The sequence below is a fragment of the Tasmannia lanceolata genome, unplaced genomic scaffold, assembly GCF_043159265.1.
Source record: "Tasmannia lanceolata isolate RefF3 unplaced genomic scaffold, GAP_Taslan_0.1 ptg000023l, whole genome shotgun sequence".
NCBI classification, from domain to species: domain Eukaryota; kingdom Viridiplantae; phylum Streptophyta; class Magnoliopsida; order Canellales; family Winteraceae; genus Tasmannia; species Tasmannia lanceolata.
This window is the reverse complement of record NW_027518700.1, coordinates 5764483-5901145: the sequence shown is the minus strand read 5'-3', so window position 1 is coordinate 5901145 and position 136663 is coordinate 5764483. Positions and strand designations below refer to the sequence as shown.

The 136663-nt window shown below is 39.4% G+C and overlaps 6 protein-coding genes across 7 annotated transcripts; 3 read left to right on the top strand and 3 right to left on the bottom strand.

Annotated features, from left to right (window-relative positions):
• The first annotated feature begins 24183 nt into the window (after positions 1–24183).
• Positions 24184–25449, top strand: LOC143856667 (protein FAR1-RELATED SEQUENCE 5-like). The gene is made up of 2 exons (XM_077366935.1): positions 24184–24319; positions 24515–25449. The coding sequence occupies exons 1-2, from the start codon at positions 24184–24186 to the stop codon at positions 25447–25449; spliced, it is 1071 nt and encodes a 356-aa protein (XP_077223050.1).
• Positions 25450–25464: 15 nt separating this feature from the next.
• Positions 25465–26838, top strand: LOC143856666 (protein FAR1-RELATED SEQUENCE 5-like). The gene is made up of 2 exons (XM_077366934.1): positions 25465–26703; positions 26776–26838. Exons 1-2 carry the CDS (start codon positions 25465–25467, stop codon positions 26836–26838), a joined length of 1302 nt encoding a protein of 433 aa, XP_077223049.1.
• A 3193-nt stretch (positions 26839–30031) lies between these two features.
• LOC143855711 (eukaryotic translation initiation factor-like) lies at positions 30032–65999 on the top strand. Of its 2 annotated transcripts, XM_077365792.1 has the most exons (13): positions 30033–30365; positions 45204–45298; positions 45525–45612; positions 45700–46050; positions 46146–46224; positions 46543–46706; positions 48023–48235; positions 62058–62152; positions 62379–62466; positions 62554–62904; positions 63000–63078; positions 63395–63558; positions 65597–65999. In XM_077365792.1, exons 1-13 carry the CDS (start codon positions 30204–30206, stop codon positions 65600–65602), a joined length of 1935 nt encoding a protein of 644 aa, XP_077221907.1. In that variant the 5' UTR covers positions 30033–30203; the 3' UTR covers positions 65603–65999. The 2 variants fall into 2 exon arrangements, with proteins under 2 accessions (XP_077221906.1, XP_077221907.1); XM_077365791.1 differs by lacking the exon at positions 65597–65999 and having other exon boundaries at positions 30032–30365; positions 63395–63830.
• A 1474-nt stretch (positions 66000–67473) lies between these two features.
• LOC143856350 (alanine--tRNA ligase-like) lies at positions 67474–104982 on the bottom strand. The gene is made up of 23 exons (XM_077366548.1): positions 104701–104982; positions 101649–101887; positions 100495–100635; positions 99929–100075; positions 99621–99773; positions 99308–99437; positions 83316–83412; positions 82961–83081; positions 80152–80211; positions 79067–79117; positions 78872–78967; positions 72618–72719; positions 71924–72046; positions 71497–71640; positions 71333–71404; positions 71130–71205; positions 70839–70981; positions 70600–70708; positions 70318–70505; positions 69266–69355; positions 68977–69159; positions 68563–68736; positions 67474–68024 (listed from the first exon to the last, which is right to left on the bottom strand). Exons 1-23 carry the CDS (start codon positions 104945–104947, stop codon positions 67953–67955), a joined length of 2958 nt encoding a protein of 985 aa, XP_077222663.1. The 5' UTR covers positions 104948–104982; the 3' UTR covers positions 67474–67952.
• A 7097-nt stretch (positions 104983–112079) lies between these two features.
• On the bottom strand, positions 112080–114783 carry MEF29 (Pentatricopeptide repeat (PPR) superfamily protein). The gene has a single exon (XM_077366381.1). It carries the CDS (start codon positions 114649–114651, stop codon positions 112321–112323), a length of 2331 nt encoding a protein of 776 aa, XP_077222496.1. The 5' UTR covers positions 114652–114783; the 3' UTR covers positions 112080–112320.
• A 1980-nt stretch (positions 114784–116763) lies between these two features.
• LOC143856231 (AUGMIN subunit 8-like) lies at positions 116764–129541 on the bottom strand. Its single transcript, XM_077366382.1, has 6 exons — positions 127486–129541; positions 126207–126326; positions 125322–125438; positions 125069–125158; positions 122109–122216; positions 116764–117095 (listed from the first exon to the last, which is right to left on the bottom strand). Exons 1-6 carry the CDS (start codon positions 128884–128886, stop codon positions 117000–117002), a joined length of 1932 nt encoding a protein of 643 aa, XP_077222497.1. The 5' UTR covers positions 128887–129541; the 3' UTR covers positions 116764–116999.
• Positions 129542–136663: the final 7122 nt, after the last annotated feature.

The following is a 136663-nucleotide window of genomic DNA, read 5'->3' as shown; positions in this document are numbered from 1 at the left end:
AACCCACATAATACATTCATCCACTTTACTGTTGGGAAGAAAAGCACGAAAATAGTTACAATAACACACAAGTGAGGGAGAGAGAGAGAGAGAGAGAGAGATCTTAAGCAGAAAAACCTAAAAAACCTGATTAAAGAGAACCAGAAAATTGGATGCTGGAAATCGAATAACATTTTATCAATAGATTAAAGGGACACAATATAAGCAAGAACTAAAACCATAACACTTAAACACTAATAGCTTTAGAAAATGTCATAAAAAACTAGAAAATCAGATCAAGTAAAACGAGACACTAAAAAAGAGAAATGCTGATTTCTTTCAACAATTTAAGGGGAAATGATATGATTATGATTAATTTAAAGGAATATCATTATAAATTGAAAGTCCATCCATTTTTTTTTAAAACAATTGCACTTACACACCATTTAAAAACTCGTTAAATGCCTTACCTTTTAAGATTTGCTTCTACTTTTAACAAATGCAAATTTAGTCGTAAAATCGCATGTTTTTCACGTGTATGGCAAGTCCTTTGTGTGTGTGTGTATAGTTGTAGACCCGTGCGATGCCCGGGGCTTTTAAGAGAAAAAATGAATAAGAAAAATAAGAATAAATTGTATGAAGAGTAGCGTATGGGCAGTACCCGAGGAATTAGAATTTTGTCATATACATCTGTATAGCCTGTGGAAGGGAAAAATAACCCAAAACAATTAGCATGAGTTACACTCTTACAGATAAGGTGTTGAAGTATCCTACATGAAAACATTTCATGAAAGAGTAAACAGTTTAAACCTGAGACATCCTCACAAAACAGGGGGGTTAGTTCTGAAAGGAATGGGTTCATTCCCAAATAACACAGAAATCAAACAATTTGAGAATCTTAAGAGAAAAGGAAACGGGGAATAGAAGGGGTGCCACGTAGCGCATCCACGTCGTCCAGGATTCTGTTTTACATATATATTATATGATACAGCCACAAATTATTTGATTTCTATGTTATTTGGGAATGAACAAATAGAAAACTGTAGTTGCATTGATTGAATTTTCAAAAGAGATTCCATTAGTAGAAATGAGATCAATGCAACCACGTGGCGCATCCACTGGAACGAAAACAAAGAAAAAAAAACAATCTAAAAAGGAAACACTAACAATAATCATCGTCATAGACATAACATCTATCGCTATTAAAACAGTGGAGAAGGGAACTAAAAAAATCAAGAGGCAGAATCTACTCACCTCTGCCCCAAGGAAATTCGTTATGTCTGCAAATAATAACTAAAATAAACCAATCAAAACTGAAACAACATTATGAATGGGACTTGAAACAAATATATCAGTACTGATCTTAAACAAACAAAGTGAATAACATAGTAAGAAATAATCAATACCTTTAACAGTTTATAGATGGTAATTGTCAATTAGACACATCTATTTAGCATTTGCAACATTTTTTAGAAGCAGTTCCTCCATGTATGTTTCTTTTAATGGTTCATCTATAGTGCATTTGCCCCCTTTTAATTTCCCAAACTAAAGGGAAATGAATTACACCCTTACTTGAAGCCTTAGTGTGAATTTTCCAATTGGATGACATAAAAACTAAAAAATATAGAAAAATGTTGAATTAAAAGCTCTCTTTTTTTTTAGTAAGAACTACCTTGTTATTAGTGAATGGCAAAAAGGAATTTAAGGAATTTTAAAAATTTTAAAAATAAGGAATTTAAAATTTTTCATTTTAGCATAACAAAAAAAAAACATATATAGATACTTATTGGTAATTTTGAATTATTTATTTGTTCTTGGATTGTATTAGTCTAGGGTTATTTATCTTGAACTAAGCAATTTCAACTTGAAATTCAAAGACGTACCGGAAAGCATTAAGAGATTGGACCAGAAATCATTAGGAAATTGTAACACAAAACATGAAAAACAAAGAAACTAAGTCCATATCATAGGAAAAAATGAATACTAAACGACAGATTACAGGTATTGCCAGCCTTAATTAGGAAAAGAATTGGGAATTCAATATGGAATGGGTAACTAATGTTAAAAAAAATGGCGAAACACTGATTTAAAGGAATTATCTGGAAATAAGATTCGTCAGTTTTGCTATTTCTATACCCATTCTACTTCTCTAAAATCGTTTGGTTTTCCATTCTATGATTTGTTGCAGATTTATTAGCTATTAATAGCCGCCCTAAAAGAAACAAGATCGTTTGGTTTTCAATTCTCTGATTTATTGCAGATTTATTACCTATGAATAGCAACCCTAAAAGATGCAAAATCGTTTGGTTTTCCAATCTTTGATTTATTGAATATTTATTAGCTATACAACCCAGATAGCACACAATGAAAAGTAAAAGATGGTACATTCAAAGGTCAAGTGTTTCGATTAAGGCACACCGAAAGCAATCAGTTGGGGTTGACGTAGAGTTATACCTATCCCAGAAAGAAACATTCCAAACCATTGAGGACATGTTTCTCAGGAAATCGCTCCATTCCAAGAGGACATGTTTCTCAAGGGCAAGGGCATTTTCTCAAACACGTAGCATTAGCATTTTGTTGCCTTCAGTCATGTAATTAAAATTAATAAGACACAAAGAATCCTGCAAGTTAATAACATGAGGACCACAATCCTGCAAGGTAAAAAACATCTTTAAGGAACTAAAAACAAAGATCATCATAGATGCTTCTTCTTGCCTCAGCAGAATGAAACAAATATTAGGTGGCATCCGTTGAAACAATCAAATCATGTGAAGGGCCCATTACAATGCCAAAATTCAGTTTTGCTGGGGCTAACATCCTTAGCCTAACAAAGTAAAAAAAAAAAAAAAAGAGAAGTTAATTCAGAAGCAAAGAGAGATAAGTAGCAATTCAAATAATGGAATGATGTTTATTTTCTTAAATCATGAGAAAATCAAGATCACAATTAGCACGTGGAAGTTACATATTTAGGATCCAATGGAAGGAGAGAGGTAGGGGGGGAGGGATACTTAGATAAGTTGTGTAAATCTGTAAAAAAAATTAATTAGATAATGTCAAAGAAACTAACGTTAAAATAGAGTAAAAATCAAATTTGAAAGTTACTGACAAAAGGCAGTAGTTTAACATATTCAAAATCTGCAAAGAAGAATATGCAATGAAGGAAAATTTAGGGTTTACCTCAACTAAATAGGAGTTGGTCAAAATTTATAACTTTGAATATTGACTACTGATTAATGTGTCAATATCACATTATTGTCTTTGGATTTCCCATGATAGCATGATTGTGTATATCAAAGGAAAAGAAAGCTCTATTAGTTATTCAAAATAAAACAGGGCACACTGGCTATTCATGCACTAACACAGATGGTTCTATTAGTTCTGAGAGCAATGAAGGAAGGGGACGAGAACACAGATACAATCAATAATTGTGGAAATGATACAACAAATGTGCCAAGATCTGAACCCTAAAGATGGGATTTATGAACCACTTTATTCAATAAATCAAATCACTCTTACAAATACAAAGAAGTAAACTTACACCATATAAGGCTGCACCAGTAAGAAGATCAGATCTCCCTCACCTGCAATTATTTTAAAAGAATGATTAATAGTTTTGAATTTGATGGAAGAAATAAGCAAAAAGGAAACATAGCAATACAAAAAACTTATATATATATATATATATATATATATATATATATATATATATATATATATATAAGCTGGGAGGAAAAGCCTAGGCTTTTTTGAATTTTGTGAAAAATCGGTGGAATTAACACCTCACTTTTTTTTACTTTTTCTGACAAAGGCAGCCATTCAACCCTCATATTTTCAATCCTACCCCCTCCTTTATGCTTTTTAACAAAGGCACTCATTCAACCCACATATTTTCAATCATACCCCCTCCTTTATGCTTTTTAACAAAGGCACCCATTGAAGCCACATAATTTCAATCCTACCCCCCTCCTTTGTTAAAAAGCATTAGAAAATATCAAAAGCATATATTTTTAGAAAAAGTATATGATACTTTTTTTATTTATTTTTAGCTACTTTTTTACTTATTTTTTCTACATATTTTTTAACTAACATTTTTTTTTGTATCATATACTTTTTTTGGCCTATTTTTATTTTTTTTACACAAAAATTAATTAGAAAATTTTGTATCATATACATTTTTTCGCCGTATCGTGCATCTTATTTTTTACATGAAAAGTAATTAGAAAACTCTTTCTTTTGCATTTTTTTCATTACTTGGTAAGTGGTTATGCATACTTTTTTGCTTTTTTTTTTTTTGCTTTTTTTTGCATTTTGTATCATATACTTTATTGTTTCTACATATTTTTAACTTAAATTTGTTTTGGTATCATAGTCCTTTTTTTGGCCGTGTCGTGCATCGCACGTCGGGTATTACTAGTATACTATATAAGAGAAGAGAAAAGGAAAGGATTTTTTGAATTATTTGAAAATTCTATGAGAATTATACATCACTTTTTTTGACTTTTTTAACAAAGGCAGCCTTTCAACCCACATATTTTCTATCCTACCCCCTCCTTTATACTTTTTAACAAAGGCACCCATTAAAGCCACATAATTTCAATCTTACCCCCCTCCTTTATTCTTTTTTAATAAAAAATCTATAGGGTGATCTTGACCATCCGATTTAAGAGGAACAACATATTATGGAAACCTCTATAGATTGGAGGGCAAGCATCAGCCTATGGAAATGATTTTTGGGGCACAACCTATTTATGTTGTGTTCCATCACATGGATGGTTTGGATCAACCTATGATGTGGTACATACAGTTCTTTGTTTATATATATATATATATATATATATATATATATATATATATATATGAGGAAACTGTTGGTGCGCTTAAGCTCACCAACCTTATGGTGCGCTTAAGCGCCCAATCACATGGGTCCCACATTTTTTGTGGTGATCCAAACCATTCTTTTGCAAGGTCCTTATATAGATGGGGAGTGTACCAAAAATCAGCTCCATAGAATCATCCTAACCCATTCATTTTTGGAGAATCATCCTAACCCATCCACAAATCTGCCCAGTTTTGTCCTCCACAAATGATGTGGTTTGTACAGTTCTTTGTCGGCCTGTGCATCGCACGGGATTTTTTACTTGTGTGTGTGTGTGTGTGTGTGTGTAAGCTGGGAGGAAAAGCCCAGGCTTTTTTGAATTTTGTGAAAAAACGGTGGAATTAACAACTCATTTTTTTGACTTTTTCAAACAAAGGTACCAATTCAACCACATATTTTCAATCCTAGCCCCTCCTTTATGCTTTTTAACGAAGGCACCCATTCAACCCACATATTTTCAATCCCACCCCCTCTTTATTCTTTTTAACAAAGGCACCCATTAAAGCCACATAATTTCAATCCTACCCCCCCTCCTTTGTTAAAAAGCATACATTTTTCGAAAATGAATATGATACTTTTTTTTTTTAGCTACTTTTTCACTTTTTTTTTTACAGATTTTTTAAATAAGGTTTTTTTTAGTATCATATACTTTTTTTTCCCGTTTCATGCATATTTTTATTTTTTTACACAAAAATTAATTACAAAATTTTGTATCATATACTTTTTTTCGCCGTCGTGCATCTTTTTTTTACACAAAAAGTAATTAGAAAACTTTTTCTTTTGCATTTTTTTCATTACTTGGTACGTGGTTATGCATACTTTTTTGCTTATTGTTGCTACATATTTTTAACTAATTTTTTTTGGTATCATAGTCCTTTTTTTGGTCGTGTCGTGCATCGCACATTGGGTATTACTAGTATACTATATAGCAAAAGAGAAAATGAGAGAATTTTTTAAATTTTTTGAAAAATTTGTGAGAATTACACATCACCTTTTTTTGCTTTTGTTAACAAAGGCACCGATTAAAGGTCCATATTTTCAATCCTACCCCATCACAATACCTATCTTATCCTTCTTTATGATTTTTTTTATTATACATTTTGTCTACAAAGTCAATATATGTGACTTTTTTCTATGCAAAATTACGGATTGGGTGCATATGTTACATAATACTACGGATTTTTGTAAACATATTACATAATACTACGGATTCAAGACACCTTTAAAAATATTGACAAATTCCGGACACCTTAAGGGGAACAACAATTATGGAGACCTCTGTAGATTGGAGGGCTAGAAAATGATTTTACGGGCACAACCTATTTATGTTGTGTTCCATCACATGGACGGTTTGGATCAACCGATGATGTGGTTCGTACAGTTCTTTGTCGACCCGTGCATCACATGGGGTTTTTTTACTATATATATATATATATATATATATATATATATATATTTAAGAGATATCTATTTGATGGGTAATCTGGGAATGAACCTCCAACCTTAGGATTGCAGAACCGACTTAGAAAAAAGGAAAACCACAATTAGAAAAGATTGTGAAAATAAGGAAACAAGGTGCATTAGTTTGTCGATTTATTAGTATTGCTGGAAAAAAAAAATTCTCGCTGCAAATATTGCATGGAATTGAGACAATGGAGGAGTTTTTCATGTTGTGTACCTTTTGAGTGAGTCCTTATCGGCCATGTGACAGGAAAGGCTATGAAGACAGAACAACTATCATCCTTTTAAAGAAATCATAAGATGGGCATCCATGTGGTTGTCAAAAATAAACAGCTTGTACCCTCATGTGAAATCTCTTTAGGCCCTCTTTGGATTGCAGGAATAATATTTCTTTCGATTGCGAAGCAATGGTTGAGAGAGAGAGCAAAGTGAAAGTGAAACTGTATATAAGCGATGGAATATGAGAAGGAGCTTGCAGGAGGCGAGTGATAGCAGGGAAACGTGGGAAGAGGAAATTACGGGAGGCAACTTCTATTTGCGAGTCTTATCTTTTGAGTCGTGAGGAAATTAAAAATTGGCAAATTGTTTAAATAGAATTTGACACGTGTCGCACTCACGTCGTCCAGGATTCCGTTTTACATATATACTAGTTGCAGACCCGTGCAACGCACGGGAACGAAAAACAAAGAAAAACAAAAACTCAAATGAAGCGAACGAAAAATGGGTAAGGGAGAAGCATAGAGATACGTACACTATAACGCAAAATCCATTAAGTATCGAATACCCTATAGCACAACTTGTAATGCTGGTCTACATACACTGCCATCCGCACAATTTTCAGGATTCTTACAGCTAATAGAAATGGTAAGTTTGTTTTTATACTTTTCTAATTGAATGTAGAGCTTTTTGAGAATTATGGATTTATGATAGCCTTTGATGTATGGCTAAAAAGGTGTAAAATGAAGAATTAGTGTCATTATCGAAAACAATGAAGTGCCGATATTTGTCCCCTATTTTTCATTCCTTTTGTTTTAGCAGGCATATGGTATGCTATCTATGATGAGTATTGTGATTTTTTTTGACAGCCCATTTAGTGGGCCCCATCAAGTGAAAACAGAAGAAACAAATATAAACTCTGAACAGATTTGAACAACATACCATACAAATATTATTCAAATATAAACTTTGAAAATAAAAAAGGTGAAACCTATCAAGTGAAAACAGAAACCCAAGCTCAAAAGCTCAAGCCCACTCAAATCCTCCAAACAATAGTTATACTATCAGAATAAGCATGAAAAAACTAACAACATCAATCAGTAGCCACTATTAGATTAAGTACAAAAAACACAAACCATTCAACTTTAATCATGTGCGGTAGTCAATACTTTCATACATAACATTGCACCGACCCAGTTGAAGTAACTACATAGATAGCAGAATTTTCTAATCCATAACTCATTTCATCATTAGTATATATCAACACAAATCCAAAAATGCTATAAAATTGAATAGATAACAAACTCAGTAGCCGCTATTGGATTAAGTAAAAAAAACACTCACCATTCAATTCGATTCATGTGCAGTCCAACGGCACTAACTACATAGGGAGAAAAAATTTCTACAAATCCAATAACCGACATCCGAAATGCGTGGGAATTTATATATAAAAAAATGGAGAGCTTGACTCAGCAAGAAACACCATAGGGGGCGCTCGCTCCGGGATGCTTTTTAGTAAATGAATCAGTCTTTCCACGGAGGTAAATCTTTGCCTGCTAGGCAAGAGGATAGCAAGTTACAAATTCTGTCTCGGTAGGACATGTATTTCATCTAACAACGGTTCCTATACATATGTGTAGAGAGTTCTTTACACACTAGCTTAAAATACAGTGGGGGCCCACATTGTTTGGGTGATCCAAGCCATCCATTTTAAAGGCCCTCACATAGATAGGGTGTCTACAAAAAATCAGATCCATAGGATCATCCCAACCCTACGATTTGTGGAGGTAAAATGGATGTCTTTAAACCTTTACAAATTAATCCATTTTTGCCTCCACAGTTCGAATGGTTAGGATGATCCTATGGATCTGATTTTTTGTGGACACCCTATCTATGTGAGGGCCTTAAAAATGAATGGTTTGGATCACCCAAATAATGTGGCCCCCACTGTATTTTAAGCTAGTGTGTAGATAACTTATCTACACATATGTGTTGGAACCGTTTTCTCTTCATCATTATTATATATCAACACAAATCCAAAACAAACAAATTCAAATTCAAATTGGATTAAATACCACCTATTTAATTTTTTTCAATGATAACCCTTGAGGGGATACTCACATCCTGAAAAAGAAAATTCAAAAGCATTGAGCATTTTATCTTCCAAACTTTTCCACAAACTTTCTGCAATCCAAACATGACATAAGTTAAACAATTAAGAGGGATATATTTTCTTTTCATTAAGATCCAAAGCTCACTTTTAAAAAATTAGAGTAAACTAAAAACAAAAACATCAAAAGCATATATAGCATAAAACAAATACATCATTTTTAGATTTGAATCTCAGTTTCCTTGTAGCAAAGAAAAAGCCCATTCACAGGCAATACTTTCCTCGACTATCTTATTCAGTAGAATTTGATTAAGCCTCTTTGACCGGTGGTGATATCTTCCCTTAAAAGATAAGGGAAAAAATACTGAGAAATATGAAAACTCTCTGCTTGTCTTGTCGTGTGATGTTGCAACATGAAAAAAAGAAGAGTTTTATGCTATGTCTAATTGTAAGAGAGATGCATTCCAACGTTTTGTGCATTTAATTGATAGATTTTTGGGAGGGGAGAGATTTTAGGAATAGATAAACTAACGAAAGAGGGAACTGAATCCTTTGAAGGATGTGGTACGTAGTATCAAAAGAATAGCAAAGTAGCAGAATTTGAAGGAAATTTGTAAGGAAGAAAAAGAAGAAGAGTTCTATGGAATATGGTAACTGTTGTAAAAAATAGCAAGTCAAAAGGAAGTTTCAGATTGCATAATATTGCAGTCTTGATAAACTTTCAGATTGGGAAGATCTCATAACTCTGAAAGTCAGAAATTTAGTGAGAAGCTCTGTTCACAGGTTAACGCCATCTTTCATAAGCTACCAAGGCACCTGCAAATAATTATATTGTTAGCTAGAATTTTTCCTGAGAAATTCGGTTCTCTGGAAATTCAGAGCAAAGACTAAAACTAATCCAGAGGATGTTGATTGAACACCAAGAGAATCGATCATTCTAACATGACTGAAGTGGAAATAAGTAGTAGGAAACGAAAAAAGCAAACCTGAAAATATGCATCTCTCTTCAAGATCTATTTAAAAAAGTGAAAAAAAAAAAACCACAATGAGAGGAACAATCGAGGCTTCGTTTCTACACAATTGCTGATTTTAAGGGATGGGCATTAGAATTAGAAGGGTTTGCCAAAATAAATAGTCGAATGTGAAAAGAAAGTATGAAACGATAGTTACGTGACTCTTGGAATTCTATTGTAAGCGTTGGGATTATTGGGATTATTGCTTCTTTTACAAATACTCTTTCCAAACGTATCATACCACATTTATGGCAATGGAACCCCCTCTGTATTTACGTTTTCTTTTAATAGTGAGAATTCCTGTTCTGACGCTTCATTTTCCGCACCCTTCTAAACCCAAACGTTACACAATGGAAGGCTTACCTTTTACCCACTGTTAGGCCTAAAATCGGTAACAGGTTATGGTAGGGCTGGGTAGTCCGGGCTAACGAGCCACGGCTGAATGGCTGGTTGAGTCCTGCGCTGCACAGAGTACAGACAAGAAAGAAAAGGGTCAGAGGACCAACCCGGAGTGATACTCCGGACGGGCGCTTCGACACTCAAGTCAGTATGAGCAGGAGTGCAGAGCAATGTCAGAGCAAAAAGCTTAGAGTTTTGGTTCTCAGATTTCCAGGACCCTCACCTTAGCACAAGTGAAGGCTATTTATAGTGATTCTGGGCCACCTGTCTAGGACAGGTGGTAGTTCTGAGCCAGGTGGTGGCCTCTGTATGGACCAGGTTTCATACCTAAGGAGGGCAGGTGGAGGTCCCTGATTGGTCCAGGTGTCACACCTAGTGGAGACAGGTGTTGGCCTTCCAACGGTCCTTGTGAGGGCCACGTGCCAGAAGCTAATTGGATGCTGAGTTCGGACCCCTCAGTGCTGAGTCCGGATTGCTGAGTCCGAATTCCCTCAGCGCTGAGTCCGGACCCTATCAGTTGCCCCCTGGTTCTTCAAGCCATGAAAGTGGCTAGAAGAAGCAAAGAGAAGGTAAAGACAGCGTCGGGCCGGCCTTAAGACCTCCAGGCAGCTGAGGCCGGGCTCAGACTCAGCTAGGAGAAATAGTGGTGGACAGGAGACTCCTGGCGCCCTGGCCTGGCCTTGGCGTTTAGCCTGAAGGAGTACGGCCGGGCAGAAGGCATTCGACTATCCAGCACGGCTGAATTTTTGACCAGGGGCCTGGGCGGCCAGGGGTCCCGGACGTCCTTGGTTCAGGAAGTCATGTGGTCCTGCTCGGCTAAGGCTGTGAACGGCCAGCCGGGCAGGTCTTTGCTGGTGAAACTTTTTGTCGCCTAGCGCTTTTGTCATCTAGCGTACGCGCCATATCCTGTCCGGACAGCCGGACAGGTCTTTTGTCTCTTGAATTATCCTGTCCGGACAGCCGGACAGGTCTTTATCCTCTAAATTATCCTGTCCGGACTGCCGGACAGGTCCTTTGTCTTTTGAATGCGCCATATCCTGTCCGGACAGCCGGACAGGTCTTTTGTCGTCTAGCGCTTTTGTCGTCTAGCGAACGCGCCATATCCTGTCCGGACAGCCGGACAGGTCTTTTGTCTCCTTGAATTATCCTGTCCGGACAGCCGGACAGGTCTTTATCCTCTAAATTATCCTGTCCGGACAGCCGGACAGGTCCTTTGTCTTTTGAATGCGCCATATCCTGTCCGGACAGCCGGACAGGTCTTTTGTCGTCTAGTGCTTTTGTCGTCTAGCGCTTTTGTCGTCTAGCGAACGCGCCATATCCTGTCCGGACAGCCGGACAGGTCTTTTGTCGTCTAGCGCTTTTGTCGTCTAGCGAACGCGCCATATCCTGTCCGGACAGCCGGACAGGTCTTTTGTCTCCTTGAATTATCCTGTCCGGACAGCCGGACAGGTCTTTATCCTCTAAATTATCCTGTCCGGACAGCCGGACAGGTCCTTTGTCTTTTGAATGCGCCATATCCTGTCCGGACAGCCGGACAGGTCTTTTGTCGTCTAGCGCTTTTGTCGTCTAGCGCTTTTGTCGTCTAGCGAACGCGCCATATCCTGTCCGGACAGCCGGACAGGTCTTTTGTCGTCTAGCGCTTTTGTCGTCTAGCGAACGCGCCATATCCTGTCCGGACAGCCGGACAGGTCTTTTGTCGTCTAGCGCTTTTGTCGTCTAGCGAACGCGCCATATCCTGTCCGGACAGCCGGACAGGTCTTTTGTCGTCTAGCGCTTTTGTCGTCTAGCGAACGCGCCATATCCTGTCCGGACAGCCGGACAGGTCTTTTGAATTATCCTGTCCGGACAGCCGGACAGGTCTTTTGTCCTCTAGCGATTTGGGACCTGTGCCTTGTATTTAATGCAGGCGGCGTATTTAATGCGGACGGCGCATTTAATGCGAGCGGCGCATTTAATGCGGAAGGCGACGTGGCGCACTCCGGCTGGCGGAAATGGGCGGGATTTTTCCCGCTCTTCCCAGCTTCTCTATAAATACAGAAGTTCACTCTTCATTTCTTACTTTTCATCTTTTACTCTCCTCCTCTTCTGTTCGGCTGCTCAAGTTTTCTGCCCGCTTCGGATCAGTGAGCCCGGAGGTCCTCGCCCAACACTCCAGTTCGGTAATCTTTTTTAGCTTTTAGCCTTTCTTTCCTTTTTTTCCTTTTTATGTCTAGCACTAGTTCGGAGACGGACTCCAGTTCAAAGGAGTCCGGTTCGACCAGTACCGCATCGGGGTCCGAGGCGTCGGAGAGGGCGGTTCCGGCCTCACCTATAGAGGAGGCCGGTGTTGAGGGCGAAGAGCTAGTGATCATAATAGACGAGGAGAGCGGTGAGGAAATGAGTGTGGACTTAGACACAATCCCGGCCTGTGGGGATGGACCGGACCGGGTAGAAACCAGCGACGATGATGAGGACGTCGAAGCGGCAGTCCCTCAATCGTCGCGCATGCCAGTCGAGGTGATAGCGGAGGCACAGATGGAAGCCAACCCGCAGTATAACATCGGGGCCCTATACGAGGTGAACCATCTGTGGCCGAACAGGCTTCAGATCGTCAGGGACAAATACTGTATTCCTAGCCGGTACATTCTGAGGGCGGCTGTCGAAGGGGATCGGGCCAGCAACGATAGCGCAGACCTCTGCGTGTATGAGGAGGCCTTCCGGGCCGGGCTTAGGCTCCCCTTCCACCCCTTCTTTGCGGATGCACTGAATTACTACGGGCTGGCAGTTACACAGGTCGTCCCGAACTCTTGGAGAACACTGATCGGCTTCTTGTACCTTCTTGAAGTCCGGCTCCGTAGGAACCCCACCGTGCCCGTCTTCAGGATGTGTGCGCACCTGAAGAGGCATAAGGACGGCGGCTGGATCTACATTAGCCAGAGGCCTGAAATGAAAATGATCACTGGGATACCTTCTTCCATTCACACATGGAAGAACAGGTTCTTCTATGTAAAGGACACCGCGCCGGGCTCGCAGTGGCCGTTCTCATTACAATGGAGAACGCCGGACACTCGCCGCCTTAGTAAAAAACCAGCTCTCGAAGACTATGACCATATGACCTTCGCTCTGATCAAAGAAGAGCTCAAGCGAGGTCCAGTACACTGCTCAGAGTTCGAAGAAGAGGCCGAGCTGGTCGCACTCGGGGTCAGTCGTGCGACGCCGGCACGTACGTAGATACTATAGGATAGCATTTATTTTTCTGAAGTATTTTTCAACTTTCGTATTGCTGACTGCGCTCCGTTCTCTTTTGCAGAAATGGTGAAGCAGATGTCCCTTTTGGACAGAATCAAGCAGTCTTCGGGCGCGTCCCCAGCGCAGGAGCAGCTCCAAACAAAGGGCAAGAAGAGGAAGGTGCCGGAGTCGACCCCGCCGATGGTCGCGCTGGCTAAGCCTCTTAAAAGCAGCCGGGCGACGCATAAGCTTGCCCTATCGAGCCGGGCAGACACCACAGGTCAGAGCTCCAAGTCCGGAGCGGCGACGGGGTCAAAGCACGGCGGGGCAGTACTGGGTATGCCGGCTACTGCATCGGTTGGAGGCGACAACGTCTTCCGCCCGAACTGGGCCGTGCAGAAAACGGACACCGGCCTGGGGGATACCCGGGTGGCCACAGAGTTGATGTACAAGGGTGTCCTCGCCCGCGACCGGTTAGCAGTCGAAAAAGAGGTGCCGGAGACCTGTGAAGCGGCAATCAGCTCCGCCCTCTATCAACTCCAGGTCTACTCAAGGGATATGGCCAAGAAGCGATATCTCTTCTCGGAGACGATCACAAGGATCGAGTCCGAAAAGGCCCAGCTCCAGAAGGAGAACGGCGAGCTCAATGAAGCCGTCCAGATCAAAGAGGCCGAGCTCAACAGCTTACAGGACGAACTGCAGAGGGTCAAAAACCAGGCCGTGCAGGATCTCCTAAGTGCGGCTGAGAGGGCCGGAAGGAAGGAGAAGGCGGCCGTGGAGAAGGCCGTGAAGGAAACTGAGGAGAGGAAGGAGGCCCAGCACTTCGACTTAGGCCTCCAGGCCTACAGGGCGGGTTTCCTTCTCTGCTCCGAGCAGGTGAAGAAGATTCACCCCGACATCTCCTTGGACGGGCTAACCGTCCCGTATGCACCTCCAGAGGATGAGGAAGATGAGGAGGAAGACGAACCGGACTCCTCCCGGCCTATTGAGGTGGATGCGGAGGTGACTGTGGCCGCCGTCTCCTCGGCGGAGGGTGGCGAGCTTGCAGCCCTCACTCCCGCAGAGGTCGTCACCGAGGTGGTGGCCGACGAGGAGGCCTGAGCAACAGCCTTCTTTCTTTTTTGATGATACGTTTTTTTGTTTGCACAGTTGGTAACGCCTATTCTTTGTAAGCCAGCTCGGCGAAGAGAGCAATTTTGTAATACGAATACGAATACTGAATACAAATACATTTTTGTTCAACTGTCTGTACAGCATTCTCATTTTTGTACGTATTATTTCTGTGCTGCATCGGGAACCGAGCTGGGAATATTTGAAGTTGGTTTCCACTGCGGGCTTCCTGGCTGGAACTGATCTCCAAGCCACTAGGATGAGCCGGAGTGCACCACTGCTGCTCGTCCTAAGTCTGCGAGAACCGAGCTGGATGCTTGGTACTCAAACACTTAGGAAATATTTGAAGGTGGTTTCCACTGCGGGCGTCCTGGCTGGAACTGATCTCCAAGCCACTAGGATGAGCCGGAGTGCACCACTGCTGCTCGTCCTAAGTCTGCGAGAACCGAGCTGGATGCTTGGTACTCAAACACTTAGGAAATATTTGAAGGTGGTTTCCACTGCGGGCGTCCTGGCTGGAACTGATCTCCAAGCCACTAGGATGAGCCGGAGTGCACCACTGCTGCTCGTCCTAAGTCTGCGAGAACCGAGCTGGATGCTTGGTACTCAAACACTTAGGAAATATTTGAAGGTGGTTTCCACTGCGGGCGTCCTGGCTGGAACTGATCTCCAAGCCACTAGGATGAGCCGGAGTGCACCACTGCTGCTCGTCCTAAGTCTGCGAGAACCGAGCTGGATGCTTGGTACTCAAACACTTAGGAAATATTTGAAGGTGGTTTCCACTGCGGGCGTCCTGGCTGGAACTGATCTCCAAGCCACTAGGATGAGCCGGAGTGCACCACTGCTGCTCGTCCTAAGTCTGCGAGAACCGAGCTGGATGCTTGGTACTCAAACACTTAGGAAATATTTGAAGGTGGTTTCCACTGCGGGCGTCCTGGCTGGAACTGATCTCCAAGCCACTAGGATGAGCCGGAGTGCACCACTGCTGCTATATACTGATGGCTAAATGAGTTACTCAAAGAGGGACAATTATTTGGGAAACTTATTTTATTCATTACAGAATTTGGATGATTACAGCAGTTCTTTACAAGCCTATGAAGGCAAACAAAATTACTGATAGTAGATCCGAAGATTTCTAGAATTCCAAGCATGTGGCAGCATCTGTTCGTCGAGGGACTCTAACCGATAGCTTCCTGGGCGGATGACTTCCTTGACTCGGTACGGTCCTTCCCAGGTCGGAGAGAGCTTGCCCACGCTTCTTGGCTGGGAAACGGAGGCTTTCCTCAGGACTAGGTGGCCTGCACGGAATTCTCTTGGTCGGATCTTGACGTCATGATATCTGGATATTTTCTGTTTATAGGCCGCCGCCCTGATCTGAGATGCCTCTCGGACTTCCTCAAGCAAGTCAAGGTTGGCACGGAGTCCGTCCCCGTTGAGCTGCTCACTGAAATGGACGATCCTTGGGGAGGGGACGCCGATGTCAACCGGGATCACTGCTTCTGTTCCGAAGGAGAGATTGAAGGGTGACTCGCCTGTGGCCGTACGCGGAGTAGTCCGATACGCCCAGAGCACATGATACAGTTCGTCTGCCCAACGCCCTGCCTTGCCATCCAGTCTCTTCTTTATCCCCTGCAAGAGGGTCCTGTTCGTCACCTCTGTTTGCCCATTCGTCTGGGGATGTGCCACAGATGTGAATCTCTGCTCTATGTGCAGGTCAGAACAAAACTTTCGGAAGTTCCTCGAGTCGAACTGCTTGCCATTGTCCGTTATGAGGACCCGGGGGATTCCGAACCTGCACACCACTGATTTCCAGAAGAAGTTCTGTACATTCTGCTCAGTGATCTTGGCCAGAGGCTCTGCTTCTACCCATTTGGTGAAATAATCAATGGTGACAACGACGAACTCACGGCCTCCCGAGGCCGGCGGAAAGGGGCCCAGAATATCCATTCCCCATACTGCGAAGGGAAGAGGACTGATGATCGGGGCCATCGGAACGGGTGGCTGGTGGACGGTTGGAGAGAACTTCTGGCACTTCTCACACTTTTTCACAAGGCTCAGCGCGTCCTTCCTCAGTGTAGGCCAGTACAGACCTCTCAGGAGGATTTTAATGGCCAGGGCCTTGCCCCCGAGGTGCTCTCCGCAGATTCCTTCATGGGTTTCCTGCAGGGCTAACAAGGCATCACTGGGGCGAAGACACTTCAGATACGGGAGGGTATACGACCTCTTGTATAGCGTCTCGCCATCCAGTGAAAACCTCGCTGCCCTCTGCGTGACCTTACGGGCCTCCTTTCTCTCTCCAGGGAGCTTTCCGCTGCGCAGATACCTGATTATCTCATCCATCCAGCACGGCTCATCGTCAATCTGCATTACCACGACGGACTGGGCATCGATACTGGACCTCTTCAGAAACTCCATGCGAATTTCTCTGAGGGCGGTGTAACCTGAGGCTGCAAGCTTTGATAGCACATCTGCCTTTACATTCTCTGCTCGGGGGATTCTGACGACCTCAAAGCTCTTGAAATGAACGGCCAGACCGCGAACCCTCCCCAGGTACTTGATCATTCGCTCTTCACGGGCTTCATATACTCCCTGGATCTGACAGACGACCAGCTGTGAATCGCAGTACGCCTTTAGCCTCTGAGCACGGGTCTGCGCAGCAAGATTCATCCCGGCTATGAGCGCTTCATATTCTGCTTCATTGTTGGACGCACGGAAACCAAACCTCAGGGCGTAGTTCAGGACGAAGTCCTCTGGTCCGGTGAGAACTAGTCCTGCACCACACCCTGTCTTGTTCGATGACCCGTCCACATAAACTTCCCAGAGCGGCTCTTCATCAAAAACTGGGTGCGCGATGACGGACTCAGTCCCGGGAGGCGGTGATGCTCTGGAAACGACTCGAGGCTCTGATACGGCCAGCTCTGCTTCTGGAGATGGAACTGCTACCAGTCCGGGGTCTGGGTCCGGAACTGTGCACTCGGCTATGAAGTCAGCGAGAATCTGAGCTTTGATCGCCGGCCTGGGTAGGTACTTGATATCAAACTCACTGAGCTCCACGGCCCACTTGACAAGTCGGCCCGAAGTGTCTGGCCGGTGGAGGATCTGTCTGAGAGGCTGCCCTGTCAAGACCTTGATTGTGTGCGCCTGGAAGTACGGCCTTAGCTTCCGGGCCGCCATAATGAGGGCGCACACGAGCTTCTCTACTCGTTGATATCTGGTCTCTGCATCGTGGAGGACCTTACTCACATAGTAGATCGGCTTTTGCTGGTTAGACTCTTCTTTAATCAGTACTGCTGCAACTGCTAAGGGTCCCGCTGAGAGGTACAGAATCAGCTCTTCTCCTGGCTCCGGCGTGGACAACAAGGGAGGGGAGGACAGGTACTGCTTCAGCTCCTCGAACGCTGCTTGACATTCCGGAGTCCAGGGCGCAATTTTTATACCTTTGATCGCATTGAAGAACGGGAGGCATCTCTCGGCGGATTTAGAAATAAACCGCCCCAGAGCCGCCACCAGTCCGGTCAGCCGCTGCACTTCTCTGATAGTGTTGGGAGGAGTCAGCTCCATTACTGCCTTGATCTTCTCCGGATTCGCCTCTATTCCTCTCTGGCTTACCATGAAGCCCAGGAACTTGCCTGCTCCGACGCCAAACGTACATTTGGTCGGATTAAGCTTCATGTTGTGTTCCCTCAAGACTTGGAAGGCTTCTTCGAGGTCGGAGATATGGTTGGAAGCGCTTCTGCTCTTAACTAGCATATCGTCAACGTAGACCTCCATGTTCCGGCCGATCTGATTTCTGAACAGCTTGTTGACGAGACGCTGGTAAGTGGCTCCTGCATTCTTCAGTCCGAAAGGCATCACCTGATAGCAATAAGTCCCTTGGTCGGTAACGAATGATGTCTTCGGGATGTCAGACTCGTACATTCTGATTTGATTGTATCCTGAGAAAGCATCCATGAAACTGAGCAGCTCGTGACCTGCTGTGGCGTCAATGAGCTGGTCTATTTTTGGGAGTGGGTAGCTGTCCTTTGGGCAGGCCTTGTTCAGGTCTGTGAAGTCTATACAGGTCCTCCACTTTCCGTTGGACTTTTTTACCATTACGACATTCGCGAGCCAGTCCGGATACTGGATCTCACGAATGAAATCGGCCTTCAAAAGCCTCTCCACCTCTTCTCTGATGGCTTTTCGCCTCTCCGGTGCAAAGTGTCTACGCTTCTGCTTCACGGGCTTGCAGGTCTGATCGACACCGAGCTCGTGGGTGCTAATCGACGGGTCAATGCCGGGCATGTCTGAAGGAGTCCAGGCAAAGACATCTGCATTGGCCCTGAGGAACTGAGCGAGATCCTGCTGCGCGGCCTCTGGCAGGGCAGAGCCAATCTGGACAACCCTCTGTTCATCATCGATGTTCAATTGAATAGAGATGAGGTCCTCTACGGGCTCGTTGACTGTGACCTGCGCTTCGTCTCTCAGATCGTACAGCTCGATTGGGAGGGACTCATACGCATTCTTCCCTCTCAGTGCTGCCGCATAGCATTGTCTTGATTGGGGCTGATCCCCTCTGACTTCACCTACGCCTCCTGGCGTAATGAACTTCATCTTCTGATGATAAGCGGAGGGAATCGCTCGGAGGAGGTTCTGGCCGTGGCGCCCTAGAATGGCGTTATAGGCCGACTTGGCCTTAACCACCAGGAAGGTCACCATTGCGAAGGACTGGCGGGGCGGCTCCCCGATAAGAACTGGAAGCTCAATCTGCCCTTCGACCTTGACAACTTCTCCTGAGAACCCGAACAGATCTGAGTTGGCCGGCTTCAGACGGTCAGCTCCGATCATCATCTGTTCGAAGGCGTGATAGTAGAGGATGTCGGCGGAGCTCCCGTTGTCGACCAGGATCTTCTTCATTTCCCAGTTCGCCACTAGCATTGTGACGACCAGGGCATCATCGTGCGGGAGGATCAGACCGTCAAGATCTGCCTCCGAAAAGGATATCTCATTTTCTGGCTCGGCCCTCTTACTGCAGGCGTGGACGGCGTTGACCTGCCGGGCATAAGTCCTGCGGGCCGATGAAGAGGTCCCTTCCGCGGTCGGCCCTCCTGAAATGGTACCAATAACGCCATGAGGTTGGAGTTGAGGTTGAGGTACCTGAGGAGGGAGAACGGCCGGGGCAGGAGCCTGGATGCGGTCGCCCAGGGGTTGGGCGTCTCGAGGACTTCTGTCTCTGGGTCTCGGGTTGTCCTGGCGCTCCCTTCTGTTGTCGTTATTTTTTAAGTACCTCCCGAGGTACCCTCTGCTTATCAGCTGCTCGATCTCCTCCTTGAGATGAATGCAGGCGTTGGTGTCGTGGCCGTGGCTCTTATGGAACCGGCAATACCTGGACATGTCTTGGGTGCTTGCCTCCGGCGTCTGCTTCTTCGGCCACCGGATGAAGTCTTCTTTCCGGATGGCTGCCAAAATTTGAGCCCTAGATGCGGTGAGGGGCGTGTAGCGCTCCCTCGTCGGGGGGCTCCTCTCCTTTCGAGGCCGGGGGGAGCTCCTTTCCTTCCGGGACGGGCTGCTCTCCTTCCTCTGGGGTCTGTCATCCCTACGCTGCTTGGCGGGGTTCTTCTCCTCTGGTCTTCTCTTGCTGACGGAATCCAGGGCAGCGAGAGTCTCCTCGACGGAGATGTACTCTTCCGCCCCGGTCATCAGATCTGCTAAGGACTGCGGATTTCGCCGGGCGACTGCTCTTCGGAAGTCGGTGGACCGGGCTCCGGCCAGAAGAGCATTCGTTGCCGCGGAGAGATCCAGATTAGGTACCTGAAGGGCCTCCCGGTTGAACCGGCCAACGAACGCTTTTAAGGCCTCACCGTCTTCCTGCCTCAGGGCCATCAGTGAAGCCGTCGTCTTTCGAGGCCTTCTGCTGCTCATGAAATGCCGGGCCAGGTCGTCCCCGAAGTCGTCGAAATTGTCAACGGACTTGGGCTTCAGCCGTGAGTACCAATCTCTTGCGGCTCCGGTTAATGTGGTGGGGAGTGCCCTGCAAAGGAACCCGTCCGACGCCCCGTGGAGAAGCATCGTGGTCCTGAAGGTCTGCAGGTGATCCACGGGATCGGTGGTCCCATCATACTGCGGGATCTGTGGCATCTTGAAGCCCAAGGGGACTGCCGCACCGAGTACCCTGTCTGTGAAAGGGGGATTGCTACTGAAGATCCTTGAAGCAGGGCGGCCATGATCTCTAGCCAGCTCCTCGATTCTGTTATCGATCTTCTGGATTCTTAGTAACATCGGATCATCCCTCTGTTCGGCCAGACGGGCAGGTCTGCTCCTTACGGCTGATGGGCTCCTTGCGGATCCGGACTGGCTGAGGGGACTCCTTCGCCGGTGCCGCGATCCCTCTCTGTGCATAGGGTCTCTCTTGCTGCCCCGCTTCTGCACGGAGGGAGATCGTGACCGGTGATGCTGTCGACGAGGCTCAGGACGCACGCTCCTGTCCCGCGAGTGGTGGTCTCTTCGAGTGGAGTGACGAGTTTGGTCGCGGGGTGGAGACGCGCGTTCTCTGCGGGAGCTTTCTCCCCTCTGAACAGGTCGAGAAACCTCGACGGGGTGTTGCTGGAGTGCGGGAGTCGCATTCCTGAACTGCGCAACTACAGCGGTCATTTCCTGAAAAAGGGCCCTCATCTCCCTCGGGGTCGGGGTGGGGTCTGAACGGTCCGAGTGGGGCGAAGTCCGCTCCACGGCCGCCCCGACCTCCACCTGTGAGGCCAGACGCTCACTTCGTCCTTCACGGGGGGCCGTAGCCCGGGTAGCCCGAGAAGTCGGAGGTGCTCGCTTGCCGGTCTGTCCTACCATTTTTATCTGGGTGAGATTTCGAACAGCTTTTTGTTGCGGAGTCCCACGGATGGCGCCAAATCTGTTAGGCCTAAAATCGGTAACAGGTTATGGTAGGGCTGGGTAGTCCGGGCTAACGAGCCACGGCTGAATGGCTGGTTGAGTCCTGCGCTGCACAGAGTACAGACAAGAAAGAAAAGGGTCAGAGGACCAACCCGGAGTGATACTCCGGACGGGCGCTTCGACACTCAAGTCAGTATGAGCAGGAGTGCAGAGCGATGTCAGAGCAAAAAGCTTAGAGTTTTGGTTCTCAGATTTCCAGGACCCTCACCTTAGCACAAGTGAAGGCTATTTATAGTGATTCTGGGCCACCTGTCTAGGACAGGTGGTAGTTCTGAGCCAGGTGGTGGCCTCTGTATGGACCAGGTTTCATACCTAAGGAGGGCAGGTGGAGGTCCCTGATTGGTCCAGGTGTCACACCTAGTGGAGACAGGTGTTGGCCTTCCAACGGTCCTTGTGAGGGCCACGTGCCAGAAGCTAATTGGATGCTGAGTTCGGACCCCTCAGTGCTGAGTCCGGATTGCTGAGTCCGGATTCCCTCAGCGCTGAGTCCGGACCCTATCACCCACCATTGTAAATAGTGGGTTGCCATGAAACTTGATAGCGGGAGAGATATTATAGGAGATTTAATAGGAGATTTACTAGCTTTCTTACGTAGAAAAGAGGGCATTTTAAAATTGCGAGATAGAGGACCAAGTGGCAGCACCACGGCTTAGAGGATTCGGCTTTACTTATATATATATATATATATATATATATATATATATATATATATATATATATATATATATATATATATATATATATATAGAGAGAGAGAGAGAGAGAAGTGTTGGTGCGCTCGAGCGCACGCCCAAATGATCTGCTCAAGTTGTTTAAAATGTTTCCTATTGCACTAAATATATAAATATATATAAGGAAATGGAGTATGTGTAGCTGCACAGATAAGCTATCTGTGCATGGCTGCACAAACCATAGTGGGGGCCACATTTTTTTGGGGGATCCAAAGCATTCATTTGGAAGGCTCTTCCATGGATAGGGTGTGTACCAAAAATCAGCCCTATAGGATCATCCTAACCCAATCAAAGTCGGAGGGGAAAATGGACAGACACTGTTTCTGCCAATTTTTTCCTTCCACAAATGACAGGGTTAGGATGATCCTATATGGCTAATTTTTGGTACACACTCTATCCATGGAAGGAACTTCCAGATGAATGCTTTGGATCCCCCAAAAATGTGTGGCCCCCACTATGGTTTGTACAGCCATGCACATATAGCTTATTTGTGCAGCTGCACACAAACCATTTCATCACATATATATATATATATATATATATATGAGAGAAGTGTTTCTGCGCAGCTGCGTAGAGAGATATCTGCGCAGCTTATTTCGAATTTGCTTTGCCTTATGTCGTAAATGCCTTTCATTCGTAAATGCTCTTTTATAAACAAGAAAAGTATCGTAAATGCTCTTTTATAAACAAGAAAACCTTTCATTCGTAACTCTCTCTCTCTCCCACTCCCAAAACGAACCAGAAAAAGCTAGGGTTTTTTTTTTCTGTATGTTTCTGCGTTTTCCCTCTTTCCTCTCCAATCGTACATAAACAAAGAGGACAAAAAACTAGGGTTTCCCATAACCCTCGACGGAAATTTCTATCTCCACGGCGGCGGAAAGATCTTCCTCCACCACGAAAGCTTTGGCCGAGACCCAACTTTGGGCTTCCCTCTTCCCTCTTCGTCCACGGTTCTTTCCCTTCGTCAATCATCTTCTCCACTGACGAGGATCCAAACCAGGTAAGGTCAGCTATTTATTGTTTTTTCATTTTTTTCCTAAATCTATTTTTCCTTTTAATCTATATTTCTTCTTCACTTGGGTTTCTAATCTATTTGTTTTTGTTTTCCTTCAAAACCCTAATTTTTGTGAGTTCTTTAGGGGTTTTAGTTGAGGATGTATTTTGGTTGGTTTTGTTCAACGGAAATTTCTATCTCCACCGCGGCGGAAAGATCTTCCTCCACCACGAAAGCTTTGGCCGAGACCCAACTTTGGGCTTCCCTCTTCCCTCTTCGTCCACGGTTCTTCCCCTTCGTCCATCGTCTTCTCCACTCACGAGGATCCAAACCAGGTAAGCTCAGCTATTTATTATTTTTTTCATTTTTTTCCTAAATCTATTTTTCCTTTTAATCTATATTTCTTCTTCACTTGGGTTTCTAATCTATTTGTTTTTGTTTTCCTTCAAAACTCTAATTTTTGTGAGTTCTTTAGGGGTTTTAGTTGAGGATGTATTTTGGTTGGTTTTGGATTTTGAGAACCGGTTCTGAGTCTTGAGTCCAATAATCAGTTATGGACTCCCAATTGGTTCTATATGGCTATTTGATGGAATTTTAAATTGCAATACCTTTTGAATGGAAATCGCTTATTTCTAAGTCTTGCATTGGTTGATGTTTTTATGGATTTATGTGTATGGATTCCTGCAATCCTTTTAAAACCCTCTAGTCATCTCTTTGGATGTTTTTCAATCCTTTTAACACCCTCTAGTCATCTCTAGTTCTACATATCTTTTTATCGACACAATCAATTAGGATGATTTCAATTAAGGGTCTGTTGGTTTTGGATTTTGAGAACCGGTTCTGAGTCTTGAGTCCAATAATCAGTTATGGACTCCCAATTGGTTCTCAAAATTCATAAGGCTCCATTTTGTGTACTCTCTAAGTAAGTTGGGGTTTTCTCTCTGCCAAGTCACTCTTTGCATTTTTTCATCTGAGTCCAAAGCTGAGTTCAATACTGATTATTGGACCCAAAATTAAATGTAAAAATTGATTGAGGGGGAGAATTGTATCATATCAGTTCTTTAAATGCATGGTATTTGTTACTTCAAATATGCTGTTTTGATCTTTTTTTATTTGTGGTTTGTTGGTGGTGGTTTGTTTGTTTATGGGTGGTGGTTTGGTGGTTTATGGCTGGTGGTTTGGTTGTTTCTTGGGTATTTGTTTGGTGGTTGATGGGTGGTGGTTTGGTGGTTAATGGCTGGTGGTTTGTTGGTTTATTGCTGGTGGTTTGGTTGTTTCTGGGTGGTTGTTTGCTGGTTTATGGTTGGTGGTTTGTTGGGTTATGGCTGGTTGTTATAGAGTAACCTTTGATGGATGATTCTTTGTCTCCCGCTCCTGTGTTTCCTGTCGACGAAGTATGTGGCACATCCTCAAGGTTTGTTGAGGACGCTGTGTCGTAAGCATGCGACTTATCGATAAATGATATTGATGAACACGCCTTAATTTTTGGTGATCAAGGGGAAGAATTAAATGAAGGTAACCAAGTAGAAGATGTTGATGATGGGAATGGCGAGGAGAGTGTAGCGAAGAAGCCGTTTGTTGGCCAGGTGTTTGATACCTTTGACGGTGCCTACGTATATTATAATACCTATGCCCTGAGTAAAGGTTTTGGAGTGCGCAAATCTAGTACAAACAAGTCGACCAAGACAAATCAAGTAATATTCAGAAAGTATGTGTGCGACAAGGAGGGGAAGAAAGACCCTAATGATAAGAGACAGGCTGGTAGGGAAGTGATTCCGCGTCGCACTGCTAGGCTTGATTGTCAGGCGAAGATGGCGATTAACTTGAAAGACAAGAAGTGGATAGTGTCAGTCATTGAAGACGAACATTCGCATGAACTCACATCTCCACTTAGAAGACGCATGCATCGTTCACATAACCGACTATATAAGAAGGAGAGTGTTAAAAATTTGATGAATAGTTACCATGGAATTGGGTTGCACCCTGCTGGAATTGCAAAAGTCATTAATGTCCAATCCGATGGCGCAGATGGTGTTCTCTCACCACAGCAAGTGCAGTCCCATTTGAGATTGAAGAAGAAGAACAATATGGGGTTAGACGCTGGGATAGTGGCCGAGCGTCTCCAACGAAAACGAGCTGAAGAGCAGGACTTCTTTTTTTCTATTGAGTTGGACTCAGAGTGCACATTGAGATCTATGTTCTGGGCTGATTCGAGGGCAAGAGAGTCTTATATGACCTTCAGCGATGTGATTGTCTTCGATGTGACTTATAGGACCAATATGTATTTGATGCCCTTTGCACCATTTACAGGGGTCAACCATCACAGGCAGTCTATATTGTTTGGATGTGCACTCCTCGCCGATGAGACTGAGGAGACCTTCACTTGGTTGTTTAAGCAGTGGCTGCAATGTATGCATGGAAAAGTTCCATGAACTATTATTACCGATATGGATGTGGCAATGCGAAATGCAATTAAGAATGTCTTCCCCAATACACGTCATCGGTTTTGTTCCTGGCACATAACAAAGCACCTAGTTGAGCATGTTCCTGCAATGAGAGAGGCAGATGGTGACTTTCCAAAGGATTACTACCGTTGGTATAACACGGGTGATATAGATGAATGTGAGATGGAATGGGGAAGATTATGTTTGAAGTATAAAATTGATGAGAATGATTGGCTAAGTAAGATGTGGGAGCTAAGGATTCACTGGGTCCCGGCCTATTGGAAAGGTACTTTCACTGCAGGCATGACTTCTAGTCAGCGCAGTGAAAGCATGAATGCTTTCTTCGATGGTTTTGTTAACCAGAAGACTTCTCTGCTTGATTTTGTTGATCAATATGAGAAAGCGCTTGCTGACCGTCGTAGGAAAGAAACACAAGAGGATTTCAAGTCAAAAAATTCAAAGGCGACAATGACTACAGGTAGCCCATTGGAAGATGATCCTGGGAAATACTATACAAGGACAATTTTTGGCCTTTTTCTGGCTGAGCTTAATGGTAGTAGATTATATTGGGGCAAGAAACATAGTAAAATTGGCGACGAGACTACCTTCAATGTAAGAAGGAAACGTGGGGATAATGAAATGTCAAAAGGGCGTATGGTTGTGTACAACGATTTCGATGGTGTTACTGCGACTTGTGATTGCGCCATGTTTGAGACTTCAGGTATATTATGCAGGCATATTCTGGCCGTATTTGATCAGAAGCAATTAACTTTCATTTCCGAGCGTTACATTCTAAGGAGATGGACAATTGACGCTAGATATCAGTTGTTGGGTGGAGTTCCTACAAGTCAAGTAGGTAACGAAGGCACAACCCCATTTAGAAGGTGGTCCGTAATGACAAAACGACGAATAGTGGATGAGGAACTCGATAATGACGACTTTATTTTAAAGAAGTTGGATGAATTTTACTCTGGATTGGTGGTTGAGATTGAGCAGAGAAAGAAAGACAGGCAAGTTCACGTACCAGTATTTACCAGCCAAGTGCAGTCTAACTCTCTTCTCACTCAAGCACCTGGGATATGTATTCGAAACCCTGAAGTTGTGAAAACCAAGGGCCGGCCGAGGGAAGCATCACGCTTGAAATCTTCATTAGAGCTCTCCCAATCTAAGATGGGAAAACGGAAGTGTAGTGGTTGTGGGGAGTTGGGACATAATCTGAGAACATGTAAAAAGAAAGCCAAGGTTTGACTTTGAGTTCTTTCTATGTTGCAATTTTCTCTCCGATTATTACTAAATTTTTATTGGTTCTAATAGATGGGTACACTGCACGAGGGGGAGGAGGAAGAGGAAGAGGAAGCGGAAGATATCGCTTCGTGATGTTGCTCCTTTCACTAGGTATGTGGTAGTATCTTTGTGAATGTTTTGTTTTGTACATTGATATTTTGGATACATTGGAAGATGGTGTTTTGATTTTCATGGTGTTTTGTGACTGAAAAGCTTATTTTAAGCAGAGTTAGCTATTTTTTCCTCATGAATTATAGGATTGTGAGGCTCAAATGGATACAAGGACTTTTTTCTCTACTCTCGCAATAGTTTTTTTCCCCTCATGAATTATAGGATTTTGTAGTTACTGTAACACTCAATTTGTATGATGCACAACACTTTACAAGGCAATAAACCAATGTAAATTCATCAAGGAAGCTTAATACTTCCCAGGATCTTTGCTTGAAAATACCCACTTACACCAGCTAAAAAAATTCATGAGAAATGGGGGAGAAAAATATACCTGAATCTAATTAAACTGGGTGATTCGCATGGGACTTTTGAGCGATTATATATCTCTTTTGTGATCGAAAGCTTGCTATGTAGCAGAGCATGACTATGTTTTATCCTTATTTCATCTTATACTTCCATCTATTTTTATTTTCTTCCTTTAGAAGGTGAGTTTTCTACCTATTCCATTCCGGTCTTACCTTTGCTTGTATTATATGTGCAGGGATCGCGACAAGTGTTTTTTGAAGCAATGCCTATTTGAAGCACTTTCAAGTTGAAGAAATCAACTGAACTGATGTGAAATTTTTGAACTTCTATCTTGAGTTGTATGAACTGAAAAGAACTGCTTGTATGTACTAGTTCTTAGTGAACAAAATGAAATGAAGGCGAAGTCTGTAATGTTGAACTTGGTGTAGCTGCTAGGCGGTCACTTATTGAACTACGAGTTGTTATGAAAGCCGGGCAAGATTTCATCAATATTCCAATTTAAGGGAGAGTTTTGAGAGAGCAGCGAAATAATTTTTTTGTCTCCTATCAGAGTTTTTTTGTCTCCTATCACAACTCAAACCTTTAGATATGAGTTCAATATATAGCTAACTTTTTGAGTCATCTATATAACTGCCAAGAAGAAGAGAAATGGACAATCTCACAGTGAAAGGTGGTACCCTCAATATTGTTAGGTGGTTGGATCAACCCTCTAACATTCAGATCGGAGGGTTAGGATTAACTTACGGAAATGATTTTTGGGGCACAACCTATATGGGTTGTGGCCCATCTAATGGACGGTTTGGATCATCCTATGTTGCGGTCCATACAGTACTTTTAATAAAAGGTTGTGCCCCATCTAATGGACGGTTTGGATCATCCAATGTTGCGGTCCATACCGTACTTTTAATAAAGTAAGATTGCCCTCATCAAAATAAGTAGTGCTGATAACATTTCCCTTTTTTCTTTTACAGGAATTTGCTAGCCACCTTCGCCGATTCCACTTGCTCGGCTTGTGGCCCGTCCGGATGCAAAGATTGGAAGAAGTAAATGGGTGCTAGCAAAAGTAGAAAAAAAAATAGTAATCATTAGGGTGTATTAGATTTGTGATAGAAATGGTAAGTTTTAAATGAAAAATTACTGAAAAGGGGTGATAAAGTATGACAATTACAAAGAAAATACTACCGACATATGACAATTACAAGCGATGGATAGTGCGCAGATATCTCTCTACGCAGCTGCGCAGGAACACTTTGCTCTGTATATATATATATATATATAGAGAGAGCAAAGTGTTCTTGCGCAACTGCTCAGTTAGCTTAACTGAGCAGCTGTCCCAAAAAACTTATGTGGCCCCATATTTTTTGGGTGATTCAAAGCATTCATTTGATGGGCCCTTCCATGGATTGGAAGGGTACCAAAAATCAGCTCCATTGGATCACCAATGGGTGTCCATTTGTGGGGCCAAAAATGGACAGATACTGTTTGTCCACAAATCTGTCCATTTTTTGCCCCACAAACGGACACCCTAAGGTGATCCAATGGAGCTGATTTTTGGTGGACACCCTACCCATGAAATGGCCCATCAAACGAATGCTTTGGATCCCACCCAAAATGTGGCCACATGAGTTTTTGGGGCAGCTGCTCAGTTAAGCTAACTGAGCAGCTGCGCAGGAACACTGCCCTCATATATATATATATATATATATATATATATATATATATATATATATATATATATATAGAGAGAGAGAGAGAGAGAGAGAGAGAGAGAGAGAGAGAGAGAGAGAGAGGTTCCTGCTAACGTTAGCAGCGAGCTTAGCTGCTAACGTAGCTTGCTGCTAACGTTAGCATAAAACAAGGGTGGGCCACATTGTTGGGCTGATCCTAAGCATTCATTTGAAAGGCTCCATCATGGATGGGGTGTATAAAAAATCAGCTTCATTGGATCATCATAGGATGTCCATTTGTGGGGGTGAAAATGGACAGATACTGTTTGTCCACTAATCTGCCAATTTTTTCACCCCACAAATGGACATCTTAAGATGATCTAATGGAGCTGATTTTTTGTGGTCACCCTATCCATGAAAAAGGACTTTCCAAATGAATGCTTAGGATCCCCAACAATGTGGACCCACCTTGTTTTACGCTAACGTTAGCGGGAAATGAGGTGCACACACCATATAAAATCTCTTGAGAGTGGTTGTAGAAACACAACACCCGCTCACTCACTTTTTGAGAAGCTATTGTTGGATCAAATATGATGATTTTTTCGCCCTAGTGTAGGATAACACAACCCCGCTGTTTTAGAAGTGTTCAAGTCTGCCTGCAAATATCGTTTAGGGGCGGGGGGTTATTAAAAAATACATAACTACATATAAATTACACGAGAAAACGGTTCCTACACACATGTGTAGATAAGTTATCTACACACTAGCTTAAAATAGAGTGGGGGCCACATTATTTGGGTGATCCAAACCATTCATTTTTAAGGCCCTCACATAGATAGGGTGTCCACAAAAAATCAAATCCATTGGATCATCATCTTAACCATTCGAACTGTGGAGGCATGAAATGGACTAATTTGTGAAGGTTTAAAGACATCCATTTTACCTCCACAAATCGTAGGGTTGGGATGATCCTATGGATCTGATTTTTTGTAGACACCCTATCTATGTGAGGGCCTTTAAAATGGATGGCTTGGATCACCCAAATAATGTGGGTCCCCACCGTATTTTAAGCTAGTGTGTAGAGAACTCTTACACATATGTGTAGGAACCGTTTTCTCAAATTACAGAGTCCGTAGGTAAAAAGAGCTTTTCTCTTTCCAGCCCTCTTTTTTTTTTCAGCTGCGACCACGAGAGACACGTGAGGTGAGAGAGTCCTCTCATCTCTTCCTCCCTTTTTGATATCTCCACCTTTCTCTTCTCTTCTTCCGGTAATCCAACGGCCAAGATCTTTCAAATAGCAAGCAAAAGAGAGTTATGCAGGCCGATCAGACGGTCCAGAGCTTACGACCTGGTGGTGGAGGCAATCGAGGCCATCGATTCTTTAGCCCTCGTTTGGATTCTGATTTCGGAATTTCTTCAGTCTCTTCCTCCGATCTCCCAATCCTCCGTCCCCATGGCGCTCCTACATCCTTCAAGGTCAGAACTCTAAAACCCTAACAATCCAAACAGATCTAGGGTTTCATCTTTCTCATCCCATAAAAATCTCTTTTTTATGCACTTTTCGATTTTCTACTTGAGCTAGGGTTTTAGTATCTTGTCCATATCTCCTTTTTACTGAATCCACTGATTTTTTTAAAATCTTTTGATGTTGTTATTTAGTTTGTAATTCTTTTTCTTAATTTTATGCAGCCGCTCTTCGATCTTTATGTTATCATCAGTGGATTTTGCTACTCATGTTTAATCTCTGTATATTATATTAGATTTGTTGGTGTTATTAATCGTTGTGAAATTGGAGGTGAGGCGATTAGGGCAAAATTAGATCGATTTTAAGAAGGTTTGCTGGAAGTAATTCTCAATCCACTGGAATTCAATGCTTTCTGTTTGGTTTTGATTGTGTCAATAATGCAAGAGGTGGGGAGACATAGGAAGTCTACTGATTTCTCGAAATATGTTTAAGTGATTTTTTGGTGTCTTTGTCAAGTCTTATATGAGTGTATTTTTGTTGCATGTTTATTAGATTTGCTTTCTTTCCGTAACTGTTAGTGAGAAGAATCCTTAGTGAGAAGAATCGGAAGAACTGATGTTTCCGCGTGGGATTCTTTACGGTTAAGTTCAAGTCAATGATAAATGATGGAGGTAGAAATTTGCTCCTCTTTCAGTAGGGATTTTTTCCGATTTTTCTACTCTTTCTTCGCTGAAGGTGGATTCTTTAGCTGAGAAGTATATGTACCCCTTTACTTTTCGTTTTTGGTTTTATTCTAATGCCCTCTTATTTTCTGGCCTCCTTATTCGTGCTACTCGATGGCTCAAAAAGATTTTGTAATTCCACTATTTTGTATGCTCTGATATTTAATTTTTCCAATGTGTGAACCCTTCGATCATGTTTTATCTCTTAACTTCTTCCACTTGACTTGAATGAGTCACTTTATGCTAGTGCCTGTTCTAGACTTGGTTTTTTCATGAGCAAGTTTTGTTCCTTCTCTCTTTCTATATCCGGAGGTTTACATGCATATCTTTTTTTCTTATGAGAGGTTACTTTGATCATACACTCAATGACCTAGTGATAGTGGCAAGGGTTCTCAGCGCCATTAAAAAAAAAGCCTAGTGATAGTGAGAAGCTGCATGCACTTTCTGGAGTCTTCTTTCACCAATGGCTTTTTTTTCATTACCTTTTTGGCTTTCTTCTAATACCCTCTTATTTTCTGACCTCCTTATTTCCACTACTCGATGGCTCTGAAAGATTTTGAATTCCATTGCTTTGTATGCTCTGATATTTAATTTCTCCAATGTGTGAACTTATGCAGGACAATACCTATTTTAGGGAAAATCCTACACTCCTAATGTGATTAAGAATTTAGGAAAGTTTAGGGCTTACGCGGAAAACTAAAAGAACACTTAACAACTAACGTAAGATTGAATTAACACCTAATTAATCTATGGACAACAACAATAATGAGACCTAAATAACATATATAATTGTAAAGCTCATAATTAAGCATGAACTAAACCTTATACAAATCAATCAAAGCGATAATGATTCGTAAGATGAATTGATAATAGAAGGATTAGTCTGAAACTAGGCCTACGCATGCAACCAATTAAAAGAACTAAAACATAATATAAGACTTAGATATAACAAATGCATAAGAAATTAATAATAATCAAGAAAGAAAATCGGTTTTGCAAGGTTGGGAGCCGCCTCCTCTTGGCCGCTTAAAGTTAAATTTTAATGGATCGAGTGTTGGAAACCCGGGTCCAGCCAGCATTGGGAGAGGGGGGGGGGGGGGGGTTCTTCGAGATGAGGGAGGATCAGTGAAGTGGGCTTTTGCTGGTCCAATTTGTGTGGCTGACTCTAATGAGGCGGAGGTTCGCGTTGTGCATCATGGTATCAAATTTTTGGGGGATGTTGATCTGAATAGAGTCATGGTTGAAGGTGACTCCCTTAATGTTATTCGATGGTTGTGTGGCTCCCATGTCTTCACTTGGAGATTTGCCGAGTATTTTGAGGAGATCAAGGACATTCTTGGCTCATCTTCCATCTCTTTTAATCATGTTCGGAGATCGGTGAATGGGGTTGCGGATAGGCTAGCTAGGGAGGGGGTGATTTTGTTGAATATTGAGCAGTTTGATTTCGTCCCTCCTTGAGTTTCACGGCTTCTTTTCCTTTGTAATCTTCCTTTATTGTCACTTGTCTTTTATTCTCTTGTAATTGACCATCTCGGTCTTTTTTAATGAAATCCTTACCATTCAAAAAAAAAAAAAAAAATCAATGAAGAAAAACAAGAAAAATGTCTAGCAACAGGAATTGGGTCAAAACAGTCCAGATTTAAGCCGTAGGGGTATTTTAGTATTTTCTGCAAATCTGAAAATTGAAAGAAACTGTTGTCCAGATCTTAGGTAAGGGTTTAGGTAGGTAAAAGAAAGGTAATTCTAGGGTTTAGGTTTTGATTTGATGGTAGGTTTAGGCTATGGATCTTTAAAAAGGGTTTCCGGGCTTGAAAAGGGTAAAAACTTGCAATACGGTTCAAAAAGGTTTGAAAGTTGAGATTCTTGTGAGTTTTAGGTGAGGTTTAATCACTAAAACAATTCCTCAAAATCTCAAAACAAGATCTTGAAGAACAAGGGAGATCTATGGATTTTGGGTGTCTCTAGTTTTAGGGTTCAAGAACAAATAAAATAGAAAATCTGATTTACTAACCTTGTTTGTGCTAATTTGATTGAAGAAATAGAAGAGAATAGATGAGAGGAGATGAAAGAAGATGGTTCCAAACCACAAGATAAAATGTAGGATACAAATAAAATGACGGAAATAGAAAATAAATAATAAAAAAAAGACACCCATGTCTGTGGCCCATGCTAGAGTCTCCACCATCAGTCTCATCCATGTTTGCGCTTGTAAACCTTGAATCCACGCCCCTTCATCATCAAAATCTAAAACCCTAATACATGAGGGCATATATATAGGCAATTAAAATAACCTGGAAATAAAAATAACATGGAAAATAAAATTCTTAAAAGTTCTAATGGGCAAATATGCCACTTATTGGGCGTACAATACGCATCATGCTTTCTCTTTATTTTCCTTCTCCTCCTCCCCATCCAACCACCACCACCACGACACACACACAACACCACACACACAACGGGATAACAGCCCGCACAATCTCCTTCCATTTTATCTCCCCCCCACCCCCCGCCCCTCTCTCTCTCTCTCGGCTGGATTTAGGAGCCCCCCCTTTCTTTCCCCTTCTCTTCCCTCTCTTGTGCTTGTTTCTCAACCCGTTTTCCCTCTCTCTTACCTTGGCTGAGATCATCCATTCATTCCGTCACGATAGCTTTCTCTATTTATCCTCTCAAAATTTACTTGTAGCAGACACACGAAGCCTGAGACACCACCCAAGTACCGATTCTATTTCCCCTTCACTTTCATATAGCCTATCCCCACATTCTCACCCTTTGAACCTTCTCCTTTCTTTTTCCCACATAGTCAAACCTTTCCCATCAGTTTACACCCTTATTTAACTTAGTCAACCCTACCATTGTCACCCACAAGACCCTAACTCAGTCATATCATCCCCATTAGTTTGTTTTTACCCCTACTTAGGTGTTTTTTTATGTAACTGATTTCTATAACATTGATTGAGATCTAATTTCTTTACTCATTAGTTAACTGTTTTCTTTCCGATTTTGATTATTTATGTTATGTTTATACTGATTCAGAAGTACTTGCTTTTGACCCTATTGGTGAGTTATCTGCAATGGCTATTCTATTTGTATATGTTCTAATGTTTAGAAATTACAAGTACTCATGCTTTGTTTTGATCCTATTAGTGTGTTATCATCCCGTGTTTACGAATTTGCACGAATAGATGGATGGCTTATACTTCATACTTAAATGGTATATAATTTATTACTAAATGAATGAAGATTTTATCTTGTTTCAGATTATTCATAATATTATATTTGAAGGGGATTGTTAACAATTTACTGAACACATTACTCATACCAATGTATTCGCTATGTTGGTCTCCGTATCTAAACACTAGTTTTGTGGCCAAACTTGATGCCCATAATGATACCGGAGTAATATGAGCCATTGTTAAGTGTCTTAGATATGGATGGGCAGTGATGGATACCATTACATTCATAAAGTGTGAGAGATATTGATATGCTTTTTCATAGTTTGATTTATTCATATGAAGTTGGTGATTTTTTTAAGTGTCTTAGATATGGATGGGCACTGATGGATCCCATTCTTTTTCATCGTTTGATTTTATTTATATGAAGTTGGTGATCTGTATTTAAGATGTCCTTTTTACTTTATGATGGATCATTATTCATTTTGTTGAGTTCTCTATTTTATTTTATTTTTATTGAGTGGCGAGTTCCCCATTTTATTGCATTTTGTTTTTTTCAAAATTGGTTCTCCATATGTTTTATAGTCGAATTGCGGCAAGATCTCCTTAACAAGAAGTTCCTATGTCTATCATATCTTGAAACTGGAGTTACTCTGTTTATTATGTGATCAAGCCTTGATGAAATATTCATACATTAATTATTAGGGTTACATTATGTGATCAAGCCTTAATATAATGAATAATTTCGATTCATAACTACCTCAAGAGTCAAGATTGTGAGAAGTAGAGCTACCCGAAAATAAAATTTAAAATCTTAGAAATTTATCAATTCTTAACCTAAAAAGATAGTGCAAAAAAAAATAAAAATAAATAAATAAATTAAATCATGGTACTATAAAATGTTAGTATGTTTGTTAAAAAACTAATTATAAAAAAGTTTGTTAAGGTGCATCGGGAACATGTTTTCACATTTTTTTCCAACCAAAGTCTTAAAACTGTCATGAAAATCTCAAAACATTCTCGTAACGTGAGTAAAAACATGATCCCAATGCACCTTAACGAGTGCCCCCAAGGGCACTCGTTAACAAAACCCTAAATAACGAGGTACTATAACAAGTTAGTATGTTTGTTAAAAAACTAATTATAAAAAAGGTTTTGTTAAGGTGCATTGGGAACATGTTTTCACATTTATTTCCAACCAAAGTCTTAAAATTGTTATGAAAATCTCAAAACATTCTCGAAACGTGAGTAAAAGCATGTTCCTAATGCACCCTAAGAAAATTCAATAAATCAATTAAAATTTAAAATAAAAGGATTTTGTAACTAAGCCATAATACGTGATATTCATGAAATAAGTAACTCATAGCATAAAAAGTAAGAAACGATATCGAGAGGAGTGACAATTATGCAATAAAATAAAAAATCTAAACACTCATCAAAAGAAAAGAAATAGAAAAAAAGAAGAGTGGTAAAATGCCTAAAACCTAATTATATTATATTATATGAAGTTATACAAAAAATAAGAAACAAAATCTATAAGAGGGAAATAAGATATTAAAGTGGTAAAGAGAAAACAAAAAAGGAAACAAAATCTGCAAGAGGGAAATAAGATATTAAAATGGTAGAGAGGGAGAGGAGAGACTCCCACCGCATGGCTTGGGTGAAAATTGTGTTGTGCGCTTTTGTTCGTGTAATCGTGTGCAGTCTGTGATTCTTTGTTTTGTTCCTAAATCTCCTAATTGGTTTGGATTTTGTTTTGTTCCCAAATCTCTTAATTGACTTGGACTTTGTTTTGTTCCCAAATCTCCTAATGGACTTGCTATAAAAAAGGTTAAAAAGTCCCTTCAATATTCCACCGACTAAAAAAATAAACTGATAAACGGTGAAGGGTTTTAAATATGTAAAACAATTTTCCCTGCATTGGTCATTGTGGGCCCGCTTATTATATGTAATAAATCCTGAATATATAGTACTATATAAAAGGAATTTTGCAAGTCGCCGGGGGGGGCACCCCACGCTATATGTCCCTCCACCCCTGTCAGAAGGGATATTGCTGTTACAGGTCTCAGCTATGTAGCGTTTGTGTCTGTCAATGTCATGTTTTTTTAGGATACCCGTTTGTGTCTGTCGATGTCATGTTTTTTTAGGATACCCCATACTTCGCCAACTCATTTGTGTTGTCTCATGCTGATCCTCCTCTTCCACTTCTATTACCATCCTTGCCTTTGTCTCCCTCACCATCTCCAGTGCAGGTTTTACTCTTGTGGCGCTCGACTTGTCTTTCTACATATGTGTGTAGATATCCTTTCATGCGACCCATCTCTTTCTTAGCCTGCCGGATCCGCTTTTGACCCTCACGTGACTATCTTTGCTCGTATGGCTGATGATGCTACCATATCCTCTCACACACGTTCTCATTCTGTTGTTCATTCTATTTCTGACGTTGTTTCTTATGGTCACCTCGTTCTTGTTGCAGAGGCGTTAGCTCATCCTAGTTTGGCAGGCTGCGATGGATGCTAAGATGGGTGCCTTTCATTCTAATAACACTTGGCAATTGGTTTCCTACCTCCCGATGCTCAGACCGTAGGTTGTCATTTGGTTTCTACTGTGAAATACCACCTGATGAAACAATTGATAGATTGAAGGCATGGTTGGTTGCCAAAGGGTAGATGTTCTCCCCGTTGCCGAATTCCTTCACTTCGTGCTTGATCTCTCTTACGGTGGAGGGGTGCAGTTGGGCGTTAAGAATGCCTTCTTGCAATGTGATTGGGGGGAGATGAAGCATGCAGTCTGTCGTTTGAGTAAAGCCTTGTATGGCCTTAAGCAATCTCGTCACGCTTTGTTTGGGAGTTTCAATGAGGCAGTAATGCGATTTTGCATTACACAGTGTGCTATTGACCATTATGTGTTCATTTCTCAGTCTAAGAAAGGTTACATCTTTCTAATTGTTGATGTGGACGGTATCATTATTACTGGGAGCTACATCGAAAGCATACAGAGGCTAAAGTATTTCCTTCAAAGGAATCTTGCACCAAAGACCTTGGACGCCTTAGGATTTTTGGGAGTGAAGCTAGCTGAGGTACCTATGGACCCAAATGTCAAACTCCTTCCTGATCAGGGAGAGTTGCTAGAGGACTCAGGAAGATGCAAACGTATAGTTGGGAAGCTCATCTATGTTACTGTGACCCGTCCAAACATTTTGTTTGCAGTCAGTGTAGTTAGCCAGTTCATGAGCACACTACAAACGTCTCATTGACAGGCACGGGGGCACCCCACGCTATATGTCCCTCCGCCCCTGTTAGAAGGGATATTGCTGTTACAGGTCTCAGCTATGTAGCGTTTGTGTCTGTTGATGTCATGTTTTTTTAGGATACCCGTTTGTGTCGGTCGATGTCATGTTTTTTTAGGATACCCCATACTTCGCCAACTCAGTTGTGTTGTCTCATGCTGATCCTCCTCTTCCACTTCTATTACCATTCTTGCCTTTGTCTCCCTCACCATCTCCAGTGCAGGTTTTACTCTCGTGGCGCTCGACTTGTCTTTCTACATACGTGTGCAGACAGCCTTTCATGCGACCCATCTCTTTCTTAGCCTGCCGGATCCGCTTCTGACCCTCACGTGACTATCTTTGCTCGTATGGCTGATGATGCTACCGTATCCTCTCACACACGTTCTCATTCTGTTGTTCATTCTATTTCTGACGTTGTTTCTTATGTTCACCTTTCACCTGGTTATCGTTCATTTTTTCTATCATGCCCTCTATTTCTCTTCCTCATTCTTGTTGCAGAGGTGTTAGCTCATCCTAGTTTGGCAGGCTGCAATGGATGCTAAGATGGGTGCCTTTCATTCTAATAACACTTGGCAATTGGTTTCCTACCTCCCGATGCTCAGACCGTAGGTTGTCCTTTGGTTTCTACTGTGAAATACCACCTGATGAAACAATTGATAGATTGAAGGCATGGTTGGTTGCCAAAGGGTACACAAACATTTGGAGTGGACTACACATAGATGTTCTCCCCGTTGCTGAAATTCCTTCACTTCGTGTCTTGATCTCTCTTGCGGTGGAGGGGTGCAGTTGGGCGTTAAGAATGCCTTCTTGCAATGTGATTGGCAAGAAGAGGTTTTCATGGAGCAACCACCTAGGTATGTTGCTCAGGGAGAGATGAAGCATGCAATCTGTCGTTTGAGTAAAGCCTTGTATGGCCTTTAAGCAATCTCGTCACGCTTTGTTTGGGAGTTTCAATGAGGCAGTAATGGGATTTTACATTACACAGTGTGCTATTGACCATTATGTGTTCATTTCTCAGTCTAAGAAAGGTTACATCTTTCTAATTGTTGATGTGGACGGTATCATTATTACTGGGAGCTACATCGAAAGCATACAGAGGCTAAAGGATTTCCTTCAAAGGAATCTTGCACCAAATACCTTGGACGCCTTAGGATTTTTGGGAGTGAAGCTAGCTGAGGTACCTATGGACCCAAATGTCAAACTCCTTCCTGATCAGGGAGAGTTGCTAGAGGACTCAGGTAGATGCAAACGTATAGTTGGGAAGCTCATCTATGTTACTGTGACCCGTCCAGACATTTTGTTTGCAGTCAGTGTAGTTAGCCAGTTCATGAGCACACTACAAACGTCTCATTGGTCAGCAGTTACCCAGATCGTGAGATATCTGAAGAAAGCTCTTGGTAAAGGACTGTTCTTCAAAAAGCATAACCACATGAGAATAGAGGGATATACAGATGGAGACTGGGCAATGAACCTAGGAGGTTGCTCCATACACACCTCTTCAGAGAGGTCACTATGTAGGAAGGCGTTCTTAACATCCAACTGATAAAGAGGCCAACCACTTTTAACAACCAAGGAGATAATGATGCGAATTGATGGGATTTTGGTGATGGGATAGAGTATCTTTATAGTCAACACCAAACATCTGAGTATAGGCCTTGGCCACCAAACGGGCTTTCAACCGATCAACTATACCATATGGTAGATATTTCACAGTAAACACCCAACGACAACCAACATCTTGTGCACTGCTAGGTAGTGGTACTAGCTTCCATGTATGGTTATCGGCAAGAGCCTCCATCTCAGCCTCCATAGCAAGGATGAAACAAAACACATCTAAGAAGGAGAAAGACGATCATAATTAACAAAATGGGAGAGAGGGTGAGCAGTGGACCATGAATGAGTCCTAGAAGTAATAGGGGACCTATGAGAAATAGAAGGAAGATTGATACATGTGGTGGATCTGCCAAACTGAGGAGGTAGAACGGGGTGAGGTGGGTCGGGGATAGAAGCAGCCGGATCAGTGAACGTCACCAGTCGAGGGCCACGAATAAACATGCACCTGTGGGGACAGAGCAGTGATAACAGGGCTAGGGAGGGGAAGGGGGGACCCAGACTCATGAACAGAATCCGTAGTATCGGGTGAAAAATATGCGGTGTTATCAAAGAATGTAACATCAACGAAGACAAAGGTGCATCGTTGGGTTGGAATATAACACTTGTACCCTCTCTAAGTGCGAGAATAGCCAATGAAGATACAACGCTCAGAACAGGGATCAAGCTTATCCAACCCATGTGACAACCTATGAACGAAGCAGACAGAACAGGGATCAAGCTTATCCAACCCATGTGACAACCTATGAACGAAGCAGACACAACAAAAAATACGGAGGTCAAGGGAAATGGAACACTGTAGGGTGAAGGACAAAAAAGGGAGAATGGCCAGCCAACATTGAAGAGGGAAGACGGTTGCTAAGAAAGCAAGCCGTAAGAATAGCATCCTCCCAATAAGGCTTGGGATCCTTCATTTGGAAGAGTTGGGTACGAGTGATGTCAAGTAAAGACCACATCTTTCGCTTTGCAACCCTATTCTACATAGGGGTATATGCACAAGAGGACCGATGAAGGATACCGTGTGATTCCAGGAAAGATCGGAAGTCAGAAGCAGAAGAAAAGTACTCATTGGCATTGTCGGTCCGCAAGCACCCAACAGAACACCGATATTGATTACACACCTCATGGTAAAAATTGTGAAACACAAAAAAGACCTCTGAACGATCTTTCAAGAAAAAGAGTCAAGAAAAAGAGTCAAGTCATAAACGAATAATCATCCGTAAATATGACAAAATATTTGAAGCTATAGAAGGAGGGGGTTCTACAGGGACCGCTAATATCGGAATGGACCAACTTAAATGGACGTGAAACTCTACGAACAAGGCGCGATGGAAATGGCACATGATGATGTCTACTCAACTCACAAGACTCACAACGGACAGATGTAACGGGACCTGAAAGAAGGTTAGATCAGCACAACTTATTGACGGAGGGATGTCCCAAACGATAGTGCCACTGAAAGGCATCAACTGAGGTTGCATAAAGCAAGAGCGTGCATCGACTTATCCAGATAATATAGACCGTTCACTGCCCGGCCCGAAACAATCCTCCTCCCAGTCGCCAGATTCTGGAAAACACATGAATGAGGGAAAGTAATAGAACAATGAAGATCGTTAATCAATTGAGTAACATAAAGCAAATTAAAGGGAAACTTAGGCACACATAATAATGAGGATAAAGTAAGACCAGGAGAAAGAGAAGCAACCCCGACTCCCGAGACCGGAGAGGAAGTCCCATCAAACCATAGTAACAGAGACAAGAGATAAAGACGAAGACCGGAAAGAAGAGAGAATGCCAGAGTTACCAGTCATATGTTGTGAGGCCCCTGAATTAATGAGCCAAGAGCCAAAACTAGTAAGGAAATAAGATGGAGTACTACCATACGGGCCATGAGTGACGGGAGGCAGCATGCCTGTGTTCCGAGCACGCAAGAAGGCCTCATACTCGGTGTTAAAGTATAAAAGATAAATAACGCCTTTCTCCAATAGCTTAAGCTTTTGGAGAAGTTGGTTTGTTAACATGGTATCAGAGCCAAAGGTCTCGAGTTCAAACCTCCCAGATAGCAAAATCCACATGCGATGGTTGGCCCAAAGTGGGACCACATGTGCCACGTGTTTGCCAAGTGGGCCACACGTGCGGGGGAGTGTTAAAGTATAAAAAGATAAATAACGCCTTTCTCCAACAGCTTAAGCTTTTGGAGAAGTTGGTTAGTTAACATGGTATCAGAGCCAATGGTCTTGAGTTCAAACCTCCCGGATAGCAAAAATTCACATGCGATGGTCGGCCCAAAGTGAGACCACATGTGCCACGTGTTTGCCAAGCACGTGCGGGGGAGTGTTTAAGTATAAAAGATAAATAACGCCTTTCTCCAATAGCTTAAGCTTTTGGAGAAGTTGGTTAGTTAACACTCGGTGTGGGAGACGAGCACGAAATCTGGAGGGGCAATCTGCGCAAATGAGGGAGGGATAGAGCTCACAGCATCCAAAACAGAGGCATGATGGGCATAGTGTGAATGCCACAACTCAGGATGCATATCATAACAAAAGGCGATGGAGTGGCCGTCCACACCGCAATGTGTACAGTGACGATATTCACAGCCAGTAGAATCACAACCTCTCCCAGAATTGGGATTCAGGACTACCGCCAAAACATCCCCTGTGGAAACTGCGATCTCCGCTAGACTAAGCAGGAACACCCGTAGGAGTCGAACGTGAGCAGAGAGTCATGACAAAGAAGCACTGGCAACGAATCACCACAAATAAGCAAACCAAACCGCACCAACGTCAACCACAATACCAATAGTGGCGTACAACCGGCAACGACGAAGTACTACGAGGAGAAATTTGTCGAACATGACGTCTCTAAGAGAACTAGAAGAGACAACCAAGAAGTCACGAGTCGTAGAGATGAAGAGGATAGCAAACCACAACCAACAACAACAAGAGAGAGCAGCCCAATCGATGACAACCAACCAACTACTAACAATCACGGAGAAAGGCAAAAGGGTGATAAGCAATCACCTCAACACAACATCAAACGGCCCCGTCACATAAACATACATGAGCACGTAAGTAAACAACCACCAGGAAACTTAAAAAAAGCTGCGACAACATAGATCCAGGGCCCACAACAAGAGAAGGGTTTAAGAGAAGTTCAAACCATCAACGGTAAGAAGAAACAATACGGGAATGGGAAGGAGTGATGGGTTATGAGAATGGGAATTGGAAATGGGTAATGGGTTAGGGTGTGTGGCGGTAATGGGAATAGGAATAGGTATGGTGGACCTGGACCCCACCCGCACGGGCCGGGTTGACCCGCGGGTCACCCGTTTTTTTAAAGAATTTTGGGGTTTTTTTTTTTAAAAAAAAACCTCTTTGGCACATATTTTCGTGAGAGTGGTTCACTGCTCGAGGATAAATTCACCACTTTTAACGTTTTCCTATGCCTTTGAAACTTAAAAAGCTAACGAAAACGCCAAGGGAGGATTTTACAAGGCGGGGGAGGGCAAATATCACTGCCCTTCTTTCTTTTCTTGTGGTTTTCTCGTAACTGCCACTATTTTTGCCTCGGGATAAGGCAATCTACTTTATCAGCATGAAATGACCATCTACAGGGAGAAAAAGCAGCACGACAGTTCTTTGCTGACGAAAATACCGTCACAGATTTATGTATTTTCATCACATCCTCTCCCCCAAAAAGCATTCTACTTTTTAACAGGCACTCGCGGTCACCCGGCCCAGACCAGTTTTGACTGGCCGGGTGGACCCACGGGTCAAATTGAAACGGGTCACTACTTTGGTACCCGGACCTAGAAATTACGGGTGGGCCGGGTCGGCCCGCGGGTCCGGGTCACTTCTTGCCAGGTCTAGTTTAAGGTATGAGTGTAAGGTCTACCCGGGAATGGGAATGGGTAATTGAGAGAAGGGTTTAGGGATGCTGAAAATGGAGTGTGGAAATGGTGGAAGAGGGTTTAGGGCGCTGAAAATGACCCATAATTCTACGGGTCACTACTTGGTGGACCCAGACCCCACCCGCACGGGCCGGGTTGACCCGCGGGTCACCCGTGTTTTTAAAGAATTTTGGGATTTAAAAAAAATAAAAAATCCTCTTTGCAACATATTCTCGTGAGTGGTTCACTGCTCGAGGATAAATTCAGCACTTTTAACGTTTTCCTATGCCTTTGAAACTTAAAAAACTAACGAAAACGCCAAGGGGGATTTTACAAGGCGGGGGGGCAAGTATCATTGCCCTTCTTTCTTTTCTTGTGGTTTTCTCGTAAGTGCAACCATTTTTTCCTTGGGATTAGGCAATCCACTTTATCAGCATGAAATGACCATCTACAGGGAGAAAAAGCAGCACGACAGTTCTTTGCTGACGAAAATACCGTCACAGATTTATGTATTTTCGTCACATCCTCTCCCCCAAAAAGCATTCTGCTTTTTAACGGGCACCCGCGGGTCCATCCGGCCCAAACCACTTTTGCAAGGCCGGGTGGACCCACGGGTCACTACTTTGGGACCCGGACCTGGAAATTACGGGTGGGTTGGGTCGACCCGCGGGTCCGGGTCACTTCTTGCCAGGTCTAGTGTAAGGTATGAGTGTAAGGTCTACCCGGGAATGGGAATGGTGGTAATCGAGAGAAGGGTTTAGGGATGCTGAAAATGGAGTGGGTTTGGGAAATGGACTGTGGAAATGGTGGAAGAGGGTTTAGGGTGCTGAAATGGAGTGGGAGTTGTGTGTGTTGGGTTGGGGGGGGGATGGGGTAGGGTGCTGGAAATGAGTTAGGTTGGTGGTGGCTGGTGGTTCCTCGGAGGGAGAAGGTGGTGATGGGTGGTGGTTCGCCGGAGAAGATGGTGGTGAGTGGTGTTCTTTTTATTTTTTTTCTCTCGCTTCCCTTTTCGCTTCAATCTTCTAGAACCTGCTCTGATACCATGTTAATGTGCAAAAGGTGGAGGAGTGAGGGAGAAGATTAGTCTCCTTAAGGAACTCCCACAAATACGGTGTGTGTGTGTATGTGTGTCTTTACATGAAAGTAAGGGTGTTTACATGAAAAGAACAAAATCCAGCTGGCAAATTCGATTTTCAAAAACCCCGCTCGAAGGCCTAGAGCTATTGTTTTATAGCTTTTAGACCCAAGAAAATGCTTGTTTAATATTTTTTAATGATTGGGATTAAAATATGATGGATATCTGGGGCTTTCTAGATGGTTTCAGGGTTGTTTGGAGGCCTGAATTGAGGATGAGTTTATTTATACGAAGTTGTATGGTCTGAAAATTTATGAATATAAACTCACTTTGAAGATGTATTTTCTACTTGTTTTATTTCTATTGCTTGCTGCACGTGCGGAATGGTTCTGTTGGGGTGGAGCGTATAGCTCATTTGGTTAGGCCCTGTTCTTCAACCTTGTGGTCTGAGGTTCAATCTCAGCTTCCCTACCAAAAAAAAACAGATTTTTAACAGGGTGGAGCCTCTAGCTTATTTGGTTAGGCTCTGCTCTTCAACCTTGTGGTCTGAGGTTCAATATCAGCTTGCCTACCAAAGAAAAAAAAAACAAAGTTGGTCTTGTTCTACTTATTTTCTCTTGGTGTTCCTGTAATATTGCTTCCGTTATTATTTCTTTGATGGTAAGAACAGTAATGGTACTATTTTTGTTAATTCTTTTTTATTTTCTAATTGTTTTACTTGTAGTTTTCATTACCCATTGTAGTTGCATCAGTAAGTAATTGCTTGTAGTTCAAGCTATTATTGAAGTGAGCCTCTGTAGTATTTGTTATTATATGACCTGAACCAGGTTTCATGTAATTTAAGTCATTGCTCAATTTCAAGCTAACCATGCCATGAATTTAAAGCAAATGATCTATTGGGTATGTAACAGTAAAAAATTATCATGAGTGTCTGAATTGGTCTTTATTGTAAAACTTGCCTTGAAAATTAATTTTTTTTTTTTTTCCATTTTAGAGAAGTTTGCATGCCTATTCTTGAACTCTTACTCTGCATTTCATGCCTGCTTGGCTGGTGTTCTGATTTTACTTGGTACCGTTGGCATTCTTGAATCAGGGTGGACCCGCTGCTCTCATCAAGGCTGAAGTGCCATGGTCAGCCCGAAGAGGCACCCTCTCTGAGAAAGATCGTGTTTTAAAAACAGTCGAACGGTAATAAATTATGAAATTTTATCTTTATCTCCTGAATCTTTGGCCATTTGCATGTGCCTTATTTTATGCTGTATCATTTTTTAAAGGCTGTGAAGGCATGTAAACATATATTAACTTAAAGCTAGAGAGCTTAAATGTTGTTTCATTTTACTCCTGGATAACTTATTCTGGCCTTGAATGTGTTTTTTTATGGTGACAAAGTGGTCTTTCTGGATGTCGTTTGCAGCATACTGAACAAGCTCACCCCTGAGAAATTTGATCGTCTCAAAGGCCAGTTGATAGATTCTGGAATCACAACCGTTGATATCTTAAAGGTTTTGCAGATCACATGGAGTTTTTATTCAGCAAGTTCCTTCTAAAGCTCTAATTGGTTATTATGGTAAATTCACTTGCCAATGCAGGGCGTTATCACATTGATATGTGACAAAGCAGTATTGGAACCTACATTCTGTCCCGTGTATGCACGTCTGTGTTCTGATCTCAATGAAAAACTCCCGCTATTTCCATCCGAAGAACCAGGTGGGAAAGATATTACGTTTAAGCGGATCCTTTTGAATAATTGTCAAGAGGCGTTTGAAGGTGCTGAGAATTTAAGATCCGAAATTAGACAAATGACTGCCCCAGTGCAAGAATTGGAACGCAGAGATAAAGAAAGAATGGTGAAGCTCCGCACCCTTGGAAACATTTGCCTCATTGGGGAGCTTTTAAAGCAAAGGATGGTTCCTGAGAAAATCGCCCATCACATTGTTCAGGTTTTTACAATATTTCACAGCCTATGTTTGAATTTTCTGGGTTTTAAAAATGTTTTTACTGCTTTGGAAGTGCCTCACTATTTCCTGCCAAACAGGAGCTATTGGGACATGATGGTAAGACTTGCCCAGATGAAGAAAACGTGGAGGCAATATGCCAATTTTTCATTACCATTGGTAAGCAGCTATGTCACAAATATCATGGGAATTTCTCGGCAAGGGAAAATCTCGGAATGTATTAATTTTATTTTTATTTTTTCGGGTTTATTTCAGGAAAAAAACGATAAATAAAATTATATAAAGATATATATAAATTAAGAAAAAACTATAAAATATTGTATAAATCTCGTAAAAATATCGTTATATTATCGCGGTAAATGAAAATATTACTATATTTTTAAAATTCTCGGGATTATTTTGGGAGTTTGTCATTTTATCAAAATATCACGATAAAATTGCTATATTTTGAAAATATCGATGATATTTGTGACGTAGGTAAGCAGCTGGATGAAATCCCAAAGTCACGACATGTCAACGACTCCTATTTCAAACGGCTGAAGGAGCTGACGACAAACCCTCAGTTAGCGCCACGACTGAGGTTTATGGTTCGTGATGTTCTGGAACTGCGTGCTAACAACTGGGTCCCTAGGCGCGAAGAGGTAAACTTCCAGATTTTTTTTAACCCAGTCTCCTTTGCCTGCAATTCAATTAAAAAATGTCAGGGTTATTTCCGTTAAATATCTGAAGATGAGATTCAGGACCTGTTGAGAACTGAGAAATGCTAGCTCAGTTCTACTATTTTTTAGTGTTATTATTATTATTTTTTACCAGAAATATATTATGTGCAATATGCAGTTTATAGTGTGAGATATACAGAAATGTTTACATTTTCTTATGGTCAAGATTCTACTGAAGAGATTGGTTAGGATCATCCAGGAAATGTAATTTTTTGGCCATGGGCAATCCATGGTGGGGATTATTAGGTGAGGTGGATGGCCAAGATCGAAGATCAGTTTGTTCATATTGGACAACTGAATCTGTAAAAAAAGTGTATTGTACATGTGCAAAAATAAATAGACATAAAAGAGCCCTGGGTCAATCCGGTTGAATCTTGCATTGAATAAAATGATGAAAATACCCCTGCTTTAGGGTTAAATTTTTTTATTATTACTGCTGCAGTATGTGGTCAAATCATAGGTATAAAATTCTATTAAACCTGAATTTTTCTGAATTAATACAAATTTGGTCAACAATTCATCAATTTCTCATATTTTATTTGTAAACTTCATAAGGAATTTTGAATTGTTAAAAAAGAAAAGAAAAGCGGTCTCACCGCCTGGGCGTCCGCCTAATAACGCCCAGGCGGTGAGACCGCTTTTTTTTTTTCTAAATTGTGTTGAAACTGCTCTTTCATGGGACCAAACAGCTCCCTGTGGCATTTCAGTTTCATTGGGTGCATGATCCACAACAGGGTGTTCGTGTTATTGATGCATGGTTTTGAATCTCGGTTTCGGTTTGAGACTCAGAAACCAAAATTTCAGCCAAAATTCGGTAAAAAAATGAAATTTCAATTTTTTTAACGAAAATCCTGTAATTTAGGCCGAATGAAACTCCTATCATAGGAATGAAAATAGCCCTTCTTGCTCTTGTTGCTGCTTCAATAACAATTTGGTTTTCAAATAAAAAAATTCATTTGATCCATGATTCATTGGAACAAAAGAAGGAATGGCCTGGCCAAGCCGGAGGAATAAAAGAACCTTTCGGACAAAATCAAAGACGGTTTCGGCTTTTTTCGGTTTTCAAATCAAAGACGGTTTCGGTTTCGGACGAATTTTAAAACCATGATTGCATGTGGCATTCCTCTGCTGCTTGTATTTGTTTTGCTTAAAAAAATTCAGGTGCAAAAAGTCATTGTTTGTACTTTGTATGCCTTTCTATGTATTGGTAAATTGTGTAACACTTGTCTTCTCTCCAGCTGCAAGGCCAATCTCAAAGCCGTTATTCTGAGCCAGACAGTCGTGATTGGCGTGGCCGTTCTGGGCCGTTGCCTATTTCTGGAGAGGAGAAGTCATGGGAAACAATTCGAGAAATTAGAGAGTATTCAAATCAAAGACAACATGATGCTAGCCGCCAAGACCAACTAAGCTCCCAATTTTCTTCTAAAGCTCAAATCTCCTCAACACAAGCGGTAATAGCACACAATCATATCATTATGTGTTCCTTAGATAATTTTGTCTTCTTTCTTACACTTTTCTTTTTTAGCCCTTCAAACTCCCTTCATTTACAGAGATGTTTGTATATCTTGTTGAGGGATATTGCATGCTTGAGTTATGTTACGTCTTAAATTACCGGTGAATTGCATTTTGTTCGATTAAATGATTTTCATTCAATTCTGAATTTCTTCGTTATATGTGTGATATTTGTGAGTAAAAATTAAAAGTTCATTTTCTCATTGAAATCTCCTAATATAAGGGCAATTTCGTCTAATTTTTAGTTATAATACTATGCGTATCTTGTTAATTCTGTCATTTTTTTTCTGGGTCTAGCCTATATATTTACCAATCAACAAAAGAGGTTTACAAGAAAGGTTTAGAGGCTTCCATGACCTTGTTTAGAGGGCTGTGTGTTTCACATTTTTGTTGAAGCCTTGGATAGATTGTACTTTGTAGTGAATGGCAACTAGCTAACATGACTACGTAATGCTAAAGCATTAGCTAATGTTAGCAATTTTTTTTTTTTTTTCAAATGCTAATCAAGACTGTTGTTGTAATTATTCTATCTGAATGGATTTTATTATAGTTGATGTTTCTTTTTGAAATATATGATGCATATGTTGTGGCCCATGTATGCTGTGTTTGGGAACATCTGATCTTCATTTTAAATCCTTGCTTTTGGTTAGCATTAAGACTTCCTGTCAACATTAATATACAAAATCTAAGCTTGCTTTAAGAAATGAAAGCAAGATAGGATGCACTGAATGATGAAAGCAATGCATGTTAGTCCTTCTTTAAGAATTCGTCGAGTAATGATAATAAAAAATTGTCATTTGACTCGTTTGAGAAAAAAATGTGGTTTGTCATTCCAAATCAATGCAGAACACTTTTGGCTTGCTTGAGTCAATAAAAAGCTCACATCATCAATATTTGACTTGCCCAATTTAAACTCAATTTTAAGCGGGCGAATTCTTGTTATGCTTTTGAAATTGAGATCTTCCCCAAGATAATTCAAACGCCAATTGTTTCGGTGGAACAATCCTGTTGATCTTCTAATTGAAAAAAATCTTCTAGGCTGAAGACCACCAACGTGTATACCCCCGTAAGTGTACCTTCCTCTTTGAATCCATGGGGATAATAAACTTCATATTTATTAGACGTACTGATGAAATACATACCCAATCTTGGGGCATTTTTGTCATTGTACCTTTAACCCTAGTTACATGTACATATAAATGTTATAAGAGGGAGACAACCACTCTCTTCTCTCCTTTCTTCTTCACTCCCTTCTCTCTTCTCTTTCTTTCTAACTAATGGAAGTGAGGATACCTTTGACATGGTATCAAAGCTGAAGGTTGAAGCCGCTGCACTCCATATAATCTTTTTCGTATAACTCTACAGGTTTTTCATATAATCTAATTAGGTTTTAGACTTTTAGGGTTTTTACCACTCTTTTCTATTTTTTTCTTTTGTTGAGTGTTGACAGTTTTTTAAATTTTATTGTATAATTGCCACTCCTCTCTACGTCATTTCTTACATTTTATACTATGTGTTACTTATTTTATGAATATCAAAATTATAGCTTAGTTACAAAATATTTTTATTTTAAATTTTTACTGATTTATTGAATTTTCTTAATTTGATTAATTACTTGCTTTTTGTAATTGGTTTTTTAACAAATATACTAACTTGCTTTAATACCATGATTTCATTTTTTTGTATTATTTTTTTAGGTTATGATAAATTTCGAAAATTTTAAATTTTATTTTAGGGTAGCGCTACTTCTCACAGTCTTGACTCTTGAGGTATGCCTCATCTATGTGCAATTATGTTGAAAAATATTATATGAATCGAATAATGTCATCTTTATTCGCTATATATATATATATATATATATATATATATATATATATATATATATATATATACATTTTTTATGCATGCTCAGATGTCCCAATTATCAATTATCTTATTTATAAGTTTTGGGGTTTTTATTAATTTTAAAAGATTAGATAGTTATTTGTTGAATTTGAACAATAATTTTCGATTAAAATCCTTGAAAAATATTATACTAATTAATAGATAAAATTTTCAGGTTACTTATTGATTCATATTCATTCAAAATTTTATGTTGAATCATGGGCAAAAAAACTATCGATGCATTCTTTAAAAAAATGAATGTTAATGATTCACAAGTTAATCCACTTTCTCCATTAAATTCTGACATGTCAAATACTAAGCAACAACCCAACCTGAAGAAGTTGATACTACTTCCTTAGAATGTGATTCAGGATTCCGTCATCAAATATGGGAATGTCCTGTTAATCAAAGAGATGAAATTCAACGTATATATCTTAGAGCTGGACCATATCAATTTCTACTTTCAAAGTATACTCTTTCAAGAGCAGAGAATCTTCTCCGATTTCAATCTTGGTTCAAAAAATTTTCATGGTTAGAATACTCCCTTTCAAAAGATGCTTCATTTTGTCTTCTACGCTATCTTTTTTGTAAGAAACCAACAGGACACCTAGGATTATGCGCGTTTACAAGTTAAGGGTTTCAAATTGAGAAAAAACAAATGATGGATTAATTTGTGCCTTTTTAAGGTCATGTTGGGAAAGACCTTAATTCACCACATAAAACTGCTGTGAAAGCTTGTTGAGATCTATTGAATCAATTCCAACATATTGAAAATAGATAGAAAAACAAACATCACTAGAGATTGAGCGATTGCGACTCAAGACCTTCATAGATACTGTTTGGTGGCCAATATTTCATTCATGTGCTTTTAAAGGTCATGATGAAAGCTTCAGCTTGTGTTAAAAAAATTGAGGTAATTTTATTGAAATGATAAAGATTTTGGCAGATTATAATGAAAAAAGTGTCAATGGTTGTCTCAGAAAATGCATCAAAAAATGCCAAATACATATCGCCCACAATTCAAAAGGAAATTTTGCATATTTACTTAAGCAAAGTGTGTAATGCAATTCGTGAGGAAATGGGGGATGCAAAGTTTTGCAGTATTGTTGATAAAGCTCGAGATGAGTCTAAAAGGGAGCAAATGGCCCTTGTTTTGAGGTTTGTTAATAATGATGGTTTTATTAGAGTGTTTTTTTTTATAATCTCGTGCATGTTATAGTTATTACTGCATTGACTCTTAAAAATGAGATATGTGACATTTTCTCTTATCACAATCTCAACATTCAAAACATTCGAGGTCAATGGTATGATATAGCCAGTAATATGCATGGTGAGTGGAATTATTTACAAGCCTTATTTTTTAAAGGTTGCTCATATGTATATTATGTGTATGGCTTAGCTTACTATTTACAATTAGCATTGGTTAGAGCATCTAGAGAAGTAATTTCTATTGATCAGTTTGTTCTCAAAGTTGTCTACCATTATTAATATCATCGGCGTGTCCTTCAAACTTCATGTTGAATTGCAATCTAACCAAGCGGATGATATTGCACATTTGATTGCTATCGATGAGATTGAGTCTGGTTGAGGAGCTAATCAACTTGGCACTTTGCAACGAGTTGGGGATGCTCGATGAGGCTCTCTTTATAATTTTATTTGCAGCTTAATAAAGATGTTTTCTTCAACATGCGCAGTGCTTATAAATATCATTAATGATGGAGCTACTTGCTCTCAATATGGTGATGCAGATGCCGCTTATGGTGTGATGACATCCTTTGAATTTGTTTTTATATTACACTTGATGAAATAAATTATGGGAATCACTGATGTTCTCTGTCAAGCTTTGCAAAATCGTTCTCAAGACATTTTGAATGTTAAATAGTCTCAAATACAAAATTATCCATTCAAAAGTTGAGAGAAGACGGCTGGAATAGTTTGCTTGAGAATGTGAAATCATTTTTGCGAAAGACGTGGGATTGATATTCCTAATATGAGTGCCCATTACACAGTAGGTCGTGGTCGGTCATGTCATACACATTATCACATTACGACGGATCACCATTATCGGGTTAACATATTTAATTCTGCAATAGACTCTCAAGTGCAAGTTAAATAGTAGATTCAATTAACAAGCAATGGAAGTCCTTATTCTTAGTTCTGCTCTTTATCCTATTGATGCTTAGAAATCTTTTAAATTTGATGATATTTGTAATCTTGTGGAGAAATTTTATCCTCAAGATTTCTTAGGAAAATTCATTTGAGATTTCAACTGCAACATTATGAGCTTGATATACTTCAGCATACAGATTTTCAAAATATTTTCGTAATTTCTGAACTTTGCCAGAGATTAAGTGCAACGGGAAAGTCAACGAACTTTTATCTGATTGATAGATTGATACGTCTTGTGTTGACTCTTCCAGTTGCAACTACAGAACACGCATTTTTAGCTATGGAGCTTGTTAAAATAAAACTTCTTAACATGATAAATGACGAATTTCTTGCAGACTGTTTGGTTATCTACATCGAAAAAGAAATCGCTGGGAATACAGGCATGATCATAGATTTATTTTATTTTATGAAAAATCGGCAGGCACAACTTCAATAGAAAAATTTAGGTTTACTTTTTCGTTTTCTTTTGTGCATGCCAATCAAAGGTGACTAAAACGTTTGCATATTCATAGAGTTATAGCATACTTCATGTAGTGAGAATCCTATCTTAGTTCTTGTTTATTAGTTTAAATTTATGTTTAAACTTTTTTGTTCTATGAAAGGATATATATATATATATATATATATGTGTGTGTGTGTGTGTGTGTGTGTGTGTGTGTGTGTGTGTGTGTGTGAGGAAAAGGAGTGCGGTCGAGCGCATATAAGGTTATATGCGCTCGAGGGCCCAAACACATGGGTCCCACATTTTTGTGGTGATCAAAACCATTCATTTGCAAGGCCCCATCATAGATAGAGTGTGTACAAAAAATCAGCTCCATTGGATCATCCTAACTCCTCCAAAAGTGGAGGGCAAAAATGGGAACATTTGTGGCAAACGGTGTCTGCCCATTTTGCCCTCCACTTTTGGATGGGTTAGGATGATCCTATGGAGCTGATTTTTTGTACACACCCTATCTGTGATGGTGCCTTGCAAATAAATGCTTAAATAAATGCTTTGGATCATCCTAACAATGTGGGCCCACATGAGTTTTGGGCCCTCGAGCGCACCTAAGCTTGGTGCACTCGACCGCACAATCTTATTCCTTTTTTTGTTTTTGAATGGTAAAAAAAATATGCATTTAATTTTATTCCTCTATATATATATATATATATAGAATATATTATGCATTTAATTTTTTACAATTAGTCTGGCCCCCAAGTGCAAAGTTTGACAGAGAACGTCAGTGATTCCCATGATTTCTTTCATCAAGTGTAATATAAAAACAAATTCAAAGGATGTCATCACACCATAAGCGGCATCTGCATCACCAAGTTGAGAGCAAGTAGCTCCTTCATTAATGATATTTATAAGCACTGTGCATGTTGAAGAAAACATCTTTACTAAGCTGCAAATATAATTATCATGGGAGCCCCATCGAGCATCCCCAGCTCGTTGCAAAGTGCCAAGTTGATTAGCCCCTCAACCAGACTCAATCTCATCGATAGCAATCAAATGTGCAATATCAGCCGCTTGGTTAGATTGCAATTCATCATGACATTTAAAGGAAGCGCCAATGATATTAATAATGGAAGACAACTTTGATAAAAACTGATAAACATGAAACTTCTCTAGATGCTCTAACCAATGCCTATTGTAATTGGTGAGCTAGGTCATGCAAATAATATGCATACGGGCAACCTTTAAGAAATAAAGCTTATAAACCATTCCACTCACCACGCATATTACTAGCTCCATCATACCCTTGACTTCGAATGTTGAGATTGTGATGAGAGAATGACACATATATCCTTTTTAAGAGTCAATGCAGTAGTAACTCTAACATGCACAAGATAAAAAAAAACACTATTAAAACCATCATTATTAACAAACCTCAAAACAAGGGCCATTTGCTCCCTCTTAAACTCATCTCGAGCTTCATCAACAATAATGCAAAACTTTGCATCCCCCATTTCCTCACGAATTACATTACGCACTTGAGAAAATATGCAAAATTTCCTTTTAAATTGTGCGCGATGTGCATTTGACATTTTTGGTGCATTTTCTAAGACAACCCCCAACACTTTTTCATTATAATCTGCTAAAATCTTTATTATTTTAATAAAATTACCTTGATTTTTTGAACCTAAGCTTTCATCATGATCTCTAAAGGCACATGATTGAAATGTTAGCTAGTGAACAGTGTCTATGGACGTTTTGACTCGCAATCAGTTATTCTCAATCTCTTGTGATGTTTGTTTTTCTATCACCTTATCAGTATGTTGAGATTGATTCAATAGATATTGATAAGTTTTCTCAGCAGTTTTATGTGGTGAATTAGGGTCTTTTCCAACATGACCTAAAAAGGAACAAATCAATCTATTATTCGCTTTTTTCAAGTTTCGAAACCCTTCACTTGTAAACGCGACTAATCCAGGTGTCCTGTTGATTTCTTACAAAAAAAGATAACATGGAACACAAAATGCAACATCCTTTGAAGGGGAGTATTTTAACCAAGAAATTTTTTTGAACCAAGAAGATTAAAATTGGCCAAGATGATTCTCTGCTTTTGAAAGCGGATACTCTGAAAGTAGAAATTGATATGGTCTAGCCCTAAGATATGCACTTCGAATTTCATCTCTTTGATTAACAGGTTATTCCCATATTTGAGGATAGAATCCTGGATCACATTTTAAGGAAGTAGTATCAACTTCTTCAGGTTGGGTTCTTGATAACTTAGAAGGATGTTGCTCAATATTTGACAAATCAAAATTTAATGGGGAAGGTATGGAGAAGTGCACTGACTTCTGAATCATTAACATTCCTTTTTTGAAGAATGCATCGATAGCTTTTCGTTTGCCCATGATTCAACTTCAAATTTTGAGTAGTGAATATGGATCAATAAGTAACTTGAAATTTGTATCTATTAATTAGTATAATATTTTCAAGGATTTTAATCGAAAATCACTGTTTAAGTTCTACATATAACTACCTAATCTTTTAAAATTAATATAAACCCCAAATCTTATAAACAAGAAGATTAATAATTGTGACATCTGGGTATGCATAAAAAATGTATATATATATAACGAATAATGATCACATTATTCGATTCATTTAATATTTTTAACATAATTGCTTATTGATCACATTAATATTTTTTTTAACAAAATGATCACGTTATATTTTTTTAATATAACGAATAATTTCGATTCATAACTACCTCAAGAGTCAAGATTGTGAGAAGTAGAGCTACCCGAAAATAAAATTTAAAATCTTAGAAATTTATCAATTCTTAACCTAAAAAGAGTGCAAAAATAAAATAAAAAATAAAATTAAATCAGGGTACTATAAAAAGTTAGTATGTTTGTTAAAAAACTAATTATAAAAAAGGTTTTGTTAAGGTGCATCGGTAAGATGTTTTCACATTTTTTTCCAACCAAAGTCTTAAAACCGTCATGAAAATCTCAAAACATTCTCATAACGTGAGTAAAAACATGATCCCAATGCACCTTAACGAGTGCCCCTAGGGGCACTCATTAACAAAACCCTAAATAACGAGGTGCTATAACAAGTTAGTATGTTTGTTAAAAAACTAATTATAAAAAAGGTTTTGTTAAGGTGCATTGGGAACATGTTTTCACATTTATTTCCAACCACAGTCTTAAAATTGTTATGAAAATCTCAAAACATTCTCGAAACGTGAGTAAAAGCATGTTCCTAATGCACCTTAAGAAAATTCAATAAATCAATTAAAATTTAAAATAAAAGATTTTGTAACTAAGCCATAATACGTGATATTCATGAAATAAGTAACTCATAGCATAAAAAGTAAGAAACGATATCGAGAGGAGTGACAATTATGCAATAAAATAAAAAATCTAAACACTCATCAAAAGAAAAGAAATAGAAAAAAAGAAGAGTGGTAAAATGCCTAAAACATAATTATATTATATTATATGAAGTTATACAAAAAATAAGAAACAAAATCTATAAGAGGGAAATAAGATATTAAAGTGGTAAAGAAAAAACAAAAAAGGAAACAAAATCTGCAAGAGGGAAATAAGATATTAAAATGGTAGAGAGGGAGAGGAGAGACTCTCACCGCACGGCTTGGGTGAAAATTGTGTTGTGCGCTTTTGTTCGGGTAATCGTGTGCAGTCTGTGATTCTTTGTTTTGTTCCTAAATCTCCTAATTGGTTTGGATTTTGTTTTGTTCCCAAATCTCTTAATTGACTTGGACTTTGTTTTGTTCCCAAATCTCCTAATGGACTTGCTATAAAAAAGGTTAAAAAGTCCCTTCAATATTCCACCGACTAAAAAAATAAACTGATAAACGGTGAAGGGTTTTAAATATGTAAAACAATTTTCCCTGCATTGGTCATTGTGGGCCCGCTTATTATATGTAATAAATCCTGAATATATAGTACTATATAAAAGGAATTTTGCAAGTCGCCGGGGGGGGGGGCACCCCACGCTATATGTCCCTCCGCCCCTGTCAGAAGGGATATTGCTGTTACAGGTCTCAGCTATGTAGCGTTTGTGTCTGTCGATGTCATGTTTTTTTAGGATACCCCATACTTCGCCAACTCAATTGTGTTGTCTCATGCTGATCTTCCTCTTCCACTTCTATTACCATCCTTGCCTTTGTCTCCCTCACCATCTCCAGTGCAGGTTTTACTCCCCGTTGCCGAAATTCCTTCACTTTGTGTCTTGATCTTTCTTGCGGTGGAGGGGTGCAGTTGGGCGTTAAGAATGCCTTCTTGCAATGTGATTGGCAAGAAGAGGTTTTCATGGAGCAACCACCTAGGTATGTTGCTCAGGGGGAGATGAAGCATGCAGTCTGTCGTTTGAGTAAAGCCTTGTATGGCCTTAAGCAATCTCGTCACGCTTTGTTTGGGAGTTTCAATGAGGCAGTAATGGGATTTTACATTACACAGTGTGCTATTGACCATTATGTGTTCATTTCTCAGTCTAAGAAAGGTTACATCTTTCTAATTGTTGATGTGGACGGTATCATTATTACTGGGAGCTACATTGAAAGCATACAGAGGCTAAAGGATTTCCTTCAAAGGAATCTTGCACCAAATACCTTGGACGCCTTAGGATTTTTGGGAGTGAAGCTAGCTGAGGTACCTATGGACCCAAATGTCAAGCTCCTTCCTGATCAGGGAGAGTTGTTAGAGGACTCAGGAAGATGCAAACGTATAGTTGGGAAGCTCATCTATGTTACTGTGACCCGTCCAGACATTTTGTTTGCAGTCAGTGTAGTTAGCCAGTTCATGAGCACACTACAAACGTCTCATTGGTCAGCAGTTACCCAAATCGTGAGATATCTGAAGAAAGCTCTTGGTAAAGGTCTGTTCTTCAAAAAGCATAACCACATGAGAATAGAGGGATATACAGATGGAGACTGGGCAACAAACCTAGGAGGTTGCTCCATACACACCTCTTCAGAGAGGTCACTATGTAGGAAGGCGTTCTTAACATCCAACTGATAAAGAGGTCAACCACTTTTAACAACCAAGGAGATAATGATGCGAATTGATGGGATTTTGGTGACGGGATAGAGTATCTTTATAGTCAACACCAAACATCTGAGTATAGGCCTTGGCCACCAAACGGGCTTTCAACCGATCAACTATACCATATGGTAGATATTTCACAGTAAACACCCAACGACAACCAACATCATGTGCACTGTAGGTAGTGGTACTAGCTTCCATGTATGGTTATCGGCAAGAGCCTCCATCTCAGCCTCCATAGCAAGGATGAAAGAATACCCATCTAAGAAGGAGAAAGACGATCATAATTAACAAAATGGGAGAGAGGGTGAGCAGTGGACCATGAATGAGTCCTAGAAGTAATAGGGGACCTATGAGAAATAGAAGGAAGATTGATACATGCGGTGGATCTGCCAAACTGAGGAGGTAGAACGGGGTGAGGTGGGTCGGGGATAGAAGCAACCGGATCAGTGAACGCCACCAGTCGAGGGCCACGAATAAACATGCACCTGTGGGGACAGAGCAGTGATAACAGGGCTAGGGAGGGGAAGGGGGGACCCAGACTCATGAACAGAATCCGTAGTACCGGGTGAAAAATATGCGGTGTTATCAAAGAATGTAACATCAGCGAAGACAAAGGTGCATCGTTGGGTTGGAATATAACACTTGTACCCTCTCTAAGTGCGAGAATAGCCAATGAAGATACAACGCTCAGAACAGGGATCAAGCTTATCCAACCCATGTGACAACCTATGAACGAAGCAGACACAACAAAAAATACGGGGGTCAAGGGAAATGGATCACTCCGTAGGGTGAAGGACAAAAAAGGGAGAATGGCCAGCCAACATTGAAGAGGGAAGACGGTTGCGAAGAAAGCAAGCCGTAAGAATAGCATCCTCCCAATAAGGCTTGGGTTCCTTCATTTGGAAGAGTTGGGTACGAGTGATGTCAAGTAAAGACCACATCTTTCGCTTTGCAACCCTATTCTACATAGGGGTATATGCACAAGAGGACCGATGAAGGATACCGTGTGATTCCAAGAAAGATCGGAAGTCAGAAGCAGAAGAAAAGTACTCATTGGCATTGTCGGTCCGCAATCACCCAACAGAACACCGATATTGATTACACACCTCATGGTAAAAATTGTGAAACACAAAAAAGACCTCTGAACGATCTTTCAAGAAAAAGAGTCAAGAAAAAGAGTCAAGTCATAAACGAATAATCATCCGTAAATATGACAAAATATTTGAAGCTATAGAAGGAGGGGGTTCTACAGGGACTGCTAATATCGGAATGGACCAACTTAAATGGACGTGAAACTCTACGAACAAGGCGCGGTGGAAATGGCACATGATGATGTCTACTCAACTCACAAGGCTCACAACGGACAGATGTAACGGGACCTGAAAGAAGGTTAGATCAGCACAACTTATTGACGGAGGGATGTCCCAAACGACAGTGCCACTGAAAGGCATCAACTGAGGTTGCATAAAGCAAGAGCGTGCATCGACTTATCCAGATAATATAGACTGTTCACCGCACGGCCCGAAACAATCCTCCTCCCAGGCACCCGCGGTCACCCGGCCCAGACCAGTTTTGACGGGACGGGTGGACCCACGGTTCAAATTGAAACGGGTCACTACTTTGGGACCCGGACCTAGAAATTACGGGTGGGCCGGGTCGGCCCGCGAGTCGGGTCACTTCTTGCTAGGTCTAGTTTAAGGTATGAGTGTAAAGTCTACCCGGGAATGGGAATGGGTAATCGAGAGAAGGGTTTAGGGATGCTGAAAATGGAGTGTGGAAATGGTGGAAGAGGGTTTAGGGCGCTGAAAATGACCCAGAATTCTACGGGTCACTACTTGGTGGACCCGGACCCTACCCGCACGGGCCGGGTTGACCCGCGGGTCACCCGTGTTTTTAAAGAATTTTGGGATTTAAAAAAAAAAAAAAAATCCTCTTTGGCACATATTTCCGTGAGTGGTTCACTGCTCGAGGATAAATTCAGCACTTTTAACGTTTTCCTATGCCTTTGAAACTTAAAAAACTAACGAAAACGCCAAGGGGGATTTTACAAGGCGGGGGGGGCAAGTATCATTGCCCTTCTTTCTTTTCTTGTGGTTTTCTCGTAACTGCCACCATTTTTTCCTTGGGATCAGCCAATCCACTTTATCAGCATGAAATGACCATCTACAGGGAGAAAAAGCAGCACGACAGTTCTTTGCTGACGTAAATACCGTCACAGATTTATGTATTTTCGTCACATCCTCTCCCCCAAAAAGCATTCTGCTTTTTAACGGGCACCTGCGGGTCCATCCGGCCCAGACCAATTTTGCAAGGCCGGGTGGACCCACAGGTCACTAATTTGGGACCCGGACCTGGAAATTACGGGTGGGTTGGGTCGACCCGCGGGTCCGGGTCACTTCTTGCCAGGTCTAGTGTAAGGTATGAGTGTAAGGTCTACCCGGGAATGGGAATGGTGGTAATCGAGAGAAGGGTTTAGGGATGCTGAAAATGGAGTGGGTTTGGGAAATGGACTGTGGAAATGGTGGAAGAGGGTTTAGGGTGCTGAAATGGAGTGGGAGTTGTGTGTGTTGGGTTGGGGGGGGGGGGGGGGGGGGGGGGGGTAGGGTGCTGGAAATGAGTTAGGTTGGTGGTGGCTGGTGGTTCCTCGGAGGGAGAAGGTGGTGATGGGTGGTGGTTCGCCGGAGAAGATGGTGGTGAGTGGTGTTCTTTTTATTTTTTTTCTCTCACTTCCCTTTTCGCTTCAATCTTCTAGAACCTGCTCTAATACCATGTTAATGTGCAAAAGGTGGAGGAGTGAGGGAGAAGATTAGTCTCCTTAAGGAACTCCCACAAATACGGTGTGTGTGTGTATGTGTGTCTTTACATGAAAGTAAGGGTGTTTACATGAAAAGACCAAAATCCAGCTGGCAAATTCGATTTTCAAAAACCTCGCTCGAAGGCCTAGAGCTATTGTTTTATAGCTTTTAGACCCAAGAAAATGCTTGTTTAATATTTTTTAATGATTGGGATTAAAATATGATGGATATCTGGGGCTTTCTAGATGGTTTCAGGGTTGTTTGGAGGCCTGAATTGAGGATGAGTTTATTTATACGAAGTTGTATGGTCTGAAAATTTATGAATATAAACTCACTTTGAAGATGTATTTTCTACTTGCCCAAACCAGGTTACCCAGGCCTAGCCCTCTCACACCGCCTATTTGTGCAAAACAATAGTCATCCGTTGGGCTAAGTGTTGCTCTTGGACAAATAGTCGCAATTGAAAGTGGTTCATAGTCCATAAATGTGTCATTGTATGCGACACTGTTCTCAAAATTAACCACGTAACCTTAAGCGATTTCGTTTCCCAGTTGGAATCGCAGTTCTTTGTTCATTCATTTAGTGACCAATCATAACAAGATATAGTTCAATTTCAACTAAAAATAATGAACAACGTAATAAACTTGTGTATACAAAACCAACTTTCAAGTATATTTCTAGTTGCTTGCTGCACGTGCGGAATGGTTCTGTTGGGGTGGAGCGTATAGCTCATTTGGTTAGGCCCTGCTCTTCAACCTTGTGGTCTGAGGTTCAATCTCAGCTTCCCTACCAAAAAAAAACAGATTTTTAACAGGGTGGAGCCTCTAGCTTATTTGGTTAGGCTCTGCTCTTCAACCTTGTGGTCTGAGGTTCAATATCAGCTTGCCTACCAAAGAAAAAAAAAACAAAGTTGGTCTTGTTCTACTTATTTTCTCTTGGTGTTCCTGTAATATTGCTTCCGTTATTATTTCTTTGATGGTAAGAACAGTAATGGTACTATTTTTGTTAATTCTTTTTTATTTCTAATTGTTTTACTTGTAGTTTTCATTACCCATTGTAGTTGCATCAGTAAGTAATTGCTTGTAGTTCAAGCTATTATTGAAGTGAGCCTCTGTAGTATTTGTTATTATATGACCTGAACCAGGTTTCATGTAATTTAAGTCATTGCTCAATTTCAAGCTAACCATGCCATGAATTTAAAGCAAATGATCTATTGGGTATGTAACAGTAAAAAATTATCATGAGTGTCTGAATTGGTCTTTATTGTAAAACTTGCCTTGAAAATTATTTTTTTTTTTTTCCATTTTAGAGAAGTTTGCATGCCTATTCTTGAACTCTTACTCTGCATTTCATGCCTGCTTGGCTGGTGTTCTGATTTTACTTGGTACCGTTGGCATTCTTGAATCAGGGTGGACCCGCTGCTCTCATCAAGGCTGAAGTGCCATGGTCAGCCCAAAGAGGCACCCTTTCTGAGAAAGATCGTGTTTTAAAAACAGTCGAAGGGTAATAAATTATGAAATTTTATCTTTATCTCCTGAATCTTTGGCCATTTGCATGTGCCTTATTTTATGCTGTATCATTTTTTAAAGGCTGTGAAGGCATGTAAACATATATTAACTTAAAGCTAGAGAGCCTAAATATTGTTTCATTTTACTCCTGGAGAACTTATTCTGGCCTTGAATGTGTTTTTTTATGGTGACAAAGTGGTCTTTCTGGTTGTCGTTTGCAGCATACTGAACAAGCTCACCCCTGAGAAATTTGATCTTCTCAAAGGCCAGTTGATAGATTCTGGAATCACAACCGTTGATATCTTAAAGGTTTTGCAGATCACATGGAGTTTTTATTCAGCAAGTTCCTTCTAAAGCTCTAATTGGTTATTATGGTAAATTCACTTGCCAATGCAGGGCGTTATCACATTGATATTTGACAAAGCAGTATTGGAACCTACATTCTGTCCCATGTATGCACTTCTGTGTTCTGATCTCAATGAAAAACTCCCGCTATTTCCATCCGAAGAACCAGGTGGGAAAGATATTACGTTTAAGCGGATCCTTTTGAATAATTGTCAAGAGGCGTTTGAAGGTGCTGAGAATTTAAGATCCGAAATTAGACAAATGACTGCCCCAGTGCAAGAATTGGAATGCAGAGATAAAGAAAGAATGGTGAAGCTCCGCACCCTTGGAAACATTCGCCTCATTGGGGAGCTTTTAAAGCAAAAGATGGTTCCTGAGAAAATTGCCCATCACATTGTTCAGGTTTTTACAATATTTCACAGCCTATGTTTGAATTTTCTGGGTTTTAAAAATGTTTTTACTGCTTTGGAAGTGCCTCACTATTTCCTGCCAAACAGGAGCTATTGGGACATGATGGTAAGACTTGCCCAGATGAAGAAAACGTGGAGGCAATATGCCAATTTTTCATTACCATTGGTAAGCAGCTATGTCACAAATATCATGGGAATTTCTCGGCAAGGGAAAATCTCGGAATGTATTAATTTTATTTTTATTTTTCGGGTTTATTTCAGGAAAAAAACGATAAATAAAATTATATAAAGATATATATAAATTAAGAAAAACTATAAAATATTGTATAAATCTCGTAAAAATATCGTTATATTATCGCGGTAAATGAAAATATTACTATATTTTTAAAATTCTCGGGATTATTTTGGGAGTTTGTCATTTTATCAAAATATCACGATAAAATTGCTATATTTTGAAAATATCGATGATATTTGTGACGTAGGTAAGCAGCTGGATGAAAGCCCAAAGTCACGACATGTCAACGACTCCTATTTCAAACGGCTGAAGGAGCTGACGACAAACCCTCAGTTAGCACCACGACTGAGGTTTATGGTTCGTGATGTTCTGGAACTGCGTGCTAACAACTGGGTCCCTAGGCGCGAAGAGGTAAACTTCCAGATTTTTTCTAACCCAGTCTCCTTTGCCTGCAATTCAATTAAAAAATATCAGGGTTATTTCCGTTAAATATCTGAAGATGAGATTCAGGACCTGTTGAGAACTGAGAAATGCTAGCTCAGTTCTACTATTTTTTAGTGTTATTATTATTATTTTTTACCAGAAATATATTATGTGCAATATGCAGTTTATAGTGTGAGATATACAGAAATGTTTACATTTTCTTATGGTCAAGATTCTACTGAAGAGATTGGTTAGGATCATCCAGGAAATGTAATTTTTGGCCATGGGCAATCCATGGTGGGGATTATTAGGTGAGGTGGATGGCCAAGATCGAAGATCAGTTTGTTCATACTGGACAACTGAATCTGTAAAAAAAGTGTATTGTACATGTGCAAAAATAAATAGACATAAAAGAGCCCTGGGTCAATCCGGTTGAATCTTGCATTGAATAACATGAAGAAAATACCCCTGCTTTAGGGTTAAATTTTTCATAGAGGTAGAAGGTAAAAAATCTCCAATGTAAGCATATCAGAACAAGAGAAATTATATGATGAAGGGTCTCATAAACACGTAAAGGTAGTGCGATAGAAGTACCATCCTTGTCCCTTGATATTTGATCCTACAGCAGTTCACTTTTCAAATATCAAGGATAAGATGATAAGTGTTTATGTCGCCCTTCATCATATAATTTCTCTTTGGTGGCGCCCGATCGAATTTGAAAAAGTGGGCTGCTGTTGGATCAAATATCAAGGGTGGTTGTCCCGCCAGTGTTGGTACTCGATTGGGCAGTCTAGTTTCTCTGTCTCTTTTTTTAATGGACTTGCATAAACTGCCGTCCACCATATAAAAACCCCATTTTCAATCATCTTTTGTTTGTCTCACTTTCACTTTCACTATTATATAAGCAAATATTCTCTTTTTTCTCTGCCGACTATTAGAAAGGAGCATTCCCCATAATCAAATTATACCTTTCTTTCTCACCTTCCTTCACGCCCAAACCACACTCACTCCTCTTTAAGAGCTATTCCACCTTTTTCTTCTCAGCTCTCTGACTTTTTTCTTGTTTCTCTTTGTTTCCTTTCATTTGCCACCTTTAAAATGTGAAGGATGCACTTTTTTCTTCCATCTATTTGAAACTCACCCCTTCCAACTCCTCTATAAACCCAGAAATAAACTTGCAATCAGCATAAATATCCTCATATCAAACTACCTCATTACAAATGAAGATCAAATTTCTAGCTGGGCTCCTCTTCCTTACATGCTGTCAAGCCCTTTCGAATTCGGCTCATGAACGCATCGTTACACCCAAGAACGAAGTTTTCGAACTCTCAGAGCTCCCTCGGCAATGGCAGAAATTTCAAGGTCGAACTTTCGACGTCCAATACATGTAGAAATTATCCAACCCACTACTTATATATGTACTTTGCGTGTTATATTACATTGCATGTGGTAATAATTTTTGACATGCATTTTTCACACTTAGCAAAACCCCGGTTTGAACATAAGAAAAAATGTGTTGTATTGTTACTCATTCAAAATTTTTATGTTTAAAAAGACTTTGTAAATGACAAAATTTTAAAAGCATTTTTTTTTTTTTTTGTGTGTTTCTGTTGTTTTGACTGCGCTTTTTTTTTGTTTTTTGAAACCAATTCAGTTTTAAATTCTAATTTTTCCCATCCCAATTTTTTGCCAAATCACGTTTCGCTAACTATGGTCCGGATGCTCAGATCAATGAAATCTAGGGCTTTATTTGTGTTGTCTGATTAAGCAATCACTTTTATTTATAATAGGAGATTAGGATTAGGTCTCCCATGCACTACAACTATTGCTAATTATGGATCCTTAATTAGGATTTAGCTTAATTAACCTTAAAAATGATTAAAAAAACACCAATCTTAATTACACTAGGTTGGCAATATGGGCCACCTGATGGAAAAAGTTTCCAACAGTTTTTCCTGATGATTAGTTCAAGTAAGCTCAGAATGGACTAGTTTGTAATGATGTATTTTTCATGAAATAATCACAGGTTTAAATGCTACAATTCAATTGAGTAGACAAGGCAGAGGAGAAGGAAGACATATAGGAGGAGTTGAAGTTGGAAAGCTTTTGATTAGGAACATGCAAAGGCGCGGAACAGGGGGAGCCAAGGGAGGCAGAGGAGGTGGTGTAGACGTTTTTCGAGGCCGACATGGAAACGGACACAGTGGTGCATCCTGCCTACTACCATTACCATCTTCCCCAGTCTCCCACATGTTTGTAGGAGTTATTATTGGATTTGTGTGTGTTTTCATGCTCTTTTGAACAAATGTACAGAGTATACATAATTGAAGTAGAGAGTGGGAGATTGTATTGTTTCTAAGAGTTATAATTTGGCTTTGCTCATGAAAATAATCAGTTTAAAGAGAAGAAAACATAAATTTATAAGGCCATATTTGCACAAGTTGAGGGATTTGGGCATTCCTTTGTAATTCATGTATGTTCATTCTAATAGTGTAAAGATTGGATCATCTCTCCTAGATGTAGGCAACTTTATCGACCCACATAAGACACTCTGTGATCTATGCTTGTGGTATGTTTATTATTCTATTGTGTAGGCTTTAGGCCCAACGAATTTATTACAATAAAATGGTATCAAAGCTATTTTAACTAAAGGACTTACTCTTAACAACACTTACTAGAGAAATTAAACCAAGAAAATGATAATCTTCGCCTCCCTATCCCTCCTTCCTTACTGTACCCTCCCTGAAGTTTCCTTTCTCACCGGAAAATTCATCAAGCTGATGCTAACATCATAATTGCTGTTGGTATCGCTCACCGAAAAATTCATTATAATGTTGCCATTGACACAATTCGACCCGTAGCGACGAAATTCGGATTCAAAAACTATTTAGCTATGCAAATGTACAAAAAATCCTTCAAAAGTTTTGAATTGCCATTGACACAATTCGACCCGTAGCGACGAAATTCGGATTCAAAAACTATTTAGCTATGCAAATGTACAAAAAATCCTTCAAAAGTTTTGAATTGCCATTGACACAATTCGACCCGTAGCGACGAAATTCGGATTCAAAAACTATTTAGCTATGCAAAAGTACAAAAAATCCTTCAAAAGTTTTGAAAGATTTTGGAGGAAAAAAAATAATCCAACACACGCATGTTTAACTGCTGTAGAAGAATTCTTGAAGGTCAAATTGGAACATACAGAAGTATGGATAAAGGCACAAAGATGATCCATGGAGCAAGAAGAAGACTAAAGACATGAAGTATTTCTTGTAGAAATGAAAGAAATGAAGGGTCAAATCAAGTATTAGAATGTAATGACTAATCCCTCATTACAGTTGTGGATACACACACTTCTTTCAAAATAAAAAGAAACAAAAAAGATTGAATGATGGTTAAATGCATAAATTGGCTAAATTTGGATGTATGTTCAAAGTCCTTGCTTTTTTTTTTTTTTTTTTTTTTAACAATTCAAATTCCTTATGAAGTTTACAAATAAAATATGAGAAATTGATGAATTGTTGATCAAATTTGTATTAATTCAGAAAAATTCAGGTTTAATAGAATTTTATACCTATGATTTGACCACATACTGCACTAAGTAATAATAAAAAAATTTAACCCTAAAGCAGGGGTATTTTCATCATTTTATTCAATGCAAGATTCAACCGGATTGACCCAGGGCTCTTTTATGTCTATTTATTTTTGCACATGTATAATACACTCTTTTTACAGATTCAGTTGTCCAATATGAACAAACTGATCTTCGATCTTGGCCATCCACCTCACCTAATAATCCCCACCATGGATTGCCCATGGCCAAAAAATTACATTTCCTGGATGATCCTAACCAATCTCTTCAGTAGAATCTTGGCCATAAGAAAATGTAAACATTTCTGTATATCTCACAATATAAACTACATATTGCACATAATATATTTCTGGTAAAAAATAATACTAATAACACTAAAAAATAGTAGAACTGAGCTAGCATTTCTCAGTTCTCAACAGGTCCTGAATCTCATCTTCAGATATTTAAGGGAAATAACCCTGACATTTTGCAATTTGTGGAAGAGATGAAATTTCATAACAAATCACAACCACCACAAATTTCATTTGGTGTTTCTATACTCAAATGGCATATACTTTTGCCATAACTTACACATTTTCTAGAATTTTTTTTTAAAGGGGGCTTTCTAGAATTTTTTTTGCCTAATCTGAAATAAATTTTAACCATTTTTAAAATAAAATAAAATCTGTCAGTTCAGTATCCAACCCAGAAACTGACCTGTTCGAGGTACCCGTACCACTATGCTTTCGCCTCAACCGTACCACTCGTGATAATTCTTATCTCAATTTCATTTTTTTTTTTTTGAATGGTCTTATCTCAACTTCATTGATGCAAATCTTGTCGCTATAGCAATGGCCTCCTCCACACGTGATGCATCGCTTCCCTGCAATTCCAAATTCACACCACTCACTATATAATGCCATTCTCTATGAAGTAAGCTTTACTTATAAATTAATTTTTTTTCAAGGAATTGGACATAGGGTGCAAGTCGAGCCGGGTTGAGGCCAACCCTTACCCCAACCCAAGATTCAACATTAACCTGGCCCAACCTGAGCCCCGGGTCGAGGATGGTCAACCCCAAACCAACTCACATCTAAATCAACCCTAACCCGACCTGTCTAACCTAATTGTTCCAAATCGGATCAGGTTGAGTTGGGTTGGGTTCAGGTTAGCCTACGGCAAAAATAGAAAAAATACAAAAAAAAAAAACATAACCCCAGGATTTTGAAAATCAGAATAAAATTAGATGGGGTCGGGTTCGGTTCAGGTCAGGTTGCCCAAGGCCTCAACCCTAACCCAACCCAACCCGACGAAATGCCAACCCAATCCAACCTCAAATCAGGTTTAACCCATCGGGCTCGGGTTGAGCCTGACCCAAGTTGCACCCCTAATTGAACAGCAACCATGTTTGAGCTGCTAACCTGGCCTTGAGCGAGAACACCTTTTCCTCCACCCTTTCCGTTGAGAGGCTCGACAGCTGCTGTCAACCATTTTGACGCCACTAATCCGTTCTTTTCTCCTTCAGAAGATACCCCAGCACACGCAACAGCCTTGTTTGAGGATTCATCTGTACTGAATAGCATAATTGATGTTCCCTGTAAAACCAAAAGAATGAATAAATTTTTAATGTCCATAAACACACACATGCTTCCTAGACATTGTATCTTGATAAGCTTTACAATGACAACTCCTAAACTTCTTACTCCGGCCCAAGCTAAATAAAAAATCTAGGCAAAATAAAGTTAAATATTGCTAAGTTTAACAATGAAGCTCCTAAATTTTTTACTCCAGATTGAGCTGAATAAAATTAGGGAAAATAAAGTTAGAGAGAGAACCTTTTGATCCAACACCTTGCCAACGGCTTCACGAATGGCAGTAGCATCAAGACCTACATCGACACAAAGGACACAGAAAGCTTTTCCTCCTGAAGCAGCCAACTCTGCAATTTCAATTGCTGCCTTGGTTGCTTTCCGAATATTTTCTTGGGAAATTTCCTTCTGTGCTTTCCTAACTTCAGCCTGATAAAATAAAGGTCAGTCATTTTATTTATGAATTTAATTTATAACATAAATTAACAATATAACTGGCTACTGGAAAGTACTTTTTTCGCGGAGCTATACATACATCCAGTTGGGAAATCTTTGTTCTGAGATCTGCTTTCATTGGTGCTGGAATAGCCGCTGCATCTACCCGGTATTTTAGAGAAGCTACTATCTGGCAAGAAAAAAAAGGAATTTGAAAGCAGTTTCCATGTTTCCAGAAAGCAATATATGTTCTACAGAAAGGCATGAGCTAAAACACGGGAAGCAAATTTCTGAACGCTAGAAATAGCCACAACTACACCTAGACATACATCAATTACATTCATGGGTGCAATTTACAAGCAGTGAAATAAACGGCCTGTATATGGGACAAATGCACATGGGTGCATATTGGTGAGGCAGATTGACCATCCTAACAATGAAACAATCCACAAAACTCCAATCCATGGAATCATTCGCTTTATCATATGCCCATCTTCCCTTTCATACCTTCCTTTTTCCTAAATTCACAGCACTCATCGGCAACGAGCACCCCACCAAAGATTTAGAACCCTCCAACAAAAGCCCCTTGAAATAGTGGGATCACCTCCACTTGAACCTTCCTAAGCTCGTCACAAGAATTTTAGCCAAGATCTTATAGAGGTTACGCACGAGATTAATCAGCCAAATTCATTAACTTCTATCACTCCCTCCCCTCAGGGATGAAGGCAATGACACTAGTATTTACTTTTTTATTGATAAGGCCTCTAGCACTGAACTCCTCCCTAACTCCCAATAATTTGATCATGATGCAATTCTAATTTTCTTGGTGGAACACGATGGTAAAGCCATTCTAACCTGGTGCTTTGTCCTATCCACCAAAGAAAAACACACTTCCCCCAGCTGTTCACCTTTCAAACACAAAAGGCCCCATGGACCCCATAATTTTTCCCATAGATTTCTATAAATTACATCATTGAACTGGCAAGTAACTGAAGTTGAAAACAAACAAATTGTGTCCATTGTACAAATAGTATGCAGATAACCAGAATCCAAAACAAACAAAAAATGAAGCCATGGATATAGTTACAACTTTTGTGATGGGTATAATGTGTGGCAATAAGTTTTCGCAGGAAAAGAACTGTCAGAAGGTACCTGTGCCAGAATGCTCCTTTCTGCAGTGTATGCATCACTTATTTCCTTATCAAGAGCATGTGCCAATTCCATCGCCTTAAAAGCACTGTCAGTAGTCACCGCAGTAATTCTTCTAATGCCCTTAGCAATTCCCTCCTCGGATAGAAGGGCAAATGCTTTAGCTTCTCTTGTATTTGATATATGGGTCCCTGGATTTATTGACAAAACCACCTTTCAATTATACTGATGAGAGATTTCACATTTTAGGAAAGGAAGCAGAAAGAGCTCTACAATGATATTAACCTCCACATAGTTCTGTTGAGATTGATAACCATTCCCTGCTATCAGGACTAGCGAGGAGGTCCTCGACTTTTCGACCAATTGCCACAACCCTGACTGGGTCAGGATAGACCTAAATCAGACCAGTATAAATAAATGAATGTAAATCGCGCAATATAAAATAAAAATACCGGTTTAAAAATCAGTGGTCGAAAGTAAGAAGTGATGCAGATAATTCTGATGAGAGAGTAAAAACAGCTTACTTCCCCAAAGACAGCTCGCAAACCAACTATACGCTTGGCATCAGCAAGGGTTGCCTCACTAGCAAATACATCTAATTCATCCACAATCTGTTCGTTCACAATCGACTCGATCTTTCTCAAATCACTAGGATGAATAGGCTTCCCTGTTTAAATTGCATCAATTTCAAAAAGGGATTTGCATTGACTTGATTAAAGTGAATGTGAGAATAATATTGCCATGGGAGAAATCAAATCGTAATTTTTCAGGAAGTACAATTGACTTGAATAAAGTGAATATGAGGATAATAATACCATGGGAGAAATCAAATCGTAATTTTTCGGGAAGTACAATAGAGCCCTTCTGATCAACATGATCACCAAGCACTTTCTGCACTCATGTTACAACATAAAAGCGAGAACTGAGGGTAGGGACATTTTTATTTTTTTAATGGTGAGGGTAGGGGCATATTAAAGATAAGATTTTGAGATTATAATTAAAGCATTTGCTTGCATACCCTGAGAGCATAGTTTAGCATATGGGTACAGGTATGGTTAGGGGCAATGAGAGTACGCCTGCCATAGTCAACCTATGAATGTCATCCAGAATCAAATAAAGTGAGTAACAAAAACAAGAGCATCCAACAGAATAAAGAAGAGGATAAGAGATTGTGTGTCCTACCTTGCATATTACTTTCTCGCCAACAGAGAATGTGCTGGTCCCCCCGGCAATAGAACCAATGTGAAGGACAAAACCACCATAAACTTGAATGTTAATAACTTGAAATGACCCAGATGATCCTTCCAGGGATCCAGTATCATAGATCTGAAACCAAGTGAAACTAAGTCAAACAAAAGAAAATTGGGGCTTCTTTATTTTACTTTAAGGCAATACAATATGGCTTCTGCCTGTATGTGTTCATGGTTAATTTTATAGGTGGTTTACTGCCTTTACGAGATCATAAAAAACTTCACTATACATCATAGGGTTTCTCACATTTAATAGTAATAGCATTGCATGATAGACTTTTCATAAACTCATGTTGGTTAAATACTTGAAACTATAGCCCAACAATTAACCAGGTTGGGCATGGGCAAAGGCACAGTACCTGACCACCCTGTTCTGCATAGAAACTTGTGCTTTCCAAAACAATACCCACTTCATCACCAGCAGAGGCACCCTCTAAAAATTCAGCTCCGGTGTAGATAGCTTTTATAGAGCTCTCATGATCCTGGTAAATGTATAGAAAATTCATACAAGATGATTAAATTTTTTATACAACCACAAAAAGAAAAAGATTGTCCAAATCAAAGAAAAACATTTCATCAAAGAGAAGTAACTGTTGTAACTGTAATGAAAAAGTTCCTTCTAAACAAGAAAGTGAAGAAATATAGTGGAGAATAATAAGAAAAAAAAACTATTGGAATCTTAGAAGCTGGATATTTGAATCGATTGGTGGATTTAACACTATTCAAAAGGGCATCATAAACAACCATATCGCTGCAACAAAAAATATATTACTAGAGAAACCACGCAACTAAATTAGCTTTAGTGATTCTGGAAAATATAATAATCCAGTATAATTAGCCATAATTTTCTTAAGGCAACTATTTCTCTTTTATATCTTTTTACAAATGGAAAGATCTTTAATAAAGCGACCATATTTTATTTATTAAGGAAAATTACAAAAGGGGCAGAGCATATCCACTTCTCATTTATATTGCAGATAAAACTGTAACTAGTACCCAGTAATCCCAAGGAAACTTCTGCAATGAAATCCATGAGTTAATGCATCTACTAACCTGGTACCATATAAATTTGCTGTTATCATCTGTTGGAGCAACTCCCTTCCTGTGTAACTCTGAGGTTGCATCAGCATCCATTGCAATAGTACCACCAACTTGCTGCCAAATAATTTAATATAACCACAAGACATTAGAGAAAGATACAGAGAAATAACACATTACGAATAAATGAAACCATTTTTCAGTACAGACATAAAATATAGCATAATAACCAAATATTTGATGATTAAAAATTTATTAGAGGCGCAAACAATGTAGCAGAAACTCAGTTCTAGGGTGGTACTCTCAGGAAGAAGCCTCACGATAGTGCCTCATGCCATTTGCACAGGAACCAACCATCAAAATGCATAATAGATATAGTGATTGTATAGAAATGGAAAACATCTTCAGTCTACCATTTCTGTAGTTAAAGTAATGACTTGGCATGAACTAAACTGTCATCCATTCAACGAGTGCACTCAACTGCTGCAACTAATCTGGTGGATTGCACCGATGGCTACACTGACCTAGCTAAACCGGGGGTAATCTACATAATTATCATCAAACATTTTGCAAATTTCAAGCACCCTCTAGCTCCCCTTTTGCCAGAAAGATTTTCAAGAGGTTTGGGCAATTTAAATAATTTTCCATGGATGTTTCACAAAAAAATATTCCCTATTTTCAAAGAAAGCTGCAAACCTACGAGACACTGAAATTTCTTTTCCCATTGAATATTTTTTTCAAGAATATTTTTTTCTCGATCCAAACGGCCCCCAATTACCTTCTGTTCTTTTCATTCTCCTCTAGCCATAATGATGGCTAAGACAGTAAAGAATCCACTTCCAACTTACTCTTTTCAAAATCTAATAGCTCTAGATCGCATATTGAGTCATCTAAAAAAGGTTTTCCAATGAAATCCATTTCAGAATAATAGGTCTGAATGTCCAACGAAATCCATTTCTAACATCATTAATTGCAGCCAACTTCCTAACTTACAGTTTATTCTATCCGAACTTCTTGAGGCTGAAACTTGAACCCGAGCTCAGTCAACTATGGAGATGATCAGAAAAGTTTTCGCAGTCATGGTCCTAGCCAAAAGTCTCATCATTAGGTTTTCCTTGAAAATGTTTACTTCTATTGTCATCCAAAGGACCCATCTCATCCCAATATTTCTCAGTTACCATCATTTGACAACAAAGACATTTTACTTTCTTCCACACCCAAATCTATAATCTAAGAAGCACAGGTACGGGTACGTGATTTTTAAAAAAAAAAACGGGTGCGGGTATGTTTGGGTACGCCCAAATAATAATATATTTTAATATTTTATTATAAATTTATAAAAATTAAAAAAACAATTGGAGAACAATCAAACAACAATAACACCACCAAAATGGCAATTGGACCTTGTTTATTTTGGATTTTTGAGAACCAACTGTAAGTCCAAAACTGTAAGCCCCAAACAGATTATTGCGTCCAAAACTGATTATTGGACTGAAAATTACATTTAGGCCCTGATTGTTATGGCTTTTGAGAACAGATTGTGAGTCCAAAGCTGATTACTGGACTCAAAATTAGACACAACAGATTGCGAGTCCAATAATCAGCTTAGGACTCAAAATCGATTGTCAAAATCCACAAAAACAAAAAAACAGGGTAGAGAGAGAGAGAGAGAGAGATACCTTTAATGGAGGCTCGCCGGAGATTTGATGCCACCGGAGTCTCGCCGGAGAAGGAGAGAGAGATCGACGAGAGGGAGGGAGGGAGAATAGAGCGTCGGCGAGAGAAGGGGAGAGAAAAGTAGGAAACCCTAATTTCTCTCTTTAAAGCCTTTGTTTTAACCCCCCCCCTCTCCCTTTTGATAAATACACCTTTTAAAAAAAAAACCCACAAAACGTGTTGGGTGCGCACCCAGAACGCACCCGAGCGTACCCAGGACGCACCTGACCTCTTTTCCAGTTTTTTTTTTTTAAATACTGGGTACGCACCCGGCACGTACCCACAACGTACCCGTGCGTACCCGTGTCCCATACGCACTAGATACGGGTACGGGAGGCCAGAGGGAGTACCCGTGCTTCAGAGTCTATAATCACTCGTAAGAGGAAAATGAAAGAAGATTGGTCCGAAACCAGTACTGTAACCAAACTCAGGTATTTCGCCGCTAGAATATGATCCTTCAGCTGCCCTTTCTTTTCATCTTTCCAAGCATCATTCTCATCCTAATGAACGTTTTGGCCTTCCTCCCCAAGCTTTCTTTGCAAACCTTGTCCAACACACTATTCCTTCAAATCAATAAACAAGTAGCCAAACTGGATTGTTGGGAAAAGGCCATGTATAAGGAATTGTGTGCTCTCCGAAAAGTAACATATGGGACTTTGTTTCACGCCCACTCGATTTATTTGACATCATAAGAAAGTGGATTTATTCCATCAAACTCAAATCCAAGGGTAGTCCGGATCGATATAAGGCATGTTTGGTGGCCCAAGGTTATATGCAAGAGCATGGAATTGATTACAAAGAAACATATGCTCTTGTCTCAAAAAATGACTACATATTGGACCTTGATTGCTATTGCCTCTACAAGACAATGGCCTCTCTTTCAAATAGATGTTAAGAATGCCTTCTTACATGGCGACCTTGAGACTGTATAAATGCCTCCCCCTCTCCTAGACCATCAGTTCTTATATCTTTACCTCATGTTTGCTAAATAAAGAAATCTCTACATGGTCTCAAAGAAGCAAGAAGTGCATGGTTTGAAAATTTTGAATAATAGTAACTACCCATGGTTTTGAATAAAGTGCCTCAGATTATTCCTTACTTACATATTGTACCGTAGCAAATCGAGGATAACTATACTTCTCATCTATGCTGATTATATCATTAATTATGGTGATGAGCAAGATGCTATCAATCAACTGAAATCCTTTCTTCAGTCTACTTTTTGAATGAGGGATTGGGGCCTCTAATGTACTACTAGGCTTACAAATATCCCACTACGAATTCTTTTTAGTCAACAAAATGTACTAGAGATTTACTTCATCATGCAAATTTGACTAATACCAAGGTCATCGACACTTACTCGAGCTTAATGTCAAGTATCATTAAGGATGGTGTACTTCTTGATGATTTGACAACATATCGCCAATTTCTGAGGAGGTTAGTATATTTGACCATGACCAAGCCAGATGTTGCATATACTGTTCAGAATCTGAGTCAGATTGCTTTTTCTCCTCGTGCACCCCACCTTATTGTTGTTCATGGATCATAAGACATTTGCATGGGATTGAAGGACAATGTCTCCTTTTCCTACCCTCATCCTCCCTAGAGTTTAACTGCCTATGTTACTGTAGAACGGGTTGGTGTATGTTCCTAGGAAATTCTTTGATCACATGGAAATATAAGAAACATGTTTCTAAATTTTCGGTCGAATAAAAATTTCTGTCTTCTGCATCTAGTGAACTGGTTTGGCTTTGTGCTTTTCTCTTAGACTTAGGCATTACACTCCCTCCATCAACCCCTCTTTAAGCAGACAATAAGAGTGCTATTCAGATTGCCACCAATCCAGTATTTCATGAACAAACAAAGCATATTGAGGTGGACTGTCATTATATCTAACAATGATATGGATCAAGATACCATATGTTCAATGGCAATGACACGCACCATACGTGAGTTTCTAATTTGAAATTGAAGCTTCATGACCCTGTGCTGCTGTGCATCAATTGGAGGGGGTGTGGAACTTTTTTTTTTTTTGAGGGGTTGTGGAACATAAGCTGACTTAATGAACCACTATTGGCTACATATGTCCCAGGGAATTGTTTATATATCTTTATTTAAGTGTAGATACTGTAACAGTAGTTTACATGTATACCCCTTATATATTATACTGCATAACAAGGGTACATTTGTAATTTTCATTGATGACTTAATGCGCGCGCGCACCCACACACACAAGCGACAAGTTATGGACTAGAATCTCTCATTTGCTGCATTTCGTGTGCTTGCTTCTATTCCTCATGAACAGTTACTCAGTTATCAGAAACAACCACTGGTTGCCCACTGGGTATCGAGATGGAATATTGTGCAATAAGCCAATACCTCTATAGAGTTGACTTGGATCCATTTTCTGTTATGAGATCTTAGTTGTTACCATTGCTTCTTCATTTACTCATACAGCGACAACATGAACTTGAATTTTGTCTTCTTCTTTTCTTGAAATGGTAAAATAATGAATTAATAGAGAGCCGAAAAGGCCCCAAAGGAAATACAAGGAGGAAATACAACACAGAGAACAAAGCTTCAGGGAGGGAGGAAATCAAACCATTCCAACCCTACCCTAAAGACACCAAACCTAGCTAGGGAGTCTGCTTCAGAATTAGCAGATCTCCTTACATGATGAAAAACAATTGAAGAACCTTGAATTAAATCAGCAATCTCATCCAAAAAAGATAAAAACCTCCATGGGGAGATGCTAAACCTGAGAGCCATCTAACCACATTTTTTGAATCTCCCTCTACAATTGTCTTGCTATAAAGATCCTTGTCAATTCTTTTAATCCCGTGACCCAGAAGAATCCCTACAAAGCCCTCCAATTCCAGCCGGCCCCGGATTACCCAAGCTAGACCCATCAAAATTGACCTTAAATAGATCTCCCACTGTTGAATTGTTAAAGGTCTATTAATGCCTTCATTGCACACTATTTGCCATCCCTCCCATAATTCAAAGTCCGAAACAAATTTAAATAATGGAAGGCTCTTTGCCCAAGCAATAGAAAGGGCAACTATTTTTACATAAACCCAATATGGAGACTTTGCCTCTCCATCAAAGATTCTAGAATTCCTTTCATTCCAGATAACCCACCAAGTAGCTAGGAGACAAATTCTCCATAATACCTTCCCTTTCTTTTTCCAAGGCACTACCTCCCAAGAAGAGATTAAGTCAGGAATTGTCCAAGGAAAAACCCAACAAATCCCAAAACGGGCAAGAATGAAGCTCCACACCTCTCTAGAAAATTTGCAATGGATAAATAGGTGGTTAATAGATTCTCCATTACCCAAGCATAAGGGACAATGGTCAACTAGCGACATGCCCCTTCTCCAAAGGAAATCAATAGTTTGGATCCGACCTAAGGATACCGCCCAACCAAAGAAACTAACCCTAAGAGGACAATCAAATTTCCATACCTTGGCTGACATGGAAGGTACACCGCAGGGCACAAGATGATGATAGAATGATTGACTGGTGACGAATCCTGAATCCATACTCTTTTATCGACCCCGGATCTTTTAATGTAGCATCCCCCAATCAAATTCAATAGCTGGGAAACAAAATCCAACTCCCAATCAAAGAAATTCCTTCGAAACCTTGGGACCCAAATGACATTGAGACCCTCCCTTTCAAAGCAATCACAAACTAAAACCTCTTTTTGAGAAGCCACTGCATACAACTCAGGGAACCTATCCATAGGAGGTTCACTCGAACACCACGCATCAACCCAGAATCTGATCCTATCACCAGAGTATACTTTATACCTTATACCACGAACAAAGAGATGACTCAGCCTATAGATATCTCTCCACACCGTCAAATTTTTCTTACTATAAGAATCCTCAGATGCCCATTTGCCCACTGAAAAACCATATTTGCTCCCTATAACTTTAACCCATGAATTTTGACTTTTATGCACACACTAAAATCACATTCGAAAAGGGATTATCCCTTTGTTTCAGAGAAGGTTCTAATAGATGAAGTCTCTCCTATTAACATTAATCCTAGAACTCAATTTGTTGATAAATTTACGAACTTGTTGTCATGTAACCATCACCATTCTCCCCCGACCAAGCTTTGATCTGCTACATGTGATCTAAGCATGCAAGCGTATTGTTAGAGATATGTTCCTCCATACTCTCTTTAGCGTTGTTGTTTAAATACTTGTAAATATACTGGTAGTTTCATCATCTTCATAATGTAACTTGAATAAAGGGTGCTTTATAAATGTTTGCCTTATTTATTCTTTTTATTAAGATGGCCATTTGTCCAAGGGAAAGAGATACAATATTCAATCAAATTTCCGCATACTTACGCACACACAAATGCCTAGACTAATGTATGCATACACATTTCTTGAACGCCCCTAGAATATACAACATTAATTAAGCAGATTGCAGTACAAAACAATTACAAAATTATTTTTGAACAGTAGACCATGCAATGATCAGTCTGGTAGATGTGGCCAAGAAAGAGAGCAAATGAGTACATTAAAAAACAGATACCTTGTTGCTAGCATTTCTGGATTTTTTTCTGGCTTCGTTCATGGCAATATTGAAACCCTCGAGATCAACTGTTAAACCTCTTTCTTCTGCCATCAGCTGATAGGGAAGAATGTAAATGCAAATGAAAAATGAAACCCTCACCAGCCTGTAGGAGGTAAAACTGTAAGAGGTAAAACCATAGTGTGTTCAATATACCTGAGTCAAATCTATGGGAAAGCCGTAAGTGTCCCACAAAACAAATGCATCCTGCAACCATGAGATGCAAATAAGAAGATACAAAAAAGCTGAAAGTTAAGGATGAATAAATTTATTGAACCATGAGATGCAAATAAAAAAATAAACAGAAGCTGAAAGCTGAGGATGAATAAATCTATCAACCATTCAAAAAAAAAAATCTATCAACCAGATAATGCCCTTTCAACACAAAGGTTGAATAAATCTGAGAGACTCAACATTTCTACTGGAAACAATCCCCTAGAGCTGAGAGTATGCTATGAAAAAGTAATTTGTGAGAACAACGAAGATATTCATTTGTGACCATAAAACAAGATAAAGATATACATACATAGAGAAATAAAATAAGACATTCAGTTGACCAGGTATGCGAATGATAAAATTGAGGAATACATTACAGGCATGGTTTTAAATTTCGGCCAAAATTCTAAATTTCAGATTTTGTCCGGGACTGAAACCAAAATTTATACCGAAATTTTAAGATTTACCCCGAAATTTCAAACCTTGATTCCAGGTAATACAGTAAGTTGAGGATTTGAAAATGTAGTCAAAGATTGACAATTTGACAGGGTTCAATTGTTAAAGAAAGAAAAACCATGGAGCTCCATATGTATCTATGTTTCGGACCTCCATCAAAATCACCAAGAAAGGAGCAAACATATCAATCAGTAACATGATGTCTACTTGAACATTCTCCATGCAACATACTTTGTGAACTGAGTTTCGACAGGAAGGTAAATGAAAGAAAACAGAACTGCTAAAGATCATTATACGCAAGGTATTGTAAGTCGCATCAGTGAGAAGTAAAGAAAAAAAACACATCATGTAAGCATGAAAACGCAGAGCCTGATTTGACAGTGATAGCACACTCATTATTATCCTTGATATAAAGTGCACCACATACTACAGAAAAAGTAAAGCGCAGAAACAGAGAGTTTACAAGCATCGGCATATGAACCTTTAAGTCATAAAATAACAAAAAGTTATCTTTCAAAAAAATAATAATAATAACAATAAGGTGTAACTAAATAAATAGAATGACTTGCCTGTCCATTAAATATTTTCCCTTGAACCTCCAGAGCTGCCTTCTTAAACTTTTCAATTCCCTAGAGGCAGGTCAATGGTATGTCAAGTTTCATTAATTCAAAAATAGAAGCACACAAAGATAAGAAACAGTGGTGCTTGTTCCAGAGAAAATCCAAGTAATTCACACTAGGCAAGTATTCAGGCCCCAGTTTCCCTGACTGTCATGGGTTCTAATGCCCTCTTAATAACTAACCTCCCATCAAAAATTTCATTCAAAGAACTCTACCACCAATAGTAGAAGGATTACAAAACTCATTTTTTATGCAATATGTACAGGATGACTCCTCCCCGCACCCCAATCTAGCACAGGGAGGAGGCATGGAATTGACACAAATGACATTTAATGATACATTGACAGAATGCATTTAAAACATGTGGCATTGCTACGGCTGGTTAGAAACACATATCAAGTGTGACTTCTCTAGCAGGTGGGAATGCCACACAAGTACGTAGAATACTGTGATGAACTGCATTGCTTTCTTTTATAGAAGTCACAAAAGTTAATGAGTGCAAATTTTCATCTATATGGGTAAAACAAAAATATAAAGACAACCTTGATGTGGATCCCAATATTGGAAAGGTGAGAGGCCTGAGATGTATGTCACAAGGTGAATCATAAGAAACACACTTGGGCTGTGGTTGCACAAAATCCTGGAAGGCGTCGGAATTTTGTTTGAATTTGGGATGCCATCCATCGTTTGATTGCCAATATAGCATTGAACTCCCCGAGACTCCCTAGGATGTCTCCTAGCTAATTATTGCATGTCTGTTGAGGTGGAATTCGTGTCCCCTCATTATGACTTTCAAAGCCAAAATCCACCAAAATTTTGGAATTTTGCTTGAAATTTTTTGGGAATGGTGCTTTTCTCTCTCTTCTCTCTCTCTATATTGGTAATGACTCCCCCTACTTATTCCCTTACTCTCCGAGTCTATGCTGCGCAACCGAAAACTACTTACCACTATTCTTCGAGGTAATTCCAACCAAATCCCCAAATCAAATGCTTGTATCCTCCCTGTTGACTTCTTATTCCACTACTCTCCAAGTGTATGTTGGTTGCGCATCCAAACAAACCCTTGAGACATAGGGTAATGCTTATGAGGTGTATGCCTCATCCAGCAGGGCACTTGAGAGTCAAAAGCCCCGAGAAGAGGTATAAGGCTCTTGATCAGAACCCGTAAAGAGTAAATTAATAGAAAAATATTTTCTCTGTTTTTTTTCCTTTTTTGCACTATAAAACGCTAATATATCGAGGGTTAAGTGGGGTAGAACAAAGGGAAAGGCTGGTTTGAGGATAAGAACAAAAGAATAGCGGATATTTTAGGAGCTTGCATAATTCACTGTTTAGTCTGGCTATTAACATCGGAATAGAAATCAGGTATAACCCTTATTTCCCACTTATTCCCGAAAATAGGCGTGAATGCAACTCCAGGTCAGAGCTCCCCATTTTCGGTGGTGAGAGGGAGCCAGGTTTTCACGTGATCCCTATTTCCGCTTTCGTATCTGCAAAAAAAAACAGCCCCAACCAATGAAGCACGGATACGGGTACGAGGTGCGGGTACGACACGATACGGGTATGTGGATACATGATTTTTAAAAAAAATAGGATATGGGTACGTTGGGGGTACGCTGAATATAATATATTTTTATATTTTATTATATATTTATAAAAATAAAAAAATTAAATATTTTGTTAAATAATTCAAATAATTTAATTGGAGAACAATCAAATAACAATAACATCATCAAAATCTAATATAACTTCACCAAAATCTAATATTACTTCTTAGTTGTTAGGTTTTTAATTGCGGGATATATATATATATATATATATATATATATATATATATATATATATATATAATAGATATTTTGATTCAACCCCCCTTTTGTTAATTGGGACAGCCCCTCTACTGTAAATTTGTAATTTTCAATTTAATTTGAACCGGGTGCGCACCGGATACGTACACAAATCCGGGTGCGTACCCGGTACGCACCCAAAGAGTACCCAAGAGCACCCGCACCCGATACGCACCCGACACGGGTACGTGGGCCTCCGGAGAGTACCCGTGCTTCTTAGGCCCCAACTAGTTTGGGACAAAGGCTTAGTTGAGTTGAGTTTGAGAACTCTCTCCAGTTTCCCCTTTCTAGAGCTCATGTTGCGTCCAAGCTTTTCATGATTCTCCTAAGCACCCCAATGAAATCAAAAGCTGTAACCTGCAATGAATCTCTCTCACCGAGGAGGAGCTACTAGATGCACTTTTCTTTGCAAATAACCAAATCAAGTGAAACTAGAGCAGAAAACCATTTTTTGACATTTCTTTTCTTTTCATGACATGAAGGTTTAAGCCTTTCCACCCCCCAGCCTTTCCAAAAACTAACTTCAAGATACAGCAGATTAAGTAAAAGGGAAGTGTTTCCAAACTGAAAATGTAGGTGATTGTATCAAAGCAATTTGTCCTATGATAAAAATATATGCAGTCAATGCCATCATGAAACCTTGCTAGTTGTTTAAATTTCGCAACACCTTCCACATTTGCAGCAAAGAACTAAATTGATCATGTATCTAAATGAATTTCTCAATAAATTTATGTTACTATCAGAAAAAATCTAAAAGAGAAGTCATAATAATTCACCCATAATGCATCTTTAACATTATAAAATTTTCTTGAACAGAAATCAACCACATAAGAAATAGTTCCCTTTCTATTGTTGAAGATTAGATTAAAAAAAACACAAAGAAACATGCACTTTAAGATCTTCAAAACTACCTTAATTAACGTCTTCCCAAAACTAATTTCTTCCTCTGCAATAATGTTTTTGATATTCATTTCGCCTTGCTTCAATTCTGGAAAGATATCTCCCATCACTTTCACAACAATACTTACAAGCCTGGAAATCAACATCACCATTAGAGAAAAATCCCATTACAAATTAACAGCCGCAATAATATGCATTAAACTTAAATGTTTATAATAAACAGCGATGTATTGTCCTGTATAAACATGGGCAAGAGCTATCAGTTAACAGAGTTGCTTGAAATGTGAAGCCGGAATCATAGGAAAGCAACCAAGATATCCAATACTCGTCGATTTCTGGGTATAAAAGCACATTCGTCACTCTTACCCACTGAAGAAACCTTCTTGAGCCTTAAGGACCTCCCTTCCATAACGAACAGCTCGTCTGAGAATGCGTCTGAGAACATATTCTCGACCCTCGTTGCCTGCATGCCAAATAGAACTTGTCATAAGCTCAGGCCGCAAAGAAGTTTCAATGAAATAATTGAGCTAGATAAAATTGGCAACCATTTAAAAAAGCACCAGAATTAGGGACGCCTTCAATATGTAGTTTCTTCCTGTCATTGCAACTGTCCCATTGAACAGTTAATTTAGCTAAATGGAGCAGTATTGTGCTCCCCGTGATCAATTTCATGGAAGGCCAGATCAAAGGTCACAATGACAAAAGATAAAGTTCACAATAAAATGAGATCAAGTTCAAGAAACTTCCTGCGAACTTGCTAAAAAGCACGGTAGAGTTTTATGGTAAAGATTGTTGAATAACATGTTGTAGGGTAGTTTAGTCATTACCTATAGTATAGAGGGTATTGTAGTCTTTGTACTCACTTGCCCTCTTTAGGCCTATATATACATCATATTCATGAGGAGCTCCCAAGTGGAGACTCTCCAACCTTCACTCCTCTTCTTCTTCCTCTCTATCTCTAACCCTATCTTATTTCTAACATGGTACCAGAACCAATGGGCTGATCCTTCAAGAAGGAAAGAAGAAGAGTATCTCCCTCCATGTCATCATCCCTTTCTCTCGTATCTCGTTTTCCTCTCTTTATCTCTCTATAGTTTCTCCCTCAAATCTCAAATCCCTGAAATATCTCTCTCGTAGTGTCTCTCTTTCCTTGTCTTTAGAACCCTTTTTTTTTTCTTGTAGAAAATCTCTCTCGCGCTCGTGTCCTTCCCTTCTCCTCCTCCTCCCACTGCCCCTCTTCCCTTTCCCCTAACCCCTCCATTCCCTGCTACAGTAACCCACTACAGTAACTGCTACAGTAACCCGCTATAGCACCGCTACAGTAAATCGCTACAATAACCCGCTACAATACCCAACTAAAAAAAAAAAAAAAAACCATTTCTATACCTTAGAAATCTCACTCTTTCTCTTTCATTTTGTTAAACCCATTTCGTTTTTAACCCATTTTCCCTCTATCGTATATCTCAAAACAAAAGAAAAATCATGTTTGTATTTCTTCTGTAAACCCATTTTGGGTTTTCCTCCACTCCAAAGTTCTCTTTATTTTCTCTTCTCTATAGCTTTTTTGGCCTATGGCCTTTGTCTTTCTCATCTCATCTTCAAGGTGCACCCCAAGTGTTTGATGAAATGTCGCAAAGGGGTTTTGTGCCTTGAAAGTGTTCTTTTTGTTTCAAGTTGAGGCCAAAGGCCTTCAACTTGAGGGGGAGAGTTGTCTTGTATTGTTTCTTGTTGTTCTCTTGTGCTTGTCTTTTTGTCGTCTTCTTATCATCTCTTTCTTTCTATTACCTTCTATGTCTTTTATGTAGTTCTTCAAGGCGCGCACCAAGTATTTGATAAAATATCTAAGAGAGGTGTGGTGCCTTGTTTGTCATCTTTCCTTTTTCTTCATCTCTACGGCGCACACCAAGGGTTTGATCAAATGTCCGAAAGAGGTGTAGTGCCTTGTTTGTCTTCTTAGGAGTGTTGTCCACTTTGTTGTCTTTGCTTGAGGAGGAGTGTTGTTAGTGTTGTCTGTCTTCTTGAGGGAGTATTGTCTTGTTTTCATGTCTTGTATTTCATGTCTCTTCGTGTTGTCCGGCTTTATGCCTTATCTTCACCGGGCGATGATTTCCCCGTCGTTGGTCGGTTATCTTCTTCCCTGTCTTCTTCTTATCTCGAGGAAACTACTTCTCCGTCGACCTCTCATTAGGCGATGTTCATGCCATCGACCTTCTTTCCAGACGATGGTTTCCCTATCGTTGTTCGGTTATCTTCTTCCTTTTATCTTGTTATCTTGAGGCGGCGGTTTCCCCATCGACCTTCTTTCTAGATGATGGTTTCCCCATCGTTGGTTGGTTATCTTCTCCCTCCTTTTCTGGGCGATGGCTTCCATATCCATCGTTGGTCGGCTCTCTCACAGGCGACGATCTTTTCCCGTCGACCTATCTTTTCCGAACAATGGTTTCCCCATCGTTTGTCGGCTCTTTTCAAGCGACGATGTTCATGCCGTCGACCTTGTCTCCAGGTGATGGTGTCCCCATCGTTGGTTGGTTATCTTCCTCTTCTTATCTTCAGACGACGATTTTCATGCTGTCGACCTTGTCTCCAGACGATGGTTTCCTCATCGTTGTTTGGTTGTCTTCTCTATCTCTTCTTCTCTCCAAGCGACGGTTTCCCCGTCGACCTTGTCTTCGATGGTTTCCCCATCAGTAATTATCTTCTTCTCTTGGCATTGACTACTTAGCTGATGTTCTCGCTTGTGGTGCTTCGTCATTGTTTGTGTGCGCACCTTTGGTGTGACCCCTTTTTGCTCAATGGATCATTGTTATTCCCTTACCGAGGTGCCTCAGTTCGATCCTTCGTGGTTCCAGACTTATTGTCGAGTTCTCATTCAGGGGGAGACCCGGTTGCGATCGCTCTCGCCGTAGTGCTACTTCAGGAGGAGTTGTTACTTTTTGGTGGCCGCTAATCTCAACGATCGTACTCTCATGGTGGTCGTTATCTCTTGTTATGCTTTCCTTATGTATTCACCATACCAGCTTGAGGAGTGTTATACCAAGCTGGATGTGTGTATGAGCTTATTGTATTTTTTGTTATTTTTAGTTGTTTTTGTAATCTCCTTTGTACCAAGCTGGAGCTCCCTAGTATATACACTCCAGCTTGAGGGGGAGTGTTGAATAACATGTTGTAGGGTAGTTTAGTCATTACCTCTAGTATAGAGGGTATTGTAGTCTTTGTACTCACTTGCCCTCTTTAGGCCTATATATACATCATATTCATGAGGAGCTCCCAAGTGGAGACTCTCCAACCTTCACTCCTCTTCTTCTTCCGCTCTTTCTATAACCCCATCTTATTTCCAATATAAGACTCTCTCAGATGAAGCAGTATGGTTCTCTAGTTTTGTGTCCAGAAGATGAGCTTTCATTGGCAGGAGAAGATCTTCATGAATGATCTTCAAACCAAACGGAGTATATCTTGAGTAGGAATGTAGGATGCATCATTTGCAGAATTCGTAGGGAAGTTTGCAAAAGTTGCAATATGTAAACCATGACATTGTCCCAAATTGCAAAATTCAATGGTTGTAATAACCGACCCTACCATAAAGGTGTTGATTATTTTAGGATGCCTAATGGTGGCCTTGGATCATGTGATCAATGGTTAGATCTTGAGAATCTCATTTATCAAAGATCAAGGGCCCTTATTAATTCTAGAATTTGCTAAGTTTTATACTAAAATCTTTCTAGAGAATATTTTCTTTGAAAACGTTTTCCCAAACACCTTAATGGGTGTTCGAATTTCCATGAAGGAAAGGTGGACCCCACATACGATTTTTTAGAACTGTTATTTTAAAAGTAAGGCAACTTTTATTTGAATTCCATAAAGGAGGGAATATGATGATAGCAAGATCTTAATTGAATCTTCATTAATTTAGGAAGACAATAAATCAATTCTAATTAGGAAGGGAATAAGGGAAACAAAATTTGAAAGTTGGGAGAGAGGGAATATCTCATAGAATCATGGAGATTTGGGCAAATCTTCATCTATTTGACCTTCCTTCTTATCTTTTAGTAACCTAAGATTTGCACTCATCCATTTAAGAAAAAAAAGTCAATTCTAAGAATCAAATTCTTAGAGGGAAACTTAAAAGGCAACCCTCCATGATTAGTACAATCCAAAGCTAATAATTAGCATAATCAAAGAAAGCCAAATTATTCTCATACCTAGGGAATACAATTTATAAATATACATTGTTGCCTCAAGAAAACAAAAGAAGAAAGATTACAACTATGTTAAGCAAAAGTATAGAAACTAGAGTAGAACGATAAGGGAATGATTGAGAAATTAGGGGGGGGGAGTCTAAAGTTAGTAAGACTTGTGGGCCCAACTTACATAACATTCACTTAAAACAATTAATCATTCGAATAAAATCTCAACTAGACAAGCTAAACTAGATTAAAAGTGATGACCAAGCTGTATCGTCCCCGTATTTGATCGCTCCCATCCCCTACGCTCCTAAATGTCTTCGTGCACAAATGCACTCTCATTAACGTTCTCTAGTTCTGGGGACAAAAATAGGGTCAGTGGGATAATAGAAACTAAACCAGTATAAGAGTTCAATTTAAAACAACAGATCAAAGTTGTATACCTTTAATTACGGGGATAACTCAATTGTTTCTCATCACCCTTCCCCATTTCCTTTTTTTGGATAATTTATGTAGTTCAATACGCATTCCAAATTATTTCAGGTAAATGAGAAACTATGGTTAAATTAATAATTTTCCAATGGAAAAGCAGATATAATGCCAAACATGCGATATAAGAACTGAATTTCATAAAATAAATTTAGAAACAATAAAATTTTATAATACTTCACCCTCCTTGTTGTAGAAATTGAAAACCCATACAAGCAGAGTTAGCTATCACCTGCCTTATTTATGCTGCTGCCCCGTGGTTGGGCAGTAAGATACAAAAAATATACTAATGCTGACCAGTTTTCGGGGCATGGAATAAATCTCTAGATATCACTTCTGTCCCAAACTAGATGATAAGATAACATAACCAGCCGACCTAATTGTTGTCCTGGTTTGAGATGGATCAAAATACATATGTATATATACAGATTGGTCAAATCAACGGTCGACACCCATTCATTTAACATCCATTTGAATAAGATTGTGACCATCAATAGATGACACAATTTATCAAAGGAAGCTTATAATTAATTAACATAGGGTCATCAACTGTTGATAAAATTTCATCCAGAAATCCCATTTATTTAACATGGTGGCCATCAACTGATGATCAGCCGCCACAGGTGAAATGCAAACAAAAATAATAAGAAAAGAGCACTTACTTGAGATTAACCTAGGGCTTGAAAGTATTAGATCCCTCTCTTTTTTTCTACTGTTCTTTCCACTTGGGGTGGGTATATGAATGTGAGAGGAGCAGGGGAAAAAGTTTTGGACGTCCAATTTTTTTTTTTTGATGGGAGGGAAGAGTCACCATTTTATGATTTCCTTGAAACTTGCCCCACAAGTCTTACTAACTTTAGACTCCCCCCCTAATTTCTCGATCATTCCCTTATCTTTCTACTCTACTTTCTATACTCTTGCTTAACATAGTTGTAATCTTTCTTCGTTTGTTTTCTCGAGGCAACAATGTATATTTATAAATTGTATTGCTTAGATATGAGAATAATTTGGCTTTCTTTGATTATGCTAATTATTAGCTTTGGATTGTACTAATCATGGAGGGTTGCATTTTATATTTCCCTCCAAGAATTTGATTCTTAAAATTGAGTTATCTTTCTTAAATGGATGAGTGCAAATCTTAGATTACTAAAAGATAAGAAGGAAGGTCAAATAGATGAAGATTTGCCCAAATCTCCATGATTCTATGGGATATTCCCTCTCTCCCAACTTTCAAATTTTGTTTCCCTTATTCCCTTCCTAATTAGAATTGATTTATTGTCTTCCTAAATTAATGAAGATTCAATTAAGATCTTGCTATCATCATATTCCCTCCTTTATGGAATTCAAATAAAAGGTGCCTTACTTTTAAAATAACAGTTCTAGAAAATCATATGTGGGGTCCACCTTTCCTTCATGGAAATTCGAACACCCATTAAGGTGTTTGGAAAAAAGTTTTCAAAGAAAATATTCTCTAGAAAGATTTTAGTATAAAACTTAGCAAATTCTAGAATTAATAAGGGCCCTTGATCTTTGATAAATGAGATTCTCAAGATCTAACCATTGATCACATGATCCAAGGCCACCATTAGGCATCCTAAAATAATCAACCCCTTTATGGTAGAGTCGGTTATTACAATCTACCTCCCTTAAATGTAGTTCGTCCCCGAAATTCCTATGCCCATAACCTATGTATCATAGTAACTATCATTCATAAAAATATAATGACGTATACCCACCTCTCAGTTACTGCCGCTGTCGTAGTCGTCGTCCTCGTATACATCAAGTATATTACTGAAAACTGATAACCTGCGACGCTTGCTGGTAACTTCTTCTTCTGAATACAGAGGCGTCTGATCGCCGATCGAGTCAGAGATGATATGCTAATGATCTCTTGTTCTTTAGGAGTAGGTTCCTCCTCAGGATCTTCTTCTGGATCCTCCTCTTCTGGCTCCTCTTCTTCTGGCCCTTCCTCCACTGGTTTTTGTTCTTCTGGTTCTTTCTCGGAGTCAGAGGAAATTTCAATAGCTTCTAAATCATAAGTAGCAATCATTTCTCTCATTGCCATTTCCTCTAACTCGTGATCTCTCCGCCTATCCCGTAGCCTTGGCTTCAACATACACTTCCTGGTAGTTCGCTTTGTACGTGCCATCCTGAAATTTCAAAAATTTTATGACAAGACTGTCAGAGGTCGCAACATATTATCTCTAAAATATCACCATTTGTAGGGAAAAATCTTCATAATTCAAAATATTTTTGCTGATGAAAATCTCAATGTATTTCATTCTCATCATCTTCAAATTTCATAGCATACTCATATACGATCATCAAAAAAATTACCTCTAAGTTCCTTAGCTCCATAGATCGTACGCTCTTACTGATCCCAAAATTCTTACGTACCAGGCATTGCCGCGTAAACTCTACTAACCTTCTATTCTAGGTAGACATTCTACTCTTTTGATCCCTTTTCCCATAATCCAGACTTTTAACGGAAATTCTAAACTAAACATAGCTTTAGATTGTAACAAGGATGATAATTCAAGAAAATATATAAGTAAATTGCTGACCTTCTGTCGCCCCTTCCTGTACCTCAATGTCATTGTTGACTTGGGCGAAGAAATGCTTCTCAGTTCCCGGGAGTGCGTTCTTATCTTGGGCCAGAGGGCGGTACCGATTTCCTCTTCCCTGATTTTGTTAAGTTGATTGCACTGGTTGATGTTGTGGCGGAGGTGGGCGGCGCTGAATATAAGTTGGTGCCTCAGGGCAATCCCTCCTCCTGTGATTAGGGTCCCTGCAGTTAAAACATACTGCCATGGTTCTCCAGCACTGCCCAGCGTGGATCTTTCCACAATGGGGGCACAAGGTCTTTGATGGTGGACCACCATCTGTTCTCGGCTTCTTGAGTAGAGGTTGTTGACTTCTGCTAGCAATCGACTGAGATCTAGCTACTTGCACAGATTTTTCGCAGTCTTCTGTCACCTCTGCCTTCTCACATGCCTCGGCCAAAGTGATCCAAGATTAATAATACTCGCCCTGATGGAAGGGCGAAGGCCGTTGACAAATTTTCGGACTCTATCAGTTTCAGTGGCTGCGTAGCCGGGTGCAAAGCATGAAAGTTCTCTAAATTTGGCTCCATACTGAGCCACGGACAAAACTCCCTGTTTTAGATCTGCGAATTGTCCCGCCAACTGATCCTTGATGCGCGTAGGAAAGAACTGCTCATTGAAACAGGATTTGAACTGTTCCCAAGTCCCAAACATGACCGCGGGATAGTTCTGGACTACATTCCTCCACCATACACCCGCCTCTCCCTTCAGTAGGAAGGAGGCAAGACGTATCCTTTGCACGTCGGTGCACTCCATTACAGTAAAGATTCCTTCTATTTTCGTAAGCCAATGGTCTGCAGCTAAGGGATCGCCTGTCCCATTGAACTCAGATGGTTGGTAATCTCGGAACTGACGGTGCACCTGTGAGGCATTGTCACAGTGTCTCGGCTCCCGATGAGTCCCAAGGCTGGCTGCAGTAGCCTGAAGAGCGGCTTGATTAGCCTCTTGATTTGTCCTGAGGATTTCAGCAGTGCAGACCGTCTTGATTCTGAGCTTGAGTTGGGCCCTGAGTATTGTTGTTAGGTGCAGGAGCTTGATTAGCGTTGCCAGCCCTGTCAGTTCTCTTCCTTCTTGGATACATCTATAAATATAAAAACAACTTGGAATGAGAAGAAAATTATGGGTTAGAATTTAATCTCTTTTAGTAGAGAAATAAAGAGATTAAATTCTAACTCATAGTTTTCTTCTCATTCCAAGTTGTTTTTATATTTATAGATGTATCCAAGAAGGAAGAGAACTGGAATCAAGACGGTCTACACTGCTGAAATCCTTAGGACAAATCAAGAGGCTAATCAAGCCGCTCTTCAGGCTATTGCAGCCAGCCTTGGGACTCGTCAGGAGCCGAGACGCCGTGACAATGCCTCACAGGTGCACCGTCAGTTCCAAGATTACCAACCATCCGAGTTCAATGGGACAGGCGATCCCTTAGCTGCAGACCATTGGCTTACGAAAATAGAAGGAATCTTTACTGTAATGGAGTGCACCGACGTGCAAAGGATACGTCTTGCCTCCTTCCTACTGAATGGAGAGGTGGGTGGGTGTATGGTGGAGGAATGTAGTCCAGAACTATCTCGCAGTCATGTCTGGGACTTGGCAACAGTTCAAATCCCGTTTCAATGAGCAGTTCTTTCCTACGCGCATCAAGGATCAGTTGGCGGGACAATTCGCAGATCTAAAACAGGGAGTTTTGTCCATGGCTCAGTATGGAGCCAAATTTAGAGAACTTTCACGCTTTGCACCCGGCTACGCAGCCACTGAAACTGATAGAGTCCGAAAATTTATCAACGGCCTTCGCCCTTCCATCAGGACGAGTATTATTAATCTTGGATCACGGACTTTGGCCAAGGCATGTGAGAAGGCAGAGGTGGCAGAAGACTGCGAAAAATCTGTGCAAGTAGCTAGATCTCAGTCGATTGCTAGCAGAAGTCAACAACCTCCACCCAAGAAGCCGAGAACAGATGGTGATCCACCATCAAAGACCTTGTGCCCCCGCTGTGAAAAGATCCACGCTGGGCAGTGCTGGAGAACCATGGCAGTATGTTTTAACTGCGGAGACCCTAATCACAGGAGGAGGGATTGCCCTAAGGCACCAACTTATATTCAGCGCCGCCCACCTCCGCCACAACATCAACCAGTGCAATCAACTTAGCAAAACCGGGAAAGAGGAAATCAGTACCGCCCTCTGGCCCAAGATAAGAACGCACCGCCGGGAACTGAGAAGCGTTTCTTCGCCCTAGTCAACAATGACATTGAGGTACAGGATGGGGCGACAGAAGGTCAGAAATTTACTTATATATTTTCTTGAATTATCGTCCTTGTTACAATCTAAAGCTATGTTTAGTTTAGAATTTCCGTTAAAAGTCTGGATTATGGGAAAATGGATCAAAAGAGTAGAATGTCTACCTCGAATAGAAGGTTAGTAAAGTTTATGCGGCAGTGCCTGGCACGTCAGAATTTTGGGATCAGTAAGAGCGTACGATCTATGGAGCTAAGGAACTTAGAGGTAATTTTATCAATATCGGAAGGGAGGGTTAAAACTTTTGTGCCTAAGATCACCTAAAAAGGGAAATATCGAGGATAACTTGAGGGAGTTGGAAGTTTAGATGGATGTCACAAGGAATCGATTTTAATCATAATTAGAACTCGCAAAGTAAAAAGGGATGATCGTAAATCTGTCATGTATTGGGACGATAATTATTAGGATACCAGGAAGTGCCATCAGATTATAAAGAAAACTTTGATTACTAAATTCTATGTGACATACCATAAAAAAAAAATTTGATGATTGATTTCTACGTGGCTATAAGATTTTGATGATCGTATATGAGTATGCTATGAAATTTGAAGATGATGAGAATGAAATACATCGAGATTTTCATCAGCAAAAATATTTTGAATTATGAAGATTTTTCCCTACAAATGGTGATATTTTAGAGATAATATGTTGCGACTTCTGACAGTCTTGTCATAAAATTTTTGAAATTTCAGGATGGCACGTACAAAGCTAACTACCAGGAAGTGCATGTTGAAGCCAAGGCTACGGGATAGGCGGAGAGATCACGAGTTAGAGGAAATGGCAATGAGAGAAATGATTGCTACTAATGATTTAGAACCTATTGAAATTTCCTCTGACTCCGAAGAAGAACCAGAAGAACAAAAACCAGTGGAGGAAGGGCCAGAAGAAGAGGAGCCAGAAGAGGAGGATCCAGAAGAAGATCCTGAGGAGGAACCTACTTCTAACGAACAAGAGATCATTAGCATATCATCTCTGACTCGATCGGCGATCAGACGCCTCTATATTCAGAAGAAGAAGTTACCAGCAAGCGTCGCAGGTTATCAGTTTTCGGTAATGTACTTGATGTATACGAGGACGACAATTACGACAGTGGCAGTAACTGAGAGGTAGGTATACGTCATTATATTTTTATGAATGATAGTTACTATGATACATAGGTTATGGGCATAGGAATTTCGGGGACGAACTTCATTTAAGGGGGGTAGATTGTAATAACCGACCCTACCATAAAGGGGTTGATTATTTTAGGATGCCTAATGGTGGCATTGGATCATGTGATCAATGGTTAGATCTTGAGAATCTCATTTATCAAAGATCAAGGGCCCTTATTAATTCGAGAATTTGCTAAGTTTTATACTAAAATCTTTCTAGAGAATATTTTCTTTGAAAACGTTTTCCCAAACACCTTAATGGGTGTTCGAATTTCCATGAAGGAAAGGTGGACCCCACATATGATTTTCTAGAACTGTTATTTTAAAAGTAAGGCACCTTTTATTTGAATTCCATAAAGGAGGGAATATGATGATAGCAAGATCTTAATTGAATCTTCATTAATTTAGAAAGACAATAAACCAATTCTAATTAGGAAGGGAATAAGGGAAACAAAATTTGAAAATTAGGAGAGAGGGAATATCCCATAGAATCATGGAGATTTGGGCAAATCTTCATCTATTTGACCTTCCTTCTTATCTTTTAGTACCCTAAGATTTGCACTCATCCATTTAAGAAAGAAGGCTCAATTTTAAGAATCAAATTCTTGGAGGGAAACATAAAAGGCAACCCTCCATGATTTGTACAATCCAAAGCTAATAATTAGCATAATCAAAGAAAGCCAAATTATTCTCATATCTAGGGAATACAATTTATAAATATACATTGTTGCCTCAAGAAAACAAAAGAAGAAAGATTACAGCTATGTTAAGCAAAAGTATAGAAACTAGAGTAGAAAGATAAGGAAATGATCGAGAAATTAGGGGGGGAGTCTAAAGTTAGTAAGACTTGTGGGGCAAGTTTCAAGGAAAGCATAAATTGGGGACTCTTCCCTTCCATCAAAAAAAAAATTGGACGTCCAAAACTTTTTCCCTTGATCCTCTCACATTCATATACCCACCCCAAGTGGAAAGAACAATAGAAAAAAAAAAGAGGGATCTAATACTTTCAAGCCCTAGGTTAATCTCAAGTAAGTGCTCTTTTCTTATTATTTTTGTTTGCATTTCACCTGTGGCGGCTGATCATCAGTTGATGGCCACCATGTTAAATAAATGGGATTTCTGGATGAAATTTTATCAACAGTTGATGACCCTATGTTAATTAATTAGAAGCTTCCTTTGATAAATTGTGTCATCTATTGATGGTCACAATCTTATTCAAATGGATGTTAAATGAATGGGTGTCGACTGTTGATTTGACCAATCTGTATATATACATAAGTATTTTGATCCATCTCAAACCAGGACAGCAATTAGGTCGGCTGGTTATGTTATCTTATCATCTAGTTTGGGACATAAGTGATGTCTCGGGGTTTATTCCATGCCCCGAAAACTGGTCAGCATTAGTATATTTTTTGTATCTTACTGCCCAACCACGGGGCAGCAGCATAAATGTGTAAATGTACATAATCGTTATCTCAAATGATGGCAGCGTTAAGTAAAAATACAGATGTATCCTCTGCACAAAAACAGTTCAGATTTAGGACTGTTTGAATGCCTCAAAATCTTGTACACAAATCTGGTTCAAAAGAACTTTGTTTGTTTTCTTTCTGTTGAATAATTTGGGGTCCAACTTGGACCAGATTTATGTCCTATTATTGAAGTGCTCTTTGGACCTTCAATGAGTTATGACGACGGTAGTAATTAAGGGTACTCTGACCCATAACAAGGCAGCAAGGACATAACTTAGTGTTTGAGTCTTTGGTTCCCACATCAGTACAGATTTGGACATTTTGCATGCATGATTTGAAAATTCAGATCTAAAATAAACTGAATATGTTCATGATTTATCAAAAGAAATCTTTTATATGGTTTTGATAACCAATTACATGTTCGTGTTCATATCTGATCCAATATATCTAATGTATCTACTTACAATTTTGAAAGTCCAAAGTTACTATAAACATAAAAGAACTTGTGAAAATATATATATTTATATTTTGTTAGTGCTCATAGCCGAGATAAACTCAATGATTTCCCCTTTATTATAAATATATATAGGAATATATGTGATATTAAACGAAAATTTTGGGTATATTTCCTATCCCTCATCAGTTCGTTAAACTAGGATACATAACACAGTCCTTGTCAGAATTTCCATATTTAAGTTAACTAGATGTTTCTGCTTTTAAATTGAATCAAAGAATATTTCGTGTCAGTAGTGGGTTGGATACATTAAATAAATTTTGCGTACATACATATACTATCTTACTAGTGAAACACGCACAATATCCCAAACGAATGCTATCTACAGCTGATCGTTCCGCCATTCCCGAGTACTTATGAGAGTCATATAATTACAGTCTTTTCGACGATTTCTTAATTGAGTATAAACTTAGAAGGTGTGGGTGTGACTCTGATCTTCAGGTTATCTCCCTCACATCACGCGTGAGATTGTCTCAAGTTCCACACCAACCAGGTTTGATTAGGCAGGTGATAGCTAACTCTGCTTGTATGGGTTTTCAATTTCTAAAATAACGAGGGTGAAGTACTGTAAAATTTTATTATTTCTAAATTTATTTTATGAAATTCAGTTCTTATATCGCATGTTTGGCATTATATCTGCTTTTCCATTGGAAAATTATTAATTTAACCATAGTTTCTCATTTACCTGAAATAATTTGGAATGCGTATTGAACTATATAAATTATCCAAGAAAAGGAAATGGGGAAGGGTGATGGGAAACCATTGAGTTATCCCCGTAATTAAAGGTATACAACTTGGGAGAACCGCGTAAACTCCTAGTTGATGTCGGAATCCTACAGAGACCAAGAGTCCCTAGGCGGTAACTCCTAGTTGATGTCGGAATCCTACGGAGACCAAGAGTCCCTAGGCGGTATGATCTACCGTAATAAGTCCACGTGGAGTCGGCCGTGTCGGCAAGGGCAACAAGCTAGTGAGAGCTGGAGTGCCCTAGGTTTAAATGAAATTGAAATGATAAGAATGTAGCAGATTTATAATTGTTTATTGAATTATTCTCTTTCAGTTTTTAGTACATTTGTTCACCTTAAAATGATTTTTCTATTCAATTGCAGAAAATTTTGGTAAATCATTATTCTGGAAAATTACAACTGTCTTATTTATAATATATGGATCTTGATCTGTTGTTTTAAATTGAACTCTTATACTGGTTTAGTTTCTATCATCCTGCTGACCCTATTTTTCTCCCCAGGACTAGAGAACGTTAATGAGAGTGCATTTGTGCACGAAGACATTTAGGAGCGTAGGGGATGGGAGCGATCAAATAAGGGGACGGTACAGCTTGGTCGTCACTTTTAATCTAATTTAGCTTGTCTAGTTGAGATTTTATTAGGATGATTAATTGTTTTAAGTGAATGTTATGTAAGGGAACATTATTGGGATTGGAATAAGAATGATGGTTGTTTAATTTTCATATATGGTTTTAAAAAAAAAATAAAAAAAAATCAGAGTATTTTGACAGGTGTTTGCTAGGAGCGATCCGGTCACGAAAATCGGGTCGTTACAATGGTCAAAGGAGTAATCCCATCATCCTCATAAAATTATTTAAGCTAATCTGACATGTAGCAGCTGAATCAAGCGCCTCAAGAATTTCAATTTTCTCTCCAATTAATTTTCAACTTCTAACTCAAATCTCTTGAATATACTAAAAGCCACAGACTCATATGAAAAAGAGGTATAGATGTCCTAATTTTTTATTTTTTATTTTTTTTTGAAAGTGATATATTTCATTGAAGATAGAGAAGCAAGAGGGACGAGTAATCCCGCTGCATTACAAAATATCAATGAGCACTGGAATGGGCATACCCAACCAGAGATAAGCATAACCAGTCATGCAAAGAAATTGCATGCATAATTTCTTTGCAGAATTCCCCACAATCCTTCCTCCATCTTCGTTAGTCCCTTCATGACACCCTGTTAGATCTATAACCAGCTCTATTATGCCGAGCACCTCTCCAACTCCTCCATGATGTGCTTGATTGAAAAATCTGGCATGTCAATGCGCAATTGCTCCGGCAAACGATTCAAGAATATAGGATTTTTCCTGCTGGCAATCCTCTCCTCCACCAAAAGGATACCAACAATCCTGTTGGCTTCCCAATTCAATCGCCTCCCAGTCCTTTCCTCTCTTAGCATTACTTGGAAGAAAGGATGATATACAACGGCGAATGGGTATCGTTGATGGAATCCGTCCCACAGAGCCTAAACATGGTGAAAGGTCGATCTGCAGCCTCTAGATTAAATAATTCCCACTGCTTTCGGAGAAGATCCCCTGAAAACTCTTTGTGGGTCGGATCAGTAATAAATGCTTTCTCTTCATCAAAGATCATTGTCCTCATTCTCATGAGAATGTTTTCATGAGAATGTTTTCTAGTACCATAATCTCCTCCTACCTCCAGAGGACGAAGAAGATTCATTATCCATACCTGTTGGTTGAAGATAAAATTACCCACAAATCTAGTGACACCAAATACTTTCCTTTACTAGTCTTACTGTTCTTCAATCTCTATACCCCAGATGCCCTAGAGGCCTAGACCGCAGGTGTTACAAATCCCGCCCCTTTATAATAATGGCAACTGCTAAGGGAGGAGAGAAGTGTCCACAGGACATGAAGGCACGACGCTTAGGTTAGCGTGTTAGGGGAAATTTATAGCCTATTTCCATTTACCAAAAAAAGATAACTTTAAGGAAGCTTGTACTCCACGAATGCACCTAAAGGCCTCGCATCACCTAGAAAACACTAAGAGGTGGGCCCCCCGAACAAAACCGCCAAAATCAACAAGAGGCAGAGGCTTAGAAGAGAATTATCCGAAAGCGAAACCAACCCTGGGAAGATGGGAAGCTAATTTGATAGGCTTTGAGAGCCGATTGGTACTGAGCCCCCTTATAGCACCCACGGACTTCGCCAAATAGGTTGAACAAGATTTTGATCTTGCCACCTTCGCCTTGAGATTAATACTGGGGGTGGTCTCGCCAGAGGCAATATTCCTTGCTTTAACTTGATAAGCACCTATTTTGCTCACTTGGTAGAAAGGTCCACCCACGATACTTTCCGCTTGGGAGGGTAGGAGGGCCCGGATCTTACTAAGGAAAGGCTAGAAAGACTCTTTTTTTTTTAAAGATGACAAATTTCATTAATATTCAAATAGCAATCGGGACCAGGAGTCCCATCCTGCAATTACAAAATATTATGGTGAATTAGCACGGGCATACCCGAAGCCAATTCAAAAGCAACCAAAAATAATTACAAAACTCAACTATTCGTTTCCTCTATTATAATGCTCATATTCCTTTACCTATACATGATTCGAATGTGCACATAATCCTTTCCTCTATACATGTCCTAATCTCTATGCTCATTTTATGAAAATGGAAGAGTTGTGATTCATCACTCTCCCTTACATTGAGACCATAGATGTTGAATGTACAATTTGACATAAACCTTTCAAGCCGTCCCAAACTAATTGGGGTCGGCTGATAAAGATAGAGAAATGAAGTAGGGCTGACCTCTAGCATAAAAGTAAAGAAAAGAATCACAAAAAGGGAATGAACAACAAATAGCAATATGAAAAAAAAATTTCTAAAGGATATAAAATTCTACCTGGACAAGAGCCATCAGCAATGGCAAAGGAAAGAGTTCTTATGTGGTCAGCAACAACCCTGTAAGCCATGTCAACTTTGTCTACATCATCTGCTCCAACTTTTGCGGAGTAAGGCACAGCCCCTGTTGCCTAGAAACGAATCAAAAAATAATTTACTCAACACATAGTTTGTGAAAAGTGGTCCTATTATACTCAGTTGATGTCAGATGTTTAATTCCTTAAAGTGGTCAAAGCTTAAATTTTATCCAATTCAGATATGGATTTCCACGACAAAGGATAATGTTGTTCAAAGAAACAAAATCATTGTCATACTTGTTGGATAGCATCAAATATGGGTGTAAATACATCAGTGTCGTAATTGCTCATTTTGTTTTGGAGAATTGAAGTTAAGCGCTCGAAACCCATGCCGGTGTCAACATGTTTTGCGGGTAAAGGTTTTAGAGACCCATCACTTTCCCTATTGAACTGCAAACGAGTAACCAGAGCACGTGTTAAAATTGACAGGCAAATAACAAATTCTAGAACGAGAACACAACGGAAACAAAAAAGGAGGCTGAAAAAGTAACTTCAAGTACCCATAGAAGTGAATAATAACAGAAAACATGTCCTAAAATATTTACCTGAATAAACACGAGGTTCCATATCTCGATGCATGTGGGATCATCATTGTTGACCAAAGATGCGGCATCCCGATTACCTATTCTATCAAAGTGGATTTCAGTACAAGGGCCACATGGACCAGTATCACCCATCTCCCAGAAGTTGTCCTGGTCAGATTTCAAAAGTGAAGATCAATAGGACATAATATTATTCTTTTATCAACCTAAGAATATGCATTGGTGACTAAAGGATAAAAGTTCCAAACAACAAAATATGCAAAAAATGAAAGAGCAAAAAAATAAAGATAGGTTTATTATGCCTGAATCTGCATTTAAAAAGGAAGAAAAGAAAGGTAGATTAAATGTAAAATAAACGGCTGGGTACTCTTCCATGGTATGAAGAAAAAGTATCAAAGAACAGAGGCATTTGAAAAATTACACGTGCAAGACAAATAAGTTCAAATGACCAACAATGCTGGAACAACTGTAAATTTAAAAGCATTACTATGAGTAAATTAATGCCACCTGGAAGTGAAATAAGTTACCCAAAAACTACTTTACCATTCAAAAAGAGAAGAATTACTTACTTTACAACCAAAAGGAAGTACATGTCCAGGCGGCAAAAAAGTTAACCACATGTCCCTAGCTTCATTATCCACGGCAAGGCCAGCCTTCTCATCACCACCAAAATAGGTGGCATAAATACGATCTGTAGGTAATTTATATACCTGCAAAAGAATAAGAATAAATTCGAGAGAACGGGAACTAGAAGTTCATGAAATAAACAAACAAGAAATGGCCAAGAAAGCAGAGACATAAGTGGTCTTTTCTTTAACAACACATAGTGTCAACAAGTCAACATAATAAATTTAGTCCAAATGCACTATGATGCACACAGAAATGACAAAGCCCAAAAACATGCGCCCAAACTCCAAAAACATGGGTGCTGCTTCCTATAAGGGTCATTGACCATTATATTAATTTAATAATTTGAGTACCTGGTGACAAGAAGGCAATCCAAGCCTAAGTCACAAAAATCGTTCTAGGGGTCTAAGTCACAACTATTGTTCTCGGGGATCTTTTAGGCAACTAAAAATTTTGGGATATATTAATTTTTTTTATTATTCGGGTTTATATCGGGAAAAAGCGATAAAAATAAAAATATTTAAAAAAAATAATTTAAGAAAAATTATAAAATAAAAATATCGTAAAAATATTGCGATATTTTCACGGTAAATGATAAAAATGAAAATATCACGATCTTTTTTAAAATATCGGGATTTTTTCGTTTTATCAAAATGTTGTGATAAAATCAGGATATTTTGAAAATTTCGAACATCTTAGTGACATAGCTCCAAGTCTCCAACAGAAGCAAATGGCAGCTAATGAATGAGTGAAAATTTGCCAAACCACAAATATAGCCGAATATGGAAAACTCAAAAGCTTTAAAAAAAAAGAAAGAGGTTTGGATACAGATCCTTACAGCGAGAAGAGAGTGCATCCCTGTAGCTAAAAGAAGTGTGGCTTACCATATAAGGGAAATCCTAAGATACAAGCAAGAAAAAAATAGTGGCAGCTCTAGTTTCCAAGTTAAGGGAGACAACACGGGGTAAAAATAAAATAATGTGTAGCGAACTACAAAATAATGCATGCCAGATTTATTAATAAATATAAATCAGACGCACGTGAAGCAAGTAGATGTCAGAAAGAGATGTGAAACATCCATTACGTCTCCACTGACCTGTGTTAGAAGCTCCCACGCCCATCCGATGGCTTCCTTCTTGAAATAATCTCCAAACGACCAGTTTCCAAGCATTTCAAAGAAGGTATGATGGTATGTGTCTTTCCCTACATCGTCAAGATCATTGTGCTTTCCACCAGCGCGGATGCATTTTTGGGTATTACAGGCACGTTTGAGTTTACTCAAGGGAGTGCTAGGATCAGCTGTCCCCAAAAATATGGGCTTGAATTGGTTCATTCCTGAGAAAATGGAACATGTCAGAAGAGAAGTTTTGGCTATATTAACTTGGTATAAGATAGAAAGTACAATGTGCATTCATAGAAGATCAAGCATTACAATCAAACAGAAATATAACAAAATGCCTTCTAAAAATTTGTGACACTAAGACCACCACAGGGAATTGGAAAATATGATGCAAACACTTCTGAAGAGATGTTTTGGCTATATAATGATATAACTTGGTATAAGATAGAAAGTGCAGCGTGCATTCATAGAATATCGAGCATCATAACCAAACAGAACTATATCAAAATGCCTTCTAAAAATTTGTGACACTAAGACCACCACAGGGAATTGGAAAATATGATGCAAACACTTCTGAAGAGATGTTTTGGCTATATAATGATATAACTTGGTATAAGATAGAAAGTACAGCGTGCATTCATAGAAGATCGAGCATCATAACCAAACAGAACTATATCAAAATGCCTTCTAAAAACTTGTGACACTATGACCATCACAGGGAATTGAATCATATGATGTAAACACTTCTGATGAAAGTAGGCCAACATGATTTTCTGGTTTTTTGTATATGAAATCTCATACCACGAATTGAATCGTATGAATACATATAGTCAGTGAAGTGCATCATATGAATTGAATCACAGAACTATAAAATCAGTTTGCCCTATAAAACCAAATCGACGTAGGCTGGATGATGGAACTATAAAATTCCAAATTTAACTGATTTTTGCATTCACATGGAATCCAACAAACCAAAGGGCATTAAAAATGGAAGAACAAAAAAGGGGGTGGAATAAATAACAGAAGCGACGAAAGGGAAGAAAACCCACTGCACCCGATTTCATCTAAATCTAATACAGAAAAAAAAGGACTAAAAGTAAAGAATTCATTCATTTCACTTTTGTTATCCATATATAGGCAGCGAATTGAATCATATGAATTGAATAACAGAACTGTAAAATCAGTTCGCCCTATAAAACCAAATCTACACAGGCTGGATGACAAAACTATAAAATTCCAATTTCAACCAACTTTTGCATTCACATAGAACCATATTAGGCAGGGGATAGAATCACATGAATTGAATAACTCAGCTCAACTCAACTCAACAAAGCCTTTGTCCCAAACTAGTTGGGGTTGGCTAAATGAATCCTTTAGAAAAAAATCATGAAGAAGGTAAAAGGAATCTACCCGGCTCTAATCCTGGTTCTTGTTGGGTTCTTCTACGTGGATCATTTTCTTCCATTCTATCCTATCCAGGGTTATGTTCTCTGTTATGCTCCTAACTATCAAGTCTTTCCTCACTGTTTCTACCTAAGTTGTTTTCAGTCTGCCCCTACCTCTTTTTACTCCATCAATTTGGCACGAGTCGCCTCTTCTCACCGGAGCATCCAAAGGCCTACGTTGGATATGTCCAAACCATCTCAAGCGATGCTCTCTAATCTTCTCCTCAATTGGTGCCACCTCCACCTTTTTACGAATGTCTTCATTTTTAATTCTATCCAACCTTGTGTGGCCGCACATCCATCTAAGCATTCGCATCTCCGCTACACTCATCTTATGCACATGCTGCTTCTTGGTGGCCCAACATTCTGAGCTGTACAGCATGACTGGCCTCATAGCTGTTTTATAAAACTTTCCCTTCAACTTGGTATGGATTTTACAGTCGCACAGAACTCCTGAGGCAAGCTTCCACTTCAACCAACCTGCTCTTATTCTATGGTTAACATCATCTTCAATCTCTCCTTATGTAGAATTGAACCAAGATAGCGAAAGATATCCCTCTTAGGTACCTCTTGTCCAGTCATATTTACTACATCCTCGTCCCGCCTCCTTACATTACTAAAGATGCATTCCATATATTTTGTCTTAGTCTTACCAGTCTAAAACCTTTGGATTCCAAAGTAGTTCTCCATAACTCTAATTTAGAATTTACTCCTGCTTTGGTTTCGTCAATTAATACTATGTCATCTGCAAAAAACATACACCACGGCACCTCATCCTGGATACCCTCCGTAAGCTCATCCATAACTAACGTGAAAAGATAAGGGCTTAGAGCTGATCCTTGGTGCAGTCCTATTGTAATTGGAAACTCACTAGACGTGCCATCCGTGGTTCTGACACTAGTTATTGCTCCATCGTACATATCCTTAATCACATCAACATATTTAGTAGGACTAAAAGTAAAGAATAACAGAACTATAAAATCAGTTCACCCTATAATCATATGAATTGAAGAGCACCCAATTCCATCTAACATAAAAAAAAAGGACTAAAAGTAAAGAATTCATTCATTTCAATCAAAACCCACATGAATCAAGAACAAATAAACAAAACCCATTTCATGGAACCATATATAGGCAGGGGATTGAATCACATGAATTGAATAACATAACTATAAAATCAGTTCACCCTATAATCATATGAATTGAAGAGCACCCAATTTCATCTAGCAAAAAAAAAGGACTAAAAGCAAAGAATTTATTCATTTCAATCAAAACCCATATGAATCAAGAACAACAAAACAAAACCCATTTCATGGAACCATATATAGGTAGGGGATTGAATCATAAGAATTGAATAACTATAAAATCAGTTCACCCTATAATCATATGAATTGAAGAGCACCCAATTTGATCTAACATAAAAAAAGGACTAAAACTTAAGAAATCCTTCATTTCAATCAAAACCCACATGAATCAATAACAAAGAGCCAAAACCCATTTCAGTTTCAGCTCATTTCTACATGTTCATAAAACCCAACAAATGGGATAAAAACAATACAAAGAAATAAAAGATGAAGAGATACCAGCATTAGCAAAGAGGAGTGTAGGATCATTGACGGGGACAACAGGGCTGGACTTCCAATTAACGTGACCTTTATCTTCAAAAAAACTGATAAAGGTATCCCTTACCCTTGTTGCAGGCCATTCTGTGTGAGGGTCGTGACTACCCATGACAGTGGAGCTAGAACAAACCCTAACCCTAGTTTTCCAAGATGTTGGGATGGAGAAGAGGGACAACAGCGGGCTTTTACTAATCCTACAGCATCTCATTTCACAATAGTTTCTAATCCAAAAATCACCATAAATGGGCGATCCTAACCGTCCGATTATAATAAGAGATTGTAACGGAAAAATGGCATATTCGTCCTCTTTTCTTCCCTAGGCCAGCCCCTTCTATTGTATTTATGACTACTCTTATGTAAGGTTGCAAATTTTTTTATTTTTTTATTTTTTTTGTGATAGGCTAAGGTAAGGTTGCAAGTTGGGTCGGGTAAAATTCGACCCACATCGACCTGACTCGAAAATAACACGAGACGGGTCTTGAAATCATGGGTCTTGGGTTGGGTTTTGGGTTGAAAAACCTGACCCAATCTGAAACCCAAAACCCAACTTGACTCTTATGGGTATGCTATGATTTTCTTAATATCTATAAAATAGCATGCCAAATTATTTTCAAGTACATTGATATACTTCTTTTCATCGAGGTGATTGACTCATGGTGTGAAAAGGTAGTTTCCTTCTTAAATTATGCACTTTGACAACTAAAATGCCGTGTTCCGCAACCCTCCTTAAAATGGCTTTTTACAGTTTTTGTAGGTGCAGGAACGAGAAAAGCAATAAAATCTGAAGAATCTTGTTTGGTTGCCACGGCCTGCAAAGCCCATTTCAACTTTTTCTCTTGTCTGCTCAACTAGTTGATGAGATTCCACGGAGCAACTCGGAGTCGCTCCACAAATTTTCATCAATCTGTTTCTACCCGCATTTTTTGGCGAGAATGGAAACCCTTGCCGAAGACACCCTAAAATTTATAGATTTTTGGTCCAAAGATTTGGGGGCCGTTTGGATACACGGATTTTAGAATCCAGGTTTTAGTTTGAAAACAGTGTAAAAGAGGGTAATGATCAAGCTGCTGGTATGCTGTCCTGGCAGCGTTTCCTGGATTTTGTCCCCCAACTACAATTTTGTGGAAATCCAGGATTCTAAAATCCGCGTATCTAAATGGCCCCTTGGTGTTTTCTACCATCTTTGAAATTAATCACCATAGTAAGCTAAACATTAAAAGCCTGACTCGACCCTAACATGCCCGAGCCTAAACATTAAAAGCCCGACTCGACCCTAACATAGCCGAGAATTTCGAATAGGGTTGGGTTTATGAATCTCAAGTTTTCCCGTGAAGACTCGACCTGACCCAACCCAACCTAACCCAAGAGAAGGTAGGGTTATGAAAAACTGAAAATCCGACCCGCCCGTCCTTAGTGCCCACCCTACTCTTTTTTGCTACAAAGGGGTGGCCCAGGGTAGAAAAGGGGGCAAATGCAGCACCTGCTTTGTAAAATGTCAGCGTAATGTTTTACCACTCATTTTGTATTGCATTGATCAGATATTTACTAGCTGAATTAGCTGGTAGCAAATTGGGAAATGATGATATATACGCTCCCTTTTTTAACTTGGGCCAGCCCCTTCTAGAGTAAAAGAGCAGCGCTCTCCCAAGTTAAAAAAGGAGCTGATATATCACTTCCCTATTTTTGTGACACGTGCACAATAGTTGACACAGTACAGGACATGGCCTAAATAATGGATTTCAATTTCTTGGAGAAGACCCATTATAAATTTGATGCTAATCAAGAACGTCGTTACATTGTGCACAGTGTGTAGTGTGTGTGATGGATTATAATAATGTGTTGGCACAAAAAGTAGTCAGTGTGTGAGACTTGGCACGCAGATATATATACTAGTAAAAAACCTTGTACGATGCACGGGCCGATAAAGAACTGTACGGACTACATCATAGGTTGATCCAAACCGTCCATGTGATGGAACACAACATCAATAGGTTGTGCCCGTAAAATCATTTCCTTAGGCTGATCCTAGCCCTCCAGTTTATAGAGGTTTTCATAATCTGTTGTTCGTCTGAAGGTGTCCGGAATTTGTAAATATTTTTACAGGTGTGCAGAATTTGTAATATCATCAAAAAATTAATAAGGAAAAGTAGTTTTTTTCGTAACTGTCATATTTTGATACCCCTTCTTTGTAGTTTTTTCCGTAATTGTCATATCCATGAACCCATTGTCCGTAATTTCCCTCCCAGAAATAGTATTTCCGTGCAGTTTTTCATCACATCTAATAAGACAAATCTTTGAATACATACAATTGCAAAGAATGGGCGAGACATAGTGTTTGGAGAATGTGGCTAGCAAACATTCATACAGTTTTTACACTGATGCAGATAGTATGTACAGATATGTGGGGAAGGCAAAAAATGGTAAAAATCATCCACATTGACGTGTTAAATGGACAAAATTCTCTCATTCTCTTCTGTCACACACACACACACACACACACACACACACACATATATATATATATATATATATATATATATATATATATATAGGGAAAAGTGTGCGTACTCGGTCGGGTTAAAAACAGTGGGAGCCCACATTTTTGGGGTAATCCAAACTATTCATTTGAAAAGCCCTTACCTAGATATGGTGTCCACAAAAAATCAGCCCCATAGGATCATCCTGACCCATGCAACAGTAGAGGGAAAAATAGGGAAAATGGACAAACACAACTTGTCCACAAATCTGCCCATTTTTCCCTCCACTGTTGGATGAGTTAGGATGATCCTATGGGGCTGATTTTTTGTTGACACCCTATCTAGGTAAGGGCCTTTCAAATGAATGGTTTGGATCACCCAAAAAATGTGGGCCCCTACTGTTTTTAACCTGACCAAGTAGATAAGCTTATCTACTCGACCGAGTACGCACACCTTTCCCTATATATATATATATATATATATATATATATATATATATATATATATATGAGGAAAATGATTGTGAGCTTGAAGCTCATATAGCTTATATGAGCTTGAGGGCCCAAACACATGGGTCCCACATTTTTTGTGGTGATCCAAGCCATTCATTTGCAAGTCCCATCATAGATAGGGTATGTACCAAAAATCAGCTCCATTGGATCATCCTAACCCGTCCAAAAGCACAGGGCAAAAATGGGCAAATTTGTGGCAAACAGTGTCTGTCCATTTTGCCCTCCACTTTTGGATGGGTTAGGATGATCCTATGGAGCTGATTTTTTGTACACATGCTATCTATGTAAGGACCTTTCAAATGAATGCTTTAGATCATCCTAACAATGTGGGCCCACATGTGTTTGGGCCCTCAAGCTCATATAAGCAATATGAGCTTCAAGCTCATAATCATTTTCCTCTATATATATATATATATATATATATATATATATATATATATATATATATATAGAGAGAGAGAGAGAGAGAGAGAGAGAGAGAGAACATTTCCTACACACTTGTGTAGGTAAGTTACCTACACACTAGCTTAAAATACAGTGGGGGCCCACATTGTTTGGGTGATCCAAACCATTCATTTGAATGGTCCTCACAGAGATAGGGTGTTCACAAAAAATCAGATTCATAGGATCATCCCAACCATTCAAACTATGGAGGCAAAAAATGGACTAATTTGTGAAGGTTTATACACATCCATTTTACCTCCACAAATCGTAGGGTTGGGATGATCCTATGGATCTGATTTTTTGTGGACACCCTATCTCTGTGAGGACCATTCAAATGAATGGTTTGGATCACCCAAACAATGTGGGCCCCACTGTATTTTAAGCTAGTGTGTAGGAATGTTTTCTCTTATATATATATATATATATATATATATATATATATATATATATATATATATTATAGCAGAAGAGAAATTAGAGAATTTTTTGAATATAATATATAGCAGAAGAGAAATTAGAGAATTTTTTGAATATTTTAAAAATTCTGTGAGATTTACACGTCTGTTTCATTTCTTTACCATAAAGTTATGCTATACTTACCTCTCTCTCTCTCTCTTATACAAGGGTAAGATTGTAAGGATGAGATTATTTCTCATACGTCCTCCGCTGTAGACTCAGAGATATTTTTCCTATGACTTTTTAGTTCCCCTCTCTCTCTCTCTCTCAAAGTCACATCAAAGCAGGTTTGATAGGTCAGAGATTTTTTTCCTGAAAAATCTATAAGCTTTTCTGAAAAATCCATATTTGGAATTTCGTTCAAATATGGCATGAATGCCTGTTATTTCTCTCCAAAATGACTCCCCTTTCCTCTGCTAAAGGACGAAATAAACCTGTCTCCATACCGTGTGTGGAAGGAATAGATGTAAAGTCAACATTTATGTCTGTCCCAACCCCTCTCTCTATACAGTGTGCTGTTTTCCTCTCCCTCTAATCTATTAGAATATCATATTATGGGGTTTGCTACCCTCCTTCTCAAAAAACACCTCCGCGCTGTTCCTTTGCATGTGATGACATCCATCTATGTTGATGATGACAGCATCTATGTTGACTTTTAACAGATTTTGTCTTATTCACTGCCGTGGCTGTCTTCACATGCAAACGGCAGACGCTAGCAAATCCATCATATTATATATAAGTAACGTCTGCTTCTTGCATGCATCTGCTGAGACCACTTTTCTAAATTTACCTCGTGAAGCCATATCTCAGCCGTTTCTATTTACAAATGATGGCATCCATGAATTCACATGTAAAAGATTGTGGAGAAATGGCTTTCCGATAAATTGCCTAGCAAATTCCTTTTTTTAATATATTGTGGACTGTACAGCCCACACCATAGGATGATCCAAACCGTCGATTTGATGGACCACAATGCAAATAGGTTGGGCCCTATAAATCATTTCCATAGGATGATCCTAGCCCTCCAATCTATAGAGAAACTATGTATAATCAAACCTCAATAGATCGGAGGCTAGGATCATCCTATGGAAATTATTTTACGCCAAAACATATTTACATTGTGGCCTACCAAAACTCATCACATGGGTGGGAAGATACAATGCATGTATTCATCGGGATATGCTAGGCAATTATTTCACTAAAAGCCATTTTTGCGGCTGACTTTTGCATGTTAGAAAAGCCACACGGGCTCATTTTTTCGGCAGATTTTTGTCCTCATTTTATTCATTTGAGGTGGTTATTTTCGTATGCAAAAGGTAGCCATGAAACTGCTTCCCACAAATTTTCCCTAGCAAATGCCACATTCAAAATTCAATTAATAAAAAATCTATAGGGTGATCTTAACCATCCGATTTAGGAGGAATTATGGAAACCTCTATAGATTAGAGGGCTAGGATCAGCCTATGGAAATGATTTTTGGGGCACAACCTATTTATGTTGTGTTCCATCACATGGACGGTTTGGATCAACCTATGACGTGGTTCATACAGTTCTTTGTCGACCCGTGCATCGCACGGGGTTTTTTACTAGTATATATATATATATATATATATATATATATATATATATATATATATATATATATAAGTTAAGTAAAGCAACACATACGTGTAGCTAACTTAGCTACACCGACAGCTTAAAATACAGTTGGCCCACATTGTTTGTGTGATCCAAACCATTCATTTGATAGGCCCTCACATTGATAGGGTATGCCCAAAAAATCAGCTCCATTGGATGATCCCAACCCTTCAAACTGTGAAGGCAAAAAATGGATAGATTTGTGAAGGTTTTTGCACGTCCATTTTTTCCTCCACAAATTGTAGGGTTGGGATGATCCTATGTAGCTAATTTTTTGGGCACACCCTATCTATGTGAAAGTCCATCAAATGAATGGTTTGCATCACCCAAACAATGTGGAGCTCACTTTATTTTAAGCCGTCGGTGTAGCTAAGTTAGCTACACGTATGTGTAGCTACACTTTTCTCTCTCTCTCTCTCTCTCTCTCTCTCTCTCTATATATATATATATATATATATATATATATATATATATATATAGTGGTTTGGATCACCACAAAAAATGTGGGACCCATGTGTTTGGGCCTTCAAGCTCATATATATATATATATATATATATATATATATATATATATGTAGAGGGCAGTGTTCCTGCGCAGCTGCTCAGTTAGCTTAACTGAGCAGCTGCCCCAAAAACTCATGTGGCCACATTTTGGGTGGGATCCAAAGCATTCATTTGATGGGCCCTTTCATGGGTAGGGTGTCCACCAAAAATCAGCTCCATTGGATCACCTTAGGGTGTCCATTTGTGGGGCAAAAAATGGACAGATTTGTGGAGAAACAGTATCTGTCCATTTTTGGCCCCACAAATGGACACCCATTGGTGATCCAATGGAGCTGATTTTTGGTACACACCCAATCCATGGAAGGGCCCATCAAATGAATGCTTTGAATCACCCAAAAAATATGGGGCCACATGAGTTTTTTGGGGCAGCTGCTCAGTTAAGCTAACTGAGCAGCTGCGCAGGAACACTTTGCTCATATATATATATATATATATAGAGAGAGAGAGAGAGAGGAAAATGATTGTGAGCTTGAAGCTCATATAGCTTATATGAGCTTGAGGGCCCAAACACATGGGTCCCACATTTTTTGTGGTGATCCAAACCACTCATTTGCAAGGCCCATCATAGATAGGGTGTGTTTGGGGCCCATCCTAACAATGTGGGCCCACATGTGTTTGGGCCCTCAAGCTCATATAAGCTATATGAGCTTCAAGCTCACAATAGGATCATCCTAGCCTAATCAAAGTTGGAGGGGAAAATGGACAGATGTTGTTTCTGCCCATTTTTTCCCTCCACAAATGGCAGGGTTGGGATGATCCTAAATGGCTGATTTTTGGTACACACCCTATCCATGGAAGGGCCTTCTAAATGAATGCTTTGGATCCCCCAAAAAATGTGCCCCCCCCCCCCCCCCCCCCCCATGGTTTGTGCAGCCATGCACAGATAGCTTATCTGTGCAGCTGCACACAAACCATTTCCTCTCTCTCTCTATATATATATATATATATTCCTCTAAAGGTATATATTGATGCCTTAGTTTTTTTTTTTTTTTTTTTTTCTATTGTGTGTGTAGACAGAAAGCTGTCCCACCTACCTTTGTGGACAACCTGAGATGCTTACTCGGGAAAAAAAGAATGAAAATTCTAAATATCTTTTTTTTTTGAAATGGGAAAATCCTAAATATCTTATACATGTTAATTTCTCTATAGCTAATGAATTCCTTTAGATGTAAATTCATTTTTAGCTAGTAAATACCTTATATTGTTCAGCTATTCCTCCGAATGCCCCACATGTGTCACCTCATGATGGTCTACAAAATCAACAGTCTAGATTACACATACCTCCCCCATGCGGCCCCCAAAGGTCAGGCTAACAGCCAGGATTATCCCAATTTATGTCACTCAAAAATAAAATAAAATAAAAATTACCAATTGTCATGGTGTGATTAGTCTCCCCAAGTCCCAATTTTTGCAGCCTCAGTGCCTCACACTCTAAACCAAGCGGCCCCACATAGTGATCATAGGCCCTAGTAGCCAAGTGGCTCCTTGAATCACCAATAATCTCCACAAGAACAAACCCCATCTCTAAAATGATGGAATCTATTAGCATCCCTGACTACAATCAGCCTCTCAGTAATCTTAGATATAAACTTAGTTGCATTATGGCAATCCAAACAAACTCTAAGGTTCTTAATGATTCTAATCTCAATCCCAGGTTCAGAGCTAATGAGCCCAAAAGCAATGGCCAACTTCTCACTGTGAACCTTCACCATATGCTCCTTCTCTTCTTCCTCTACATCATGAAATGCCACATTGGTCTCAGATCGAAATCCGGCCTCGATCATCTTTCCGGTCAGTTCATCCAACTTCGCATAGATCTCTTTTGATCGAGCATGAGACCGGTCACCGGACGTAAATACATGTAGAGTCCCAGCAACCTCTATAAGGGTGCACCCGGGCGTTTTCCTCAGCTTTCTCCCTCGAGCCGTTTGTCGAACAATGGCGGCGTCTTGGTAGTTCCGATCGGCCGAATATATGTTTGAAAGTAAAACATAGTAGCCCGAATTCTCCGGCTCCAATTCGAACAATTTCTCCGAAGCTAATTGCGCTAGTCTTGTGTTTTTATGTGTCATACAAGCACCAAGCAATGCACCCCAGACGCCCGGACCGGGTTCTATCGGCATTCTCCCTATAAAATCCAAGGCATTTTCGAGCTGCCCGGCTCGACCCAGAAGGTCGACCATGCAAGCATAATGCTCCGGGGTCGGCTCGACCCTGTGATCACAAGTCATGGATTGGAAGATCCCACACCCCTCACAAACCAAGCCAGCATGACTACAGGCATACAAAACTGATAGGAATGTTACTCCAGTAGGGACAATGCCACAATTTGGCATTTCCACAAACAGTTTTAGAGCTTCCTTTCCATGCCCATGAAGGCCATAACCAGCTACCATGGCATTCCAAGAGACCACATTCTTTTCTGGCATCCCATCGAATATCCGCCGGGCCTCCCCAAGGCTCCCACATTTCGCATACATGTCGATTAAGGCCGTTGAGACATAAACGTTTGATTCAAAATTCTCTCTCATTATCAGCTCATGGATCCATTTTCCTAAACTGAGAGCTCCCAATTGAGCACAGGCTGAAAGGGTGCTCGTAACCGTGACTGGATTCGGCCTGACTTGTGAAGCCTGCATTTGTTGAAAGAGAGAAATTGCCATTTCTGTAAATCCATTTTGAGAGTACCCCGAAATAATGGCATTCCAGGATGCCAAGCTTCTCTCAGGCATTTCGTCGAACAGTTTGCGCGCAGACTCCATATCATTCACTCTGCAATAAACCGTAGTAACTGCGGTGGATACCGATGAATTCGAAGCGAGGCCAGACTTTATAGAGAATCCGTGGATCGAACTGGAAAGACCCAGATGCCCGAATGGCGAAAATACGGGGATAAAACCAACAATTGTGCTTGAATTAACCTTCCCGACAGCATTTAGCAATTCCCTGAACAGTCTAGTGGAATTATATACATCCCCATTGCAAGAATTTCCAGAGATCATTGCGTTCCAAGCAATCAAATCGGGTTCATTGATCTGTTCAAACAGGAACCTTGCAATTGAGATCACCCCACACTTTGAATACATAGAAATCAAAGCAGTTAGTACATAAGAATGAGATTGAAGTCCAATCTTCATTGCCAAGCAATGAATTCTCATCCCAAATTTCAAATCTTGCAACTCGGCCACCGCGGGTAGAACACCCGCCAAAGTCGTCGAATCGAATCGGGTTCCTCCCCGAATCATTCGTTCAAAAACCCGCAACGATTCTTCGAAGCAGCAATTCCAAACCAACCCAGATATCATGGTGTTCCAACAAACAGTATCTGGTTCAGGCATTTTGTCAAACACCTTCTGGGCAGTTTGAACTTTTGAAAATTTGAAGTAAAAACCAGTAAGGGAGGAACCCACAAACAAATCAAGATCAAACCCATGTAGGATTGAGTGTGCGTGGAGAATCCGGCCGATCGAGAAGGAGGACGAAGCGGAAATCGCGAATGCAAATGTGAAATTGTCGGGTTTGAGAGGAGGGTTTTGGAGGATTTGAGAGTAGAGAGAGATGGCTGAGGAATGGGAGTTATTTTGGGAGAATGCTCTGATGAGAACATTGAAGAGGAAGAGGTCTGGTTGGGGAATTGTGGAGAAGATGAGATGGGCTTGATCGATGGATTTGAGGTCTGAGAGTTTGTTGCAGAGTTTTGTGGCTGTGATGAGGTCGTGTTGATAGCCGTTGAGGATGATTTGAGATTGGATTTGGGTGAGTTGTTTTAGGGAGGAGGATTTTGAGATGAGATTGAGGTAGGAATTTCTACTGCAAATCATCAGTTCTTGAGGAGGATTTTGGTTCCCATGTTTTTGGATTTGAGTTTCATGGGGGTTTTAGGAAATGTTAAGAGTGGGGCCCACCAATGTGGGGTTGAGTAAGTGTGGTGATCGGCACCGTTGATCTTGTGGGCTCCAATTTCAACCTGATTAGGTTGAAGACTGTAAATATAAAGGGGGTGCAAGCCCTTATAGTCTCGTATTTTTCTAAAAGTACTGTACGGCCTGCACCATAGGATGATCCAAGCCATCCATTTGATGGGCCATATCATAAATAGGTTGTGACCAAAAAAATATTTCCAAAGGATGGTTTGGATCATCCTATGGTGCAGGCCGTACGGTACTTTTAGAAAAATACGAGACTATAACGGCTTACACCATATAATTTCTCTACCTGATTTTATATGGTGTAAGCTGGTTCAAAATGTATAGCTAACACTATAAGATGATTGAAATTAGGGGTGTAAACGAGCCAGCCGAGCTTGGCCAGGCTCGGCTCGGGCTCGAACCAGGCTCGGCTCGGCCAGGCTCGCAAGCCGTACCGAGCTCGGGTTATATTAAGTTCACACCCCTCATCTTCCCTGGACAGCCCTATCTAGTGTAATTTGACTACTTTTTTTACACTATGGGGGGTGGTCCAAGGAACAAATGGGGTTCCAAAAATGAAGTGACATATTTTGCCTCCCCCTTTCACTCCCTGGATAACTCTTTTAGTGTATATATTAATATATAATATATATATTTAAATATATTAAATTCTTAACGAGCCTTAACGAGCCGAGCCGAGCCTGGCCTAAATCGGGCTCAGCTCGTTAAGCTTAACGAGCCTGGCAAGCCGGCTCGGCTCGGCTTGTTAAGGTTTCGAGCGAGCTTCCGAGCCCGAGCCAAAATTGACACCCTTAATTGAAATCATCTATTTTTGGGCCACAACGTAAAGGTGTTCTGCCCTAAAAATCATTTCCATAGGATGATCCCAACCCTCCCATCTATAGATAATTCAATAATAAGAAGTTCCTTTATAGATCAGAGGGCTAGGATCATCCTATGCAAATGACCATATGGGCTTACACCATATTAAATCTTTGGTAATGGTACAGTCTAATTCTGAGAAATTATATGGTGGGTTTGTTAGGCCGCAATGTAAATATACATAGTAAATCATTGCCATAGATAGTAAGGATAGGATCATCATATAAAGATGATCTGCGGCGTACATCCTATTTAAGTTGTGGCCCAACAAATGAACGGTTTGGATCTTTCTGTGAAGTGGGTGAACTTCTTGGAAAATACTGGACCTTATGCACACACCATAAAAATCTCTTTAATTCCTTGCATTTACAGCATTTGAGGAATAGCCTGTAAACTCCCTCTAAGTAATGAAGTGAAGATTTTTAAGGTACAAATCATTGTTTTTGTTCTAGCCTCATTTGAATCACATATCCCCTCAGGCTCCGTTCACTTGTTTTCCCAGGAAAGGAAAAGAAATCCCGAGAAAATGATGCCCGAGAAACTGACGTGGCAAAAGGAAAAGAAATCCTGAGAAACTGTGCAGGAAAAGGTTTCCTGTGCCTGTTCATGGGCGCAGGAAATGTGCAGGAAAAGGTTTCCCGAGAAACTGCTTGCCCATCGTTTTTCACTTGTTTTCCCGGGAAAGCAAATCTCATCAAAATGGTGGGTGATGGTTTCTCACACTTGTGAGAAAAAGACTCTTTTCCACGTCATTTGTGGGATTTTCCATGTCATTTTTGACATTTTCCACCTAATCCTGTTAGTTTCTCGGGAAAACAAGTGAACACCACTATTTTAGCTTTCTCGGGAAAAAAAGGTGTTTTCCCGGGATTTGATTTCCCGAGAACGCAAGTAAACAGAGCCTCAGGGTCTGAATATAATTTAAGATGACGAACCCAACTAGTGTCAGGATTAGACTTAGTCAATTTGAGCCGGATAGATCCTTTCACCTCTTTCATGAAAGGATTCATTAGCCGACCCCAACTGGTTTGGGACAAAGGCTTAGTTGAGTTATGTCTATTTATGAGGGGTATTTTTATACATTGTCAACTCCTCTCTCCTCTCTCCTCTCTCCTCTCTCCTCTCTCAACCCCTGCAGACACATACATAAACAGTGTTGTGCATCTTTTTCTACATCTGCTTTCCTTTGCATTTTCTTTTCATGTTAGTGATACAAAAAAAATACATGCTCTCCAAAAAATAACAATATAACAAGAATATATAAATGGCCAAACAAATTAAGAACAAATTTACACTTACTGAGCACAGCAGGGATGTCATTTATCTCCGCCGAAGAGGATTGACGACGTTAAATTGTTAGCTGCAAGGAGAGTTTGTGATCACACGAGTGATTCAATTGCAGAGATTGGTTGCTCCATCTTGTGTATACCTTGTTTCATTTGTATGAAATGTGTTATAAGGCTGGATTCCTCTACCTGCTTCAAGTACATGGTCAGATAAGACTCATCCATTGTGTGCCAATGTTCAAGGTTTAGGAAGATGTGAAAGTTTGTTAAACAATGTAAAGCCATCAATGCATTCAGGTATATGAAATCTAACCATTTGTCTTGTGTGTGGAGATCTAAATACTGAAAAAGGTTTCTCAACCCATCTGAGAAAGACTTGATAAAATGAAGAAAAGAGAGCTACATGCTGTAGTCAATATAGCTAACTTAGTAGCACTAACTCACTTTGGGGAGGTTGTTGCAATTTATTTAGCTTTGGTTGTTCTATGTATGAATTGGGGTTGTCACTTATTGGGAGATCTTGCGAGCATAGCTCAGGATATGAATACTGGTGTTTGATTGTCAGGAGATCGGTGAGAATAACACAGACAAATTTCTTTATAGGATTTTGGATTTTCATAATTCTTTCGTATGAAGATCTACAACTTTGAATGGTCCCCAACTCCCATTTTTGTTCTTTGAAGGATGATATTAAACAGAGACAATGAGATTGAAGCCTCTATGTAGGCTGTATGCAGTTTAGGATTTTCATACCGTTCAATGGTGTAGTGAAGAAAAGAATGTACCTGGTGTTATCTGAATTTATCAAGGACAAAATAATATGCTACATCCAAGGCAGGAAATCTCGGACTGATTAAGGCGCAATTTCCTTCCTAAGCAGTCAAGTTTGTGTAATTTCCCATTTGCAAATGAATAGGGAGCTTCCGATCCATTTCGCGCCTTGTTGCGAGATTGATTTTCAACTGTCCAGCATGTATGATACACAACGCATCTCGGTTTTAGTGGTAATAGCATAACATCTTTCCTGGTATGCACTTCTCCAAGATTTATGTTCTTCCGCCTTAATTCCATTGGTATCGTGAATCAAATAAGACTAATGAGAGGCACACTGCTTTAGCAGTTTAACTTATCTCAACCAAGGAGTGTAATGGTTTTGGTGTCATCCTTGGTTATGAGAAGAAAGCTCTCATAGCTAAAGAGTTTGATCGAGATGTCTTAAATCCACTATATCAATGCTGCTAAGATATTAGACCACTTATTATGACAAAAGGTCAAGAAAAAGGTTAAGGCACAAATTATAGATACCATGGCTTCCCTTAAATAAGCTTTCTGGCAACATACATAAAATACCCAGAAAACATGAATTTGTTTTTGGAGGGTATTTTGGTCTTTTATTAAAATGAATTAAAATAATTATTTTCGTCCATAATTAATTGGGATTAATATGTTTCCTAGTTGGAATAAATTAGGGCTTTCATAACCTACTAATCTAGGACTCTTCACAAGAGTCTATAAATACACATTAAAGCCACAAAGCTCAGAACTTTTAACCCTAAAAGGAAAACGTGTAGAGTTTTGGGAGAAACAGAAAACATGTGGAAGTCTTTGATGAGGAGAGAACGTGTGGAGCTCGGGAATTTATATCCCCTAAAAAGGTATGTAATTAGATTGAAAGTATGTTTTGTGGTTAATTTTATCCTCTATAGAGATTCAAATCTCTTGAGATGAAGATTAAAAGTTGTATCTAGGGTTGTTGAATAAAAAACAACGAGCATAGAACTAGTGTAAATATCATGTTCTTCGAGTAAAGAATCATGGATTAGGGTTGTGGGAATTGGTTTCCCGAAGATCTTTACGTTCTTTTCGTGTTGGATGCCCTAATCAAATATGGAAGATTATTAAGATTGTTTAATGCACAAAAAGGAGGTAAAAGAAGGGTTTTCGGGTGAAAACCAACGAAAAAAAAGGCAATCTCGCAGGTTTTGGAAAAACCCAACTCGCGATACTCGGACGCCCAAAATAGATGTCCGAAGGGGCTTTCGGACTCCCGAAGGGTGAGGGTCACTCGACCGAAGACGCGCACCCGATAGATAACAGAGAGGGGGAAAATTCAAAGACGCCCAAAGGTGATATTCGGACGTCGCCCGAACATACTATGTGGGTCAAATTCAGGAATAATTTCCCGAGCAGTGTTGAGGGCACAAATTTGCCCCAAAAGACTTAGTTAATGTTTCAAAGTGTTAATTTAGAATTAATATGGACTATAGGTGATACTACATAGTGATCAAAGGGAACTTATTCATGAGAAACAAACTCAAACAAGTACCACGGGTGAGTAGACATGTTCTTGTTCTAGATTATTTACTATGCAAAGTTGTGCATGTATCCAGTTATTTGAAATAGTTCTAGATGTGTTAGTGTACACATAGATATTGATACATAGTATTGTATGTTTCTGAGTACGGAATTACAATTGTATGCTACATGCCAGTTGGACTTGATTGGTCACAGTTTTGCATCAGGACATAGTGTTGTTCAAGTGTGATGCTACAATTGTCGTCCTCTGGGACAAGTTGAATCCGTTTGGATTTTACTAGTACGGTCGAAGGAGGTCACGGTTCTAGCTGCAGTTATTGCTCTACGCAGTACCTTCAAGAGCATGATCCTTCGCAGTACCTAAGAGGGTGAAATCTTCCACAAGTACAATGGGGATTCGGCTTCCCACAAGTTAGTGGGTAGGTTCCGTTAACTACATAGTCTAGCAGTACTAGACTCACCGCACCAGATTCCAGTTACAGTTACAGTTGTGCATGTTATTGCCAGTTTCATTATGCCAGTTTTGCTAGCTAGATTGGAAATATATTGATTACATAAAATGCCAGTTAAACAGTTTATTTGAATTTGTATGATATTCTTGATACTATTATTAGTATAGGACTTGTCTATTTCATTGAGCTTTGGCTCATTTGTATATTCTATGTAACAGATGACGAACAGTAGATTGCGTGGGCTTTTGGGAGTGAGCAAGGACGCAAAGTTTAGGAGTTGATTTATTTCCGTTATTCAGTTTGGTTGAGACAGAAGTAGTAGGAATGAACTTTTAGTTGATTTAGTTGGGTTTTCACATTGTAGTCCATTGGATAAGAGATTTTAGCTTCCACATTTCTTTCACTCTGACAGTTGGTTATTAAAATATAAATTGGATATTTTAGTTGCTCTGTTTTTTGCATGGTTCTTTGAATGCCTTACGTATTCGTGGTTTGATGAATATGTGGCGTTGTGATGCGACTAGATTGGATATCGGTCTAGGGGCGTGGCAATAGATCTAAAGATACATGTTTATGAGGTGACAAGAGTATAATCTTTCAAATGGAAACAGCTCAGGATACAATCCTTCAGTAATAGACATGAGATTTAAGAGATTGTTAATTTCTTGAAGAAGTTTTATGAGGTGAACAAAGTGAATAACCCAGTTCCGACTGATACCAACTTCTCCTGAGTCCCCAAGGAGTAGAATAGCCTAGGACTTTAGGCACTTAAGTCCCTTTTTTAGTTGATTAGAACAGCGATGTTGTTGGATCAGATCAGACCTCTCACGGAATATGATACACACACACACACACACACACACACACACACACACACACACAAGTAAAAAAACCCGTGCGATGCACAGGCCGACAAAGAACTGTACGGACCACATCATAGGTTGATCCAAACCATCCATGTGATGGAACACAACAGAAATAGGTTGTGCCCGCAAAATCATTTCCTCCAATCTATAGAGGTTTCCATAATTAAAAAAGCATAAAGGAGGGGGGTAGGATTGAAATTATGTGGCTTTAATGGGTGCCTTTGTTAAAAAGCATAAAGGAGGGGGTAGGATTGAAAATATGTGGGTTGAATGGGTGCCTTTGTTAAAAAAAGTCAAAAAAAAAGTTAAGTGTAATTCTATTAGAATTTTGGGAAAATTCAAATAATTCTCTCCTTTTCTCTTCTGCTATATATATATATATATATAGAGAGAGAGAGAGAGAGAGAGAGAGAGAGAGAATTTATATGATGGGTGGCCGTGAAAACACGTGAAGTCTTGGAAAACAGGTACGGCCCACTTTTTTTCTATGATCCAAACCGTTCATCTGTTTGGGCACAACATAGATAGGTTGTGCCCCAAAAATCATTTCCATAGGATGATCCTAACCCTCCGATCTGTAGAAGATTCCATAAATGGTTTTTGGAAATCTCCATATTCAGATCGGAGGGTTAGGATCATCCAATGGAAATGATTTTGGGGCACAACCTATTTACGTTGTGCCCAATCAGATGAACGGTTTGGATCATAAAAAAAGTGGGCCGTACCTACTTTTTGAGACTTCACGTGTTTTCACGGCCACCCATCATATAAATTCTCTCTCTCTCTCTCTCTCTCTCTATATATATATATATATATATATATATATATATATATATATATTACTAGGGTGGTACAATGAGAAAGACTAAAATGCACCCTTAGACGGGCACATAATTACTTAACCCTTCTAACCCCCCCCCCCCCCCCCCCCCCCCCCCCTCAAGCTGGAGTGTATATGTCACACAGCCCAGCTTGTTACAAATATCACTCAACTTGGACTTTCCCAGTGGTTTGGTAAACATATCAGCCAACTGATCTCCATATTGAGTAAACACAGAGCATATTTCTCCCTTTTGGAGGTTCTCGATAAGAAACATATTTACCAAAAGAAGAAGATAACAAATATTTTTCCTAAGCTCACAGTTTGTCAAAAAAAAAAAAAACTGCTACAAAAGATGTTTTCACTGCTTATCCAATCTAAAGTGCCATTCTTGCTTAAACATTGAAATGATGAACAAAAAAATATACTTCTAGATGCCATATGTCAACAAATACATGCACAAGTTGCCATTTTCTTAACAACTATTTTTCATAAGCTCACAATTCGTCAAAAAACTGCTTATCCAATTTAAGGGCCATGCTTGCTTAAAAATCAAAATGACGAATCAAAACAATATACTTTTAGATGCCATATATCAACAAACACATGCAAAGATTTCCATTTCCTTATGTTTCTTCTATTATCAGAGCATGATTAAGTTATAGCAGTTATGGCAGAGAAACATAAGCCTATGCTGTGTGTTCATGCCTGTATGGGGGTGAAAGGATGTATTTTCTCTTCATTTTACCTGGATAACTGCCGTTGAAGCTAATAGATCTCTACATTCATCAAGCATGGCCCTCTCCTGTGCTGCTACTTCAGCAAGTTCGGAAACCAGAGAGTTCATTCCCTCCACCTGTGAAACATATAAGACATGACACAAGTTTCAGTCAAGAATCTAAAGTAATTACTGATGAATGAGAGATTACTACCAATTCAACATTTGAAAGACACCTTTTGACTTATCTATAAATAAAATTACCACTCCATTTCTCAGATTCAATTAATGAGGCAACTTTTTGCAAGGGGTCCCCTTGGAATAATATTTTGACTGACAGATGAGATTGAGTCTCAGTAGAAAACCCTCAAAAAGCTTTAGGAATGTCCAAATAGTCAAAAAATAAAGGAATAGTCCTTTCTACTTTGAAGTTCTGATAATCACCCTAGTAAACTTTTGTCTCCCTCATGTGGCTCCTCTCTTGGTTCGATGACATACAGCCCACGATAGTGCCACCTCCCTCCCCTCCCTCCCCTCACTTCCCATCAAACCCAACTAATTTATCACTATCTGAAACCCACATCAGCCTCCATCTTCATTTTGGAGCCTACTTTAGGGACTGATCTGAAATTTTCAGATCTGCCTTTTATTTTCTTTCCTTTAGATATTTGTACCCTACTTTAGCTGATTTGTCTTTATGATGTGCCTTCTAATTATAGAACCATCATGTTGCACATTATTAGATTAGATTAACTATTTAACTTCTAATTGATGTTTGAACTCAAAAGTAATACATTTCAATGCATGTTCTATTTGTGAATGGCTGCCACATTTTTTTAAATTGTTTTTTTTTAATGTTCTTTTTCTTGGAATGGTATGATTGCTTAAATTGTTTGGAAATGTTGCTTGCTGCCCCAATTGAACTAGCACCCGTTATCGCTCCTAAAAGTTCAATGGGTCTAATTTGCGAACCCTAGGTTTGGATTAGATAAGTGTAGATCATCTTTGAGAGAAATTTATTTGGAAAAGCTACAATGAATAAACAATTGACCTGGAAGTTGCTGTTTGTCCGCAATAAAAAATGGGATTCATTCAAGTCACCACTGATGCAAGTCAAATAACAAGTGATATGCATGAACAATTTTTCATTTTGTGTCACTACTTCGGAGGGTTGTCTTCAGATCAATTTTGATAGTAGCAACAAAGTCATTGGGTATAATGATGTCACTAATAGAGTCAAGTTTTGGGGGGACCATCCCAGGCCCTAATGATAGAGGGATTTTGGATTTTGCAAGTCCTTATGGAGATGATCACGCGATAGATACTGAGGTGAAACCTGTTTCCATCTCTAGTGTGTGGGAACTATTGGCCACTCCATGGAAGGCTTATGTTCAAAATTTGTGAACCGTTCCTTCTCCCACATCCACAAGGGAGGAAACTCTAAGGTGGATAGATTAGCAAATTTTGTAGGAATGTTATTGTTTGGTATCATATGCCTGATTTGTAAATCTTGTTTTTGTTCCTATTTCTTTTTCATTTTCCTTGTCGGCTTTTTGATGAATGGCAAAAGAGGACACGCTATTGAGTGCAAAATACCAAGTGGAAAGTCCATGTTCGTTTCAATGCGAATAAACAGGAGAAGAGAGATATTCCCTGAATGTGGTAGCAACAGACAACAGCAATAGCTGGAAGCGACATGGATAATAAGGTTATTTACTGGTTAGAAGAAAAAGATGGTTCACATCATAAGAAGTCATGTGGGCATGGCAGAAGCATGGAGAGATTCTATAGCCTCTGATTAAAGATGACATGCAGGAAACCCTAATGAAATCTGGATGTGTCCCAGGAATTAGGTACTACAATGCCTCGAATTTGGGAGCGATTATCCCAAAGAAGTAGCAGCCTCGAGTTGTAGCTGCAGGGGAGGGGAGAGCAGGTCTTCCTGAATAGATAGGGTTAAGGCTCCAAGCATGTCTGTGGCCGATTTAACAATCTAGTACCATAGAGGTGCCAATGAACACATAACATCGATACCCATTTTACGTCTACAAAATTAGATATACGATTTATGGTCTGTGCTTGATAAATTTGAAAAATGCAATAACTGACACAAATACCAGTTTGATAAAATCTGAAGAGGTTGCTACCTTCCTCTTACTGAATTCTTAAATCCAAAGTATGGATGTCTAGATGGAGTTGATTCTCTCACGATTTATCCCTCTTTGTTCACATTAAGTGATTCTCCCATGCTTAGCAGGTCTTATATAACTTAAATGAACTAGATCAAACATAGCTTATTATATGCATGAATTAACTCAATGAAAAATCCAACAATGCCCGATCTCGATGCTCTAAGAGAATATGAGGCAGCTCAGTGTTCCTTCTTGAGATAATAGGTCATTATGGATCATTGTAAGACTATACGAGTCTATATTAGAAGCTTCTTGTGACGCTGATTGAGTTGAGAAGTCAAGCCTTGAGACAAAAATTGTTTCCCTGCTTGTCTTGGTATATTTCTAGAAACCAGTACGTTTCAATTAAACATTTTGTTCATTAGGGTTTAATTGTATCCTAGCTCTATAACTCAGACTAGGCTTATCGCTGGATGAACCGTGTTGCTGATTCTGACGCCAAAATGGCAGGTACAACTAGTCCGTGAACAGCCAACCACCGCACTATAAAAATTGGAGAGAACACTCCATGCTTGGAAAGGTGAAAACCAAGAAACACTATCACAATTGTAATTTGCAAAATTTAAGCAGAATTTAAAGCCCTGGTAGCAACAAGGGAATCATGATCATGAAATTCATTGTGGCGGCAGATTCTCTTTCAAAAAGCTCTTTTCCAATTCATTATTGTTGGCCATACCCTATTCTTCCATTCCCTATGACCTTAGGTCTATTATCAATTTATCATAGATACTTGTAACGGGATGGAATAATTTAGGATGGAATTCTTTCTTTTCATCAAATAATTCTGCTAAATCTTACCCTTGATAGTAAAGAACATATGGAGGAACCCATAGCTTGCATAACATCAACTGCTGAACTGATAGCATCCTTCACCGCGTGGAGTTCTGCCTGAAAAACCATGGTGAAAATAAATTCCCAACTATTTATCTCAAGTACAAATTTCATTTTTATTCACTTCATGTCATTTTTCCAAAGAACTAATTCCATCCATGATAACTCATGCTTAAGGAATTTAGTTAAAGAATCATTCCAATAATCAATACAGGCATACCCTGGCACCTCCAGTAATTGGAAGGCGGAGAGTGCTAGCCTCCAAAGCTTCAATGGCTCCAGATAAAGAACTAGAATGCTCCCTTTCCACAAGAGCCCAATCATCAAGGCAGATCATCTGAAAAAATCCAAATTGCATGCTAGCATTTAGAACAAAAAATGTATATAAAATAAATTAGTTAAAAAGTGGTACTGAAAATGTCAAGAAACAAAGAGATGTTGAAAGAGCAGTGATCTATAGAGTGAATTGTTTCTTATTAAATAAAACACAAAAGTAATTAAATTCAAATGAGGAATTCCAAAATGCTAAAGGAGCTGCAACTTTGAGGAATGATAAGATAGTTTTACTGACATGGACTTATTCCTTACACTATGTTCAAGGATGGTGCCTTATATGCAATCAGGTGGCTATACACATCTTGTTTACTCAGCTGAAATTTAACGAGACTTTTATATCTCTTTCGAACAATAATATTCTCCCCAATGTGCTTCCAGAGGTCACTAATTGCAGATGAATTGACAATATGGTGTTCGTGGGTATGCAAGCAAACTAGCCCCTTATAAATTCTCAAAAATAAAAATAATGGCTATGAAGTATTCAAAATCACCAAGGACTAGGAGTATCTTTTTCATAAACCACAAAGAATCATTCAATAACTACTAAGGCCTTTAGGATCTTTTTCCTTCTCTTGTGCTATTCCTATAGTGTTTTTATATAAATTTTGTTAACACAGATCTAGAAAAAAAATATATAAACCAAAACATGGATGCAACTATCTCGTAGAAGAGAAACAGAATAACATTTATAAATTCTCAAAATCGAGGACTACTATGGAGTATAGACTATTCAACACCACTAAAGAATAAAGAAAGATTAACAGCGTACTTGTTCTTTCAGAACTGAGCTCAACTTCATATCTTGACTCAGATGTTGGAGGTTGATCCTTTTCATGGTGACAGAATCACGGAGTTTTGAAGTGATGCTCCACACATTGCAAAGGATATTCTGATTAAAAAAACAAGCATCAGATGATGTTGTAGACCTCATTTCTAGGAATTCATTCATGACCACGATTGTTAAAACTTATGTCAATCCGAAATCTGCGATCATTAGAAAGGCTAGAATGTGTCTTCATAGAAAGAGAGAGAGAGAGAGAGAGAGAGAGAGAGAGAGAGAGAGAGAGAGAGAGAGAGAGAGAGAGAGAGAGAGAGAGAGAGAGAGAGAGAGAGATACTGCAATTGATACTCAAATTTAACTCCTAAGACATGAAAAAATAAAGAAACATACTCAAAGTTCTATAATAAAAGTACAATTCATTAATGATATCTCAGTGACTTCATGACAGTGTACATTAGACATCACATTTCTGCCATCAAGATATATGAAGTATGTATCAAAATAGAAAGCAAGCGGATATGCAAAGGAAGAGATAATGGCCGATGCACAAGTCTTTGACCACTTTAATATTGACCATTATAAAGTTCATGCCACAAGTAATACATTTTCCTTGCACAGAAGATTAAATCGTTCAACCTACATAGATATATAATTATATTGTTGGGAATTGTATCATTCTTTACTTCAGCTATTCACATATTAAGCAGTAATGAGGCCACAGAAAAACAAAAACAAAAACAAGTGGAAATATTAAGACTAAAGGACAAGTTAGAATTTCATGAAGAATAAGATGAAGGCGGAACCAGGGATATATTCTTCAATCCCACCTAAATCTTACGGCTACTATTTTTTTCGAAGAAGTAACAAAACTTTTACTAAAACAAAAGGGAAACTACAGCAGAAGCAGAGATTTCCCCTCAACTGATACATATTACTAGTACCTGGAAACTTCTACTTTTGGATTCCTGATGACTAGAACTTGGGGGCACTTTGGCATTCCTATACATACAGTTGAGTATTCATAAAATTTGTAATTTTAGTGAGGTTTTCCATTTCTTCCATCTAATAGATGGAAGTGATTATGGCATGGATAATTATCTACCACCCGAATTAGAGTATGTTTGAAGGTAAAGCATCAATTCTGGTTCTATGTGGATAGACAAAGGTAAAACACCAATTTTCCATATGGAAGCAGTACAAAAATATTGGCAAAGTAATTCTGACAGACAAGACAGAGAAGGCATTCAACAACTCTAAAGAATCCTACCTCTGCTGTAACTTTCTGGATAGACAGCGCAGTATCTACTCGAGCATTGACAAAGCGCCATTGCAAGTATCTATTGTACAGCAGCCTCAGCTGATGAGCATCTTCTAAGCGGTTCACACCTTTCTTTCCTTTCCAAAAATCAGAAACAAAGCTGAGAACAGAGGTCGAATTGTTGGGTCGACTAGTTACAGAACTTGCTGAATGACAAGGATTAGATGGCCTTGCCCGGGATGGACTGAGCATTGTTCTAGAGGGAGAAGAAGAAGCCAAAGTGGCTTTACTTGGCGATGACAAAGGTGATGACAGAGATCGACTTGGACGAGTTGCTGAAGATGCTCTTTCCAATGAACTTAAAGATACACCAAGACCAGATGCAACAAGCTTAGAAGACCCAGACTGTCGCAGTGAACTATCATCAATAGAATCCACTTCATAACCCACTCTTCCAATTCCATCGAAAGAGACTCGCCTTGTCACCTCGCTAACTGATTTATGTATGCCACTACCCACATGATCAGATGCAGATGAAACAAGCTTAGAGGGCTCAGACAGTCGTGGTGAACTATCATCGACAGAATTCGCTTCATAACCCACTCTTCCAATTCCATCAAAAGAGACTCTCCTTGCCACAACTGATCTATGTAAGCCACGACCCACATGATCAGAAGAAGACATTCTCCTAATAGGCGAAACCCCTCGTCCCGGAATTGGCAAAGCATCAGCTCTGATAGACTCCTCAGTAAGATCCATGCTTTTTGTTGAGGCATTAGAACACATCTTCCCATCTTTTCTGTTACTCCACATATGCTGATCTATCACTCTAGCATGCGAATTCTCCACAGGCCTAGAATTTTTTGATTGATCAGAGGCATTCTTTCCTCTAGAAGGAGTCTTCTTTCTCTCTGGTGTAACTTTCCGCTGAATGGCCGGGCTTTCGGCCTGCCTATGTGCCACATTTGAAGAAGGCTTCAGATTCTGATCAGAAGAGATGTTTGTAACTGATCTTTCCTTCTTGTTAATAGGAAGAAAGAAAGCATCAGACTGAAAAGAAACATAGTAACTCCGCGTAGAAGGCCACAAGCCCTCAGGTGTCCCACCACCCATTAACTGCCTTGATGAATTGTGCAATGTTGCAGAAGGTCTAGGTGGAGATGAAGATGTGATGTGTCGTCTCCTTTCGGCCGATTGGGCTCGTTTTGAAACAGAAGGGCTGGGTGTAAGGGCTGTCCTAGTGAAATTTGGAGAGGGGGATCTTTTTGGAGTGGACAAAGAAGGAGATGGGATTGCAGTCTTATACCTTGATGTGATTTCCCTTGTTCTTGGCTTGTGAGAGACTGCATTATTCTTCTTAGATGGCCCCAATGGAGACCTCTTAGTCTGTTCCTTCTCACACACATCCATTCACACCTTACAAATCAAACCACATTGAGAGCTCCCTCATAAAACTACATACACATTTCAAGCTTTCATTTATCCTATTTACCCTAAAAAAGAAGATCCCTCTCTTTGATACAACTATGCCAGAGAGAAAGGTTAGAAGTGAGGACAGTTATGCAAGGAGGAAAGGAAAAGAGAAACAAAAAGCATAAAGAGAAAAAGAAAAGAGAACCCATTTCTACAAATGACTGGATCTGGTAACAGAGAGAGATTCACATTACAAAACTCTATAAGCAATGGGTTTTAGAGAGATAGATTGACTAATGCAAACTCTACAAGAAATGGGTTTTAGACAGAGAGATTCACCAATACAAACCTATATAAGAAATGGGTTTTAGAGAGAGATTCACAAATGCAAAGCTCTACAAGAAATGGATTTTAGAGAAAGAGATTCACCCAATACAAAGCTCTACAAGAAATGGGTTTTTTGTTTCCACCATTAAAGGCCAAATCCCAAGTAGATTAGACCACTAGCCATGAGCCTACCGAAGGAAACTTGAGGATTACTACGTGCATTTAATGTTCATCATCCGTTAATAACAAACACAAGAAAGGTCGCTGTCTAACGAGAAGGGGGGTTTATACTTAGTAGGGCAGTGTGCGTAGGATACGAGAAGAGTAGGGTGTATGATAAGGGATTCTTCTTTTTGCCTTTTGTCCCTCTCACAGGAGTGGGCATGGTCTGCAGGGCTGGAATTGGGCCTACTATTCTTCCCACTCTTTTTCAGGAAAGGGAGTGAAAAGAAACTGGAATAAGAAAAATCTAAGGAACTTTTATTCAACATTTCTTGGGCTCTTCTCTCTCTCTCTCAAACCTCTCAACTGTCACAATAAAATCAGGAATAAAAATCTTGGTTTGAGTTTTTATATGGTGTAAGCCCTTATGGACCACATCATAGGATGATCCAAACCGTCCATGTGGTGGAACACAAGGTGAATATGTTGTACCCCAAAGATCATTTCCATAGGATGAACCTAGCCCTCCGATCTAATCTATAGAGGTTTCCATAATTTGCAGTTCTCTATAGATCGAAGTGCTGGCATCATCCTATAGAAATGGTTTTTTGGGCACAACCTATTTAAGTTATGGCCCATCATATGGACGGTTTGGATCATCCTATAATGTGCTCACTATAGTACTTTTGAAAAATAAGGGGCCATAAGGGCTTACACCATATAAAATCTTGGTTTAAGGCTGGTGAAGAAACCTCTAATAACATTTTATTCAATGGAATTTTGTTGCTTTGCATTTTATTTCATTTTATGGTGGTTTTTTGTTTGTATTGGAGATTTAAGCAACGGATTCTAGAGTTGTGGGAAGTGACATGGACCTCCATGTGCAAAGGAGATCCATTGTCCATCCCCATATATTTTTCGGGAAATTAACATAATATAAATGCCATACATTGTTCTTAGACACCCCATTTTCTTTGTTTTTTGTTCTGACTAAGGTCCATTTCTTCAATTAAAAAGAATTGTAAAGTTTAAGGGAAGAAAAAAATATATGAAACCATCCTGTCAAAAGATAATGAATAATAGAATCGTTTTATTTTCCCGATTAATGAACAAAACGAAAATATGGCAAAACTTTTTCAACATTTGTCTTAATTCTAATTGAATTTTGATGTGTTAGATACCTTACTAATAGGCCAAAAGCTCCAGAACTGATGGAACGCATTAGACAAGGCTCTTAAAAGTTGTCCCATACGTCCCACTTGTCCCATACCTAGCCGGGCATCCATTTAGGAGACAGGACCAATGATTTTTGAATCAATAAAAAGAGTTTAACTGCTTTTGTAGATTAAACTGAATTAAATATTTGAAAGTTTCACCATGTTATCTTTTAATTAGTTGCTTTTGTTGATTTTTTTCCATTATTAAGGTTAAAGTGAAAAGTTATGGATTTGTTAATCTTAAAAAGAAAAAGGTGAAAGTTTGGGATTAAACTGAATAAAAATTATAAAATATTCGAAAGTTTTACATTAGTTACTTTTTGTTGATTTTTTTCGATTATTAAGGTTAAACTGAAACAAGTTACGGAATTATTATTTTTAAAAAGCAAAAGGGCACACTTTGGAGAATGATTCTTTCTTTTTTCATTTTTAGAGAAGGATTAATCAAGGAAAAATCGTTAAAAAAATGCAAACATTAGGTTGTATTGTGAATCAAGGGTACCTTTTGTTTTTTTAGTAAAGAGGGGTTGTCAGTACTTTTAGAAGAGGCTTATCACAAGAATACCCTCAACATTTTTGCTCCTTTCCCCATGCACTTTTCACTTTTTCACCTACACTTTCACCTTTTCCCACCACCTTCTTCTTCCTCAAGCCTTCCCAAACGTGGGAAACTCTATGAAAGGCCATGGAAGCTTGCCATTGCCACCTTTTGTAAGCACCATCTCCGTTGGCTTTCGAAAGAAAACCCCATTAGTTCTCTTGAGTTTCCTTTGGGTGCTCCGATAGGTCCATTTTCTACAATTTAGTGCTTAGATTTTAGATGTTGTTTTCATATATATTTTTTTGTGATTATTCTCATCCTTTCTATAGTAGTGTATTTGTTTGGTTATTCTCATCTCTCTCTCTCTCTCTCAATGGTTCAATGGTTCAATGGTTGTAAACCCATTATCACTTATTATCCAACCTGTTTGGTTACTCTATTTAGACACTCATAAGAACCTATTTATACAGTTGGAACCATTATGTAGATCTCAGAACCACAATTTAGCGGTTCTTAGAGTGTAAATAGTGGTTCCAAGAGTGTAAATATGGATTCATACATTGTAAAAGTGATCATGAGTGTATTAAAAGTGGTTTAGGTACTCATAATCAGTTTTATACACTTGGAACCATTGCATAGATCTCTGAACCACAATTTAGTGGTTCCAAGAGTGTAAATAGTGGTTCTAAGAGTGTAAATTATGGTTCCAAGAGGGGAAATTAGGGGTTCATACATTGTAAAAGTGATTATGAGTGTATTGATAGTGGTTTAGGTACTCATACTAAGTATGTATACAATCAGAACCATTATCAGAACCATTATCGGAACCACAATTTAGTGGTTTCGAATGTTGCAAAAGTGTATTAATAGTGGCCTAGGTACTCATAATGAGTATACGTACAATCAGAACCATTAAGTTGACCTCGGAACCACAATTTAGTGGTTCCAAGAGTGTAAATAGTGGTTCCAAGAGTGTAAGTTATGGTTCCAAGAGTATAAATTGTGGTTCCAATAGTGTAAATAGGGGTTCATGCATTGTAAAAGTGATCATGAGTGTATTAAAAGTGGTTTAGGTACTTATAATCAGTATGTGTACACTTGGAACCATTACGTAGACCTTGGAACCACAATTTAGTGGTTCCAAGAGTGTAAATAATGGTCCAAAGAGTGTAAATTATAGTTCCAAGAGGGGAAATTAGGGGGTTCATACATTGTAAAAGTGATTATGAGTGTATTGATAGTGGTTTAGGTACTCGTACTAAGTATGTATACAATCAGAATCATTATCGAAACCACAATTTAGTGATTTCGAAGGTTGCAAAAGTGATCATGAGTGTATTAATAATGGCTTAGGTACTCATAATGAGTATCATAACCATTACATAGACCTCGGAACCACAATCTAGTGGTTCAAAGAGTGTAAATAGCGGTTCCAAGAGTGTAAGTTATGGTTCCAAGAGTGTAAATTATGGTTTCAGCGGTTCATGCATTGTAAAAGTGATCATTTGTGTATTAAAAGTGGTTTAGGTACTTATAATCAGTACGTATACACTTGGAACCATTACGTAGACCTCGGAACCACAATTTAGTGGTTCCAAGAGTGTAAATAATGGTTCCAAGTGTGTAAATAAGGGCTCATATAGTGTAAAAGTGATCATGAGTGTATTGATAGTGGTTTAGGTACTCATATTCAGCATGTATACAAAACGTATTGTACGGCGATGATCCAAACCATCCATTTGTTGGGCCACACGATAACAGGTTGTGCCCAAAAATCATTACCATAGGTTTAGGTACTCATATTCAGCATGTATACAAAACGTATTGTACGGCGATGATCCAAACCATCCATTTGTTGGGCCACACAATAACAGGTTGTGCCCAAAAATCATTACCATAGAATTATCCTAAGTTCCTAACTGCCCTATTTATAGATGCCTCACAAGTCACACCATATAAAATCTCGTTAGAGAAGAACTCCCATTTAAAAAAATAAGGGCTTTGCTAACAAGTGCCCTTAATGAGTGCCCTAAGGGCACATGTTAAGGGGCATTTAATTGCCCTTGGGATCATGATTCTACACATGTTTTGATGAATAAAATCCCAAAAGATGTGTAGAAAATCTCAAATTATGTGTAAAATCGTGATCCTAAGGGCAATTAAATGCCCCCTAACAAGGCACTCGTTAGCAAAACCCAAAAAAATAATTGTGAAATAACCCCTACCTTTAAAGATTGGAGGGTTAGTATCATCCTGTGGTGATGGACTACAGGGTGCAACTTTTTTAAGTTGTTGACCAACAAATGAATGGTTTGGATCATCCAGTGAAGTTGACCCACTGTATTTTTTTCAAAAATATTGGACTTCACCCTTCCATTTGCTTCCAGGTTTTTTGTCTCGTTTATGGAGAGAGAGAGAGAGAGAGGTGGATGTGATGGGTAAAAGTAAAACTATGTTTTTAAAAAGAGAGGGGTATTTTCATCCAAATGCATCTCTCAATGTACGTGACAGCTCCTCTTTTACGTATTTGAAAAGGTACCCTTAATTGACAACATCAACAAATGTTTGCATTTTTGTTTAACAATTTTCCCAATAGTCAATCCTTTTCTTGTGTGAAAGTAATTATGTATATGACTCGACTTATTCATGAAACACAAAACCTAATGCAAAAGAGTTTTCTTTCTTCAAAATCCTGAAGATCATGACCCTTTTTCAAACTAATGTTTGTTGGCCAATGATCAATGGCCAGGACCAATTCGACCATCCAATTGGCCTTTATTAATGACCACCATGATGAGATTCTTAGACACTTGGACGTACAAAGTAGACCCCGCTAAATCTTAATCATGTGCTACGTCTACCGGCAGATTTTGGTGCGATCAAATGAGACCCACACCAATACAAGTAGGTCCAAGCTTTAATGGTGGTGCCATTTGTTTGAAAAATTAAACCTTGGATATAAGGGTATTTTCATCATTTTATAGCTAAAAGAAGTCCCCTTCTAAAAGTCTTCTCCTAAGAAATAAATCTAGTTGGAAAATGGAAGCCGTGTTGGAGAAGCAAACTAAAAGGGAAAATTCCTTCTCCTTTTGAAGGAGTGCAGATGATCTGCATGGTCTTAATTCAGCTTGATGTAGTTGGTTGGAGTAGTGCCCACTAATGGAAAGAACAGAAAAAGCTTTTCATATGGACTCCACCATGCTAATGATGTTCACTGTATTGGTCCCCATTCACTTCCCTCATCTAAGGGATTATCCATTAGCCTTCTATACTTTTCTTTTCCTCTTTCTTTTTATTTTCTGTGTGTTTTGCTAGGCCTAAGAACTCTCTAAATTGTGGTTCTTTCAACTAGTCAAGTGGAAGGTTATGTACGAGTCCTACGCTATTCAAAATGTTGTATCGTGTGGGCATCAACGCTCAATCAGAAGTCCATGCTAATGGTGAAGATCATCATGTGACAATCCCCATTCACATATTGTACACACAAATGCATTGATTTCTAAATTATTATATAATTATTACTTTGTATAAAAATAATCAATTTCTAATTATGTGTCTTTATCAATCTCATGGCATGTGTATTGGAGACTTTGGAAGAGGATGAATTAGCACGGTGTGTGTGATTGGTGGTGATGGACCATTGTGGGGATGATAAATCTCTTCAAGTTTGGAGATGAAAAAGTCTCTCTAGTAAGTTGATCTTAACCCTTGATCTGATAATGAATGGGCCTAAAAGATAGGTAATGTGTGAGATGAGAAGTCTCTCTGTGTAGAAATGGAAAAGTCTCTCCAAGGAGTTGTCATGTACAAATAATGTGCCACCAACGGATCATATATCCCTGAAATTAAGAAAAGTCAATCAATGCTTATAAAAATTGGGGAATTTGTACATTGATCCGTAATTCTTCGATTCCTGGCATTCGACCCTCTATTAACAATTCCGGCAATATGGGAATCCAAAATAGATATGAAATTCCACACCCTCATGAGAGAACAAAGAGTTTCAATTGGGAGAACTCATCCTCCCTTTTGCACATCGTATGCTTGGAATCAATACGCCCTGTGATCTTCACAAAACTCTACAAATCTTGACTTATGAGGACAACTACACTAATGGAAGAAGATAAACAAGCCATAACAGTTATTTCAATATCTGAAAGGTTTCTTTTTTCAGAACAGAGAAAGAAAACAGACAATGAAGTTTAAAATTGAAGACTTAGAAAAAGTAATCATTTTAAATTTAAAACATTTCTAACATCCCAAAACATTATCATGACTCATCATGTTGTAACACTTTTAATTTGGTATTTTATTAACGACAAGGAAGAAAAAAAAAATTAAGAAGAAAGATAGGTCTTGTACTTTAGGCTTTTGTTTTACTTTAATGAAAATCCAGTTGTAAAGAAAGCTGGAAAGAGGATTTCTTTGGATGGTTGATAAGTGGTTGAGTACTTTAGAGTTCGAGTGTTCTTGACAAATCAAATTAAATATTAATAACCAAATTAAAAGAGAAAGGTTTCTTTTAGGAAAGGAAGATTCTGCCATGGTAGAAAAATCATATAGATTGGATGATTGCAACCATCCGATCAATTTGATGTATGTCCACTTGAAGGCCAGTAATTGGACGGCAAGGATTGTTTGATCACTCTAATCTATGTTCCATCTATGAGTGGCCCACTAGGTAAATTATTCAAATTCAATTGATGGGCCACCACATTAATCGACAATATAGATGCATGTAAATTTCTTTTTAGCTACCATAAAAAGCATGCATTAATAAGTGTAAAACTTATGATGCAAAAATATCATGCTTTCATGACTACATTTTTATGAGGTAATAATAGAGCTAGAGTTCAAAAGTGGGGTATTCATTTATAAGCCAGACTTTACATTTAGAAGGTTTTAATTTTTAAAAAATCTCAGGGGCCACCCAAGTTTGCCCATTAGATGTTGTGTGCTAGTGAGTCTAGTATTTTTCAAAAAGTAGTGTGGGGGCCACTTCGTAGAATGATCTGGACAGTTCATTTGTGGGGCCACAACGTAAATAGGTTGTTCCTCTATTGATCATAACCATAACCATAACCATAACCATAACCATCCTATCTATATGGGAACTGCGCATTATAGAAACCATGATACATCCTATTTACACTGTGGCCCAACAAATGAACAGTTTAGATCATCCTACGAACTGTACTTTTTAAAAAATACTAGACTTCACACACATGCAGCCTATAAAATCTCATCCTATTATATAAAGTATCAATTTAATACTAATTATATGCAAATAGTTTTTTAGAGGTACCCAAAGAAGCCCTACTTCTTTACAAAAAGTTAGGGCAACCGATCGAATTTTGAGAAATTATCCATCTAAGACTTGATGGGATGCTCTAGATCAATGGCCCAGAGGCTAGTCATATGATAATAGCAGCTATAAATTAAGTTATATATGGTATATAGTTTGCACATTGAAACTTTTTCATTGTAAAAATAATCAAATTTTATCCACAAATTTTAATAACCTTGC

Excerpts from the sequence above, each read along its gene's own strand:
- LOC143856666 (XM_077366934.1), top strand. The coding sequence starts at position 25,465 with ATGGATGTGGCAATGCGAAATGCAATTAAGAATGTCTTCCCCAATACA. Across the intron at positions 26,704-26,775 it reads CATGTAAAAAGAAAGCCAAG|ATGGGTACACTGCACGAGGG; the intron begins GTTTGACTTTGA and ends TGGTTCTAATAG.
- LOC143856667 (XM_077366935.1), top strand. The coding sequence starts at position 24,184 with ATGGCTGGTGGTTTGGTTGTTTCTTGGGTATTTGTTTGGTGGTTGATG. Across the intron at positions 24,320-24,514 it reads TGGTTGTTTGCTGGTTTATG|GGGAAGAATTAAATGAAGGT; the intron begins GTTGGTGGTTTG and ends TTGGTGATCAAG.
- MEF29 (XM_077366381.1), bottom strand. The coding sequence starts at position 114,651 with ATGATTTGCAGTAGAAATTCCTACCTCAATCTCATCTCAAAATCCTCC.
- LOC143856350 (XM_077366548.1), bottom strand. The coding sequence starts at position 104,947 with ATGAGATGCTGTAGGATTAGTAAAAGCCCGCTGTTGTCCCTCTTCTCC. Across the intron at positions 100,636-101,648 it reads CGTGGGAGCTTCTAACACAG|GTATATAAATTACCTACAGA; the intron begins GTCAGTGGAGAC and ends ATTCTTTTGCAG. Across the intron at positions 72,720-78,871 it reads CCAGAAATGCTAGCAACAAG|CAAGTTGGTGGTACTATTGC; the intron begins GTATCTGTTTTT and ends ATTATTTGGCAG.
- LOC143855711 (XM_077365791.1), top strand. The coding sequence starts at position 30,204 with ATGCAGGCCGATCAGACGGTCCAGAGCTTACGACCTGGTGGTGGAGGC. Across the intron at positions 30,366-45,203 it reads GCGCTCCTACATCCTTCAAG|GGTGGACCCGCTGCTCTCAT; the intron begins GTCAGAACTCTA and ends TTCTTGAATCAG. Across the intron at positions 46,225-46,542 it reads CCAATTTTTCATTACCATTG|GTAAGCAGCTGGATGAAATC; the intron begins GTAAGCAGCTAT and ends TTTGTGACGTAG.
- LOC143856231 (XM_077366382.1), bottom strand. The coding sequence starts at position 128,886 with ATGGATGTGTGTGAGAAGGAACAGACTAAGAGGTCTCCATTGGGGCCA. Across the intron at positions 126,327-127,485 it reads TCCAGAAAGTTACAGCAGAG|AATATCCTTTGCAATGTGTG; the intron begins GTAGGATTCTTT and ends TTTTTTAATCAG. Across the intron at positions 117,096-122,108 it reads CTTCAACGGCAGTTATCCAG|GTAGAGGAATCCAGCCTTAT; the intron begins GTAAAATGAAGA and ends TACTTGAAGCAG.